This window comes from Carettochelys insculpta, chromosome 4 (assembly GCF_033958435.1).
Source record: "Carettochelys insculpta isolate YL-2023 chromosome 4, ASM3395843v1, whole genome shotgun sequence".
Lineage (NCBI taxonomy): Eukaryota > Metazoa > Chordata > Testudines > Carettochelyidae > Carettochelys > Carettochelys insculpta.
This window is the reverse complement of record NC_134140.1, coordinates 33,102,062-33,246,240: the sequence shown is the minus strand read 5'-3', so window position 1 is coordinate 33,246,240 and position 144,179 is coordinate 33,102,062.

Below are 144,179 nucleotides of genomic sequence, written 5' to 3'. Positions count from 1 at the left end.
AGAGGAGAGGGCCAGGGCATCCCAGCCACTGGTGCCTGGGCGAGCCTGCAGCCAAAGGGCACATCACCACACTTGGGACAATGATGCTGCCTACATGGTCACCCTCCACTGCCATGGCTGAGCTGTTGCTGGACAAAGCCAACCTGGCCTGGAGGTGGGAGGCCTGGGCCAAAGTGATGGGCAGCCCATGGATGATCAGCAGGGTCCTGAAGGAGCAGCCAGCCCAGCCTCCCACCTCTGCTGCCCACTGCTACTTCTGTTGCAGCCTCTACCCCCACCGTCCCACTTCTGTCTGAGCTCCCTCTGTCTGTTCTGCTGGGCTTCATCTAGTGGATAATGGTGATGGTGGGTGCTTCCATGCCCCCCACCCCCTACTGAGCCTAAGCCTGCTGCACCCCTCCCATGGCCCTACCTCCTCCTGATCCTGGCTCCATCCCAGCTCTGATGGGGACCCATAGCTGGGGTGGTAGGGGATCCCATGGCCACTGTGGCTTGTGGCCCCTCACCCCCTCAGAGGACTAAGGCTCTCCATCCCCCATCCCAAGACTCCCCTCCCTGTTCACATGCCCCCATCCTGTTTGATGTCCCTGACCCATGTCACCCATGTATATAGTTACCCCCTTTCACATCTGTAAATAGTTATTTGCCTAGTTTTCAGTTTCAAACATTTTCATATAGTTCAGTAAATGGTTTGTTCTTCTGTATCCCCATGTCTTTCATCACTGGGGGAAGATGTGATGGGGATGGATAGGCAGGAGGGGTTGTAGTGGTGGGACAGGGTGGGGCTGTGGGCTGGAGGAGCCTGTGGGGTGTGCCCAGGGGAGGGTCATTGTGGCCCGCAAGCAAAGCTCTTCTGGATGGCCTCCCAGATCCTCAGCCCATCACAGTGAGCTTGGTGGTCAGGGACAATGGCTGGTTGTTCATACCTGGGGCTGGCCTTGGCTATCCACCCCATGAGGAAGGTCTCTGCCTTAGCCTCCACAACCTGGGGGATGTTGTGCACTCTGACCTCCAGGTGCATAAGGAGACACCTGAACCACACATTCAGGTGGCTGAAGGAACATTTGACAGGATAGTGTGTCCAGTTGAGACAGCCATTGTACAGGTCCTGGGTGGTGTCCAAGGGGTCTGTGTACAGCTGCATGAGCCAGGGCTGCAAGGGGTAGGCCGCATCCCCCACTAGGCAGAAGGACATGGTGACATACATGACAGTGAGCTCTCACTGGGCGTTGTAGGTCCCCACTTCCATCCTCCAGCAGAGGCTGGCATTCTGGACGACCCACTCATCCTGGGCCCAGCCCAAGTAAATGTTCACCAGGGCCTGCAGCACCACTGAACGGTAGCCTTTGTGGTTGATGTAGCAGGTTCTAATCAGGTTCTAAGCAGGTTCTGTTTTGTGTGGACATGCTATTTCAAAATAAGTTTTGCTTATGTTCGAGCTTCTATGTAGTGTAGACTTGTTATTCTGGAATATCTTATTTTGGAAGAATAAGTCTGGAATAAGCTATTCTGGAATAACTCTGAGCTGCCAGGGTTCTTTTTTGGAGTGGGTGACTGACTGAAAAGAATGTGGGGGTGCGGAGGGATTTAATAACAACCTTCGACTTACCTGAAGCAGGGGTTTCCAGAGAGGATGGAGCCAGCCTGTTCTCAGTGGTGGCAGATGATAGAACAAGGAGCAATGGTCTCAGGTTGCGGTGGGGAAGGCAAGGGAAGCACTGGTTAGGTTGCCTAGGGAGGTAATGGGTCTCCATCCTTAGGCCAGGTCTACACTAGGGGATTAAGTCGAATTTAAGGATTTTAGGTTGATTTCATAAACCATCAGTCATCATGATATCACTCAATATGTCAATTTTCAGAGACTCTAAGGTTGACTTTTGTTATGATGAATTCACCAGGAGTACCTCCTAGAATTTGATTTTTTAATCTCAGCCTATACAAGTGCAGATGGCAGCATTATCAAAACCAATTTTATTAGGCTCCAAAACTATCCCACAATGCCCCTTGATGGGTCCTTTCTGGTCATTGCTTCACCTCTGCTGCTTTCCAGGTGAGCAGGCAGTAGGTGACCGGAAGCAGTGGTCATCAGCCTGGGAATTCTGAATTCATTTATTTTCCTCTCTAGCCAGCATGGTGAGCAGATAACTGTAGCGCACTTAGTAGCCCTGAATTCACAGGATTGCAAAAGAGCTCCAGCTTGGAGCCATTGGGAGATCCTGGACCTCATTGCTGGGGGGAGGGGGCAGTGGGGCAGAGAGAAGTGATCTTCATGAGCTCAATGCCAACATTTATGCAAAGAGATCACAAGGCATGATTCAGAAAGGGTACACCGGGGAAACACAGCAGTGTCAAGTTAAAATCAAGGACCTGAGGTAAAATTACCAAAAGTGCAAAGAAGCTAATGGTCAGTCTGAGGCATCTCTTCTATTGAAGCATGGGCCAGAAACAGTGTTTTCAGGACACAGATGTAACATTATACAGCACTACACTTATGGGAGGAAGCAAGTGACACAATTTCTTTGAAAACATTTAATAAATACAACCCATCCACAAACAATATTTGACTTGGTTGTGAATATTTCTCAAACAACTTGTCTTTGACAGTTCTTTGGTGTTTCTCACTCAGGCTTGCACGCTTACTGCTATTATAAAATTTAAACTGTGTACAGCTTGTACATGTGCACACACATAAAATTCCCTCCCACTTTCTCATGGAGTGATTCCTCAGCTGTTGCTGAAATGTATGCAATTCAAAGAGAGAAGACATGAAAATGTCCTTTCGGCTTACAGCTAGAGTAGGCTGGCAGTTCTGCTTCTCCTCCCACTTTCTCTGGGTCTGTAACAAAGCTTAAACTTTCATAATTAGTGGTAACTTCCAGGCTCCTTCCTCTGGCTCGCAATAGGATAACGGATTGGCACAGCAGCATTTAGTTACAGACCTCACAATGGACATCTCTTATTCCTGTATGGTTCAGCTGCTGGGTTCCCGTGGGCTGTCTCCAGCTTCACTTATTTATTCATAGCTTTCACCTCACTGAGCTCGAATTAGCTCAACGTGTGTGTGTGTGTGTGTGTACATACGACATAGCACAATGGGGTCCTAACATCCAACTCAAGTCTCTAAGCACTATTGTAATAATTATGTACTGAGGTAGGCATGAATAGCAAAAGCAACAGCAAAATCAGTTATAGTAGCATTTAGCATACCTTAAACGAGAGAGAAAAATATATTAAATTTTAATTTTAAGTTTTAAGTTTTGAAATATATGTTTCTCCCTTCCTCCATTTCACCTTTCCAGTTTTGTTTTTTTTTGTTACTGGAGTGGATTCCAAAACCCCATAAACTGGAAGAGCTTGTTTGGTTATGTATCCTGGCTAACAACTAACAGTATCTAAAAGTTGATTAACCTATGTTCCTACACAAAAAAACATATCCATACGGTAATTCCTAGCCTGTCACCTTTTTCCCTGTGTAGCAGTTTGTTTTATAATGATAAGGAAAATATTCTAACAAATTACATGTGAAATCATTTTTCATATTTATTTTACATGTAATTATTTCACCTTTTTCATTATTTCACCTTTTTGTCCTTCAGAGTCAAGGGAGCACTCTTAAAGTTCCCTAGAAAGCATCGATTTTGAAAAGTCCACTGGATTCATGTTAGTAGTCCACAGTTGTTGTTCTTGGGATGGCTTGATCTGTGTTCCCTAATATTCAGCCTTACTTTGAAAGTGTCTTGATAAAATGGCATCTTTTACCCAAAAGATCAGTATTCAGAGTCAACACAATTTTGCTGCTTTTTTGAACACAGTTAGTCAACTAAGTCAAGTAAGTCAAGACAACTAGGAGAAAGAGAACTGGAGTTTTCTTGTAAACCATCTACACTAAGTTTATTATGTTCTACTTAACCCTTCATCAACTAATGGCACAGATATCACCAACGACAGAATTTGGCCTGCAGAATCTTTATTCCTGATGGTGAGTGAGAAGAAAAGCTCACAGCTTGATTCTTAGGTCCAAGGTTGAGGCTGCAGAGCTCAGCCTAGACTTACAAGTTTACTCTAATCTGGAATTCTTGGAGACACGATGACGAGACTCTTACAGTGATTTTAGAGTCAATGTCTAAAACGACCACTTTTTAAATGCTGGGATCGCTCTTTCACTGAAGAAATGAACCTTAGCTGCATCATTCAGATCTGAATATTGAACATTCCTCCAATCATCCTTCAAAAAAAGGGCGGGGGGGTTATATGTAGAAGGTTTTAATATAGCACATTACAGTGATTAGAGCTGTCCTCTAGTTTTTTTGCTTTGTCAAACAAAAGTCCTGAAAATGATTGCCTCTGGCAGTGTGCTTGTACTTCATACCTCTTCTCTTACTCTGTCTACTGCATGGCATTACAGCTAGTTCCATATTAGGCACTTTTGATGAGTCAGGTTTTCAAGTGCAAATTCTCACCCCTTTTTTTCTTCACACTGTCAGCTCACTTCCTTTTCCTATGTTCCAAAGCACTTGTTACTCCCTTTCCACATACACCAGAGAAAAAATAGAATAAATAAATGGAGCTACACCTCTCATCAAGTCCAGTCCCCTGCCCTTGTGGCAGAGCCAAACACCATCCTTTTTTTTTCTCTTCAGCAGCAAGACAGATCTATTTTGCCCCACATCCCTAAATGGCCTCCTCAAGGATTGAGCTCACAACCTTGAGTTTAGGAGGCCAACGTGCAAACCACTGAATTATCCCTTCCTCCTGAGTCCTCGCTTGGTGTACTAGTTTCTGCAGTCATAGTTTTAAGCATATTGTTCTACAGCTGTGGAAAGGCTGTCAGCTGGTGGTCTTGAAGAATTCAGATAGCTCTTTCACAGTCATGCATCTCTTGCTGGGATACTGAAAAAGTAAAGCCACAATATTACAACAAATAAGCAAATTCAGATTGGAGTGGTCCTTCAAACTTTTTTAAAATAGTTTCATTTGATTACATTTTTGCTCCTTCGTAGAGAAAAACAGCATTTCACTTAGCAAGCCAAAACTAAAACATGTAGGTATGGCATTGTAAATTACTGCTCAGTGTTGTGTCATAGCATCAGTTTAGCGGAACTGCGCTTTCTCATCTCTATTACACGCGTAGATGTCTCTCATAATCATCATAGTATCTGTGTGCTTTGTATTTCAAGACTCTTCCCTTTGGTTTTAGCTCCCACCTCTTCTTTCCAGGATCATAAACAGCATCTTACTCACTCTACTGGTCATTCGCCATCCGCCTGCTCACTGAGCTCCACTGCTACCCTGCTAGCTGTTCATTTTGCCACCACTGCAGTACTGCTCCCACCAGCTGCCCTGCTGCTCCTGCTGGCCACCTTGCTGCTTCTACTGGGCAACTGTTCACTACGTTCACCAGCTTCAGGTGGATGCAGCTCTGGGCAAAGCTCAGTGATTCCCGCTCTCAGTGATTTCAGAACTTGGCCCAAAGCACAGTCCATCCACCATCCACCAGAGAAAATTAAAAATAATAAGACACCTCATGGAGCCTGTTTTGGCTCTGTCACTGAACAAGGGGGAGAAACAGTTTGAACCAGTGTTACAGGTCATGCCTGGTAGCCTGTTAGTTCAGCACCCTACCCTCCACTCTTCTATTTCACAGAAATCTGGCTAGGATCCCTTGTCCCATCAAGGTTATTTTAACTGACTGCATTTCTCCTTCTGAAATAGGTTAAACAGTCTGTCTCTTCTGTATTCCTACAGTAATTGTAAGTTTGAGTGATCATATTTCACAGTTTCTGGCTATGTCTACATTAGCCCCCCCCCCTTTGAAAGGGTGAAGCTAATGAGACACTTCAGGATATGCTAATGAGGCGCTGCAGTGAATATGCAGCACCTCATTAGCATAATGGCAGCCATGGCACTTCGAAAGTGCCACTTTCGATCATGCGTGGCTCATCTACACAGAGTCTCTTTTGAAAGGACCCCCCCCCCACATACTTCAAAATTCCCTTACTCCTGTAACCAAATAGAAATAAGGAAATTTTGAAGTGTGCAGGGTCCTCTCAAAAAGGACCCTTTGTAGATGAGCCACATGTGATCAAAAGTGGCACTTTCGAAGTTCCATGGTCACTATTATGCTAATGAGGCACTGCATATTCATTGCAGTGCCTCATTAGCATATCCTGAAGTGTCTCATTTGCATCCCCCTTTTGAAAGGCAAGGGCTAGTGTAGACATAGCCCCTGTGTTTAACATTAAAATAGTTTGTGGTCTCACAATAACTAAATTGATTGCAATAGTAAAACAACGTTATCAGTTGAATATCTAGAAGATCTAATCACACAGGAGCAAACTGTATTTACATACACAGGCCCAGGGTTTCATTGCCACCCAGCAAGCTCTAATGGAAGCATTCCTTCAGAGCTTGCTTACGTCCAAGGTACAAGTCATAAAAATTAAATATATTTGCCATAGCCAAAAAGTTATTGATGAATGTTTCCCTCATTAAAAAAACTCATTCCAGAGTAGAGGTTTGCTGATTCTGAACTGTCTTCAAAACTTCAAGGCATCAAAAATAATTTTAGTGCATCTTCGGCCATTAATATAATTACACTCAGCCATATATTTCTTGGACACATTTTGTGTTTGACAGGGAGAAGTGAAGGAATTTTGCCAATTCATGTGATGTAAGCAATGGCCCTGATGAACTATATCAATTACGTAATAGCCCTGGGATATGTGTGCCATAGGACAAATATCTCATACATAACATTTTCATCTCAAATGCATTATTGAACAAGAATGATGGAATATTAACGTTAATCTTTGCTATGGCAGCATAGACTGCATAAACACATAGGGACATTTTCAACCCCAAAGAGCTGAAAATGTACTATATACTTGGGCATTCCTCACTCAATGTATTAGTTTCTGCAGTTATATCTCTAAGCATAGTGCTCTACAGATGTGGAAATTATAGAATCCAGTGTGTGCTGGCAGTAACCTCTAGACTGGTAATGTATGAAATGTCCAATTAGGCCCTCCTATAGCAGGTCCTGCTGAAATAGGAACATGTTTTAGCAAGTGTTGATACTTCCAGGAATAGAAGGTATCTGGCACTTGTAATAAGGGAAACTGGTTTAGGGAAAATGCAATTTCCAGTGCCCAAAACTGTGCTAAGCTTGTACCAAAAACAAACCAGTTCTTCTGTTAAGGTGTTTAGATAAGCATATTTTCACTTCTGTTGCTGACCAGACAACCTGGTCTAGCAAACTATACAGCTCAATTGTGCACAAGTATAAATATTTGACTAAATTTTGAATGATCATGTTGATTTTGCATGTGTATCTGAACCATTCCCAAATGTCAAATTACCATGTGCAGCACGACTAGTGCTAGACTTTCTAAATGTGCACACTGGGAAGGAATTCCAAACCTTTCCCACCATGAATTCCAAACCTTGGTGTGTTTACTTTGTGACAAAGAGGAAAAAAAACACAGACAAGTAGAACTACAGCCTATTACCAGAACAAAAAGAAGTCCAGTAGCACTTTAAAGACTAACAAAATAATTTATTAGGTGATAAGCTTTTGTGGGACAGACCCACTTCTTCAGAGCATAGCCAGACCAGAACAGACTCAATATTTAAGGCCCAGAGAACCAAAAAGCTGCCATGCAATTTTAGGTATGCCAGTACCTCACCAAAAATCGATTTTGCAGCTGTCAATATTCGTCTGTGGCCCCCAATGCAGAATGCTGACAGGAGCACGCTGCCCACTGGCATTCCTTAATCTATAAGGCTCGCAAGGAGTTCCTGGGTCAACTTCAAGGCCAGAACCTAAGCATTCAATCTTCCACAGCGAGTGTAGACCCAGGGTTACTATTTTCTAGGACCTAGGCCCCAAGGAAACTGCAGTAAATCAGGTATTTCACTATGAGGCCTATATAATAATGTCCTTTTTACAAATATTCTAGTCATTTCAAATTGATGGAGGGGAAAGGTCCAGAGGAAGGGATACAGGAAGGATTTCTAGGATTGAGCTGATCTAGCACTTTCCTCAGCAAAGTGGCTTCTATGGATCCCCCAATAGAGATTGAAGATTTTGGTTCAATAGGTGAACAATTCACTTGGCCTTGAGGTCCACTGTATTTAAGGAAAGGTTCATCAATGCCAAGGCTTCAGTTACACTAGTGTGTTTTGCCAACAAAACCACAGGGTTGTTGATGAAACTGGTGGAAGGTCCACACACAAAATGTGTTTTGTCACCAAAACAGCCCTTTCACCAGCAGTGTTCTGCCTCTCAGCCAGGAGGCATAACACTGACGTTGACAGATTCAGTCAACAAAATGCTGTGTGGATGTTCTGGGGGGCCTTCTTTTAATAGGCAGGGAGTCCAGAACAATGGGCAGCCCTGTCTGCTGTGCTCTTCAGAACCTCTTTTGTTGAGAGAGCAGCTGGGCAGTCCAGCTGCTCTGTTGACAGCGGAACACTCTTCCAATTTGCTTTTGCGTGTGGCCACACTCTGTCAACAGAAGTTTTGTCTGGAAATCTCTTCCAATAGTGACTTCTGCCAACAGATTGCTACAGCGTAACCATAGCCCAAGAGAATCCAAAAACAGTTACCTATGCTGTGGGAGTTCCAGTTTATATCTTGGAGCAATGCTATATGGAAAAGGTTTATAAGTCCTTTTTGCCCCCATGCTAGCCATCCATATGTGTTTAGGGTGGAAAGAATCATTAGGAGACAATCTCCGGTCTCCCTTCACCTATTATGAGCCTGTCTCTACTGATGTACGTGTGAAACCAGAAAGCATTCAAGATTAAGCCCTTGTCTTCAAAGAAAATGCACCAGTTAAATCTGCTTGGAAACTGATTTATTTGTAGCCCAAAAGTCTACGTGACAATTAAACAGACTCTTAGCCTGAACCCCAGATTAGGATCAGAGGACACAGGATAGTTGTAGGTTTTCAACTGACATGTAGATATACCCAAAGGCACCCCAGAGGATATGGGCTCTCTCAAATTGGCTGCTGTTGAAGAGGAGCAGCAGCAAAGTAGTGGCTTAAATTCTAGTTCCAAATGAGCAGGAAGGTTGTTAACCAAATTGACTCTGAACTTCAAATTACAGTTGAAAGGGAAAGTAAAATAAAGTTTTGCAACAGAATTTTTGCTACAATAATAGAGTGATAGAATATTAGAGTTGGAAGAATCTCAGGAGGTCATCTGGTCCCACCCGCTTCTCGAAGCAGGAGCAAGCCCAACTAATCCTAGCTATGAAATTGCTATTGCAACTCCACACTTGCTTGAGTCTGTTTCTGCTCCAGGTTTCCAAATTTAAGTACGTATGTCCTCAACCACTTAAAAGGGCTGTTTTCCATACTGCTGAATAGAAAGCAATATTCCTGGCCATCTCCCGCTCATAATTATTTTGCCTACTGCTGGAAGCAACCCCACCTTCAACCTCTGTATTTCTGGAATTTATGCTGTCACCGACTTGTTTTGGCAAAATGGAGAACAGGCAAGTGCAAGTCATGTCAAAAATCTGTAAGCTGGTGTATTGCTGGTGTTAGCGAGAGAGACATTGTTTTAAGAAGTAATTTCTTCTGTAAAATGAAATGTGAGCATCCCAGAACTAAATGTGACACACAGGTTTTCAAACTCTTACAAGATTCATAGCTGACCTTCCAAAGCCTCTATGGAACTGTCCCAAGAAAATTACTTCTGTTAGGGGTAGGTACTACAGATATTTGGAGCAGCATTATCAATACAGACATTTCATGTATGTTTTTGCCAGGGCAGGCAACTCAGGGCAGAGGACTGCTTTGCAGGAGGGATCTGGGATCTGGGAGGGAGTTTGGATGGAAGAAGAGGGTGTGACCTGGAGCAGGGGTGCAGAAAGGGTGATGGGGCTGGGCATGTAACCTAGGCCAGAGGATTGAGGTGAAGGAGGGGGTGCAGCATCTGGGAGGAGGTTCAAGGTCTGAGAGGAAGTATGTGTACAAGAAAGAACTTTGATGTAGAGGACAGTCAGGTGCAAGATCTGAGAGGGGGTTTTAACATGGAACTATAGTGGAGGAGTGGGCTGCAGAGGGTTTGGTTTGTGACGGGGCGGGGGGCAGGGAGTTGGATGCAGGAGAAAGTGGGATGCCTGAAGTAGGCTCTGGCCAGGAGGCACTTATCTTAGGGAGCGCCTAGCCAAGAGCCCAGCAGTACCCCGGGAAGGATGCCTGCCTGGTGTTCCCCTGCATACCACTCATAGCAGCTGGCAAAGGCAGCCATGTGCTCTCTGTACACCTCACACCCTTTGGGGGGGCAGGGATCTGCATGATCTCTGTACCACAACCATGGTCCAAGCATCTCCAGTTAGCCACTTTCTGATCAATGGTATCTGCAAGATTGTTCTGGGGATGTGGGCAGCATGTGAAGACCCACCATCAGGTGTATAGCATGCAGGGAAGGCACATGGCCAGCACCCGCCATTGCCCTTGCATTGTCATTTTGAGCAGTGTGGTGGAGCATGTCAGGCAAAGAGCCTGCCTGAGGCTCCTGCTGGGATGGAGGATTCTGGCAGGATGGATCCAGTGATTTGGCAAGCCACATGCAGCACGTGAACTATATTTTGCCTACCCCTGCTCTGTCCGGACCCGGTCTGATAGTGTTGAGTTTGCATATGAATTCCAGTCCTGCAGGTTTACTCTACAGGGTGTTTTTCAAGGGATTTTCTTTTTTTTTGTTCAAGTATAGCAACTTACAGGTCTTTTACCAAGTGTCCAGAAAAGTTGAAGTGCTCTCTTTCAGGTTTGTGAATGTTATCATCAATGTTCCCTCTAATTTTACCATCCATGTGTGGGGAAAAAAAATTATCTGCTCCAAGACATGTGGATGTGCAGATGTGCACCACCAACAGAAACACATGGTGCTGGTTGTGGGCAGCTGTGGGCACTCTGCCAATCATATGGGCAGCACTGAATTTCTCTTTGGCAGCTGCCCAAGCACATTGCTTAGAAGAAAGACTAGTTATCCTACTTGGTCTGATCTGTGTCCATTTATTGCGTTGCATAGAGACAGTTCGGTTTGTCCAGTGTATATGGCAGAGGGGCATTGCGTGCACACAATCGTATATATCCCATGGGTAGGTGCACAGGTGAATGAACCCCTGATGGTATGGTTGATGGGGTCACTAGGGTAGATGAGTGAAAAGAGCTGGTGATGGAGTTTGTTGCAGGGATTGGTTCCCGGGTTAGTGTTTCTCTTGTGTGGTGTTTATTTGGTAGTGAGCATTTGTTCAGGTGGGGAGGGGGCTGTCTGTTAGTGAGGACTGGCCTGCCTCCCAAGATCTGTGAGAGTGAGACATCATCTACCAAGATAGGCGGATGATGGGCTGGAGAAGTTTTAGCTGGGGGGCTGTAGGTGACGATTCCTTACCGTCACAGTGCAATTCAACGTAGCTTTTATGGAAAATAGCTTATATTAAACACACTTGATATCTTTTTTATGCTATTGCAAGGTTGGTTTGATAAACATACTAGCATTAAGGTAACAGACTTTTGTGAAACCTATGACCAAGTACCACACAACATTTTGATCAAAAAAAGCAGAAAGACATAAAAAAACCCTGTGAGGTCTTAAAATGTAATTGTGGTAAATGTGGTGTCATGACTGAGTGGGTGTTTTTCATGCGGGGTCCCTGATGGGTTGGTTCTTGGTCCTATACTATGTAACATTTTTATTAATGACCTGGAAAGAAACATAAAACTATCAGTAATACTGTTTGATGATGACACAAATACTGAGAAATGATAAATAATGAAGACGGCAGGTCACTTATAAAGCAATTTGGACAGCTTGATAAACTGGATAAACAGGTGTTTTAATACAGCTGTATGCAAATGATCAGAAAAGACAGGCCACATTTACATGATAAGGGACTCTATCCTGGGAAGCAAAGGCCCTGAAAAAGATATGAGGGACAATAATAGGCAACTAATGGAGCATGAACTGCCAGTGTGATGCTGAGGCCCAAAGGACTAATGCAGTCTTTGGATGCATAATCAGGTGTAATGAGTTATGTGACTTAAACCCTTGATCTCCGAGTGGAGCATAAGTCATCTGCAAGTCTCCTCCACTTCACTCTGTCTTGAGACAAAACTTCTAGCTGACTCCAGAAGTACCCCAGTTGTTGTCCTTCAGTCTCAGTAGATCTTCTCCATGTTGTCCGAGGTCCTCCTCTTTTGCATTTTCCTTGCAGGTTCCATGGGAGAACTTGCTGGACTATGCTGGATGATGGCTTTTCAAGAGCTTGGCCTAGCCATCTCCCCTTTCTTCTCTTGATTTGAACGTCAAGTGGTTCTTGTCCTTCTCTGTTCCAAAGCTACTCATTTGTGACAGTATTGCCAGTAGATGCAAAGGATGTACCTCAGGCACCTATTTATGAATAGATACTTGTGAAACATACAAGACCAGACAAATTCAGATCACCTCTCCCTGAGATTAAAGGGGTGGTTTAGGGTTAACAACCCTATCCATACAAAAACAAAAATTACAGAAACATCTACAAAAAAACCTATAGCAGGAGTAGTAGTAAAATTGTTTTGCCACTGTGTTTTTTACTGGTGTGACGGTGCTGGAAGACTGTATCCAGCTCTGGTGTCCACAATTCAAGAAAAATATTGATAAATTGGAGAAGATTTAGGGAAGAGCTATAAGAATGATTAAAGGGTTGGAACACAGCAGTTAAAGTGATAGGCTCAAAGAGCTCAATCTAAGCAGCTTAACAAAGAGAAACGGGTGCTTGATTCCGGTATATAAGTACCTATGTGGAAAATTAATATATAGTAGTGGGCTTTTCAATCTAGAACAGAAAAATGTAACAAAATTCAATAGTTGGAAGTTGAAGATAGATGAATTCAGATGGAAAAATGGTTTGATTTTTAACAAGTGACAATAATTAACCATTGGAGCAACCTACCATCTGTCATGGCAGATTCTCCATCATTAACAATTTTTAAATCAAAATTGGATATCTTTTAAAATATATACTCTGGAAATTATTTTGGGGCAGTTCCATGGCCTACATTATACAGGAGGTTAGACTATGATCACAGTGGTCCCTTTTGGTTTAGAATGTGTGAGTCCATAATTTGCAAAGAATAAAGCAGGTTATAGCTACCTTCATTTTTAACACAGAGTTGAAGGCTGGGGTTTGTAATGCTTCATTTTGATCCATTAGTTTGATTTTGGCTGTTTCTACTGAATAGCCTTTCAGTGTTCGAAGGCCACATCGTAAATACTATGAATTACCATCAAGCCATTTGCAAATGGGGTTTTTACTATTTCTGATAGGCCTAAAGTACTTTTTTCTATGTCCAGATTTTCATCTCTTTGTGAAGACTTTAAATTTTGGGCAAAGCACAGGAAAGCTGAGGTTGACACCCTGTTTTATTTATTTATATTGCCCATCTGTCATATATTGGTACAGTTACCGGAATCCAGACAGCCCAGTTCACCACATTCAAACAAGATGCCCATCCTTGCTATTACTCTCCCAGCTGCTCATCCTAAATGCTAAAAGAAAAAAAATATTGATTCTAGACCAACATATATGAAGCAAATTAAAAGCAGCAACAGCTGGACCACTGCAGATCTCTGGACCACTGCAGATCTCTGTGTTACACACCACACTACCAACTACTGAGACACAGAGAAACAAACAGAATTAAGGCAGATATTCACTCCATGCAGAGCCATGGCTTGCATATTAGAAGCAGAAACTGGCAAGAGCAGAATCCAATCTAAGCACGGTGGAAAGAGATCATACAGCCAATATGAGGAAGGAGAGACTGATACAAAGAGATACTTGATACTCTGGCTAAATTAGAAGCACAAAATGTATTTCCACAAACTGTTAGGAATTATAAAATGCCTGTGTTAGAGAAAACGAAGAAAAACATAGTTGGGTTTGGGAGAAAGAAAGGAGACAGCACAGATGCCAGCAAACTGCTAGTAGATCAGGAATCGCACCCAACGGTCCCTCTAATTATTTCCATCTGTGTGCAGAATAAGGTTTGTTATGTGCACTGAGGCACATACAGATGTGGACCACCAGGAGAAACACATGCTGCCAACTGAGAGTGTTGTGCTAATTAGCAGCTGATATTTGAATCTCTCCCGGATGGCCACTGAAGTGCTCAGCTTGCAGGGAACACTGATGGCATGTAATGACGATTGGACACAGTATTAAACCCTGTGAACAGTCTTTTTCTTGCATCTTGGCAATGCTTGTGTAATTTATCATACCAGAAAAGGCTTCCAAAATTGACACACTATGCATATAGATTTACCTCACCCTGTCTCCTTTGAGTGTCAAATTCACCTGAGGTACTTCAAAAGGGAGCCAATCCAAGAGTTGAAAGACGCTAACTCTTGAAAATGCTCGATGGTTTGTCTCTAGGAGTACTCCCTCTGTAGAGTGAATAAAAAACGTCTATTACAGGGAGAGAGGCAGTATCCAAGATATCAAGTCCCAGGCCTTCTAGGTCTTTAAAAACAAATGGCCTATATATGGATGTACACCTGAGAGCCTTTGTGAAGCACAGCACACAGATTATGAACTCTTGCTTAAAGTTTCCAGAGATCATCAAGTAGAGATTTGAATATCTGTTCTATAGTGGTTGCAGATGGGTAAATTATTTTCCTTGAACCTGCAAAGATTTTTATAAATGTTTGCAGAGGTCTGTCTGAAAATCAGAATTGTCTAAACAGCTATTTGGAGACCCCTTGCTGTTAAATTTGTGCATAGCGACATATGAGTAATTCAGCATCTTTTTATTTGTGCCATATTAGTAAACATTTTTTACATCTTTATGGCTGTAAAAATCAAGGAGAAATTAATCATTATTAATTTTTTTTATTTCTTCTCTCCTACTCTCCCTTCTCCTGCACACACAAGCTACGTCTACACGTGTATGCTACATCAAAATAGCTTATTTCGATGTAGCTAAATTGAAATAGCTATTTCAATGAATACCGTCTACACGTCCTCCAGGGCTGGTGCCGTCGACGTTGGGCAGCACTACTTCAAAGTAGGTGCTGCAGGGGAGCATCTACACGCCAAAGCTGCCCACATCGAAATAAGGGTGCCAGGAACAGCTGCAGACAGGGTCACAGGGCAGACGAGCACTTCCGGGGCAACAGCTAGCTGCTCCCTTAAAGGGCCCCTCCCAGACACACGCAGCCTGCACAGCACGCGGTCTGCAGAGCCACAGGCACGCACACCCCGTCGAAGCAGTATGAACCCCCAGCAGCAGCAGCAGCAGCAGCAGCAGCCAGAGGTACACACACACCTCCCTGCAGGAGCAGTGCTAGCCCTGCTCAATGCTATGTGGGAGGCAGCTGACCACCTTCTATTCGCAGAAGAGGAGCTGCCTCCAGGGGAGGAGGAAGCAGCCCCAGACCTTGCTGCTCTAGGACCCACCCCAACGCACACGCCGCCGGCTGTGGAGCTACCCCACGAGCACAGACTGGTGGGAGCGGCTGGTGCTCGGCGACTGGGACAATGAGCACTGGCTCCAGAACTTCCGCATGAGCCGGCAGACATTCCTGGAGCTCTGCCAGTGGCTCACCCCTGCACTGAGGCACCAGGACACCTCCATGCGGCATGCCCTCACGGTCGAGAAACGGGTCGGCATCACTGTCTGGAAGCTGGCCACTCCAGACAGCTACAGATCCGTGGGGCAGCAGTCTGGCGTGGGCAAGGCCACCGTCGGGGCTGTCCTTATAGAGGTAAGAGGACCCGGGGGGGGCGGGCCTGGGGGAGGGAGCCCTGGAGGAGGGGAGCCCTGGGGTGGAGGGCAGCCCTGGGGGAGGGAGGCCTGGGGAAGGGAGCTCTGGGGTGGAGGGCCAGACACACCCAGCACACCCCTCGCTGGGGCTCTCCCATGTCCTTCCCCTGCAGGTCGTCCGTGCCATCAATGCCCTGCTCCTCCACAGGCTCGTGCGGCTTGGGGACCCGGATGCCACCATTGCTGGGTTTGCCAGCCTGGGCTTCCCAAATTGCTTTGGGGCTCTGGATGGGACCCATATCCCCATCCGTGCTCCGGAGCACAGCGGAGGATGCTTCCTGAACAGGAAGGGCTATCATTCTATGGTCCTCCAGGCCTTGGTGGACAGCTGGGGCCACTTCCTGGACATTTATGTTGGCTGGCCTGGCAGCACCCATGATGCCTGGGTGTTCAGGAATTCGGGCCTGTGCCGCCGGCTGGAGATGGGGACCTACATCCCCCAGTGGGAGATCCCTCTGGGGGACACCACCATGCCCCTCTGCATCGTCACAGATGCGGCGTACCCCCTCCAGCCCTGGCTCATGCACCCTTACACGGGCCATCTCTCAGCCAGCCAGGAGCGCTTCAACATGCACCTGAACCATGCGCGCCAGGTGGTCGAGCGCACTTTTGGCTGCCTCAAAGGGTGCTGGAGGTGTCTCCTCACCCAATTGGACGCAGGCCCCACCAACAATCCCCCAGGTTGTGGGCGCGTGCAGCGCACTCCACAACCTGGTGGAGAGAAAGTGGGGGGCATTCTTCCGGGGCTGGGCTGTGGAGGCTGGCAGGGCCGACGTGCAGCCACCTGCTGCCCCCAGTCGCCAGGTGGACCCCGAGGGGATCCAGGTCCGGGAGGCCATGCGGGCCCATTTCGACCAGGCCGCGGGGTGAACGCTAGCCGACCACCCACTGCACCACCCCATCCTCCACAACACTCCCTGCCCCCATGCCCACACCACAGAGCACCCAAGAGCACCCCCCCACACTTTTCTTGAAAATAAAAATGGACCTGTTGTTTTTGAAACCAAAAAACAGTGAATTCTCTTATTAATACTATATATATATATATATTAGAACAAAAGGGGGGAACTATTTACATGGGGAGGCAGGTACCATAAAAGAACAGGGGTCCAACACAAACTATATACAAATAATGGGGGATATGTACAAAGGGGGGGCCACGTCCTCGGCCCCGCACCCCTCTACTGTCCGGCGCCCGGGACTTGCCTTGGCCTGAGCCCTGGCCGAGGCTGGGTGGGGGCCAGGCGAACAGGCAGATACGGCCGGCGGGTGTCTGCAGGCCCTATGGTGGTGGCCGGCGGTCGGAGCAGCAGGCAGAGCGGCGGGAGGCGCGGCATTGGGGCCAGGTATTCCGCTATGCGGTCAAAGGTGTGCATGAAGGCCCCCCGTGCCTCCTGGCGCCAGGCCAGCACTCGCTTCTGGAGCTCCAGCCACTGCTCCTCCACCTGCAAGCGCCGCTCCGACACCTCCAGCTGACGCCGGAGGGTCGCAAGCAGCTGGGGGTCCGTCGCCGTCCTCTGGTGGCTCCTCCTCTGTCGGCTTCGTCCTGGGGCTGGTTGGTGCTCCGCCGAGGGGCTCACCTGCTGGGATGGCCCCAGTGGGCTCTCCGGGACCACTGAGACCTCGCCAGCGCTCTCCGGGCCCTCCAATGGTGCAGCTGCGGAACACAGGGGGGGAAAAAGAGCAGAGACAGCCGTTCGTGTGGGCCCCGAGCCGTGGCCCTTGTCCCCCCACCTCTCTGCTGCTAGTTACCCATCCCCATCCCCGGGAGATGCTGCTGCTGCTGATGGGTGTCCCACCCCCTCCTCCCCGGGGGACCCTAGGTTCCGCTCCCCCCATCCCCAGGGATGGGGCATGGCACTGTCCTGCTGGGGGGCAGGGGCTGATGCACTCTTCTGAGGGACATGCCACTGCTGTCCTTGGGGCCATGGTCATCTAGGCATGTGGAGGGCCCTGGTCATGTCTGTTGTCCCTGCCCCTTAACCCCGGGGGTGTGCATCGGGGGGGGGTACATACCTGATGGTCTGCTCCCACGGTCGGGGGACACCCTCTGGGCGGACGCCCTGCTGGAGCTCTGGGACAGGAGGGCAATGTGGAGCCCCCCTGTCGCTGGAGGAGAATTCCCCCTCCTCCTCCTCCGGCATCCCAGGGGTGGGCTCCTGGGGGGGTCCCTGGGGTGTGGGGCCTGACTTCATCTCCAGGGCCTGCTGGGGCTCATCGGCCGAGGTGTCAAGAGTGGCCAGTGGGGAGGAGGTGTGCTGGGGCCCCAGGATGGACCTGAGCTCCCTGTAAAAGGGGCAAGTGGCGGGGGCGGCCCCAGATCAGCTGGCTGCATCCCGGGCCCAGCTGTAACCCTGCCGCAGCTCCTTCACCTGACTCCTGACGTGGTCAGGAGTGCGGGCAGGGTGACCCCGGGCAGCCAGGCCCTCGGCCAGCCGAGTGAATGCATCTGCGTTCCACCTCTTGCTCCCCATTACCTGGAGCACCTCCTCCTCACCCCAGAGCCCCAGCAGGTCCCAGATCTCAGCCTCAGTCCAGGAGGGGCCCCGCTGCCTTTTCCCAGGCTGGCTGGCTGGCTGGCTGGGAGCCCTGGCTCCCCTTGTGGGGGGTGTCCTGGGGGCGCTTGTGGGGCTGCCTAGCGGCCATCACTGCGAGGGTGCTGAAATGGGGCTGCAGAGGGGCGTGCAGGCTGGCTGCGTGGCAGTGCTGCCGCATGCACGCGCTCTCAGCTTCCTGCACAGGAAATAAGGGGGCGGGGAGCTTTAAGGGGCCGCTGCACGTGGCTACCATAGAGCTCAGGGGCTGGAAAGAGCATCTCTCAACCCCTCAGCTGATGGCCACCATGGCGGACCCCGCTCTTTCGATGTTGCGGGACGCGGATCAGCTACACATGCCCTACTTCGACGTTCAACGTCGAAGTAGGGTGCTATTCCCATCTCCTGGTGGGGATAGCGACTTCAACGTCTCTCTTCCTTACATCGATTTCAACTTCGAAATAGCACTCGCCATGTGTAGACGTGGCAGGCGTTATTTTGAAGTTGGCGTGGCTACTTCGAAGTAGCCAGCACGTTTAGACACGGCTACAGGCATATTATTACTGCCTTTCCTCACATATAGTTACCGCCTTCCTCCAATGAGATCAATCACGCTGTTTGTGGAGTCAGGGTGAGAGGATGGGGTTGGATCTACCCTTCAGAGGATAGTGAATTTGTACAAAACTAACACTGACTTTTTTTTTTAACACAGTAGCATTGAGAGGCCCCAGTCCTTGGCTTGCGGCTGCATTCTGTAATGCAGTGTACAAACACAGCACCAAATGCTTCCTGTCCCTAAGAGTTTACACTTCAAATAGACAGGGCAGACAACCAGTAAATATTTTTAAATCCTGTCTTTTCTTCTTTAAATCTTTCCACTTTTCTTTAAATCTTTTTCTTCTTCAAATTATAGTTTTGATTCTAATTCTTTTTGCCTTGTTTTACAAAAATATGCACCTTTTAGTAAATCATGAGATTTTTTTCATAATTTTGATAACTGAAGCAATGGAAAAGTTCTGTTACCGTCAGTTTTACCATTTTGAATTATAAAAGCGACTGAAGACGAAATAAAGGATGAGCCTCCTTTAATTCCTTACTGGCAGCCAGCAATGTAGAGGATGCGAATCCCATAATGAGGAGAAAAGGACAAAAGAAGAAAGGACAGATTTGTAAATCTAACCTTAGTTCAGGTTGAACCTCTCTCGTCCAGCACCCTCAGGACCTGACGAGTGGCAAAGGAGAAACTTGTCGGACCATGGAAGTTCAATATCATCTAGCAGCATTATCAACACTTCTTCTGCTTTCCATCACTGACAAAGCAAAATGCAGTCTGCTATTGATCTTGAACCTGTATCATAACGTAATTCAATTACAAATTGCATCATTTTAAGTATTTGTTTTACGTCTAGAAGCATAATCTCATTTTGTGCCCGATATACTCGGGTCTCAGACGCTCACACTTTTTATTGTGTTAGAGACTATAAAGACTAAATGAAAAGCCTGACATAAAGTCAGAGTGGGTACAAGCTTTAAGTAAATTTCTAGACCAGAAAAAATCCATAAATTTCAATTAAGTCTGAGATGTTATCAGTAAATGAAAGGAAAATAAAATTATCATATTTTATTTGTGGTTTGAAAAACCCAAATAGTAAAATCCAGTTATGGATTACAGTAATTGTTACAAATTTAAAAATGAGAAAGTGGGGACATTTTTAGCTATGGTAACATAAGAACAACCCCAGTGGTCTGTCTAGCCTAGTATCCTCTCTTCCAACAGCAACCAATGCCCTATCCCAGAGGGAATGAACAGAATGAGCGAACATCAAGTGATCCCCGTTGCCCTCTCCCACCTTCTGGTAAACAAAGGCTAGGCACCTGCCTTGCTCCACACAATGGCTACATCTACACTAGAAGTTACTGTCAGAAGAGATGTCCTAGCAAAACTTCTGTTGACAGATCATGTCCACACATAAAAATGGATTGATCTTTTGATGTGCTCTGATGATAGGGTGACCATATCTCCCATGGCCGCATGGGAGCCTCAGGGAAGTGGCTGCAATGGAGCAGCCCAAGCGCACCCCTCTCCCCCACGTTCCTGGGCCTGGGGGAAGCAGCATGGCCAGAGCAAGCTAGGCATTCCCCCTCCCGCAAGGACCAGGGAAGGGGAAAGTAACTAACCTGCTGGCTCCATCTCTTGCAGATAGCACGTTCTGACGTACAGTACCTGCTCTCCAGCAGGCAGCTGTGCCTGCGCAGCAAATACGGGACAATTCATCCCTTTCATAAAATAAGTCAGGACACCTTTTTGGAGACCCAAATACAGGACCATCCCACTGAAAACAGGACAGATGGTCACCCTCGCTGCACAGGGGTGGCAGCTGGTCAGTGCTGGATGGTGCCCGGGGCCCACACACCACAGGCCGGGAAGGGCCACCTGCAGGAGAGGCCCCTGCATGCATACCCAGGCTGGTAGGCCTGCTCCGTGGAGGGCAGGTTGGTGCTCTCTGGGGGGGGGTCAGTGTCCCTTGGAGGGGCGGGGGCCCCATGGGGTGGGCTCGGGAGGGTAGGCCACAGCTGGGTCCCCTCCGTCCGGGGCACACTACTGACATGCTCTCCTCCTCTCCACACAGCCACACCATCCATGGGCCAGGAGAGCCCCGCGCCGTCCCTTGTCCCCAAGAGCCTGCCCGTAGCCCTCAGGTGTCCGGACATCACCTCAGGCTGTGCGCCATTGGGGCCGTGGCCGGAGGGCCCCCCGCTGGGCCAAGGAGGACCCAGCCAGCCAGCGCCAGGCCGAGGTGGCCAAAGAACACCTCCAGCTCGCCCAGGCTGACATGGAGTGGTGGAGGGCAGCCTGGGATAGGCTGCAGAGTACCCTGGAGGGCACTGACCATACCGTCTGGGACCATACAGCCACTGTGACCCGCCTCCTGGCCCCCCCGGCAGCTCACCCTGTTTGTCCTGCCCCCTCCGCCCCCACTGAGCCCGCCCCCTCCACCCTCACCAGGCCCACTAGGTGGCAATATTTGCCAGTGCTATCCGTACCCACCCCTCTCCACTGGGGACCCCACACCCAGGGGGGCAGGGGTTCCAGGGGCGATGAGGCTTGCAGCCCATCACCCCTGCCCCACAATGAGCACCTTGCCCCCCTCCAAGTTAGGTTTCCCCCCCATACATAGTTGCCAACACCCAGTTTTATAAACGTTTCTTTATTATTCACCACTCCGTACTGTGCTCCTCAGGGGGATGGTAGGTGGTGGATGTGCAGGTGCAGTGCTGGTGGGGGGTCTGGGTGGCAGGGATGGTGGGTGACGGATGTGCATGGGATGTTGGCGTGCGTGTGGGTCAGAGGTGGCCATCGGTAAAGGCCTGCCTGCGGGCCTCCCAGATGTCATGGCCGTCCTGGTGGATGGGGTGGTGCCCAGCTGCTTATAGACAGCACCAGACAGAGGGCCCCCCCCCCCCCGCAGGGACATAGGCATTCCCCTTTGCCTCCACAATGTTGTGGAGAATGCAACAGGCACCTACCACCTGGGGCACATTGAGGACCCTGACCTCCAGCCGTGTGAGGAGGCACCTCCACTGCCCCTTTAGGTGCCCAAAGGTCCACTCCACCAAATTGCAGGTGTGGTTGAGGTGCTCATTGAAACCTCCCAGGTGGGAGTCGAGGTGTCCCATGTAGGGCCTTATGAGCCATGGCTGCAGGGGATACGCCGCATCTGCCACCATGCAGAGTGGCATGGTGACGTTCTCCGCCACGGGGATCTCCCGCTGGGGGACGAAGGTGCTGGCCCCCATGGGGCGGCAGAGGCCGGAGTTCCGGAACACCCGGGCATCATGGGTACGGCCGGCCCAGCCCACAAAGAGATCAGTGAATGGGCCCCTCATGTCCACCAGGGCCTGGAGCACCATCGAATGATAGCCCTTCCGGTTGATGTACTGGCCAACGCTGTGTGGTGAGGCACAGATGGGGACGTGCGTGCCGATGCAGTTTGGGAAGCCCAGGTCCTGGAAGCCAGAGATGGTGTTGTCCAGATCCCCCAGGCGGCGACCCTATCGAGCAGCATCGCGTTGATGGCCCTGATGACCTACGGGGGGAAGGGGGACACGTGCTGTAGTGTGGGTGTGGTGGCCATCACCCCCACCTTGGGCCCATTCTGCCCCCCTCCTGTCCAGGCCCTGGCCTGTGCAGCCCCCTCCCATCCAGCCCCTGCCTCATCTGTCCCCTTGCAGCAGAGGGTTCCCCTTGCCCCAGCCCCCCACCACCCGACCCCACCTTACGTCCATAAGTACAGCCCCGATGGTGGCCTTGCCCACTCCAAACTGATGTCCCATGGAGCAATAGGAGTCCAGGGTGGCCAGCTTCCATAAGGTGATCGTGACCCGTTTCTCCAAGGTGAGGGCTGGCCGCATGCAGGTGTCATGGTGATGGAGTGTGGGGGCAAGCTGGTGGCAGATCTCATTGAAGGTCTGCCTCGACCTGCAGAAGTTCTGCAGCCACCTTTCCTCACCCCACCCCCCTAGCACCACGTGCTCCCACCAGTTGCTGCTGCTGGGGTGGGTCCAGAGGTATCGGGGCACCCATGGGGGGTGCCCAGCAGTGCCCCTGGCGGGGGGAGCCCTGCAGACCAGGGGGGGACTGCCCAGCCACCCGATGAGCTCGGGTGCAGCTGCAGTGATGGCGCACAGCACTGCCAGCAGGGCATCCATGATGAGGGCGTCCTCCTGCAGGAGCTGTCCCTCGGGCTCCATGGTGGGCATGAGTGGGCTCTGCTGGGCTGGGAAAGACTGGGCAGCACTCAGCTCATGCAGAGAGGAAGGTGGAGGGAGGGGCCCTTTAAAGGAGGCGGCTGGTAGCAGCCCCAGAAGGGCTTGTCGGCCAAAGGCCCCGTCCGCAGCGTTTCCTGCCTCCCTTCTTTCAAAAGAGGGCTTGGAGCCATGTGGACGCTCTCTTTCGAAAGACCTCGACGGCACTTCGGAAGAGCGGATTGAAGTGCCGATCTGAAAAATGGTGGTGGGTGCTCGCTTTCAACAGCCGCTATTTCGACCGTTGAACTTTGATTTTCGCCCTTGTGAAAGGGTGCTCATGTATAGACACAGCTTTTGTGTTTAGATGCTCTGTGAGTTTTGCTGAGAAAACCCAAATTTTGTCTACAAAACTCTCTAGTGTAGACATAGTCAATATGAGTGGAGAGGGAGAAAATGGTGATGTCCACCTTATAACTTTCAGACCAGTAGTTTGCATAATCCCCAGGAGATCCAGGTTCAAGTTTCTCTTCCATTTTGTAGGGAAGAAAGGACTTAAACTGTGGTTCATCCCCGCCATACATGTCTGTGCAAACCACTGAGCTATTGGATATTCTGGAATAAAGTTCTCTTAATCCATCCTAGTGAAGCTGCTCCACTCCAGAGTGTCTTTGGGCCAGAGAAAGAGAGAATGACTCTAGCCCAACAGTTAGAACATCCATGTAGGAGGTGTGAGCCTAACTACGTCTACACTAGAGCATGATTTTGAAAGGTGCCCTTTTGAAAACAACAAATCAAAAGATTGCTTTCGAAATACAGTGTCCACACACGAACAGAAGCTGGTGCTTCCTATCTGTCCTTTTGAAAGGGTGATGCGCTCTTCTGAAAGAGGGCATCTACAGTGCCCCAAGCTCCCTTTCAAAAGAAAGGGCCAGGAAATACTACGGATGGGGTCATATGGCGGACAAGCCCTTCCAGGCCTACAGCCAGCCATTCCCATAAAGGGCCCCTTCCCAACACCCTCATCCTGTACACGCTGAGGCCTGTAAAGCTGCCAGGAGCCCTGCAGACTGAGTGCAGGCACTGGACACGACGACTGAGGCCAGATGGACTAGCAGCAGCAGCTGGATCTCCAGCTGGCCTCGCCAATGGCATGCTCACCCTTCTGTCCACAGCAGTAGCAGCCACCCTTCACCTTCTCCTGGAGGCCTCCCCCCGCCCCCGGCACTGGAACCCCCAACCTGTAACCCTGCCAGCACTACCCCGGGTGCCCTGTTGAGACTGGAGCAATCCCAGTAGCTCCAATTGGTGGGAGCAGCTGGTGACAGGGGAATGGGATGATGCCAGCTGATTCCAGAATTTTAGGATGAGTAGACAGACCTTCATGGAGCGCTGCCAGTGGCTAGCTCCTGACTTGAGACACTAGAACACACAGATGTGGCTCAACATCCCACTCAAAAAGAGTGTCGCCATAGCTGTGTGGAAGCTGGCCACCCCAGATAGCTACTACTTGGTAGGCCAGCAGTTTGGGGTGGGTAAGGGCACCTTCAGGTCTGTCGTCATGGATGTAAGCTCCCAGGAAAGGGGGATTGTCAGGGGCTGGGAACCAGGAAGGGGATGGGGTGGAGGGGGTGGGGGGATGGTCACTCCCCTTCATGCCCTCACAAGAGCTCACGCCCTCCATCCCATTCAGGTCATTCAGGCTGTCAATGTCATGCTCCTGCAGAGGGTGATCCATGTGGGAGATCTGGACGTGGCCATCACCAATTTTGCAGTACTCAGGCTCATGAACTGCTCTGGTGCGCCATAGGGGACCCATATACTGCTATGTGCCCTGGACCACAACGGAGGCCAGTATATAAACAAGAAAGGGTGCCATTCTGTGGTGCTCCAGTCCCTGGTGGACAGCAGGGGCAGGTTCCAGGACATCTCTGTGGGCTGGGCGGGCCACACACACATGCTGTGTGGGTGTTTAGGAACTCGAGCCTGTGCCTTTTGGTCATGTGAGTGACTCTCTGGTGGCTGTGGTGTCCCAGCCAAACGACCTGGGCTGTGCGGGTCCACTGCCAAGGTCTGGGGATGTCCGGCTGGCAGAGGCACTGTTGGAGGACCAGGAGGGACGCTCAATCACCAACTCCCCCTCATCAGTGGACCATTCTGTCCCTGGCTCTGTGCGTGGTATGGTGGGGCTGGCTGGGGATCCCAGCTTCTTCTCATCCCCAGGGTGGGGCCATTGGCCATGGTGTCCAGGACAGCGAGCAGGGAGGAGTTGTCCTTGGGCTCCAGGAGGCTCCATAGCTCCCTGTAGAAGGAGCAGGATGTGGGCTCTGCCCCTGACCACCTGGCTGAGTCCATAGCCCAGGCATAGCCTGGCTGCAGCTCCTTGACTTCAGACCTGGTCAGGAGTGCAGGCAGGGTGTCCCCAGGAAGCCAGTTCGTTTGCCAGCTGGGCTTTTGCAGCCCCATTGTGGTGCTCAGTCCCCATTTCTTTGAGGACCTCCTCCTTCTACCTGAGACCCAGGAGGTCGCTGAGCTCTGGCTGCATCCAGGACAGGGCTCGCTTTTTTGGAGCCTGGCCGGTCCCCTGCGAGCCCTGGGAATGCTAGGGGTGAGAGGGGACCAGGGCTTCTCCGGGGGCTGGTTCCTGGCCATACCTGGCTGTCTTGCTGCGGGGGGGGGGGGGCGGGGGGCGTGTCCCTGAGGTGTGCTGAGGGAGCACGTGTGATGGCTGCTTATGGCCTCAGCTTCCTGCACAGGGTTTCTAGGGCTGTGTGGCTTTAAGGCTTCTATATGCACAGATCATAAAGCCCCCAGACTCCAGCCAGCATGTATCTGCATCCTGGCTGGCCGGCACCATGGAGGACCTGCTCTTTTGAAAGAGCAGGTGGCGGAGCATCTACACACATTTTCTTTTGAAAGAGCCATTTGAAGGGTGGGGGGAGGGGCTTTTCCTCTTTCAAAAGCTCAGGCACAGTCCTTCGATTTTCTTTTCGGAAGGGTGCACTTTGTGTGTAGATGCACCATGCTCTATTTTGAAAGAGGGCTGAAAATTGTGAATCTCCTGGCTAGTGTAGACACAGCTCTAGGGTAGTGTCCTACTCTATTCCAATGACTATTTGTTTAGCAAAGTGGAATAGCTTCACCAGGAGAGACAGAGACTCAGACCCAAATATCCAGTGTCCTGAGAGAGATGAGAGAGCCTTCTTCAAGTCTTTTCCCCTCTTCAGGAAGAGCGAGATCTGGAACCTGCTGAGGGTTTCATCTCCTGGCTGAAGGCTCTGACCACTGGCCAAAATGCTTATGAGATGTGCCCTGCACAAAAGACGAGCAGATGAATGCCTCCCTTCCTCAGGTTCAGGGACTACATTTGGGCTTAGATGGGTAATGGGTTCCAGATTCCCAGAGTGAGGTAACAGTGAGCCTCATGCTCAGAGACAGCAGCCAATGTTCCCAAAGAATCTATATCCTCCAAATTTAGCTTAGGCATCTATAGGCTGAGGCAGTACCCGAGCAGCAGTTTTTCTGGATCATAGTGGAAACTAAAACTGGGAGTGAGTCATACAAATCTAGGGTTTGGATATCTAAATACCTCATGGATCTGGACCTTAATCTGATCACTCAGTTCAGCTGAAGAGAATGGTGCAGACTCTAGGGGTTGCTCTTGGTTACATCAGCTGCAGCATTCCTTTGAGGACAGCTGTGCCAACTGAGAATCAGGAGGAGTGGCATGTGCTCTATCCAACCCACTCTTGCTTTCTGAAGTCCTGATCCTGATGTGCCCCATATGTGGAGGGGAAGGAGGGGTAGGAGAGCTGGCAACTGCATCTTGTGTTATCTAGGGATTCCCTTATTTCAGAAAGGAAGCCCTCACCAGCCCTTTTAGGGGAGCTTTCCTGTTGCTTTGATCTGAAAGCAGAACAAAGTAGCCAGAACTGAGACTGAGAAAAATTTGTAAAATGCTTTTAGATTTAGTCTGTAATATGCAACATACATGTATGTTGCTTAAAAAAATTTTACAAAACCTTAAAAGTAGAATCTCAGAAGATATTAGGTGAGAAAAAATTCTGACACTCAATCCAGATAATAATTTGTGATCATCACTACAAATAATTTATATAAACTCTGAAGTCCTTTACACACCTAAACAAAGATGTGTTTCCTTTCCTGTAAAACTTACCATCCTGCTTAAAGTGACCATGCAAATATATCATATCTGATATAGCCCAATTAGTAGTTGTACTGTGCCATGTAGGAAGGGTTTGTAAGAGAAGGGCTAAGACTCTGAACACAAAATAAGAGCAGTTAAATGAACAATAAAGGCAGGAATAAAAATATCTAAGATACTGTATTTTCACAGTCAATTATCAAGGCCACATATTCCAAAGTCACAGTCTCAGTAATTATGAGTTGCACCTCTGTAGTTCCTATAATATGCTCCAAATCCATGGGACCGAGTGCTGCTGCTTCTTTCCTGTAAATGGCAGGTTGCTTTGCTCCAGCTTCCATCCATCCCTCACTGCTATATTTTAAAGCAAGAAAAATGATCCGTAAATCTCAGCAACTGAACTGGCTGAAGGACTTTCTATCCACATCAGCAGGAATACAGATCAGTCTCAGTCACAGCTGTGCCAATGAGAAGATGAAGAGGCAGGTAGGTGTTCACTTTTTATTTATTTGTTTGTTTCCTTGAATTTCTGTCTTATCCTTTGTGCTTCAGTAGGCATGATCAAAGCATACCTGTCTCTGTCTCTCTCAGTCATCTCTTTATGCCATGCTTTTGATAACATTTCCTTCCTAATTTGAAAGTCCACGCACTGAACTACAAAAGATCCCTGGGCAGACTTTTTGAGTCCTGAGGTTTTTGGGCCCACACTCTGTGGGCTCTCTCTCTGGTTACAGATCATTTTGGATCTTTGTCTGACTTTGGCATGACTATTCTCTGAGGGCAAGATTTGCTACCTTAGCGGTCCTTATATACCTAGTCAGCATATGTGAAGTACAAAAAGCCTCTAAATAGGCCAGAGACTCTAGCAGAGCTTTAATAGTAGACTGTGTAATTTGTTTGATTTGTATCTTGTTTCTGTTGTTGGGCCAGTTAGTTATGGTGCTTTCTCTCTTGGTGATTTCACCCAAAGCCCTGTTCAGTCCAGTTTTTGCAGTTTTGGCTCTTATTCCTTGGGGTGTACACACCCTGTTATTGGCTTTATGTAAGTTTCCCACAAACAATTTAAATCTACCTATTTGGTTCTACTATAATTTTGCCTCTGAGACAGTCCAGTAATTATAGCCAGGAGTATAACTAGAATAAGGAATACTTACGCTAAGAACACCCAGGGCCAGTGGTCCATCTGGTTTAGTATCTTGTCTACAAAATGGCCAGTAGAGCCCTACACAGGACCCACTGCCAAATAGCAGGAGCGAATGGGAGCAAGATTTTAAAAAGTCCCACAGAGGGGTCTGCTGGCTTGCACCATCTAGCCGCTTTAGAGGACGGTATAAGAAACTTTGCAGCAGGCAATTATGGAGTAAGTTACCCACCGGGAGACTTTTCTATTAACCCTGGAAGTTGTAGGTTGGCTTATGCCTGAAGCATGAGGGTGAAAGTATTTGTTTTGCTTGGCCCAGTATTTCCAAGAGCCAGTATAAATTACTTTATTATCTAGGAGACAAATCCTAAGAGAAGCTGTTATTTGCACAGTGCCACAACCATATGTGATTTGGAACATTAGGTAAAAAGACCCTGCCTTACAGAGTTTAAAGTCTAATAAAGACACAAGTGGATTCAATGCACTACAGAATAAACAGGCTGGACTGTAGAGCCTTACAATTATTAGAGGGCAAACCCTAGCCCTGCCCTCCATAAGCAGAAATTCCTGGCTGCCATGGGACCAATACAGTTATCTTATACAAGGGACGTGCAAGGTGCAGGGAGTTCATGCTGGAAATTTGCAATTTCTGTTTGCTATGGCACCTGTTCTTCTGGAGGATCTCTGAATGCTTCTGCAAAGAGGAACTTGGGGACTTAGTGGGGTTAGAGTTGGTGGACCCAGGCATACATGGAGTTCCTGGGCAAAGCTTTGCTACAGAGACTGAGGTGAAGTTGATGATAGTACAGTAATAACACAGGCAGTGCTATTGAGTCATCAGGAAAGGTTGGGTCCTTCCTTTCCCCAGAGACTTTCCCTGTGCTGGCCAGGTACACTGCTATTGGAGATTTGGCTCTATAAGGTCTGTACTAAAATCATGGTGGGTGTTGTTTTAACTCAAGTGTAGAAACAGTTTAGAAAGTAATCAATATATATGAAATGAAAGAAATTTTTAAAATGACAAAGGTACAAGAGGTCAGACATCTACACTGTAAATTACTTACTGAAATAATGCTTGGGTAACATTTACTTGTTTCCCCCCACCCGCACCCCATACTTCACTTTTTTTCAATTGTGCTACAGACTTTAGATATTGTGGTGTACAGTCAGTCTACACTTTCCTCTCATGAGATTCTGTTTTTTTTTCTTGTTCAATGACTACAGAACTATTAATTTGTTGAATTTCCCAGCCATCCACAATTAGCAGCAGTTTCATTTTCTGCCAGTTGCTTTCTTTGTCACATCCAATCATGGGGAGACGTACAGAAGCGCTGTTTGAAAGATCTTCCAGTTTTCATAAATTCATCTTGGCAGTTTTAGATGGGTTTCTAATGTATTGTGCCCATTTTCTCTATCTCCTGGCAATGAATAGTAACTCTTGCCAACATGTACACTCCTAGACCATTTAATTTATCTTTATGCACAGACATAGTCAACAATTAGTGCACTCTGTCACTACTTCCAGAAGTTAAGGTGGGATTTTCAAAGGCTCTCAGCACTGATGAGTTTGGGGGATGCTTTATTTAAGTAGTTGGTTTATACCTGACACGTGCGAGAGAAAATAAGACTTGACAAGTCTTTCACATGAGAAATTCAATAAGAGTCATAGAACCTTATAAACTCAAGATTTTTGGTTTGCTCAGAATGCCTGGATAATTGGGTACAGAAGGGCAGTCCCATAGTATGTATGGTGCAAAGAGCTTATTGGTATGTTGTATAATCTAAGACAGGTAGGAGTCATGGGTCTAATGTTACTACACTATATTCATTCTAAAATGTGTAAATGCAATTCTTTATATACACTTTTTGTGCTGTACATCTCCACAAGGCCTTAGTGTCCTGCATGGTGCCGAATGATCACAACTTCCCTAGAAGTCAGCGTAAATTGATGGCGCTCAGCATTTGCATCTTTCAGCTCAAAAATTCAACCTTTTCTACTTCATTAATCTGAAACTAACTTTATTTCAAAGCTAAAAATTAGCAACGGTCATGTGCCAGAGCACTGCATCCAACCCCCAGGATCTTCAGCAATGTTCCTGAAAACAAGAAGAGGTCACACGCACACACATGTTCCCGTATTCCTCTTTTACATGACCTGATGCAGCCCTCACTATGCAGGGCCTTCCATCTTCCTTGCTTGGCTTGGCTTCCAGAACAGACCCACCGCTCCTGCTTCCTGGTATTGTATTTTCTCAAGGTAACAGGGTCGCAGGCCCCTCTCCGAGATTTCTGTGAGGGTGGACATCAGAGCATGGCCAGCAGCAGCCTTTCAGCACTGTGCGGGAGGGAAGGAACAAGAGCCGCTGCTAACCACAGGGGATGGGGGACAAGGGCAGGGATGAGTTGTCCCATGTCTTCACAGAGATCTTATCTTCCCTCCTCTCCCCCCTACCCTCCACCCCACTCCTCTCTAGCTAGAAGCAGCTTGTCCCTTCCTCTCCATAGAAAGGCAGCAAACACCTCCAAGCTGCTTCTGGCCACTGGCATAACCCAGCCACCCCCTGCCCCCTGGCTACAGGGCAAGAAGGGAAGGGTTAATCCCTAAGGATGCCTTGTGCAGCAGAGCCCAGGGAACCCTGCTGCAGTGGCTTCAGTGAATAAGGCCAGAGAGGTGCTCAGCTGAGGAGTGTGCACAGAGGCCAGAGCAGCCCTGCACTGCCCAGGGGCAGGATCTAAGGCAGCAGTGAAGAGGGTGCTAAGCCCCTGCCCAGAGGCTGCTGTGGAGTCTGCAAGGTCAGGGTGCAAACTGGGGGATGGGCAGCTGACGAGCAAGGATCCAGCCAGCAGCAGGACCCAGACATGCTGATGGGCAGGGAAAGACAGAATGCATGAGACAGTTTACACATTTTTAAGAAGTAGGGACACTGCAGGAGGACTGTCCCTTTGAAAATGGGACATCTGGTCACCTTTGCTCCTGGGCCAGAAGTGCTGCCCCAACAGCAGGGAGACCATGCAGAAGGGCATGGAACCCTGCAACTTTCCTACTTGCCTTTAATGGAGAGCAGAGCACATCCCAGGCCATAGGGGTCTGAATCCTCTATGCTACTGTTCCCACTGAGTATGTGTTTTATCCCAGTTTGCGACTAAGTCACTAGACCGAGGGTATGTGCAACCCACTCCTATGCAGTCTGCCTCAGTAAAATATCCCTTCAGTCAAGCTAAGTGTCTGAGGGACTGGCTAAGCCTGGCTAGTGTCTGTTGGGCTTAGCATCTGAGGCACCTTTGCCTCTGATTTGCAATACATCGAGCTACAGAGTCGCTTCAGAGGTCTGGCACAACACAGCACTGGGTAGGTCCCACATAGTACAAAACATAATCTCAATTGCCAGTTACTAAACATTTTGGGTCCTTCTTCCTCAAACTCAAAATTATGCCTAAATTCAGCAAATATCCAGCCATGACAGATACTCTTCTTGGATATAATTCACCTCCTTGTAGACAGCTAATACAATACTCTGCACCACATAACTCCTAGTTAAGACCTTGAAGTAGAGCTTAAGTTGTGAATTCAGCACCCGTGAGTAGTGCCACTATATTGCTGTTCAGCAGGGATATAACTGACGATAACCTTTCTGAGGCTTATATGATTTCGCTTGCCGGTGCGTGGTCCCGATATACATTTCCTCTGTAGAAACTCAACAAGGGCAGGAATAAAGAGACAACTGTATTACAGAGATCAGCTTCAGCCAGGAGGCTGTGATTCAGATTTGGATCTGGATCCAAATGTCCTTAGAATGCAATGGGTTGGGACCCAGTGTTGCAGTTCTGGCCCATCTATACAGTTTAATTTTTTCTACTAGGAAAATATCAACAATAGGGTTTTTTAAAATAAAATATTGAAAAGAATTGAACGGAGAAGTGACAGGACTGGAATCTGTCTGACACACAAAGAAATAGAAGAGATCCAGTTAGATATGAAATCAAATCAACAGGGGAAAGACTGCATGTTCCCATGGAGAAATTGAGAATGGGGTGAAATAGTCCAAAAGAAAGGACACAAACAACTGACAAAATTTAGAGGGCTCAGGTGGTTTTTATATTGAACTTGATGTTCTTAATACAGCAAATATGAACACATTTATAAATAGATTCAAAGCTTCACCAGCACCAGGCAGGTAAACAAATAAAAATAGCACAGTCACTTATGCCTCTGTCACATTTTTTCAAATGCAGAACTTGAGTAGTTGGACCCTAGAATTATCCCTGTGGAATGTTTTACATTAAGCATCTTTTCTGCACTTTTTGTTAGCTTCTTAAAGGAACCTTCCTATCTTCAGCTGCTGCATATCTGTCTATGCTGGCTGTTGCTCTAACACTCAGGGAATACACGCTGGCTTGCATCACTACTACTGTCCTACTGTCTGCCAGAGCTGCAAATAGCGGATATGGTGGAAGCCAGAGCCTGTCCTAGGGAATCCGCTTTGAAAAATAAGACTTTTTTGTCCAATAATGTCTACTTTATTCTTCAGGTGCTGGTTATTTTAATGATATTTTAGTAGATTCTGTGCATTTTTTCCTACTTGGAAGATGTGCCTGATTTACACTGGTAGTCATTAGAAAGACAGCTATTACCATTTGCATCTCCTAAGTGTAGGGAGAATCGTCTCTGAGAAGTAGCTATGTTAGTTTGTAGCTTCACAAATAACAAGTGGTTCTGTAGCACCTTAAAGAAATAACAATCTTATTAGGTCATGAACTTCAATGGGTAAAACCCAGTTCCTCAGATGAATTCATCAATGTTTTACCCATGAGAGCTCATAAGCTAATAGACTGGTTAGTCTCTAAGGCTATGTCTACACTCTGAGATAATATCGATTTCACATCATTTAGCCCGATTTTTCCAAGTGCCTATCTTCACTGTAAATTCCATTAGCTCCATTTATGGTGCACTAAAATCAACATACTATTGATATCATAATATTGTAGTAACCTGACGGGTGTAGTGTTCAGTTCAAATTTAAAATTCTGAATGAAGGGTAGTGAGGAAGCGCCATATCTTTAAATCAAATTCATTGGCCTCCAGAGATGTCCTGTATGTGCCCCACAATGCCCCACAGTTCTCCACTCTGGCCTCTTCTGTCTCTCAGGTGCAGAGGAATTAGGCAACAGGAAGACTGTTTCACTTTGGCACCTGGAAGCCCATGGCCGTAGGGTCATGAGAGGCTGAAAAATATTCTTTCTTTGCTATTAGCATGGCTGTGGGGTCTGTGGTTCTGTGTCTATCTCTGAAAGCTGTCTTTTTTTTTCTGCTGTGCCTGGCGCCAGCCTCTGGCCACTCCCCCTCTGCCCCTGCACCACATGGCAGGTAGGCTGTGGGTGGGCGTCATGCTTGTATGATAGGATGAGAAACTTTTTTTCAGCTGTTTACATTTTGTCCTACCCCCCTCCTGAAAAGGTGCCACACATTCTAGAACTTTTGTCTGTGGGTGGGGGGTTGTGCTTGGACAAGAAACGCCTTTTCAGATGTTTACATTTTGTCCTGACCCCTGAATCCCCTCCATTTCCTCCTGCGCACCAGAGGTGCCCTGCCATCTGGAACTTTCCAGTGCTTAGCCACGTCACATGGCTTGACCCCGAACCAATAAAAGGACGTGCCGTGCAAGATGCCAGGCAGCTTGCAGGCAGTGAGGATCCTGTAGCCAGCTGGGGCAAGTCTCCCTTGGCAGCTAGGATATTGGGGGTGGGGGCTGGCTGCTATCTGGGGGGCATCTTTTAGCTGCCCTGGGGAAATCTCCCTTAGCAGACATGATTTTTGTTCAACAGAAGAAAATACTTTGTCACTAGAGGCTGTCCTCTCACAGCAAATTTTTTGTATGGGGTTTATCCAAAGGCCAGGGGGCTGGCTGTAGTCGGGGTTCTTTTATCTATCTGGGTGAAGTCACCCTTGGTGGACATGATTTTGAGGGCTGGCTATTGTCAGGAGTCTTTTGTCCACCCAGGGGAAGTCTCCCTCAGTGGACATGATTTTTGGTGGCTGGCTATAATCGGGGTCTTTTATCTGTCCATGGGAAATCTCCCTCAGTGGACACAATTTTCAGCGCTAGCTAGAGTCGGAGGTCTTTTACCTGTCTAAGAGAAGTCTCCTTCTGGGGAACCAGTCACAAGGCTGGCTGTCCTTTCAGAGCAAATTTTTGTATGGGCTTTATCCAAAGACCATTGAAGGCAATGTAGTAACTCTACAGTTACCAGAGCTCTCCAAGTAAGGCTTGCAGTGACCAACCAAACCATAACTGATTTATGACACATTGCATTTTCAGTGTTGAGCTCATGTCTACTACTCACACATGCATTTCCAGGTTTTGCAGTGGTTGAAAGGATAAAAGTTCTTGTTCTAAGGGTCTCCTTTGCCAGTTTTAAACCTAGATCCAAGCCTGGGCCCACCGGGAATAGGGCAGGTGGTGGGTCCTGCTCTGGAATGTTGGACAGCATTCTGGTCCTGGATGTAGCCCTGCTGGAGCTCTTTCACCTTCGCCTGACTTCCTCCATGCTGTGTGGGTAGGGGAAGTTGGCCTCATTCTGCCAGGAGGTTGACCATCCGGCATAGGCTTGGGCATTACATTGCTTCACCTTGGGTCTTGGAGTAGATCCTCCTCATGCCACAGGTCCAGGAGAGTCTGTACCTTTCACCCAGTCCAGGAGGGACCTGCCTGTCAGTGCCACAGGCTGGTTCTTGGTTCTTTTAGACAAAATTATTGATCTGAGGATCTTCTTTGACAGGAGATCTAAATCCAGATCCAAGCCTGCAAAGATCCAGTGCTTTTACATCCCATTTTGGAAACCTGTCATTTGGGAAACCCAAAATCTTTTTTTCCAACCTTTCCTAAGCACTTTACTGCCTCTTCCCTCCCCTCAATTATAAAAAGCACATCTCTTATAAGGGCAAGCCAGCCCCCTCCTGAAAAAATGGACTGGTTAACACAGCAGGGGAATGAGGGAAATGAAATGTAGGACATAAAATGTGGGAAGATGTCATCAGATACCCAGAGCCAGTTGTGGGCTTTTTTTCCCCATACTGCACCAGTGGAAATAGCCAGAATGCTACAGGGCTCAGGGAACTGTGGGATAGGTTCCCACAATACACTGTTGCAACAGTGAATTTAAGTGACTTGTGTGTGGCAGCAATAAGTTGAATTTGTGGGGCGCATGTGGGAAGGTGAGGATGCTCAAAATCGGATTGATAAAACTTAGCATTAATAAATTGATTTTAGCTCATAGTGTAGACACAGCCTAAGATCATGCAGGACTGCTTGTTTTTTGGGGAGAAATTATGATTGCTTAAGCAATAGTTTGTAGTTCTTTAAATGTTGACTTTTTTTTAAACTGGCAGCTTTTGTATCTAAAGAGTTCTTTGTATCTGGGAGTATATTCTCGTGCTCCTCTGGCTGAGCCCTGGGAGGCAGGAATATCTCTCAAACATAGTTGCGTGGCAGTGTTTGGAAAAAAAAAACATTTTTTGGTCAACCCGCAACAGATGGGAAAATGGGTTTTGAAAACATTCTGGCAAACTGCAATGTTGGGATCTGGAGAAAGGGACTTGCTTTGGTTTGGACAGAATGCTTTGCTTTGGTTTTTGGGCTTCTGAAATATTTTTAATATTCTTTTTCTGGACCTTTCTTTTTTTTCAGCCAAAACATTCATTTCACGTGACACAAAGTCACGAAATATTCATAAACCTGAAACAGCATTTTTGGGGTGTTGAAAAATGCTTTCAGTCCAAACCCTACCCGATTAGATTCTAAAATACCAGGTCTGCCTGGTTTCATGGGTTGACAGAAAAAACACGTTACAGTCACAGCCCACGCTTCCACACATGCTAATACTTAGAGCAGCATACTTTGTATGTAGGACTTATTTAGCTCAGGCACCTATTGGTCATCACTTTAATTAAACTTCAGACAAAAGGTCTGCATGAACTGTGAGAGTTGGGATATTCATCCTGTGTCAGAGATATCTCTAAGCTCTCCACAGTGTAGAGATGGGAAATGCAGACATATTCCTGTCAAGCCTCTCAGCACAATCAGCACATGTTGAGAATACACCATACAGTTCCCAAAATGAATTGTTCACATTATATTTTGCCATCTCTCTCCTGGATTTGGGCATTGGTAAATTGGCATGTATCAGTGCAGATTTGGGCCTTACTTTTCTAATAGACATACCCCTTTCCATCTGGGATGTTAGTTTCATTATCTTGATATTTCTAGTCAATCATCATTTTGGTAAAAACCGTAATTCTGTCTCTACTTAGTTGGGCTCCTCTTACAGATATTTTATAGACTGCTATCTTATCTCTGACATGAGACAGAAAAAGTAAAATAATCTGACAGCTCTTTTTAGTGTCTTGTACAAAGACATTCCTCCCCCATGGGAGGGCTGGACCACAGCCCTTTTCTGGGATACAGGAGGTTTCCCAGAAAAGGTCTGTGGCACTAAGGCCACTTCCAGAAAAGTGGGCATGTTCTGTTGCCATCCATGTAAAACTCATTCTACAAGGAAGAAGGGATGGCCCTACACAGGAAGTTTTTCTAAAATTTGGCACCCTGTATATGGGCCAAATTTTGGAAAAGCTCCTCCTGACAACAAAACTGAAAAAGATACACAAATTGCATATCTTTTTCCACCATTTCTTCATGGTGTAGCCTTAGCCTGGGCCAGTTTCAGATATACATTACTGCTGTGGATTAGGTACTCTGCAATGCATGCTGAAATATTCTACATAGCGAAGAAATTTGGCAATAAGATGGATTATCCTAGTCAGAAGGCAAGATCCTCAGCGGGTGTGAATCAACATATCTCCATTGGCTCATTTATATTAACGGAAACTTTGACTCCAATACATTTAGCAATTGCCAAAATCCATAGCAGGCAAATATTATTGAAGCTGTGTGTTTTTGTTTAGAAAAATAATGAATCTCTTGGAAGCCATGATAATTTAATTTATTTTGATTAGGAGAGCATATTTGTTGCTGGTTTTGCTGAAGCATTTGCGTGTGTGTAAAATCCTTTGACTGCCTATGGGTTATGACTTCACAGTCTTTCCCAAAAATAGTTCACCTGAGCACAGGTGACCATAATGTTTTGCCAAGAAGAGGAAGCACTTTATAAATACAACAAGATCTAGGAGGACATTAGCATTCCTGTAATATGAGCACACATATAACTATTTATTTACTGTTTATTTAAAAGACTTGCAAAGCACAGAATTTTCCTTTGCATTGTACATTAAACTGGAAGAAAAATGCCCATCAGGTTTGAAAACTGAAATGGAAAAGGTGTAAAGTGAATGCAAGATTACGAGTTCATTTGTGGCTGTTTCTAATCCACTAGAGTAGTTTTGTAAAACTGCGCCATAGATTAAGAAAATGAAATTCTGCACATGTGCAAGAAGGAGAGCTTTGTAGATAACAAAATATTACAAAAAGCCTGTCCTCTTTCAGGCATGGTTCTCAAACTTTTTGACCCATGACCAACCCCACTCAATTCAAACTTTTCTTCTGATCACTAACCACCCATGAATATGAAATGCATATGCTTATCTCTAAATACGTTCAGTACAATATTGTTGATACTAGGCTACTGCAGTATTAAGATATAAATATGCAGCCATAACATAAAGGAGTGTATATTTAGATCTTATTGTATACCATTAAGTTGAATAATAATAATAGTAAATCCCACAATGACATAAAATTGCCAGTGCTTACCTTTTTCATTCTGTTCTCCCATGCTGATGGGATGACTGGTGCTACTTTTGTTGAGACATCAGTGAGGGGATGTCTGGCTCCAAGCTGCAGAGCTTCTCATGTTGGCCTCCATATTCAGGCAGTTTCTCTTTTTTATTTTCAAACCTACAAGTGTTTTAAATCCAATTTCACAGTTGTTTGTTGTTGGAAAAGGCAACAGATGCTTCAAAGCCTTGTCAGCGAGCCCAGGATACTTGGACTGTACGTGAAGCCAAAAGTCTGTCAAACTTTTCTCTGTGAAAATCTGCTTCAACATTTCATCTGATGCAATACCCACATGATTATCTACCTTGTTAGGTATAAGCTTGTTACTGATCTCTTCAATGTACCCTTTGTTTCCAAAAGGATTTCAGATCCACTCAAAGCCAGCATCTGGTTCTGGGAAAAATTTTCCAAATTTCACATGAAGACCATATACGCTCACTCTGAAGTCGTCTGCAATTTTGCCATGAATTTCTTTCTTGGCTGTAAGAATGAAATTGGCAAGAATTATAAGAGTCAAAGTCTCCATGACAGGTGGGTACACCATTGCTCCATCTTCCCATGTAAAGCTTTTTATTTGTCCTGCACATCGAAGATGGTAACAACTCTTCTCTGCAAACCAAGGTTCAGTCCATTCAGAATACTACTTATATCAGCCAAGTATGGCAGTTGGGCAGCCATGAAAAGTCATGGATTCAGCCTGAGAGTTCAAAGACTTGACAGCCACTATCATGCAAGTAGATTTTTTTTAACTTCTTTGCAAAGAGGCAGGTGAGGACTTTTTCTCCTGTAAACTTCAGAGTGAAAAAGAAGCTCTGTATGTTCACTCCCCATCTCCTAGTGCAGCGCTTAAAAATTTGAATGTTTAAAGGACACTCTTTATTAAAACTTACAATTCAGACAATCTCATCCAGAATGACTTTAAGACCTGCAGGCGTTTCCCTTATGGCAAGTTGTTCCGGGTGCATACTACAGCAGGATGCAGGTGGGGTGTGCAGGGTCTGGGCATGAGAAGCATTGGTGGTGCTTACCTGACACAGCTCCTGGGGCACACATGGCTCTATGTCCTCCCTCCCAGACACTGCCCCCAGCTGCTCCCATTGACCACGATTTCAGCCAAGGGGAGCAGGAGGAAAAGACTCTAGCTGAGACATTTCCTGCATTGATGTTTGCCTAGCTGGGAGGAAGGGAGTGGTAGCACACAGAGCCACTTCCTCTTCCTGCGGCTAGCTCCAGCTCGCCTGGATCCAGCCCATAAGGTTTGGGCCTTCCCCCAGCCCCACACACACAGTGGTAAGCTGGTTCTGGCACTCCATCCATGTGGGAGGAGGGCACGGAGTTAGTTTCAGCATGGGCTCCCCACTGCAGAAGCGGGACAAGCACCAAGCCCACAGCCCACCTGGAAGACCATCACAGACCACATCTGAGGACCACACTTTGAGAATCACTGTTCTAGGGTGAAATCTGGCCCTGTGCCTTCAATGGGAGTTCTCCCATTGACTTCGGTAGGGCTGGTGTTTCACTCCTAATAACTACCTCATGACTTTCCTAAAAGAATTGTGTAAAATTCTCATCCTACAGATTTTTCTCCAAAATGATACCAAAGACATGCTGTACTCTAATGGAGAGGAAAACAGCTAGTACTGTATTTGTTTTGATGTCCACATTCAAATGTCTACAAATACTAAATGATTTAATCACACATATTCAATAAGGGCACTAGTAATTATTGGTTTCACTTTGCCGCATGAATTATATAAATAAGAAATTAGCAAGAGAAGCATAAAATCCAGGCTAAGCCAAGTTACTGCACCTGAGGATGTGGGCCAATGCGTATTTCGTTAGACACCCAAAGACAGTTCACAAGCATTTAATATAATAGAGCTATTACTACTTATGAAACATTGGCTTTGTATAATTATTAATGTTTACTTGTTTTATGATTGCTCTGACAAATGGAGAAACACAGTCAGTATCATGAAGAGCAGGCAACCTAAAGCCGTAGTCTTGAAACGCTTGACTTTTGGGGCCTGATCCAAAGCCCACTAAAAGACTCCCATTGATTTACCTGAGTATGGGATCAGAGCCTTCCCTAATTTTATGTGTATAACTAGTCTTATTGAGCTTATGGCAATAAAGTCAATATAAAATTATACTGCATGGCTACGGTTACACTGTGTATCCCAGAATAGAAACTCCGGGGCCAGCACCGTGTTCAAACTATCCCTGCTATTATGAGCATGGTATTTTGCTCCAGCTACCCCTTGTTGTGAGAGGAGTACCAGAAAGTTTGAAATAAGCACTTATTTTGAACTTTGGTGCCATTTGAATGGCCCCAAGTTCAAAATAAGTTACCTTGAAATAATTTGTGGAATTTGTGCAACTCAAATTGCATACGTTAAGCTTTGTTACCTGGCATATTGGAGACATGCAGAGTGGCTGTCAGTCAAAAAAGAGTTTTAGGGGTCCAGCTCCAGGCAGCACTCACCTTGGGTGGCTCCCCACATACAGCAACATGTCCCTGCTGCTCCTAGGCAGTGGTGTGGTCAGGTGGAAGCAGCAGGGACCTGTTGCCACTTTCAGGGGCTGCCCAAGATGAGCACTGTCTGGATCCAGAATCCTAAAACTCCTCCTGAGCCCCAGCCCCCATCCTGAGCCCCCTTTCATGCCCAAAGTCACTCCAAGAGTCTGTGCCTCATGCTCCTTCTTGAAGAGCCAGTTTAAAGAGCTTTCTGGCTGGTAATGTACTGGATAAGGCAGATCTCTCTCTCTCTCTCTCTCTGTGGGGCAGGTGTGCATGTGTTAAAACAGATCATCAGATAAATCATTCTATAATCCAATTGTTGTCAAAAATTCAATGAAGATTAACTGACATCAATGAAAGTTTTTCTTTTTTTTAGTAAAAGCCATTATAGTCATTATTTCAAATACACATTATCTTGGTCCCTAGGTGACTGAGCCCTAACATTCAAATAGGATTTTAATTCATCTAATCTATGGCAACTTGCTTCTTTCAGATAGTGATACATCATTAATTTGGCAGTGACAAATATTGTTACCTCCTCCTCAAAATCTAACAATTAAGTCTGATTTTTAAGAATACGTTTAGTAGGGTCAACAGTGAAATTTCTGATTTTAAATCCTCATGGTTTTGGCTGTGTTACAGCAACTGTAATTTTAATATAAAGTAATAAAATGATCAGTTAATGGAGCAGTTATAAATCATCAGGTGAAGTAAAATAAGTCTGTCTGCATGAAAGAATTCCTGCTTATCAATCACAAAAACTGTAATTTCTCAGCTATCTTGAGGAAGATTAGGCCCAAAGCCAGCAAGTATTTAAGCACATACTTAACTTTCATAAGGTTTAGGCCTCAAAAGATTGTTCCACTTTTTTAAGGAAATTGAACTATTTGTATATTCAAAGTGCTTTGCTCTCTGGCAACTTGAGTATGTCAAGCATTTATAATGCAAATACCAGAGGTTTTCAATGTGCCCATCATATAGTGCCATTATTTTCTGCTCTCTGATGTTTCAGGCAATTGTTAGCCAGTGTGGCCATCCACTTTGAGTCCTCATGTTAAAACACACGGGGCACATAGATGCTACAACAGTCAGCACTCCAGTTCCTAACTCTTTGGTGTTCTGATGCCTACTAGAATTTGCAGCTCTGAGTTAGGTGCTTAGGATCCCCCATGCAATGTATGGTGAGAGTTAGGCACCTGTGATGGAGTGGGGGGAGTGCATGTGTGAGACTCAGGCTGGATGTGCGTGTGACAGGCAGAGCAGCTCCCAGTGGCTAAGGATGACCCCTGGGGCTGTAACCTAGGCTGGTAGGTAACACCTCTGCCCTGAACAAAGAGGAGGGAGGAGCCGAGCAGAGTTTGAATCCGAGGCGGCTGTTAGAAGCTGGGGGTGGAGAGGAAGCTGGAAGGCAGCCAGCCTGGCGAGGGGGGAAGGTACACCCCAGAGGGGCATCCCTCGGGCTCCTCTTCGCAAGATGGGTTGGAATGAGTGTCTCTGATTGCTGCACTGACTCTTCTGTGAGAAACTGTGCCTCTGTCACCTAATAAACATCTGTTCTATCTGCTGAGTGAGAGTCACTCCTGCCTGCAGACAGGGTGCAGTGCTTGGGGACACCTGAACCCCATCACAGCACCAAAGAAGGGAATGAAACAAAGAAGATGCCCCAGGCTAAGAACTAGGGAATTATGAGGAGAGAGGTGCAGGCAAAGCCATAAACCCTAATTTGGAGATCAAGAAAAGCAAAAGTTATAAACTTAGGTGCCTATGGACTTTAAGCATATACAAGTTTAAACAGCAGCTGGAAGAGAGAGGGGGTTGTGAAGGCAGGGGTGCTTGAAGTTGGCATTGGTCAACTAAACCCCTCTTGTGAATCCTACCCACTGAATCCAGAACAATGGGACTATCACTGAAGGCACTGCAAAACAGATTGGTGAGAAGCAGGAGGTACTTTCTTACTATGACATCTGTGATCTTAGGAGTTACTTTTTCCCCCTAAGATATGGAATCCAGCAGATGGATATAGGGTAAGTGTATCGTTTTCTAGCTAGGGGTGTACAGCTCATAGAATGTGAAGCATGAAGAAAAGCAAAGTGGCTTTATAAGTCTTTCTGATAAATATGGATTTATAAGGATTGTCATGGCTTGGCCCAAAGAACAGCTCAAGGAACTCATTTGAACAGTACTGTCAAAGAAAAATCAGATGAACAGTAGTTTCCACCTCTTAAGTCCAGTACGCTCTCATCCAGCAAGGATCACAGATGTTCCAGCATGAGAGAGTACCTGGCTGCAGCTGGTGCAGGAGCCCCGCCTGCCCAAAGCAGCAGGGCTGGGAGTAGAGCCCCTGCCTACTCCACATCAGCACGTGGGCTGGAGTCCTTGCCTGCTCCATGTCAGTGCAGGGGTCAGAGCCAGAGGAGACCAGGGGATGGAGACAGCATCAGCAGAGGCTGCAGGAGCTAGCATCCCGGGCAGTCCCAGGGAGCCCAGTATGGGGCGAATGTTCCAGGGGAGGGAGGCTGGAGACTGGGGCTGCAGCAGCCTCAGAGCACAGAGCTGTCTATGGGCAAAATCCCTGGAACTCCCCTAATCTGGCACATTCTTTTGTTCAGGACCTGTTCATGATGGATAAGGGAGGTACAACCTGTATTAAATTACCACCTAAGTGATTCTAACTGTGCACAGATATGACACAAAGCTGGTATAAAACCACTGATTCTCTAATTGACTGTCAGACTTCAGAAATGCAGACAGATCAAAATAGAATTATTTGTCCAAATTTCCTAAATACAGATATTAACTAGAATTTTCTGATCTGATTACGGAGACTCAACAGTAGGTAACAAATGTCCATGATCAAAGAATCAAGATAATACTCCTTTTATAAACAGCAAGCTAGTTTTGCATTTCATTTTCCTTCCAAACTATCCTTTTGTTCTCATATGTGTGCCTTTTCAGCCAATTTTAAGAGCCTTCAATCCAGTTTGTTAATATCCATATCCCATTTCAAAACATGTCACCGAGGATTACAAATGGACACAGACACTCCTAATTTAAAATAAAGAAACCCAGACCTTACCCCCTTTAAAATATTCATTTAGGTCAATTTAATATGTTGTGTCCATTCCAAAAACAATCAATCATGCAAATTTGCATAGACAGTCAACAAGTCTGCTCAGAGTGTTCCTGTACTCAGCAGTGTCAGGAGGCTTCTGAAGCTGGCCCTGGCTAGTTTTTCTCTATCTCCTTGGGAAATGGATGGAACCAGATAATGAGCAAAAGTGGAACATGCTTTCAGTGCATCAGCTGATGGCCCATTAGATTTATACCCCATGCAGACACACACTAAACCCCAAATTTTCAAAGGTATCTAAGCTACATATGATGTAGGTAGCACCTATTAGGATTTTCAAAATAATTAGGTGCCTAACCTGCTTAGGTGCTTTTGAAAACCTCACTGGAATGGAAAGAACTTTTGAACAATTCCCTAAGGAGAGAAATAAAAATCAACAGATTTACTGGGATAGTAAGACTGAAAAGTCTTCACTTATGTAAAATGAAGGGGTATATTATTCTGAAGTACATTGATGATGATGATGATGATCTTACATTTACATAGCAGCTCTCATCCAGAAACATCAAAAAGCACTTTACTAATTGATTTATCATCTATGCATTGGAACCAATTTATATCCCAATGAATTTTAATCACCATCAGGATAAAAAGTGGTGACATTGCTACATTACATAAGGATTTGAAAGAGAAATTAGCATTTGTCAATTATATTGAGAATTTGTATTTGACATACCCGGTCTCATTCATAGCTTCCACTTTATATCACAGCCTACAGCTAATAGACTGACGGACTGAAATTGACATTAAATACTTTCCCTTGTCTCCCAAACCGCACCCACCTGGTGACAAGGGTTGAAGACAAAGTATGTAACCCCAACGTTCCAGTCCAGTCTTGGTCCTCAAGAAAATATTTGGTCAAACAAAAGGTTTTGGTCTTCAGCCTTAAAGTGGACCTCAGAATTTCCCGAGTTAGCCAAAAGACTGATTCAGCTTCATAATGATAATATCAAGCTACACATTGCTGGAATTGTGAAACTAGCATGTGCAGAAGATAGCAACTGGCCCATGGTTTGGAATTTTCTCAGAATATAACCGGGGTATGTTTTTTTCAGAAGTGCAGCAATGCCCAGTGACTTTCCTTGGAAGTGTAGGCACTCAGCATTTTTGAATATCAGGCCCCTAATGTCAGTATTTTGATTGTAAACTACAATACCTGCTATGTTTCAGGCTAGCACTCTCACAAACACAAACCACTACTAAGGAATACATAAAGTCCAGCCTCTGTAGACTTGAAGAAACAGAGAGAGAAATATATATTTTATGTAAATACTTAATGAGGTGAAATCCTGTCCCCATGAAGTTGATGGCAAAACCCTGACTGACTTCAATAAGGCCAGGATTTTACTGTGAGAGGGAATTGGCTACCCCAGTGAGCTGAGACCACTAGAGCATCTAAAGTACATACATCTGCTTGCAGATTTCATTGTCCTGACTGGAGGCAGAGGTTGCTGATTGAGGCAGAGGTTGATTTCATTGTCCTGACTGGAGGCACTATGTGTTTAGGATTGTTTTATATTGATGAGCCATAAGTGAATGCTTAATAATATACAAATGAGTAAGAGCTGGAAACTGTTGCTGAGAAGTTGTTTTTTTTTTGTTTTTTGTTTTTAATCCATACAATAAGCTCAGCCATTCGCTCCACTACACCCGTTTTTCGTTGGTATACCCCACTGAAATTAATTATATCAGCACAGAACTGAAGTGAAAAATCAGATCAGGTAGGTCAAAGCAGATATCAATTCTACTGTGCTGCACGATGGGGCAGTATAACTTCTTTTGCGGTATAGGGATATAAAGTGCCTAGGATGCTGATTAAGCATTTTATTTGCTTTTTTGAAAAAAAATGCTTTCCCTTTTATCTTTTATATCTGGCAGAGTCTTTTGTTTTCATTATACAAATTGTCTTGAATTAAAGCCATACACTAAAGAAAGGAAAAAAGCTGAATCAATAATATTGATATTTTATACTGCAATTGTACCCAAGTGTTTTAACAGAATTAAAAGTAGGTGTGGTAAGGTTACTGCAGAAGGGACAGCTTGGATTTTTTTTTAACTGAACAGTGTACACAGAGCACTGCAAAGAGGACAGGAAAAAGAAAACCTTCATGGAAAGCAGTTTAGAAAAATTCCAGCTTAGCAGTTATTTAACAACAAATATTTAACAAATATTAATATTACACATTATTAAATATTATTATTAATTAAATCAAATATTATTAAATATTAATATTTACCAAATATTTATTTAAATGTTGAGTCTGTTCTGGTCTGGCTATGATCTGAAGAAGTGGGTCTGTCCCAAGAAAGCTCACCTAATAAATTATTTTATTTGTCTTTAAAGTGCTACTTTACTGCTTTTTTGTTTTGATAGTTATTTAACAGTGTAGAATACGCTTTTGACTACTCTGTCCACCTTTTGGTAATGAGAAATACATTTTTATAGTCAGAAAGGACATTTAGATCATCTAGTCTGACCTCCACGTACCATGGGCCCTAGAATTTCACACAGTTAACCTTGTACTGAGCCCAATGACTTGCGTTTGATTAAACTGCCTCTTCCAGAAAGTTGTCCAAATGCACCCTTTATCTAAACTTTTGTCAATGTCATGGAACTAAATTTTTAATTTAGGCACAGCCTTGAGCAAGGTGTAAACATAATCACTCCGGAGCTGCTCTAGGAGGCACTGTGACTCAGATACCCACCACTGCTTCTTCCTTGCTCCAGCGAGAAACCATTTGCTGCTGGCCTAGGCAAGAGCACCTGCAAAAAGGAGAGGGTGAGTCAAGGCTCCACCCATACCCTACCCTTCTCTGCCCCCTCCCCTACCTTGAGAGCATGTGGCTTCAGGTCAGCATAGACAGGGTAGTCCTATAAGGAAGGGTGGGGGAGTTCCTCCCGATATCATCTGGAATGGCATGGAGTCCAAGTCACAGTCTAGACCAAAATTTAAAAATCTATGGCACTGGCATAGATTGCATGTATTTTGATCGACAACTAAATTACACGTTGCAGCTTTTATAGCACATATCCAGCTGCAAGATTGGCTTATAATGTTTAACTTCCTAAAATTAATTTCACCACATGGTGCACTAGAATGCTTGGAAATAAAAGAAAGAAAGCCTCTTACATTTCTCCTTTGATTATAAAATAGTTTTACACCGTGCTGTTGTGGAACAGTTGTATTTTAGAAGGCTAATTATACCTTGTAGGTGATATTTTGACACAGAGCTCACGGCTTGTTCATGTTCCATCTTGAATAATTATATAGGCCTTGTTCCATCTATCGAAAAAGATAATTGAGATGCAGAAGCTGCACAGAACACATTGGAAAACCTCGCTGGGCAGAGGGACGCTTAGGGCCCAGTTGACAAAAGGGAGCACAGTCCAGTCTAGTCACCACAGAGCATCAGAGGGTTCACAAGAGTGGGATCCTCCAGGCAGCTCCTTAGGCCTGTTTTGGTTTGATGTGTCTGAGTAACACTTGTTTTAAAATACAGGGAAGAAGCAATATTAAAAGGCCTACAACTCACCTACAATTAACTTTCCTTTTGCTTCGGCCTATGCTTCTGTTGTAATCAAAGGCAAACGTCTCATTGACTTCCGTGCTGCAGGGTGAAGTCATTGCTCTTTAGAAATAAATGTAACCCATGTTTGTCATAGGTTGCATAATACATATGATAAAACATTTATACATGTCCAAAAGTTTTTGGCTTTTCTGTTATTGTGTGTGTTTGGAGGGCAACAGAAATCATTAAGGGGCTGGAGCACAGGACCTATGAGGATAGGCTGAGGGATTTGGGCTTCTTTAGTTTACAGAAGAGAAGACTTAGGGGTGATTTAACAGCAGCCTTCAACTTCCTGAAGGGGAGCTCTGAAGAGGAGGGTGAGAAACAGTTCTCAGTGGTGTCAGATGGCAGAACAAGGAGTAATGGTCTGAAGTTGAAGAGGGAGAGGTGTAGGTTAGATATTAGGAAAAATTATTTCACCAGGAGGGTGGTGAAGCATTGGAATGCATTGCCCAGAGAGGTGGTGGCTCCTCCATCCCTCGAGGTTTATAAGTCCCGGCTTGACAAGGTCCTGGCTGGGATGACTTAGTGGAGGCTGATCCTGCTGCAAGCAGGGGTCTGGACTAGATGACCTCCTGAGGTCCCTTCCAGCCCTCTGATTCTGTGTTTGTTTCTGGAAGAGAAAACACAGCACTCCTTGAATATCTATAATTGCACAGAAAGTACTTTATGAAAATGTTCCCCAGATAAGCAAAGGGATACTCTGCCTAATACATTGGGACCCAAAGTATTATCTTTATAAAGTGATTAATAATAAGAAATAGATCTTCCATCTGCTGAATATTAAATGTGTCTGCCCTATTCTTTTTGTATCCATTTGTTCTAGAGACAGTTATGTAATTGCACACTTGAATGCCAGCAATGGAAGTATAGTATTGTCCTGAAGTGACCTGAAAACTATGCACAGGCGAGTCTCTGTTTTTTTTCCATGGTGGTAGTGGTTGGCCTGTTCACAGTCTCCGTTCCACTGTTTGCTAGGGAAAAACCCTAGTAACTAACTAACTAGCAGTGCAATGAGGTAGATGGTGGGAGGCAAGGACATGGGCATGTTCATAGAATCAGAGGGCTTGAAGGGACCTCAGGAGATCATCTAGTCCAGACCCCTGCTTGCAGCAGGATCAACCTCCACTAAGTCATCCCAGCCAGGACCTTGTCAAGCCGGGCCTTAAAAACCTTGAGAGATGGAAATCCACCACCTCTCTAGGCAACGCATTCCAATGCTTCACCACCCTCCTGGTGAAATAGTTTTTCCTAATACCCAACAACACCTCTCCCTCTTTAACTTCAGACCATTACTCCTTGTTCTGCCATCTGACACCACTGTTGTGATTATGGCCAATGTGTTCAGGCATAGTGTCAATCCACATACCCAAAGGCACACTGATGTCAATGGATTTCTGCATATCCATAGGGATTAGATCATGGGGATTTTATTGGAAGATCAGGACATTGGAGCATAAGCTCCATGAGGCACTGACTTTGCCTTCCTTTGTGTGTGCAGCGATCAAGTCCTTTTGGATTTCAGATTATTAATAACAATGGTACTGAATATTTTCTGGTGATGATTCAGTGGGCTAGCTGGAAAAAAAGAAATGGAGTTGTTCCCACTCTTCATGTGCATCTTCCCACATCACAATTAGTTCTGTGGTTAACTGTCTCAGCACAGAGGCAAAGAAATTAATGGCTAAACTACATATAGAGATAACGTTCCCTCTATTTTTTCCACCATGTGCAGAAAAAAATTTATTATATGCACTACAACATGTGCAGCTGTGCACCACCAGTAGAATCGCATGCTGCCTGCTGTAGGCACTCTGCTAATGAGCTGGGTGGCACCAGACTATCTTCTGGGTAGTTGCCAAGAACTCAGCTTATAGGGAACACTGCCTAGAGGTGGTTCTTTTTCTTCAGGACTGAGAGGCACATGGAAAGGAATGTAGAAAACCTTGTTTTTAGCGCCATCAGAATATTCACAAGAAAAAAAAAGTTTTAAAAATGTGACAGATTAAAAGCAGTGGGCTGTAGGAGCCTGACAGAGGGCAGGCACACCAGGATTTGGGTGAGTGGGTTTCTGTTCCCTGCTTAAGAAATAAGTTGTTGAGGCTCATTGAGAGCTGCCCTGAAGCAACAGGCTAATTAGACACATGCAGCCAGTTAAGGCTGACCAGCTTACATTTTAAAGGATACTCTCAGGTAAAGGAGGAGATGGAAGGAGAGGTGGAATGGACCAGGAGGTGATGCTGGAGAACTGAGGCTTGGAGGAAAGGGAAGACTCAGCCAGGTATCAGGGAGAAAGCACTAGAGGGGAGCGATGGGAGAAGTGGCACAGAGAAAGGCTGCTATGAATGGGACAGAGAAAAAGCCCCATCAGCTGCTGCTATTTAAGGTCCCTGGGACAGAGCCCAAAGTAGTAGGTGGGCTTGGCTACTCCCAGCCTTCTCTTGGAGAGCTGTCCCAACAGAAGGACAGGGTGCCAGCACGATTTGAGGGGTCTTGCCCCATACTAGTGACTTGCCTATGATGAGAGTGGCTCAGTAAGCAGAGGCACTTAAGAAAAGCCATCAGAAAGCACAGGATCCAAAGGGTACAACAGGAGCCTTGCCACAAAAAGTAGAATGAAATATTTCTGTACAAAAATTAAATAGTGGCAAGTGATAGAGGGTATGTCTATCCAACATTTGAGCAGCTGAATCCTGCGAAGTTAGAGGGAGAGTTGGTGACTGTTCATCACCATAGTGTCAGAGATTTGTTGAATTACTCTAATTGATATAACAGTGAATTGTGGACCAAAGCTGCTATATGGTCTGTCTTTCACAGTAAGCATGACTACTACTAAGTTATAAAGTTAAGCTGGTGTGACTTGAGGAAAGGCTCTTGACTGGGAGCTTGGACTGCTTGTGTTCTTCTCTTGGCTCTGCCATGAATTTGATTTGAACAAGTCACTTTTTTCTGTCTCCGATTCCCTATCTGATGCAGGGATTTTATGAACATGGATGTTACTTATTACTTTGATATAATCATTGATATTACTAAATGTAATATTGCTCATATTTTAATAATGAAATGAACTAGAGGATGTGTATGCAACTTAAGCATCTCCTAACCTTTCATTTTTCCAACTAACATTTCCCTACCTTTGGTTAATTAGTACCCCTTTCTATGTCATGCCTGAACCTAGCCCCAGTAGTGCAACTTGCATGTGCATTGGTGGACTTCTATGTCCCTAACGAACCCAATGAAGTCAATGGGACACTGGGTGGGGGGTGTTCCGTGTGAGCGCTAAATTCCATCTCCCACATTCATTTACAGGATTAAGACCCTTGCAAGATTTACTGGGGAGGGACCCTTCTTTCTCATGTCTGTAAGTGACTGAATACTTGGGCTCTTAGGCTACATCTAAACAGCAGTGTTATTTTGAAATAGTCAATTCTCAAATAGCTCTTCAGAAGCAGCTTATTTCAGCATAACAGAGCTACACACAAGAATACATTTTGAAAGAGCACACAGCTATCCGAAATAGCATGTCTGGACACACAATGCCTATTTCGCAATAGTGCCATTGGATGCCGTTATACAATAGCACTATTCCATTATTTCTCCTGCAAGGAGGTTTACGAAATATGAAATAACGTGCTGTTCCATTTCAAAACAGAGTGTGCGTAGTCTAGATGTCTGCAAAATTATTTCAAAACAAAGGCTGTTATTTCAGAATAACTTTGCTGTATAGAGGTAGTCTTATAGATAAATAATTGTAATACCTCTATAAGAAAGGTGGCTCTAGGGTTAATTATGGTATTTGTATAGTGTGTTTAAGGTGTGAGGTACCAACTCTTCTATCAAATGAATGATCTCTTCTCTTCTTGGCCTTTTTTTTCCTTCTTTTTGTAGACTCTGTTTGTACATACTCCTGCTAAAACCGAAACAGGAAAGAGTACATTAATTACTTTGAAACATCAATAACTCAACACAGATTTATTCCAATTGGTTGGCCCATTAGGCCTTCCATAGGATTTTCATTGTCCATTCACTTTTCATAGGTTTGGAAGTTGATGTTTGCATCAATAATCATTAAACGTGCTTGTGTTGTAGGGTGTCGGTTCTCTCAGTGTCCACTGAACTTTTTTTTCAATTAAGAGCTCTTAAGCTTAGTTTATATTGTGTTTAATCTTCAGTCTTTTAATTGGTTTCTCCCTGTTCCTCCATGCTATTTTTGTCTGTAAATTAACCTCATGAACAGTGACTCCCCCATTCTTTTTTTGCCCATGCCTGAGTGCAGGTTTGGCAGTGTTTGAAGATGTCCTCCACACAGCTAAACACCTCCTCACAGCTATTTTTTCAGCAAGAGTAATTATTGAACAGTCTCTCCTGTTTGTTCTGGTACATTCTAACAATAGTTAAGATTCCTCAAAACATCCTCTATGACACCTTACTGGTTACCCAATGTAGGCCTGACAAATAATGGTAGTTATATAGGCTTTATATTATAGCTTTGTTTTATGTCGTTATATACCTTTTTTCATAAGCTTTGTTTCATGCAGCCGCTAGGAATTAAAATATATTTTGTATTAAGTTTATAAGTTAGTATGAAATTATTTTTAGGTATTATAATGTAGTAACAACAAGAAGTCCTGTGTCACCTTATAGAATAACAGATATTTTGGAGCATAAGCATTTGTGGGCAAAGACCCGCTTCATCAGATGAGAGAACACCCCTGGCCATCATATACAGCCCCCAGCTAAAGCCTCTCCAACGCATCATTAGGGATCTGCAACCCATCCTGTACGACGATCCTTCATTCTCACAGACCTCGGGAGGCAGGCCTGTCCTCGCCTACAGACAGCCTGCCAACCTTAAACACATTCTCACCAGCAATTATAGACCACAACGCAGTAACTCTAAACCTGGAACCAAACCCTGCAACAAACGTCGCTGCCAACTCTGCTCACACATCTACACCAGCAATATCATCACAGGACTCAACATCAACCATACCATCCAGGGCTTCTTTACCTACACATCTACTAATATAATATATGCCATCATGTGCCAGCAATGCCCCATTGCAATTTATATTGGCCAAACTGGACAGTCTCTATGGACATAAATCAGGCATCAGGAACGGCAACATACACAAACCTCTAGGAGAACATTTCAATCTCCTTGGACACTCAGTAACAGATTTTAAAGTAGCAGTCCTACAACAAGAAAATTTGAAAAATAAAATGGAGAGAGAAATCTCTGAGCTGAAATTCATTTGCAAATTTGACTACATCAACCAAGGATTAGACAGAGACTGGGAGTGGCTGGCCCCTTACGAAAACAGTTGCTCTGCTTTGGAAGTTCACACCTCTACATTAGAATCTGACAATGGGCCTCGTGCCTCCTGACTGTTCTGACTTGTTTTTATTCTTCTCTTGATCTATACTACTGATAATGGGCCATTTCCACCCTGACCGAATAGACCTTGTCAGCTCTGGCCCTCCCTTTTACTACGACCCCACTCTTTAAATACTCCTTTGAACCCCCACACCCGTGCATCTGATGAAGCAGGTCTTTGCCTACGAAAGCTTATGCTCCAAAATATCTGTCAGTCTATAAGGTGCCACAGGACTTCTTGTTTTCATAGTCTAAAAGTTGGAACTCATAACTATAAAATGGTGTGTGTAGTCAGGAAACTTTGGGTTAGTCTGGTAAAGACAACTTTGGAGCACTAGTATCAGAGAGGTAGCCAACTTAGTCTGTATCTTCAAAAACAAGAAGTCCTGTGGCACCTTATAGACTAACAGACATTTAGTCTATAGGGTGCCACAGGACTTCTCTGTTTTTTTGGAGCACTAGATCACGACTGACAGAACACCACTCTTTCCTCATGCCATTAGGTGGCATGAGCACAAATAAGCTTGAACTAATATTTATTAAAAGAGTGAGAGGGAGTGTATTCGTTAAAGCAGGGGTGGGGAACCCCTGGGCTGGATACAGGCCATTCCTTGTGTGGGCAGGTGAGCCATGGCCAGATCCAGCCCATGGGCTCCGGCTGGCAGGAGCAGAAAGGAGCACGGTCACCTGTGCCTCTGCTGCTACCACCGCTCTGCTTTCCCTCCCCCAGACTGTTGAGTCCTTGGATCACAGTGTCAAATTTGCATATGAATTCCAGCTCAGCAGTTTCTCATTGCAGTCTTGTGTTTTTTGCCAACTTGTAAGTCAAAAACTGTGTAACCAGGATGGTTCAAGTCTTCTCCCACTGGTTGCCATTCTTAATGTGTGATTTGTGTCCATTTATCTTTTTCATAGAGACAGGCTGGTTTGTCCAATGTGCAAGCCAGCAGGCCATTGGCATGTGATGGCACATACTATACTAGTAGATGTTCATGTGAATGAGCCTTTGATGGTATAGCTGATGTTTTCTCTGGGCCATTTGCCCTAGGATCTGCTTAACCCTTTTCTGGCCATGCATCTGTGGATTTAATTTGGTTCTGCATGAGACACTAACTTCTGAGGCCTTGGTATAACTGGAAAATAGGTTCTGTACCACTCAGATTATAAAAAGTTCTCCAAAATATGAAAATATAAATATTGCAGCCCAGGACAGAAATTTGAACAGCTACAGAAATGAGGTTATCAGGGAATGCAACAGGAGAGAATAGAATTTACTGGTAGAATTTACTAGGGACAGAGGGGAAAGGTGGCATCAAAAACACACTACAGCAGAACTACTATTGACAGCTTTTTCCAAGGAAAGTCAAGGATGAGGGATGGTCAACATTTTCTGTCAAACCTTTCTCAATGGAACAAAAAAGTAGTCAAGTAGCACTTTAAAGACTAACAAAATAATTTATTAGGTGAGCTTTCATGGGACAGACCCACTTTTTCAGACCATAGCCAGACCAGAACAGACTCAATATTTAAGGCACAGAGAACCAAAAACAGTAATCAAGGTTGACAAATCGGAAAAAAAATTACCAAGGTGAGCAAATCAGAGAGCAGAGGGGCCGGGGGAATCAAGAATTAGAGTAAGCCAAGTATGCAAAAGAGCCCCTATAAGCTGTGTCTACAAGTGCACGCTACTTCGAAGTAGCGGCACTAACTTCGAAATAGCGCCCGTCACGGCTACACGCGTCGGGCGCTATTTCGAAGTTAACTTCGACGTTAGGCGGCGAGACGTCGAAGTCGCTAACCTCATGAGGAGATAGGAATAGCGCCCTACTTCGACGTTCAACGTCGAAGTAGGGACCGTGTAGACGATCCGCGTCCCGCAACGTCGAAATTGCTGGGTCCTCCATGGCGGCCATCAGCTGGGGGGTTGAGAGATGCTCTCTCTCCAGCCCCTGCGGGGCTCTATGGTCACCGTGGGCAGCAGCCCTTAGCCCAGGGCTTCTGGCTGCTTCTGCGGCAGCTGGGGATCTATGCTGCAGGCACAGGGTCTGCAACCAGTTGTCAGCTCTGTGTATCTTGTGTTGTTTAGTGCAACTGTGTCTGGGAGGGGCCCTTTAAGGGAGCGGCTGGCTGTTGAGTCCGCCCTGTGACCCTGTCTGCAGCTGTGCCTGGCATCCCTATTTCGATGTGTGCTACTTTGACGTGTAGACGTTCCCTCGCTGCGCCTATTTCGATGTTGGGCTGAGCAACGTCGAAGTTGAACATCGACGTTGCCGGCCCTGGAGGACGTGTAGACGTTATTCATCGAAATAGACTATTTCGATGTTGGCTTCACGTGTAGACGTAGCCATAGTGTCCCAGAAAATTTGCATCCCGATTCAAACCAGGTGTTAATATGTCGAATTTGAATATGAAAGCGAGTTCAGCAGTTTCTCTTTCCAAAGCAGAGTGAAAATTCTTCTTCAATAAGACACAAACTCTTAAGTCATTAACAGAATGGCCCACTCCATTAAAATGTAAACAAACTGGTTTGTGGATCAGGAATGTTTTGATGTCTGTTTTGTGCCCATTAACTCTTTGTCTGAGAGTGTTTGAAGTCTGCCCAATATACAAAGCATCTGGGCATTGTTGGCACATGATGGCATATATGATGTTAGAAAACTAAGGTTTTTGACTAAATAATATTTTTTCAAAAAGTATCTGCTTTATATGGAAAATTTTAAGTTTTCATTTTACAAAACTGGATACCAAACACAAAGTTTTGCGGTTGTCACAAATTGAAATTTTCTGTCGACACTCAATGTAAATGATCTTTTTCATGGATATTTTCAGTGGGGAAAGATCTCCAGCTCTAGTCAAGGAGAGGGAACATTTTAAAACATTAAGTATTTTGTTTCAGCTTATAGGATGGACAGAAGTTTGGTATAATTCTAATTTTACCCAACTTTATTCAGCCCGTCCTGTCAAGAACTTGTGTTGCAGCTAGAATTAATAACTGAACTAATTTATTTCCAGACCTGGTGGAACTCAATGGACTCTATTGGGGATATACAAAAGATGAATTTGGCCCAGTCATAAGTAATTTCATGGTATTCACATGATTTCAATAGCCCTCAAAGGCCTGTTTGTCATATAGAGTGGCTTCCATTTAAGTAAATGTATTCAGTTTTAAACAAAGGAAAGTTAATTGCAGCTGCTGTATTCGTTCTTTGGTGTAAGTCTGGGCTTGTATAGATCTTCTGAAATACATTGCTTGTGATAGTAAATAATCACAGAAAAATACACAACATGCTACAAGCCCTTATTAATACCAGAAATGTCACCAATGTTATTTTTCTACTATAAATAAAGGAGACAAATATGTAACCAGATGCTGTAAAAATAACCACTAATTTTTTTGCCTATTTCTGAACTGATGAGCTCATTCCATGTTGCTATATTTTGTAGTACTCTTGTGACGAATGACCTAATTCTGTCTTCTTTCTGGTATCATCCTTTTGTAACCAGGAGTAAAAAGCACAAATTAATATATTAACTTAAATTGCATATTCCTTATTTGTATTTTTTGGACTCTCTCTCTCTGACACACACACACGCACGCGCGCTTTGAAGGAACTTGTCATTTTTTTGGTGGTGACGGTGGTTAAAAATTCCTACCCCATTGTGTAAATTCTTCAGCATTTACACTAAATATCACTTCAAAGCTATACTTGCAAAAATCATATCTCCCTTAATCATTGGTGTTTCATAGCTAGAGCGTCTGCTACTAGTGAAAGTATGAATGGAAATTTTCCAACAACGGAACTCATGCAGAAATACACCATGTGCCCAGGCCCTATTCATTTCCATGAGACTGAGGGCCTATGCTGTTGGGACTTGCTGGCAATAAGTAGTGCAAAGTGGCCTTACATCAGCCAGTAAAGGCCACTGAGCAATGCTTGTGCAGAAAAACTCAGCTGGGCATAAATCTGATGGAAGCTGCTTCAATGCCAACTACATCAGCCACTCCCAATGTGTGGAGGTGATACTGGGGACAACAAGAACCTTAGGAATTACAAACCAGTCTAATTTCTATACCTGGAAAGATACCTGAAGAAATTATTAAATAATCAACTTAAAAGCACCTAGAAGATAATAGGATTATAAAGACTAGGCAGCAAGGTTTTGTCAAGAACAAATCATGCCATACCAACCTTATTTCCTTTTGTAATATGGTTAATGGCCTTGTGGATAGGGGGAAGCAGTAGACATGATATATCTTAATTTTAGCAAGGCTTTGCTTTGGACACAGAGCTATATGACAGTCTTATAAACAAACTAGGGAAATATGGTCTAGAGGAATTTACTATAAGGAGGATGCACAACTGGTTGCAAAATCAGATCAGTCATATCTGAAACATATTATTTGCTTGTTTCTCTCTGACCAAACTATCCAGGTGACTCTTGGTTATCAGTGCCCTGTCCAATTCATTATTTACCACTCCCACAATTGTTGTGACATCAGCAGACTTTATCAGTGACAAGAGCCCTGCTACTACTGGTAGCCAACTCAGTGCCTTATAAAAAGTGACCTATGTTTCTGGAAAACAAAAACGCAGTCCTGTGGCACCTTGAAGACTAACCATATAATTTAGTAGGTGATGAGCTTTTGTGGGACAGTCCCACCTCTTCAGATCTGGAGAATCCTAATTTTATCCTAATCCTCCAGATCTGAAGGAGTGTGTCTGTCCCATGAAAGCTCATCACCTAAAAAACTATATTGTTAGTCTTTAAGGTGCTACCGGACTCCTTTTTTGCTTGGAAAGATACAGACTAACAAAGCTACCTCTCTGTGACTATGTTTCTGGAATCAAACACGATGAGTACTCTCTGAGCTGATGACTCTTGTCTGTGGTCCTACACAATGAAGTAGAAACACTGAGATGAAATGATCAAAAGAATCCAGTAGAAGGGGAAAAGGAAAGTGTGTCAGGTGAGGAGAAATTGGGTAAAGATGGAGGGTGGAATTAAACTAGAAAAATGAGCAAAATCTTTTCTCCTGGTGAGGAAAATCTCTTGAGTAGGGTGGTGGCAGCTCCAAACCTTTGGATATTTAAACTAGACTACACAGATTGTCAAACAATACACAGTAGTAAACAATCATACAGTCCTGAATGGGAAAAATCCCTCCAATTTTCATGATATATACTGGTATTGGATAAACAGATTAGCTATATGTTTCTGCATAATTAAATAACTGGGTTGTTATTTAGATAACCAACCATTTCACACTGTCTGTATGCAGAAGCAGGAAGACATCATGCCACTTGTACATGTTTGGATACTTATCTTCATGAGGTATAGAAAACTTTTTAAAAAGTAATCCGCAGAAAATGATGGAGCCGCCTGAGGAATGCTGGAATGATCAACTGTCTGTTCTATGAGTTCTTGATTTTTCTAGAGTAATCTAAACCACCTTATTACATGGTCATTTAAATATACACAAAAATTATTTGGTTGAAAATGAATGGGTTTTAATAACATTTAGACAACTGACCAAAATTTATCATGCTGTGGTGGGCAGACTGAGGCAGACAATCATTCTGAACTTGTGGTAGACAATTTACCACTTACAGACAAATACTCTGAAAGTTCATCTTCTACCCTAATATAATTTATAGTCACTACAGAGGAATAATGTATGTTCTAATTTTCTCTGAAATAACTGTCAACGATTTTGGATCTGGAAACCTGGCATTCCAGAATTAAATTGTTTCCTGAGTTACTGTTACTTAGGAATATTGATTTATGTTTTCCTTCAGAGTCTGGTAGTTGCTAAGGAACCCACTTGCATTATTTTGTTGCTGTAGTGTTGATTCAATCTATCGAAGGAAAACAAAAGAAATATTTGAGTATTGTGTTGTCACTTGGAAAGAAAGAAACTGCCAAAGCTCAATAGGAAAATATCTCTAATTTGTATTAATCTTTTAATTCAGAATATATTCTTGTCATTTGTACTTTTCAGATACATAGTTAATATTTTCTTGCCTTTGAGAGTGTGACTCAAGCTATCCACTCACCTTTCATAAATGATGCCAGGTCAGGCTGATTTGGGTGTCATGTCTTTGGGATTTTAGCCATGTTATAAGAACACATAATATTTGGGCATTTTTCCATGTAAGTCTTTGTTAAACCAATTGTCCAGTTATCTATTATAGAGCACTGTGTGGTTAGAGATATCATATTTTGAAGGAGAGATAAAACTAAGTTTCTTAATATTTGATCTCTTGACCCTTTTTGTAAGATGAAGGGTTCTGAACTAATAAGTCTGTCTAGCTAAAATCTTTCTAATGGTCTTCTTCGTCACTTCATATTCTAAACTGACATCATGTGAGCCTTTCCACTAAGATGAACTTTAGGTCTAACCTTGAACAGCTGCTGCACTTCATCCTGCAGGTGGTTGTTTATATGGCATGCAAAGTGATTAATGAATGCAGCTATTTTGTGCAATCAATTAGTAAAAGTTTGAAAAAGGTTTGGATTTATGCATTTGGATAAAAAATGACTTAATGTAACATTTTTATTGCAATAGAACAGTTTGCAATTCTAAAATAAGGGTTAAAGTTCTGTTTGTAACCTAACTGCTGGTCTGATGGCAACCCCAGGCCTGCTGACCGGGGGGAGAGCAAAGAAGGCAGTTGCCCCTGGGCCCCTTTGATTTGCCGTGGAGTTCTGTACTGTCGGTTCGTGTGCGGTGAGGGGGACCAGCATCCAGGGCTGACTGCCCTAAGCCCTGCCCCCTCCACGTTTATCTCTGCCCCTTTGAGGAGCAGGGAGTCAGGCATCCCTCCCACCTGGCCCACAGTTGCTGTTGGTGTCACTGGGCAATCCAGTAGTACATTTCACTGTCTGGTGACTCATCTAAACTATGTGAAGAACTTTCATGATCTAAATGTAGCTGCTTTTATATTTAGTGAAAAGGAAACCTCTCTGATAGCGCAGCTTGTGTTAAAGTCCAGTTATTTGGTCCCTTTTGTGCTCATAATGGGCAAGCATTTAACATGAGCTTCAAGTGTGATGCTGTGGCAAAAAAGTTGAATGTGATCTTTGGATGTATGAACATCAGGTTTGCAAAAAGGAGTAGGAAGGTGATTTTTAACCTCTACATTTGGCATTGGTGAGACACCATGCACTCACCAATGTGGATTTTTCAAAAGGATGTTGAAAAACTGGAGGTAGTGCAGAAAAGTGACAAAAACAATTGGGGGTCTTTCTAAACAACATATTCTAAACACATTATTACTAGGGGAAATTGCATGAACTGTGGTATATGGAATATTGGGCTAGATCAGCCAGGGGAAACCTGAGGCCAGCCACATGCAACCCATTGGGGTTCTATGTGTGGCCCATGAGACATTTTGTTTCCTGTTGCCCATGACCTTGGTTGGCAGATTCCGCCAGTTTCCATCCATGCTGCTTTTCTTTGTTCCATACTTAAGAGTGCTTGTGCGTGGGAAAATATTGCCAGTTAAGGACACATAGGGAACATGTTTTGTGATCCCAGAACTCTAGGTGGCAACTCAAGTCTAGGGGAGAAGGGGGAGATTGTTAGTATTGAGAAGCATCCACTAGCTATTTGAATGTGGTCCTCTTTGGTGTCCGGCTAGAAGAAAGGCTATAAAAGGAACACAAATTACTGTTCTAATTCGTATTCTTACAGCCTTTTAATAAGTTTGCTTTCATTTTTATAAGCAAGTTTTGCATGTCTCAGCTGACTCATGTTTTCTCTTTCTTTTGTCCTTGTGGATTTGAATTCCCTTCTGTTTGCTCCCTGTGCTTTTCCCCGTCCCTTCTGCTGACTCCCCTCTTTTTCCCACTGAAACAAAAGCAAACGGTTCCGTTTTAAAAAAGCCTGCATGTGGAGCTGAGGATGCTGACTACATGGCAAATACAAGCTGGCAAGTACTCCACAAAAAACTGCTGGTACACAGTGTGCTGTGTCATGACTCAATACACAGAAGTTGTTTCTAGTTCAAATATAGCACCATGATTCCCTCCTGTCAGACTGACACACTGATGCACTAGATAGTTAGTTTTTGCAAACAGCTCCCCATTTTCAACTCAAGCAGGCATGTTACCTTGAAGTATTTATACTGACAGATTAATGTAACTGCCTCTGGTCCTGCAGTTTAAGGCAGCTGGAAGTCATGTCTTATATTTATTACATTGAAATTTGCAGGGTCACATGAGGTTTAAATGGCTGCCTTTGTTCCAGGTGCCTTTTCTCATGGCCTCTCAGACAATAAAATATTTGTTAGGAAATGACAATGTACCTATGATTTGAACCATTGTCCTGTGTGTACGGTCAGCTGCTAAAAAAAGGAAAAAGTAAGTGGCACAGTGATCAAATAAGGTGTAGGTCCTTTGTCTTATGAGTATTTTAACACTGGGTTTTAGTGAAGCTTTGCTGTAATGCTTTTCATTTTTTAGGCATTGCCACAGCTAAGCCACTATTTAGAAGCCACTGATTGATTGCCTTGATATATACCTATTAGCCCAGTCCTGGATGAACTTCCATTCTCATTATTCTGGGTAATATTTTAACTCTTAGCATTCTGTGTGAAAGCACGAAAAGAGTTTTTTCCTTAGTCACACAGGTATAATCCAATGAAACTAAGATTTTTGAAAGGCATTTGTCTGTGTAAGACTCTACAGAGCCAAAACACAAAAATGCCACAGATGCAGCTGAACTTCATTATTAGGACAAAACAAAGCAGCAGAAAAATAATGTTTTAAAGACTAACAATGATTTATTCGGTGATGAGCTTTTGTGGGACAGGCCCACTTCATCAGATCAATTTCATTTCCAAAACAGACTGAAATTTATAAGTACAGAGGATCAAAAAGAAAATAAAATTGCAATAAACACCAACAAATCAAATAAGATTGTAGGGTGAGGGTTGGGGGGGAATGCTAACTGTCTGTCTGAGATAAGTACGAACATCAAAGGAAGGGAAAGAATTTGATGCTTTGATCGTTTGATGCTAATTAATTATCTCAGACAGGAGAATTAACATCCCCCCACCTCTCACCTTCTTCCTTCAATCCTATTTGATTTGTCAGTTTTTATTCCATTTTTTTTCTCTTTGGTCACTGAATAAATCATTTTGTTAGTCTTTAAAGTGCTACATTTCTGTTGCTTTGTTTTGTTGGAGTACAGACTAACATGGCTACCTCTCTGTTACTATTCATTATTAGGAGCTGATCCTGTGCCACTGACATCAAGGGAAGTTTACCATTGGTTTCAGTGAACTTAACTCAAGCCCTAAGTGCACTATGACTCTTCCAGCTTGTAGCTTGTCCAAATCATTCTAGTGGCACTCAGTTAAACATACATTTACAGATCAGTATAGTCAAAAATAGCTCCTTCATATGGACTAATGAAACACAGCCTCTTAAAAAGGGGTAACTAAAACTGTACTCACACAGAATTTTTAACCCTTGTGCCATTGCTTTGTCCTCATTGGCTAATCAGAACAAATGACCCTTATTTATAATTTCTCCTTTACATAACTACAGAGACTTAGGCATTCCTTCAGCCTTCTTTTCTCTAGTCTAAATGTGGGTAGTTCTTTCAACTGTTGCTTATAGATCTTATTTCACTCAAAGAATACAAAGATTAAAAAGTCAGGCCATAAAAAGACAATGCAACTGTTGCTTATAGATCTTATTTCACTTGAAGAATACAAAGATTAAAAAGTCAGGCCATAAAGACAATGCAATTAAATTGTTGTTTCATTTACTCCCATAACTGAGCAAAGACCAGGAGCTGGACATCATAAAATGAAACCCACTAAGTGAGATTTATAGCAGCAGTTTGAATTTAATTCATTGAGTAGGAGTAAGAATAATTTTGTTAGCTTTTTAGCATGAATCATACCCAAATGATACAATTCTAGGTGCAAGATGCACACACTTAAACAGCAATGAAAAAGTGACAGTAAAACTGGAACCCCACAGCTCACAATTCCTTGCTATTTTTTTGGTGTTTGTGTGTGCACAGGGGTGTCCCACTCCAACCAAGGGGGTGATGAGTTTTAAAACCTGCATGTCGATCATTCCTAGAACATTTTTGTTTTGTTTGCTAGGGGGGGCCTGCAAAGCCCTGAGGAGCTCCAGCTAATGTTTTGTTGTGTTTTGGGTTTGTTTTTTTTTTGCATTCAAGTATTTTGCAAACTTGCATCCTAATGTCAAAGCCACCATCTTGGCAGCTAAGGCCTACTATAAATAGCATCATACCCTCTAGGAATTGGGAGGCACCTTCCCCCTTGCAGGAGCTGAGCACAACATTTGTGCCATGCTCAGCCTAGCAAAGGTTTGTATCTAGTTTCGGAAGTGCACGTTCACTTATTTTAAAAACTAGATGTGTAGGGCATTTGGAATTGGAGATATTGTTTAGCTGAAGCAGCCCCTGTTCAGCTCTTTGGGAGCACTGATTCTCCCACTAACTCATCTGACTCTCAGCAGTGGAACAAACTGGCAGTCTTTGTCCTGATATGGGAGCATTTTAATCCTGGGTCGGGGAAACTCTTTCTATTTCACTCACAATCTTTTGCAGATAAAAGTAGTGGTGGGATGAAATTCTGAGGATTTCTCCTCAGATGTAAATAGTTCATAATTTCTAAAAAGTTTTTAAAATGGAGTCTTGGGTCACATGATATGGACATTCAAGATGGAGGTGATTATATAATCTAGTTATATAACATGCTGGGTCATGATTACATAACCAGAGTTTCCCACCTTTTCTACGGGGTCTCCTAGAAGAGGCTGAGTTATGTAAGGACATTTTCCTGCCAAGAACAGTTTATAAGGAGGCTCTGTACACTAATACTCAGCACGAAGATGGATTACAAGTGATCAGGAATATCATCCCTGACATCACCACAGCCAATCTGGTGTCTGACCTCTGTAACTTTGTTCTCACCCACAATTATTTCTTATTTGGGGACAACTTATGCCTCCAGATTAGTGCAACTGCTATGGGCACCCGCAGGGCCCCACAAAATGCTAATATATTTATGGATGACATGGAACAACTATTCCTCAGCTCTCGTCCCCTATTACCACTCCTTTACTCACGATACATCCATGACATCTTTATAATTTGGACCCATGATATAGAGAGTCTAGAAGAATTCCACAGAGACTTTAACAATCTGCATCCCACTGTCAACTTATTCCTTGACCACTCCACGTGGAAATACACTTCCTGGACACTACAGTACAAATCAATGATGGCCTGATCAGTACCACACTCTACCAGAAACCCACTGACTGTTATACTATATGCTTCTAGCTTCCATCCTGCACACACAACAAGATCCATTGTTTACAGTCAAGCCCTTAGGTACAATTGCATTTGCTCTGATCCTACTGACAGAGAACAAAAACTACAAGATCTCTACCAAATATTCATAAACCTGAATTACCCACCAAGAGAAGTGAAAAAACAAATTGACAGGGCCAGACGAATACCCAGAAACCACATACTTCAAGAGAGGCACAAAAAAAACCAACAGGACACCACTGGTCATTACCTAGAGCCCCCAACTCAAAACACTGCAACACATCACTAAATCCCTACAACCTATCCTTAATCAGGATGCCACACTCCAGAAGGCCCTAGGTGATAGGCCTGTTCTCTCCTACAGACAACCTTATGAGGATTATCACCAGCAACCACAGGCTATACCACAATAATACCAATCCTGGAACTTTTCCTTGCAATAAGCCCCTTTGCCAACTTTGTCCACGTATCGATTCTGGATATACTATCACTGTACCTAACCAGGTTACTCACAGAATCACGGGCACATTCTCATGTTCCTCAACTAACATTATATATGCCATCAGTAGTAGTAGCAGCATCCTTCAGTCTACGTAGACTATGGATCGCACCCTTCGTAGTTCAGTTTGGCATCCTCATTTGCAGCGTCGGCTGTGACTGTGAAGACCCACACAAGAGTGACAGTCTTTGCTGCATCTGTTGCATATGTAATGGGTGCCTGGCAGGTCCTTGCTGTGCTTTCTGTGGGCTTGCTTCTCCTTTGCTAGCTGTGTGATCCTCAACTTACCCTTCTGAAGGCCCTTGTATAGTTCCTGCCTCCATCTGCTGTGATAGTCTGCCAGCTCCACCCAGCTGTCTGGCTTGACGTCTACTTCCCTGAGGATATGCCATCACGTGCCAACAATGCCCACATACTATGTACATAGGACAAATGGTAAACACTCTTTGACAAAGAATAAATGGACACAAAACTGACATCAAAAATCTCTTAATTCACAGTCCTGTCAGTCAGCACTTTAATGGACTGGGCCAATCTGCTAATGACCTAAAAGTCTGTGTTTTACTGAAAAGGAACTTGAATGACCACCTGCAGAGAGGAAGTACAGAACTCTCTTTTATATTCAAATTCAACACATTAACACGTGGTTTGAACTGGGATGGCAATTACCTGGGCCATTATAATGACTCTTTTTTACATACTTTGCTTTATCTGACTCATGACTTCCCCACTCCTACCACCCCTCTGTTCTTCTGATTTGTCCACCTTGATAACACTTTTTGGTTCTCTGTGCCTTAAATATTAAGTCTGTTCTGGTATGTCTGTGGTCTGAAGCAGTGGGTCTGTCCCATGAAAGTTCATCACCTAATAAATTATTTGTTAGCTACTGGACTGCCTTTTTGTTTTTATAAGGAGGACATCAGCACAGCCTCAGGCTGGCTCTGGACTGTCTCCTTGCTTCCACCAGCTGCCCATCCTGAACATCATCAACTCCACAACAGAAGATCTAGCCACAAGGACATTACACCTTCTGCATCCAGTGTCCATCTACTCTCCATCGGGGGAGCTCCTCCATGCTCCTCCACATAAGCCTTCCAATTAGGCTGAGGATAGAAGGTCTAGAGCAGCTGACCGGAACCTAGAAGAGAGTTACTACGATCTAGTTTGTTCATTTATATTTTCGAGTGCTTATTAGTCTTTTTTGGGTTTTGGCTATTGTTGGTGCTGTTAATTAGTGTTCTGACTTTCCTCTTGACTATCTCTCAGCTGTTCTTGTATGTTTACTTATTCTAAATAAAGTCTGTCTGTTCAGTTTACATACTTGATCCCTCTTTTTTTTCTGGGTTATCTATTGACAGTTAACTAGGTGATAGATACTGGCATCCAGCTGCTGGGCCAGAGGACTTTAGTTAGGAGTCCCCTGAATGCCTTGTCCTAATCAATATAATTGTCCTAATTAATTTAATTGTATTTAATTGTCCTATTATAATATTTACCCACCAAATAATAGCTGTCTGTGCTCCACCTAACAGTAGACAAAGATGCTGTCACAGTTCACTAATTAATAAACTTTGATGTGTCTAAAAAATGTAGATAGCATGTTGTGATTGGCTGGTTGGAGTCACAGCTGTCCACTACTATGTAGAAGTACAGAACTGGGACCTCATTAGAAAAGAGAAGAGAAGCCTGATCATTCATGGGTAAAACAAAAGTGAAGCCGGGAGGGAGAATGCTTTCCTACATGCCTCCCTATTTCCCTGCCCATTTAAAGAACTTTGGCTGAAGTGTCCCTCCCTCAGGCTGCTTCTTCTGCCAGCCAGATACTTCTCTTCCTCTCTCCCACCCCTAAGTTAAGAATGTGAACTGGGAGCTTTAAACAAGTTTCAGTCCCTAACTTAACTTTAATCTTCAAAGTTGCTGAACTTCCACTACAACTCAGCAGCAGGGCCCGCAGGTCAACCCAGTGACTTCCCTTGTTCATGATCAGTGGTTGCACAGTCAAGGCCCCTGTGTATGGGGAAAGGGCTTCAGACTTTGTGCACTAGGGATCTCCATCCCTCACCTGACAGTGTTTAAAGATGCAAGTTTAAACTTATGAACTAAGTTATCATCCCCATCAAGTAAACTTGAAGTGACTGTTTTAAGATCTGAGGACTGCAAGCCAGGCTTGTATCGTGTTACCATGCTATTAGATACCTTAAAAATATCAGAGGTAGAACCCAAAGGATTTTTGCCAACTTGTCTGATTCAATATTGATCAAGACAATTGGAGACACTAAAGGATAGCAGACAATTCAGAAAATTCAGCTCTCAGTGTGTACAATGGGACCTAATCTTCAATGGTGCAGATTGCAGCCAGATCTAGTTTACTTCAGATGGGGTGCATCTACACTAGGAACTAACTTAGAAGTTAATTTTGAAGTTAAGTATCGGAGGGGTAGCTGTGTTAGTTTGGATCTGTAACAGCAACGAGGGTCCTGTGGCGCCTTATAGACTAACAGAAAAGTTTTGAGCATGAGCTTTCGTGAGCACAGACTCACTTCATCAGATGCTGGTCTTTTGAAGTTAGGCACTACATCGAAGTAGCCAGCAGAGAGTCTACACAAATTTTCCCTTACTTTGAAAACTTCACAGTTGGGAGCCCAACTTCAAAGTCCTTACTCCATTCCCAGGAATGGAGTAGTGCCTTACTTCAAAGTTTAACTTCAAAGTACGGTGTGTGTAGACGCTCAGCTTGGAAGTCTGTCACTTTGAAGTAAGCAACTTCAAAGTTATTTTTGTAATGTAGACACAGCCATGGAGTTTCAGATGTCCAGGCAAGGCACTATTTGGTGTAACTGACACACCCAACATTAGAGGATGATTTTAAAAATGTGAGCATTAGCTTCTCTAAGTCTTAGTGTACCTCTCTGCAAAATGAGAATACAAGGGATGTTACAAGGCGTAAAGAATTAATGTGTATCCCACTGAGATGCACGGATGAAGATGCTAGATAAACACAAGTCACTCTATCCTTCTTTTATAACACAGATGGAACGTTTTTAGTCTCTGCATTGCACTTTCCTGAGGGGAAAAAATGAACTATTCAACACGGCAACAGGGATTTCTGCATTAGGGGAGAAAATAATCTTCATAGTAGCCAATCCAAGATATCATGCACTTATCACTGCCTAACATGACGAAGATAAAAGCGCATCACCTCACAGGTATACAAATGGATTATGGTCCCAAGACTGCAAAGTATACTTAAGAACATGCCTATATTTAAACATGCGAGTAATTCCATCATGTTCAGTTATGGCAACTTGTAGTGTTGGGCTAAGTCAATCTAAAAATATCAGGATAACTACAGTTAAAATGAAGTGAGCATTGAAATGGTGCAGTTCACAATCAGTTTAATGAATAAGGACTGAATACTCTGAAACTTAATACGGAAATGAAGTGTACTAGAGCCAGAAGATTGTTTGGCAACTACTGCTACAGCAAGTCATGAAGGAACAAGAAGTCACCTTGAGAGCAGATGGAATACAATCAAAGATTAACAGAAAATTTATGATCCCTTTAAAAACAGGAGCCAGATCATATGAAACTGAATCATAAATTTAGAAGCTGTATGGCATCAGATTATGTAAAAGTTTATTGGTAAAGTCAAGTTGATAACATGACAGAGGAGACTTAGAGCAGAGAGCATTCTGATAGCACGGAGGTGGAATTCGGACCTGTGCCAGGGAGGGGAGAGGATGCAAGAAGCACAGAGACAAACACACCCATAATATATACCAAGGGGCCATTCACAGTCCTTCTGATACCTGAACACGAGGACTGCTCTGAGCCCACTTCTCTAGCTTCCCCAAAAGGAAATGAAGGAAGTCGACCCATCACATGCAGTAGTCTTCTGAAGACCATAGAGATGAACTGGGAGACACAATACCTCTAGGAACTCCAGACAGAAGGTATAACCACCACATCATCCTGTTTACATCCACAATGTAATTCTGGGCATGTACCGTAAGCTTTTCCATGTCTGGCAGCCCTGGGCCCAGGAGGTTGTTGGATGTTCAAATATTCTGGATAATAGTGATGTATACCTAGCAATGCATGACACTCAAGAAAAACCAGATTAGATATTAAGGAACAAACAAAAATGTATGCAGAGTACTTTATTTACCAACAACGGTAGTATTGTACACTGCAAACTGATACTGTATTTGCTGTATTTATGTGTATTTACTTTCACTATACTGTACTTATGGAAAACATAACTAAAATGTATTTGCTCTTTAAATTAAACAATACTGTATGCCACTTATTTGAGAACTCTGGATGGTAGAAAAAATAGAGGTTTACTGTAGTTGCAGAAGGGAATAAGTGAGATGAGTGATTTCTGATCACAAACATGAAAAAAAGACTAATTTGTTCTTTTCTTTTGTTGCAAAGTAAAACACCCCAGAAAACGCTCATGGGAAAATCTGCCTAGAAAATGTTCATGTTTGAGATAATGTGTTCCTACTGCTTTATTATATACTGAAGGACACACAAATGTTTAAACATCCACTGTAGATTTTGCAAATTAGTAACAGTGGACGGGTAAATGTTATGGAGCCTAACCGCCAGTGTAATGTTTTAGTTACAATAACAACAACAATTATTTCCCTGCAGAGCTTGCAACAGGGAACCTTGCGGCATTGTACTGAGGCAAAAGAAAAATAAGTGAGACTGACAAGGAAATGATCAGGTTAAGCTAAATTATGTTCAAAAAGTAAATATCACAAATGCTTCAAAGTACATTGGTTTAAAAATTCTTTGTTTGGATAACCTAAGGTTGCATTAGTATCACAGAATGAGATGCAAAGGATCAGCTCCTCAATTGTTGTAAACTGGAGTACCCAAATTGACTGTTTTGTGTGCACTGTAGTTATGGTAAACTATCTGGTCTTGTATTTAGCTGCGACATTCTGACTTTTAAAGAGTTGTGCAGCTCTACAGGTTGTGTCCCACGCCAATGGGTCCCACAGAAAACATTATTTCACCCACCTTGTCTCTTCAATGGGGCTGGTTACCCTCTTTACATATTTTTAAAAGATCACTTTCTGCTGCTCTTCTTTTTAGGGACACATCTCCACTGAAGTCAGTGGAATGCAAACTCATTTCATATATGACAGAATTGGATCAATGTATATTTTAGTATAAAAACTTTAAAATACAGACAAAATTAAATTATGAAGCATTAGTAACTAAGGATTAGAATAGCACCTGAAAGGATAAAATTTTTAAAAGTCATACAGTCTGCAAAAAGTCTTATTTCAAATCTTGATTTGAAAGTAATTTCCATTTTCAGTGTGATAATGAGGATGTCACATTAAGTGTTGAGTGCCTGCTTGAAAATGGAGAATAAATATTGTGACACATATTCTGCCTAGACATAATTTAGTATGATTCAACATTCTCTCCCCCTCGCCCACACACACAGATGGTCAGCTCTGTGGCATAAGAGAGTCAGTAATCTCTATATTTAGAGCAACAGGCTCTGCACCTATACTGTTCTATATACAGCATGGCACCTGCTAGGTACTCCACAAATGCAAAGAACGGATCATCTCTGCCCTAAAGAGCCTCTCATATGAAGCTCTAATCTAGGGATCAGCCACCTTTCCAAGGCTGAGTGCCAAAATTTGACTTTTTGACCTCTATGGACATCCAAGTGGTGGTGGTACTTTTTAAAGTCACTAATAGACCTACTTACAACAGCTTCATTGGTAATTTAAGACGCAGCACTTTACTCGAAGCCTGTGGAATGCTAATGCTTCCAACCACCATCTAATCGGTAATCTCCAGGCTGCATGGGGGAAAGAGAGGTGGGGGCTGAGCTCCTGCCTCACGTGCCGATGAAAATCAACTCACGTGCAACTCTTCACCTGTGCTGGGGGTTGCTGATCTCTGCCTTAATCCATCCAGCAGACCTTTGTAGCTGGATGAAGCCTACAGGGTTCAGCACCAGGGTCGGCCAGTGCAGATCTAATTGCAACATCAGAGGCTGAGTTAAGCAAACAGGTGTAATAAGGAAATGGAGGGAATTTGGAGAAGAAAAATGCAAATAATGATGAAAAGAACACATGATTATAGGTAAGATTAAGGTCCTGATTCAGCTGTATTTTTTATTAAAAGTCAGGGACAGGTTGTGGACAATAAACAAAAATTCATGGAAGCCTACAACTTGCTCGTGACTTTTAACAAAAATAGCCAGGGGCAGGAGGGCATTGAGCTGGGGTAGGAATTAAAGGTCAGAGTGCTGACTGAAGGCTGACTCCAGCAGCTGCTCCAGCCCCATCTCTGTTCTGATGCTGCCTAGGGGGCCGCCAGCTGCTCCAGCAGAAGTCACAGAATCACCAACTTTTGTGGCAGAATCATACCCTTAGTTACAGACTTGTGATGTGTACACAGTAAGATGCATTTGAGTCGTTCAGAGTTCTTCAGCTCTAATTGTAATTGTATCTGTGGTGATAGTGGCTTACAATATACAGGAGTTGAAAGTAGATGATCTGGAGGCAGGTCTCTTCTCGTCTTAAACTCAGTGATTCCAACATATCTGTAACCTGCTATGAAACAGAAGACAGGAGCTAGCTGTGGCTCAATGGACGCTGTCAGCAATGTGCCTTCTAATTTTTTCATCCATGTGAGCAATACATTTTGTTGCACGCACCAAGAGATGTGCATCACCAATAGAAATACACAGCTGTTGGTGCTCTTCTAAACAGCTGGGCATTTGAATCTCTCCTGGGTGGCTGCCCAAGCACTCAGATTACTGGGAACATTGGCTGTCAGTATGTATCTCATGGTTCAGAGTGTATCAAGCATTCTTTCTGAGACTGAACCACAGAGTAGGAGACTCTGCTATAGTCAGCACTCAGGAATATTTCTGCCTTTACATAATGCAATAGAGCTCTGAAAGGTGTTGTTCTGTTCTCAGGCGTTGACCAGCATGATGAACTACCTTCACAGATTTACGCCCAGAATTAGATTGCTACTTGCTTCTGTTAGGAACAGCAGAGTGGGAAATCCACAGAAGTACAAAAAATGTGTTTAGATTCCCTGCACCAGGAGGTGGAAAAGGTTATTCTGGCATTTCAATTCACCCTTTTCATCAGACTGTTTTGGCCTTGTCTCCCATCTTAAATTGGCTCTTTTCAGTTATCTTTATAGTTTAGTTCAAAATAAGCCACAGAATGGATCACAAAAGCAATATACTGAAGAGCAGGAGAATACAAACAGGAAAAAAAACAAAAAACAAAACAGCCTTTTCAATGGTAAGTGATGAAACTTACCTGTAGGTGGAAATTGGTGTGTACAAAGATTTCTTTTCATTGCAGTTCAACACACTATTGATTTACTAACTTTTGTAACTCCTCTAAATTTTAATTTTCCCAGCTGGTGCCCATAGGAGTGATAGTCTGAACTGGCAAAAACTTGCAAAAGTGCAACCTCCTTAAAAAGAAATACATAGTTACAATCTGCAAAAATATAAAGTGGGTCTTATCCATGAAAACTCATGAACTAAAAAAATTGTTAGTCTTTATTGCTCGTATTGCCTCACAAGTGACCTTCCTTCTAATCAGTATCTCCTCAGCTTACATCTCTCACATTTGCAGTTTACTTGCCTGATTAGACTGACCTGGTCAGTGCTTAATTTGTAATGAAAGAGGTGCTGGGGGAGTAGGGATGTGTGCAGCAATTTTTTACTGTCATAACTAATGCAGCAATTCAAGAGGTGCCAGGGCTCAGCCCTGACACAAATTAAGTACTACACCAAGCCTAATTCAACTCTCTCAAGACCAGCATGGGGAGCACACCCCATCTTAAACACCAAGATATGCTTAGAAATCATCTCAATTTCAGGAGTTATGTTAGAGCGAAAGGAAAAAAAAAGCCAGCACTAAAATGATGACAATCCAAATGTTAATTAGATTTTTCCACTCATTGTTACAGTACATGAGCTATAAATCACACCAAAGAAAAGTGTAATGAAGGCAAGAGAAGAGAGCGTTGAAGATTAGAAGAGACGTTTCTGAGAGGTCATAACAGTAATATAGGGTGAAATGCAATGAAGTAAGGAAAGCAGCCAGAAAGGATAAGGTGAAATGGTCAGAGGAGCACTGTGAAGATATTGAGAGGTATTACGGCAAGTGTAAGACCAGGCAGGTGTGTAAAATGGTTAGGAATATTAATTGGAAGTTGCAGCCGAAGCAGATGGTGATCAAGAGGAGAACAAAGAGGTGCACATGAACAAGGAGAAGATTGCACAGAGATGGCCGAGATATTGCACCGATCTATGCAAAGCACAGTTGGAGCCGAGTGTCTCAGAGAGATTGATCGAAGAACTGAAAGAGATGCCTCGACTGAGCACTATGAGCAAGACCAATATTTAGGAGGAGGAAGTAGAAAGAGCAGTGAAACAAGAACAACAAAAGCCCTGGAAATAAGATCACGGGAGAGATGATCAAATATGGTACAGAAAGTATGATTCAGGAAATACACTGACTATGTAATATAGCATGGAGAGAAGGGATGGCACCTAAGGAATGGACAAGATCCATGCTAGTGACAATACACAAGAAAGGAAGTGCATTGGAAGGCAAGAACTACAGAACGATTGCCCTAACAAGTCATCTAGGAAAGGTGCTGATGACGATACTGACAGAGAGACTAAGATTGCAGATAGAACATCATCTAGCGGACGAGCAAGCAGGGTTCAGGAAAGTACCTTACAGCAAATATTGGCACTAAGATTGATAGTGAAGCAAGCTCAAAAAAAGAACAAGAGCATCTTTGTGGGTTTTCAGAAGGCATTTGACAGTATAGATTAGAAAATTACTTGGGCAGTTTTGGACTCGTACGGAGTGGATAGCAGATTGATATGACTGTTGAAAGATATCAGTGATGATGCAGAGGCAGCGGTGAGAACATGCAGAGAGTTGGGAAGCTGGTTTAAAAAGAGTAGAGGTACAAGACAAGGAGATCCGATATCACCAAGTATCTTCTTCATGCATCTAGAGAGAGTGATGGACAAGATCAGGTAAGAGGTAGAAGGGATATCTCTGCATGGGATAAAAGTTGACAACTTGAGGTTCACAGATGATATAGATATCATTGAGGAAGATGAGAAGCTGCTAGTGAGAATGGTGCAGATGCGAAACGAGGGAAGTGGTATGGACTGCTTATGAGCATAAATAAAGCTAAACAATGGTATTTGGAGATAAAGAAATAGGAAGGAAGATCAGTGTAGATAGGATTGAACTACAGAAAGTAGAAAAGTTCACATATCTGGGGAGCAACACAACATATGATCTAGACTGTAAGAAGGAAATAGCAACTAGAGTAGTGAAAGCAAGTGCAAGTTTGAAGGTCATGGATAACATCTGGAAAAGCAAAGCGATTAGCTCAGGAATGAAGCTGAGTCCTGAAAACTTGTGTATTCAGAAGCATGTTGTGAGACATGATAATGGAAGATTCAGTTAGAATATTGGCGTTCAAGAGTTGTTATACAAAGATCCTGAGAATAGGATGGATGCAGAAGGTCACCAGTGAGGAATTATATAGGAAGATAAAACTGAAAAAGAACCTACTGCAGAAGGTTATATAATGCAAATTACAGCTATTCGGGCATATTTGCAGAATGAACGATGAACAAAAAATTCAAGACCCTGGTATTCACCATAATGGATGGTTGAATAGGGGAGGCATTACAAGTTTATTTTTCCTCAATATTGTTGCTTCTGTTCTCTCTTCACTGGCAAGCTCAATTATATGTTGAATTGAAATGGTCCAAAGTTCTACCACTTATCACTGTTGATTCTAGTAATTTATGAAATAGTCAAGTGTTTCAGTGCACAGACTGATTACGAAAGCTACAATTCCACACTTTGGGGAAACATTCCACTGTAACAAAAGGATCTCAGGGTAGTTTACGAATTACAGAGCAGCACCAGGTGGAAATGCACATTCTAACTAGGCTTTGTGGTGGCAGAGTTGGGAGCACATAACCAAGAGAGAAGATTAATGTGGGGAGCAACCAACCAGTGCCCCAGCATCCATAGCATAGATAGCCAGAGGCCTGAGTAGATTGGGTGGCTTCTACCTTCTTGTGATCTGGTTTGTGGCAGGAGGCAACAGTTTTCAAACTGTGGGGAGCAAGCCCCTATGGAGGTACACCCAGCTATTTGAAAACCTCTGGGCTAAAGGGGAGGCAGAAACTAGGGGAGGAGGGGTAGGAAAGGCATGTGATACCACATGCTCCTTTGTGTGTTGACTACAGGTGACATAAATATGACTGTTTACCATGGCCCCTAAAATGCTTAGCTACAACTATTAAATCATCATTGGGCCTCTGCCCCCTCACACCCTCATTTGTACACCATCTGGGATATTTGTTGTTTGAGATAAGTAACAAAATCTCTTAAATCAACAATGTATATGGTAGAATAGCTGAGCTGTGTACAGCATTATTAAGTGCCAAGTCTACAGTGGTGGGTTTCATGTGAAGAAAATATGGGCATGGCTGGTTTAGAAGATGCTCATCTATACATAGTTGTTGAAGGGCTGTGATAGCAGCTGCTGCAGGCTGCAGTTGTACGGCTCTGCCCACAAGGTAGGGTGACCATATCTCCCTGTCCCAAATACAGGACAGGGAGATATGAGGAGGGAGGTGCAGCTCCTTCAAGTCCTGGGGAGCCAGTAAGGAGGCAGCAGCTGCTCGCACTCCCCAGGAAAGCCCCGGGAAGCATCAGCCCCTGGCAATCCCCCTGAGTCCCAGGGAAGTGGCAGCCCCCAGCGGTCCTGGAGCCCTGGGGAAGCATCAGCCGCCAGACCTCCCACAGAGCCCTGGGGAAACGGCAGCTGCCCATGTTCCCCCTGCTTCCCTGAGGCTCAGGGAAGTGACTCCCACCAACAGCTGCGCCTGAGCAGCTGCTGGCAGAAAAGGTCGGGGAGAGTGGGGGGAGGACAGCCCAAATACAGGACAATTCATCCCTTTAAAAAATAAGTTGGGATACCTTTGTGGTGTCCCAAATATGGGACCATCCTGCCCAATACGAGCCAGATGGTCAACCTATCAAAAGGTTATTGATGGAGACTCATTCCAAACTCTTGTTCCCCTATGAAATTTCCTTCCTTGTCAGTTACAACTAAGGAACAACACATTTCTTTCTACTTCTAATTTTCAGTTACTGGATTTGGTCATTTTGTTTCATCTTATTTCTGCAATTTAATGCATGAAGGTTTTTTGAAATGCCCTTTCTCTGCTGCAGTGTTACATACATGTCTTTCCTCTGACACACAGTCAACTACTCTATTTTGGCTACTTTTTTATATTCTCTTCTTTCTTTCTGTATGGTTATTCTGTTTCCCTCTATTCTGCAATTTTTTCTCTCTAGCTCTTCCTCTCTTCTCATCCCCAAGCCTAAACTCTGAAAAGACCGAAACCTAAAATCTCACTGCTCATCAGTAAAGAGGACAGTTCCCAACAAGTAAAATCAATTCAAATTAATCTGAATAATGAGAGAGATCACCTCAAGGTTCCACCAGAATGCATATGTTATCTTTTCTGTCTCAGTAACTGATAGCTCTCAAGCCAAGCTAGGGTTTGTAACTCTGCCTAGCAAAAGAAAAGGGACTTCCTTCTCCTTGACCTCTTTTTGATGATGGTATTTTCTGGGGATCTGTGCTTCCCTACTCATCAGCAACCTTTAAAAGCAGTAAAGGAAAATTACCAGTGAGCTTATATAGTTCTAATTTACTCCTGTACCTGATGAACCAAACTGGTCACAGGTAAGTCAGGAGTGAAGACAATGTTAAAACCAGGTCATCTCTCAAGATGCAATGTTAAGTTTAGGTGGGCCATGTATGTCAGCAGGGTGATATATGACTGAGAGGGATTACATAGCTGTTTTGGCTTTTCTTTTCAAGGACAAGGGACTGAATTTTTTTACTGTTTCCGTCAATATCTAGAGCTATAGAATCTTGATCTTGATTGGAGTCTCTGGTTTCTAGGACAATACAAATAATACATATTTCTCACAAAAATTGTTGACATGAAGTTAAGACAGAGAGCATGTGTCTGTAAGTTATAGGTATAAACTTTAAAGGGATGTTCAGTTATCACTCAAACACACATTAAAGACTTGGTAAATTCAGACTTAAGACAAAAATGAAAAGAAATCCATAAAACATATAAATTCCAGTATATGGGAATGCACCGTTTAGGTGAACACCATCCAGTAGTAGTGCCATGCAACAAGCATACAGTTATGACTAGAGCATAATAGTGTTTGTACCTAGCTCACGTGAAACTGAATTTTAAAGATGTTTGGGGTTTTTTCATGCATATTCCCTCCTGAGTCACTCCAGGGTTCTGTTCCCCTCTCCATCATTGATCGCTGTAGGATTCTTTCCTTTATGCAGGTGTTTGTCCTCCACGTTTTGTCAGTCATCTTTATTTAGCTTGTAAGCTCTTTTGTACAAAGCCTTTCTCTGTTCCTCAATGTTTGCACAATGAGGGCCACATCTATTCTGAAGCCTCTAGGTTTTCTGCAATAATTAAACATTATTAAGTAGAGAAGAAGAGTGAGATGTATAGAATGAATGCAGAGTCAAACCAAAAACATACACATTCCTGCACCTAGACAGAAGAAATAAACAGCATGCCTACAAAGCAGGGCAAGTCTATGAAAAGCAGGAATTCTGCCACAGGTACAATGCCTGACTTTCTTTTCTTTTTTAAACGGAGATGTTGTGCTGCCCCTTCTCTGCATGCAGAGGGCTCCACATGCGGCAAAACCAGTGTGATTCTGTTACATAGGAGACTCAGGCTTTGCTAAGTCCCCAGTGGAGTCTACAAATCCTGTGCTCCACAGAGCCTAGCAGAGCAGCAGGATTTAAGCACAGAGTATGCCTGGGCTGATACGGTTGATGGATCCTCCTTAGGAACAAGTTGCACAGACACAGCAGGGGCTATGATACTTTCATACTGGAGTTTCAGCCAAAGAGGGGCTTCCCTCGTCTTCTATGGCTTAGGGGAGTTGAGTTAATTCTGTGAGAGTTTAAATTACTAGCTGATTATGACCTCTTAGTTTTGTGGCACGGGGGCCGCTTCTGTTGCTGGGTGGTTATCTATTATGTGCTAAATAATTATTATGGCCTGTACAGATGGGGAAAACCGTTTTTGTTTGTTTTGTTCTTAACATGCATTCAAACGACCATTGGTCAAACATCAGCCTGTATTAGACAGGAAATAACTCAAAGCTTATTCTCAGCCTTTTCTCAGTGTTTTCAAAGCATTCTGAGACCACTTAGTGGAGGTTGTGCTCAGAAGCCATAGCAAACAGCTGACCTACACAGAGTACTCTAAAGATCTAGATTAGAGCTGGGTGGAAATTTTGCAGCAAAACAGGTTTGTTGACCAATGATGATTCATTGAACCTGAAACGTTTCACAGAGCACATGGGGTTTGATTAACTTTTGTTAAAGCATGGCATTGGTTTCGAACAGTTTGCTGGGGATCTCAGGCCTTTTAGGGCCCATGATTCCACGGTAGAGATGGCCCCCAAGGCATTAGACTTTGTGCTCACAAGATCTTTTTCATAGAGCTCGGAGCCTGGAACCACTGGCTTTGGCTGGGTATCAGCTCCCAGCTCTGCAGCCAGGAGCCTTGGACTCCCAAGAACCATACCTACAGTCAGAACTCTGAGAGGCTTCAAGTATCCTGGCTGTGAAGCCAGGAACCTAGAAACCCTAGCATGCCTCATGGCTTCCAGGCTCCATGCACACAGCTTCAAGCCCTGTGATCTACTGGGGCTCAGCTCTGGGCTCACTGCCAGGGGGCCTGTTGGCCCTGAAAACCCACAAGCTCCTGGTTTCACAGTAGGAGAGGGAGGGTTTCAGGGTTTCTGTGCTCCCTGCTGTGGAGGCTGGAGCTCAGAAGTCTTGGGATAGACCTCTGCAGTCAACCTGGCACAGTCTGCAGCTCTAGTGCTGATATTCTAGCATCCTGGACCCATCTGCCTCAATCTGGTAAGCCAATTGTCCTGAGTAGTGGGCAGACCAGGCTTACTTCCTCCTACTGCTCCTCAGCAGCAGTATGACTTGTGAGAATCCTGTCAGCTTGACTCTACAGCTGCCAGGGGTTGTGGGAGCATTTTTGGCTTTAGAAACACCATAAATAAAATGTTTTTGGAATTTCTAGTTTGTGGTAAAATTTAAAATGTTGAACTTCCTCAAGAAATGGAAGTTCTAAGTTTAGGCCAGCTCTAGGTTGGATAGCCAAGTGGCCTTTTCTTGAATTAATATCTGCGCTACCCCACTAACTATTCTACTAAATAAGCTTTAGTCCGTTAATTAGTTAAAGTGCTTGTATTTCTTTTGCAATTCTGTTGCAGATTGTAAAATGATGTTAATGAACTTGAATTCAAACAATCAGTTATTTTCTGTGTGGAATAGCACCATTATGCAGAATCTTGTCTCCAAATAGTACGTCAAGTTAATTCATTTCCATGGTTATTGGATTTTCTTCATTACTTTCACATTTCTTCCATTAGATTCCTGATTATTATCATTATTGTTATTGTCTTCATGATTATTATTATTAATAACAGGCAATAAAGTTCTCTCTCTTCACTCTGTTACATATTGCTAAGTGGTTCCTAATTGTTTGATATTGCCCTAATGATAGTTCACTATTCAATTTTAGGATTTTCTACTTGTAAAGACCTTGGACTTGGTTTGACTGCTAAGTACCCTTACTCTGTGTCACTGAAGTATGTGTCCCATGTCAAAAGCTTCTCTTTACTCTAAATCAGATTCTTTTAGTCTTTCATATCTTCCATTTCTCTGTGCAGTGCCATTTATTCACAGTATGAGCATACACATGATGCCAGGGCATAATTTCTTTACAAAAGCAGAATCTGGATTTGCCCAGAATATTTTGTTGCCCTAGCTAAACTTCAGCATATAATTCCCATCCACTGATTTCTTATCCCATACTCTACTGTTTATACTACTGTTTAAGCTAAGCAGGCTTGGCATTGACCTATTAAATAATGAAAGTTTCTAACTGAACTGGATTTTTCGTTGTTTTCCTCAATCCTACTTCTTCCCCTCCTTTTGTGTTGCATTCTCTCTTCCTTTTCCCCATCCCATCAGTTTCATGACTTGAACGTGGTAAGACATTTGTAGACTTCCCACCATTGCTAGTGTCCTTTCAGGTCAACTGTCATTCATCATGCTCTTTCTTATGCATTCGGGGGTCAATCCAACATTGTAATCATCAGAAAGTGGAGCTAACAGTTAAATTTACCTTACATTAACTTTATGAATTGCTCTAACCTTTCTGAGTACAGGTACTATACATCATAATTCCAGGCCCACCAACCAGTGGGCAACGGAGGAACAAAAGGGGGCATTTGTACTGAAGCCTGGCAATTTAATGGGACCCAGGAGTCGTGGTGGTAGCAGTGGCACCCAGAGCCCTATGCACTTTAAATAGCTGCTGCAGCACGGCACCACATGCATCATGTGGCTCTGAGGGCTGGTAGGTGGTGCACCGCAGCCTGGGCATTGCTAAGCTCTGGTTGTGTCTGGCCCCGCCCTTCTGCATAAGGTCCTGATTTCTCTGGGCTGCCGCCCCCAACACGCTTTTCCTGGGGCCCACAGAGGCTGTCAGCTCCCCCGCATATTGCTTTGTTTGTTGGTTCTCCTTCCTCAGGGCTAGTTGAGATACTTAGATTTACCCAGCTACAGGGACACAGATAGTGCTAGGTCAATGGAAGAAACATTTCATTAAACTGCTTACTGCACCTAAGGGAAGTGGATTAACAAGACAGCTGCAGCTGCGTGGCTGGAGTATGTTAGACAATGACAAGCCCTGAGTAAATATGCTCATGAAACGGTTTGATAATAGGCCTTGGACTAGAAAAAAGAAAGGTGTAGGGAGTCCATGAGCTTTTCTTTCAATTAAAATGGTTTTCTTCAAGCTATTACTAGGGAAAGATAATGTTTTAATAGTTGCTTTTCAATATCATCCTCTCACTTTTTGTAATAATTAGAGAAGAACAGGGCTTATCAGAGAAAAACTGCTTCAGTTATTGTCACAAGACAAGACAAACAAAAAGCAATATATTTTCAGAGCAGAACAGTTTTGCAAATTCATAGACTTTAAGGCTAGATGGGGCAACCATAATCATCTAGTCTGACCTGCAGAACCTTACCCATCCCTTTTGGTAATAGACCCATAATCTGTGGTTGAGTTACTGAAGTGTTCAAATCATAATTTAAAGACTTCAAGTTTTTGAGAAATCAACATTTACTCTAGTTTAAGCCAACAAATTACCTATGCCCTGTGCTGCGGAGGAAGGTGAACAAATAATTGTATGATCAGGTTGGTCTGATATGACACACAACTTTTGTAAAAACATGCCATATTTTATCCCAATTTATATTTACTTCTATGTCCTTAATTTCTCTTTCAAAGTTTTTTCCAAACTTTCTTTCTATTTCAGAATGCCATTTTATGATTCTAATTAATCAGAATCACGTCACAATCAATATTATGCAAATACCTAATAAATCCAAGCTACCTGAAATGTGTTTACAATAATAAAAAACATCATAGTTGAAAAAGCAGAGTCTCATAATAGTTTATGTTGCCATTAGGAGATGAAAAGAATAGATTCTCAAAGCAGTCCCATAAATATTATCATTGGAGGGCTATGATAAACTAAAGGATGCTACAGTATCTGCTGTGCCTTCGTGTTTTGGAATTTTGATTTATAACACCATTATCTCTTATGATTTGTATGAAGTACTGTACATATGTCTTAGAAACCTTTAACTTCTGCCAACACTTCTTTTGCTCAAAATCTAAGAATTATAGGTTGGCAATGAATTGTTACAGCTACAGAGAACAACAGCCACAGAGACATTTTATAGGCTACTATCCTGTAATCCTACTGAGAAGTACCAGAAAGACATTACACCATCTGCTCAGGAAACCCTCTGAAGAAGTACAGGAACAAATCTACACAGACACACCTCTAGAACCCCAATACAGAATATTCTATGTGCTACCCACAAATCTGAGGATCCTGGATGCCCCATCATCTTAGGCATAGGCACTCTTGCAGCAAGATTGTCTGGCTGCGTTGATTGTCTCTTCACACGCTATGCCAACAGCACTCCTAGCTAATCTCTGAGACACCACTGACTTCCTGAGGAAACTACAATATATTAGTGGTCTTCCAGGAAACACCCTCTAGGCCACTATAGTGGTAGATGTTCTCCACACAAGTGCTTTTTTTGTTTTTTAAAAAAGGAGGAGCCAGCACTCAGCTAGCTCCCCACACCCACCCTCCCAGCCAATTCTGTGGCTGGAGCTCCCAAGGTACAGGTATTCAATATCAGCAAGTACTGGCACAATAGAAGCACTGCTCTACACCATTATTCCACAGAAAAATAAACTACAAGCCATCAGGGACTGTAGCCCTTATGATGGCATGGCACACCTTGTAGCTCAGCTTTGTGATTTTTGTCCTCACCTATACCCATGTGCCAGAAATGCCCCTCTGCCATGTACATTGGCTAAACTGGACTAAGATAATGCAAAAACATAAATGGACACAGATCGGACACTGAGAACGCTAGTACTCAAGCACTAGTAGAAGAGTGCTTCAGTCTCCCTGGGCATTCAGTAACAGTCTTGAGAGTTCCCATACTTGAGCAAAAAACCCTTCAAAAACAGACTTCAGTGTGAAACTGCAGAGCTGAAATTCATTTGCAAACTTGGTTCTATAGAACTGTCTGAAAAGAAATGGGCGGTGGCTGCCTCATTATAAAACATATTTTTCCCTCTTTTGGTATTCACACCTCCTCATCAATGGTTGCGTATAGCCACATCCACACTGATTAAATTGACTTCATTAGCACAGGTCCTCCTCACAGTAATATAACCTACCCCACTTTGCATGTGTATATATACCTGCCAAACTGAAATTTCCACTTCATGCATCTGATGAAGTGGGCTCCTCCATAACAAAAGCTTATGCCTAGATAAATGTTATCTTTAAGGTGCCACAGGACTCCTTGTTTTTTTGAAACAGACTAACACTACCTCTCTGAAAGAGCAATAAATAGTTGTAGCCAATGTAGCAAATCTAAGGTTAGTTCATGGATAAATGTTGTTTATATTTAATTTTTAGTAGAATTTCAACAATCTTGCAAGATTGTCAAAATCTGTTCTCCTGCCCTTGATCATCCATAATCACAGTAATTAAATAATAAGACTAATGATATTTTACTTGTCGATTCAATAACTTATCATGGACAAGTAGAATTTTTACCACACACTTCTGAGTTCTCTGACAGGATTAAAGAAGGCCAGATAGCTTATTTCTGGGAGAAAAATTTCCTTTTTAGGTCAAGGAATTCTACTATGTTTTCTCCACAAGGTGATCTTGCTAAAATTGTTCCATTTTTGAGGAGGGAAAAAAAAATTGCAGTTCCCCCAAGAAACAGTCCAGGTGTGAAGGTCCACTAATTATGTAGGATCGGAGAGATCACTGGCCAGTCGTCTTAACTCTGGGCCTCCACACTTTGGATCCCTGTGGACTGGCTCCAATCCTTGGCAGCATGGTTTTAAGAGATTTTCTGGGATATGGCTTCCCTATGTTTCCTTTATAAAGAATGTTTCTCATGATGTATAGGAGCTGTAGAAAAGTGACAGCCCTCACCTTTTTAATCTTTAACTAGCAGAGCCAGGGAGATTGATGCCAATTTTAAAACTTCCCTGAAGTTTCTATATTTATTTACAGACAGAGATAGTGAAGACTGCAGAAAAATTAATTGTATTTAATTAAATTTTGGACTCCTCATTATATTAATGAAGCTATACACACAAAGAAAATGGGATACAAAATGATAATGTTTACAAGGACACACAACTGTCTGTATCCATGTGATCCTTACCATTTAAATCAAATAATTGACTCATCTAAAACAAGCATTTGTAATAGTCACTGCCCTGGAGTTGTAATGTGTCCAGTTTTTGATTGAAATCCCCAGTTTAAAAGGGACCTGGTATCTCTGATCACCGCTGATGACTGGGACATTGAAATATCAGTTGACACCACAACAGAGCTGACAAGCTCTCAGCCTTGTCTGAGTGGGGCTCTCCGAAAGAGTGGCATGTCTTCCCTACAGGCAACCAGAGGGCTCCCCATGCTTCCCCTGCCCCAAACACCAGATCTGCAACTCTCATTGGCAGGGAACTGCAGCCAGTTGGGGCTGCAGTGGGTGCCTGCAGATGGGGGACCATGCATTGCTGCCTGGCTGCTCCTTCATCTAGGAGAAGGAGGGACATATCACTGCTTCTGGAAGTTTCCTGAAGTGAGTTCTGCCTGGATTCCGCATCCCTGAACCTCCTGATGTCCCAACCCTGATCCCCGCCACCCTTCTGCACCCTGCAGAACACCCTCCTACACCCCAACCTTTTCTTCTTTGCCCCTCACTTTCCCAGTTTACATCCCCAACCAGAGCCCTCACATGCCCCCCGCACCAACTTTCTGTCTCAGCCCAGAGCCTCCTCCCTCACTCCAAGCCCTCAGCAGCTCCGTCTTGCACCCCAAATCCCTCATTCTTGGTCTTACACCAGAGTCCACACCCCAGCCAGAGTCCTCCACTCTCCCACCCAACCCTCTGACCCAGTCCAGTGAAAATGAGGGAGGGTGGGGAGAGAGAGAGAGCAACAGAAGGGTGTGTGTGGAGTGAGCAGGGAGTAGGGCCACAGAGGAGGGACAAAGAAGGGAGTGGAGATTCAGAGGAAATGCAGGGCAGGGACAGGGCAGACTTGTTTAGTTTTGTGCAAGCAGATGTTGGCAATCCTATCACTGGCACTTTTCTTGAGATTGCAATCGACAAACCTGTAAGCAAAGATGGAAGGGAAGCTAACAAACAAGCTCACCTATCAAGCATGTTCCCCCTTGCTTTTTCTTATAGGGCCTAATACAGGCCTATATTTCCTTTTGGCCATATGACCTAACTACAGACAACAAAGATTCGCCTTCTGTTTTTGTGGCTACACAACCCCAATCTGCTCTTGTGTGTGGGGAAAGGAGAATGAGAGATGGAAAGGAGACCTTTTTCCTTTCCCAAGCATCATCTCCTTCCATGGTTTAACTCTTCCATGTCTCATCCAAGCATGGACTTCATATACTTCAGCTCAGTAATTTTCTTCTATCAAAAGTATGTAGCAAAAAATTTCTATTCTGTGGTCTTGCCATGTAAAAGAAGGAAAGCTATTAGAGGATTGACAAGAAGATTATAACTTTGAACTGCTGAACCGTTTCACTATTACACTCCCAATATTAATTGTTGTTATTTGTGCTACACTGTGGCTCTATCTTCAAAAATATGATTCCACAAATAAAGCCAAGCGGTGAAAGAAATGAGGCTTACAGAAACATTTTTCTGTTTTAGGATATTTTATACACAAAAAGTAGTTTCCTAACATGGGTATCAGCAGTACATAACCTAAAGATAGCTAATGCCTGAGAAAAAAAGGAAACATTGCTTTCTTAGCTATTTTATTATTCTCGTCCAATAAAACATTCACAGTTAGAAATATTTTCTGAAGTCATAGAGAGGAAGCCATGCTAGTTTATACACTATCAAAACAAAAAGCAGTCAAGTAGCACTTTAAAGACTAGCAAAATAGTTTATTAGGTGAGCTTTCGTGGGACAGACCCACTTCTTCAGACCATAGCCAGACCAGAACAGACTCAATATTTAAGGCACAGAGAACCAAAAACAGTAAGCAAGGAGGACAAATCAGAAAAAGATAATCAAGGTGAGCAAATCAGAGAGTGGAGGGGTTGTGGGGAAGGTCAAGAATTAGATTAAGCCAAGTATGCAGACGAGCCCCTATAGTGACTCAGAAAGTTCCCGTCCCGGTGTAAACCATATGTTAATGTGCCGAATTTGAATATAAAAGCCAGCTCAGCTGCTTCCGTTTGAAGAACGGTGCGAAAGTTGTTTTTCAGTAACACACATACCTTTAGGTCATTAATAGAATGTCCCATTCCGTTAAAATGTTGACTAACTGGTTTGTGGATCTGGAGTGTTTTGATGTCTGTTTTGTGCCCATTAACCCTTTGTCTAAGGGAGTTAGAAGTCTGTCCAATGACTTTCTGAAGTCATGTGGTACAATGGTCAAAATGGAGTAGTAGCATTCTTTGCTGCATTCCATAGTCCTGTTTCAATAAACAATGCCTTTGTGGAAGAGCTAATTGAATAGTGGATGAGTTGAGTAGAAACACTGTGAATGGTGCAAAGTTTTCAAATAAATTGCTATTTTCTAAATTCTAATTTTTGTTCCAAATTAATACCTTTCTCTCTGAAACTCAGCAAGCATGGATCATTTCATGTCAATGCAGCATATGGACTGATGCACTCTTAATTTGAAAAAAAAATAATAACATCAGTCCAGAGAAAATATTTCTAGAAAATGGAACTGGATTCTTTTTTAAAAGGACTGCTTTAAGTGTAAGGCCTTGATCCTGCAATCAGTGCTGGCTGGCATTTTCAAAAGAGCCTGAGTAAGTTTGGGACCTGCTCCTGTTCTCATTGAAATCATTGGAAAAATTCCTGTCAGCTTCAGCGGTGCAGCAAGAGGCTATCAGGTAAAAATTTCGAAAAAAAATCAAAGGACCAAATAGTTAAAAACAGTTTAGGCACCTGAAGAAACAAAGAGGTGTTTTTGAATATCCCACCTGATGCCTAATCTTCTGTCAACCTAACATTGTCTATGTTGGGCTTAGATAGTCATAGCTACGTCTCTTGGGGGTATGGATTTTTCACACAGCTAGAGATGTAGCTGTGTTGATGAAATTTTGCAGTGTAAACCAACCCACAAGCTTTTACAATTTCATAGAACTCTTTTTTTTAATCCAAGACTTACTTGATGGCACTTATAAACACTTTTTTCAATAGAATAGCCCCAAATATACCTTGCTGAAGTTAACTGCCTCGTTTAAGACCTCCTAGTGATTATTTTCCTATATTTCCTATTATTCATTTCCTCATCAATTTGATGAATCTTCTTGTGTCTGTTTAAAAGAATCATTGTTGAGATATTATTCATTTCTGTGCTGCTTAAATAAGTCAAACTTCTCATGAAGGCAAGCAAGTTTCCTAGTTAATTACAAATAAACCTCATTTATATTGAAAAAATCTAGACAATATTCTTTGTGCTTCTTCCAGCATACATTATGCCCAAATTGTATTATAGAAATTGAATTTTTCTTGGTGGAGTGAGTCTCTATTGAATAAATACTGATTTTGGAGCTGTGAATTAATGTTTTCTCTAACTGTTAAGTGGCATACTTTATTAGGATAAGCGTAAGATGCAAACTAATTGCCAATTCCCAGATCCAAGTTATGTACCATGAAATGATGTGGAATTCAGAAAATTGCATTATATTTCCATATTTGGAAGCTATTCATTTTAATTGCTAAACTCAGATTTGTAGAGGAAGCAATAAATTTGTAAAGAACACATGAAAATGCAAAAAAATTTTGATTTCTAACTGCAGTAGCAAAATATGTGCCTTAGTTGTAAAACAGATTTTATTTTGTATAAAACTTTCATGTTTGATTAAATCTAGCCTGCTGATTAATGTCATCTTTTCTAGTCCAAAGTCAAATAAGATCATATAAAAATATCTGTTGAGCACCTCTTCCAATACAGCTTATGTGGTGTGAGCTGAACTAACAAGGAGAGCTCAATATCACAGTGAAAGCTGAGGTACTGCTGCAACAAGAGAGAAGATATTTCCCAGATTTTCTTTAAGGACATGTGATGAAGTGTTTACCCCTTACATGCCCAAAAAGCGTTAATGAAGAGTAAGCAGGGGGCTAATTAACTGTTGGGCCACCACTGAAGGGAATCAGATGGTCAGGTAAACACATGACTCAGAGAGCCCAGCTGAGGTGGTATGAGCTAGGGTGGGACTCAAAAGACAGGAATGGAAGCAGAAGGATCAGATTGGAAATTCTGGAGAAGCTAGCAAACTCTAAGAAGCAGTGAGTCAGGACATGGCTCTGAGAAAGCCAGTGGGGTCATTGAACAAACAGATCTTCATTGGTGGTTAGAGGGTTCCTGAGCTGGAACCCAGAGCGGCAGGTGTGCCCAGGTTCCTCTGCTATCCATGGAGGGAGTGGCACCATGAGGCAGTGAATAGAAGACTGGCTGAGCCTAGGTGTGGTAAGAGAACGTTCAGCCTCAGTAGCAGAAATCACTTGGTGACTTGGCTGGAGAGGTAAGTCATAAAGAGGCAGCAGCAGCTTGTGGAGCAAGAAAGGGGCTGCAGATCAGCAGAAAGTGCTGGCATGCAGCCACGAGAAGTGGTGCAGACCTAGCAAGCTAATTTTCGGAGTGACTAGGAAAAGTTGGTCTGGTAGCAGTCAGTAAAGTACACCATCTCAGGCTGTAGTTCTCAACCTTGCTTTTACTGGGGCGGGAGCATAATTTTGAATTATATTTAATTTTAAGGCTTACTGTTCCATTTTTTAAAATCTCTTTTCTTATTCATTTGTGGGAAGATTAAACTACTTTGTGGAACAGAGCAATTTGAGTGACGGCTCAATGGCGGCTAACACAGATCCTTTTGTGGAACCCATTTCCTTTTATATTGACTTCAGATGGTCTCTTGTTTTACTTGATAAAGAACATAGGCTTGAGGAAAGGACTGAGGAATTGTATTTATGAAAGAATCTTCTTTCAAGTCTCCCCGTCCCGCTGACTTTGTACCTAATCGCACTCCTTGGTGGCAACACATGGTACACTCAACATTTGTACACCTAAGATTTATACAGCAGTCAGCACATTGTTTCAAAATTGAGAAACAATAGTTAACTTTGTACTAATATATATATTATCTATTCTCTGTTGTTATGGAGCTTCCAATGATCAAAAGAATGAACTCATCACAGGAGAAATAATTTCCACTGCGTGGGCCAAATTCCTTCCAGGAGCATATATAGTTTGTGCAAAGGTTTGAGCAAAACAGAGGTGTAATGGCATTACTTGGCCCCTAAAGCCTTTTTCCACTAAGTACCACCCTCCCCCAGCATCCAGCTGCAGCCCATGTCACAAAAAAAAAAAATGTAAAGAAGACTGCCTGGATTTCAGGAGAGGCAGAGGCGGCTAGGAACAAGTTTCAGGAGGGATTGTTTTGGAGCTCAAGCCAGAATTTGGTTCAGTGTATCTATAACATTTCATCTACCTTCCAGGAACAATAAAATGTATACAACTACAGTGTGCCTAAAAATGGAAGAAAAACTCCAAGTGCTAATTGCAAAGCATTTAGTTACACTCTTACATGCCATAGTCTGAACATTCATTCTTCTCTTAGACTGCTCATGGTGGAGTGAAAGGCCTTTGAATTCTGAAGCCACACCATGTCCTCAACTGGCTGTGGAAAATCACAGTGATGTCAGAATGAGTGTGAAATGCAGTGTGTGGTAAGGGGGTGTGTGTGGCAATATAGGGAACTTGACATATGACTGAGTTTGTCAGATACTCCTGAGACACTGTTGCTGTCACTTCTAACTCCTGTGAAAAACTCCTTGAATCTACCAGTCTGCAGATAAAATGGAAACACAGTATGCTGGTGCAAAAAAATGCAGTTGAAATTGTGCCATTGAATGCAATATAGTTTCTTCTTTATTTTGGTAACCACATATTACAAAAGATCCAATAGCTGATTATTCTATATATTTAATGCACAACTCCACTGGTCATCCTTAAGAGATTGAGAACTGCTTTAGATAATTAAACAATTACCTCAAATCCTAAAGTATCTTTATTTATATAAGGCCAAAATGATACATTTCTAAGGAGATCATAGCAACAGGATATCTGTTTTTACTAAGAATTCATTCCGTTCTTAAATTATATCTGGTTGAAAGAAACACTGTTCTGCTTTACTGATCTCTCTAATAAAGTAATTCTGTTTTGAGTAGTATAACATTATCATCAAAATAGCAGCTGAGGGATATGTAAATTATCTTTAAACATCATGAAGCTAACAAAATCACAGTGTTAATTGATTATGCTCAGTACTCAGGAGTTTATATGAAAACAGTCTGGAAAAAATTGTGCGGCAATTACATATCCTGATTTTTTTTCAGTCCTGATTCAGGTAAAAGACCACTGAAGCCAATAGTTTAATTTGGTCGAGCACTTCAGGACTAGCAGCACATAAGTTATAAAGTGGCATAAAAATATCCACAGAAGGATAATTTCCAATATTAATATATTTCTGTAGGGTGCGAGAAGACATTGTAACGGTTGAGAGTGCAGTCCAACCCCTCTGTGAATCCTCAGGAGAATCTAAACAGACCAGTCTGTGCAAGGTGAAAAGCTGCAAAATAACTGCCATGGGAACTACTTCAGAAGCAGGAGCGCTTGCCAAAACTTCAAGGCTATGCTGGCAGTAGGCCACAAAAGATAGTGATAAGAAATGCACAGGCAATTTTAGGCAATCTTATGTTAATGAGTTCAGCTTTATCAGCTAGTGTTAGGAGGCCTGTTACAGAGCCTCTCCCCGAGTGAAGCTCGGACGGGTCGGGTTTTCCCCCACTGGTGACTGTGGCGTCTCCGGGGCTCCCGTCGCGGGTGTCATGTGCTTTCAATAAACCAAATATAGCACTCACCTTCTGGGTGCAGCCTCGTTTCTGGGGAGTCCGAGCCTGGTTGGCTACAATTTCTCTATCCAAAGCATTTTATTAAGCAGAACACCAGTTTCACAGTGAGATCCTGAGGTTAATTCCAGAGCTGAACAGAAATGTGCTGTGAAATTATCTTAAAAGTTGTATTTGCCTTAAACTGAATAAATATTTACAGTTAGATACCTGGATTACTGCAGCTGGAAAAGCTATTTTCAAGAGCGTATTAAAGCACAAGGGGCCTGCAACAGAATGCAGGAAGCCATACTTATTTATAATGGGTAAAACAGGCAATTTTAAAAGGAGATAGCTGGATAGAAATGATGAGTAAAAGTGAAGAATGATAAATAACTGTTAACTTTTAGAATAAATTGAATAACTCTACCCATTTATTAGCCTGACCAAATTGGTAGTAAAATGCAGTTCAGAAGTACATTCACAAAAAGGAGAGCCTATTTTTAAATACAGTCAAATACTTCTCTTGAAATACTACTCATTTTTTTAATCTCAGACATATTCACTTGGCTGCAAGTCAGGAATTCCAAATGCAAGATTACCCCTATCGTTGCAGTGACTCCATCTCTTTGTCAAACAAATGCTACTTCTATTCTGAACAACTTATGAGACCCTGATCATAAAAAAGTAGCCCCTTGCATAATTTACTCATGAGAGCAGTGTCACTGAAATCTTCTCTCTTGTGCTTCTTCCTGCTTTAGCAATTGCCTGTAGTATTCAATATATTCAGGATTATATAAGCGAAGCCAAAGGGCCTATGAGTGAGTGATGTTATTCACATGTCTAAGGGTTTATAGGATTAAGGCAAAGTGTGTATGTGCATGCCTGAAAAATAACTTAAGCAACAAGCTGAAGTGCACAGTGGAGTTTTATTGCATTGTAGCAGGACCCACATGGCCACTTAGTGCATGACACACTAGAAGGCTGTAGACTTACACCAACTTGTTGTAAACTAATGCTACATGTTGTGAAGTCCTCGGGGGGAAATTCTTATGTACAAGAGAGTGTGGCAATTCTTTCTACAAACACAAGGCAAACTGTCTGCAGATATTGGGTTTCATACATGATCTACTACTGTTCATCAGCAAAAGCATTCAAGTTCTTAAACTATGCTCTGAATTCTTTTGTACTGCTTAAAAGAGTAGGGTCACATTTTCTAGTGGAGATGTAACTTCACTACTACAGGTTGTCGTCATTGATTTTCTTTGCTTGGATTGAGATAATGCACTAAAAGCGATTTCATTTTCATATAACTTTTTAAAACACCAAGTCAAATCTTGTAGTTGTATGTGGACAAAACACCCACTGAAATTAATAGAATTTTACTTTCATAAGGCCAAGTAAGGACTCCAAGGTTTGACCAACTAAATGGATTGTGGTTGAAAGCTCTGTTTATACCAGAATGTCAGTGGGGAGGGTGGTTGAGTTTGTTTGTTTGTTTTTTAAGCAATGTATTTTCTCATGGTATCCATTGTTCTAATTTTTAAAAGTTTAACAGCAATTGCTTGTTCTTATGTAACACACAATAGGGTAGTCATGTTAAGAACTTCGGGATTATGATTCTTCTCCTACTTATACCGATATAGCTCCATTAATTTTAGCAGATTTCCATTTATTGCAAGAGAGAATTGTAGGGGATGGGAGTCCAAGTAAAAATGTAATGTTTCAGAGGAAAAAATTAGGCAATTTGGATATTATTATTTCAAAAATGTAACTTTTTAATGCATTTAAACAGTACACTAAAGACTCACGCATCTGATGAAGCTGGTCTTTGCCCACGAAAGCTTATGGTCCATAATATCTGGGAGTTAATCTGTTCATTCGCTCTGAAGCAGAAAAGGGCAATCTTGGTTAGCGAACAGACCACATGAAGCCTCCCTTCATCTCAGTGGGCTGCAAGATTGTCATAATCAAGACAAGTCTCCTGGGATAGGGTATTTTTTCCACCTGTGTTTACAAGCTAGAATTTGCAGTGTGTGCCAACTGATCAGATGCAAAGGGACCACACAGCTCTCACAGTCAATGTTGTGTGCAGTCAGCATATACCTCACTTCACATGCTCTTGCTTTACATGTGCAGTATAGTGAAAGTAAATACAAATACAGCAAATATAGTATAAGTTTACAATGTACAATACTACTGTTGTTGGTAAATAAAGTACTCGTCATACATTTGTTTGTTTCTTAATATCTTATCTTGTTTTTCTTATGCATCGCTAGTTATACTCTCTATTATCCAGAATATTTGAATATGTGGTAACCTCCTAGTCCTGGGACTGCCAGATATGAAAACATTAACTGTATTATTGATTCTTCTGACAAAAATTTAAATTTTACTGCATCTTTTGTTGCATAAAGCTGTGCACATTGCCTCAGTTTGTTAATCTTTTACACCTATTCAAGACTTTGTTTTCTTCAAAAATATAAGAAAATGCGCAATTATAATGGCTACTTCATTTGAATTGGCATATGGCAGGTAATTATCACATTGCATTGCCTGTCAGAGAAGCTGCATTCCTATCGAAGCTTCTTTCCAGTTACCATGTAGACTGCCTGAGGAGCATAATATACACTGAAACCAATGTTCTTTTAGTACCTTTCGTAAAGCAACAGCCCCATGTAAAATAGAGAAGATAAGAATTGCAGGTGTTTTTGTAAGAGTCAGTCATCAGAATTTAAAAAAAAAACTGAATACAAATAAACTAAAACACAAGTGGAGATACATTTAGCCTCTAGTCTAGTTTCTGAACTTAATAAACAAAAGTGACAGGTAGAAATACAACCTACATTTTCAGTCTGTCTTCCAATCTATTTCTAGGGCAGCAAGGTGACACAGAAAATTGGAGAAAACCTACTCCAGATTTTACTCTTATGAGCAGGGAAGGAAAAAAAAATTATTTTGTAATTGTTGTCTGAGGGTGTTGAAGGTTGTGTAAGGATTTTAAAATGTTCACAGAGTTCAGACTTGTATTTGGATTCTTCAGTTGATACAATTTTTCTAAATATCAAGTGTTAGGAAAGTTGGTTTATTTTTTGTTTTTGTTATTTCATATGCTCAATGTTGAGTTTTGGCTGGATTTGGTTGGTGGAATAGAGATTACACACAATAATTTGGTCTTTGAGCTTATTTGGATGTGTACCAGGGCTCTACAGGTGGATGCTCTTTGGTTGACAAACCTCTTTATGAGTAGCCTGTACTGCAAAACACCTTTTTCCCCAGCTTCAAGCACCCAGGTCACATGGTTTATGGATGACTGGCAGCACATGGAGTGAGAAGAAAGACTACTAGAGTCTCTATTTGAATCAGCAGAAGGATTCCTATTCCAAGTAGGCCCAAATGCCCTAGAAAGATTTGCTGATGCCTTTCCCCAGAACTGCAAAGGAGAAGAAGCAAAGTTTTCAGAGTTCCAAACAGCAAACCCTGTTGTGTGATAGAGGATGGTTAATCTAAGATGTTTCCACTCAGTTACAGGATTGAGTTTTTGTCTCTGGAAATTTCATGTTTTCAGGTAAAATTGTTCTGCTCTGGACTGAGCTGTGTTGTGAAAGAAATGTCTTGTGGGGACAAGTGCTAAGTCATCTTTGTATGAGTTTCAGCAAGTGTCACTCACTGGTGTGCTGGGGAACTGTAGGTTGCCACCTGTGAATAAAACATATGGCTTCCTTGACTGATGAACTCCAGAGGAGCATCACTGGTCATGCCATTGATAAAGATAGTTCCTTCCTTCAGTGTGCCATATGTTCTTAAGAAAATGTTATGAAGCTTTTACTATTATATTTGAATATCTTGCCTCTATCAATCTCTTCTTATTTATTCCAAATTTCCTTTTTTGAGAAGTTTCTAGCAAAGTCTGAAGTCTTAAGAATTCCTTGAATCCAGTCAATCTGTTTTCAGACATGCATATAATACAGAAACAGCCCCGGTTGTGTTAGACAAAAGCCTCCATTCTGTGTGTGGCAGAGTACCAAATGCCCTGGTTATGTATGTTAGGTCTGTCAGCTGCCTTTGATAACACTGATCAAGAGGGACTGTTGAAATATCTGTGGTCCATTACACAGAGAGATGGAATCCCTTTGACAGACAGAATTGTTTTAAAGAAATTTACGAATTTAGTTAATTGTTTGTTCAAAGGTTGTCTTATGTGGTATATGACAAGCTTCTAATTTCACTCCTGTTCAACATGCGTGATGCCACTAATAGGAGTGGTGCAGAGATATAAGCTTTAGTATGTTGTTAGATTTTATCAACGTCTCCATGTCATGTGACCCATCTGATGACTTACTTGACTTAAACTCTTGTACTCCAAGTGGAGCATAGGTCATCTACAAGTCTCTTCCACTTCACTCTGTCTCAAGACAAAACTTCTAGCTGACTCCAGGAGTACACCAGTTGTTGTTCTTCAATCTTGGTAGATCTTCTGCATATTGTCTGAAGTTTTCCTCTTTTGCATTTTCCTTGTAGGTTCCAAGTGAAAGCTTGATGAACTTTTAATATACCAGGTCTTGCATCCCTATAAGAACACATTCTTCACATTTGTGTTGAAGATCTGAAGTTTCGTCTTCACAGATATTATTTGTGAACTCCATGTGGGACCAAGAGTCTTGAATGCAGCTGTTACTTTCCCTATCCTGGCACTGATATCCTTGTCTGTTCCTCCCTCTCTGCCCATAATACCCCCCAGGTAGGTGAACTGCTCAACATCTTCCAGGTCATCCCCTCCCAGTGTGACGGTGGTGCTGTTGGACTGGTTGATCCTCATTGTCTTGGTTACTCAGTTCAGTCACTGATGCAGTTTTGTCTAGCATTTCAGCCTTTTCTTCCATGCTTTCATATTAGCGTGAACGGAGGGCAACATTGTCAGCAAAATCAATGTTCTCCAGCTGTTTGAAAAGTGCTCACTGAATGCCCTGTTGCTGGAGTTCTCTTGTTTTGCTCACAATCCAGTCCATTGTGATCAAGAACGGGAAGGGTGACAATAGGCACCCTTGTCACAATCCTGCCAGTATGCTGACAGATTCTGTCAAGACACCATTCTGAACAACTCGACATGTTGAGGTTTCGTATGTTAAACAGATCAAGTTAATAATTTTGGATGGGATGCCACCATGTTGCAGCAGTTTCCACAAGGTGTCTCTATCAATGCTATCAGAGGCATTTTCAAAGTCTATACAAGTTATGTACATTGGGGAGTTCCATTCAAGTGACTGGTCTATGATCACTCTGAGAGTTGCTGTTTGTCAGTAGAAGATCTCTTGCTTCTGAAGCTGGCCTGTTCTTCCCTGAGCTATCAATTTCTGTCTTCATTCTCTCCAAGAGAATCCTATTGAATGCTTTTTTTGGCTAGGACTGCCACAAGCATATTTCCCCACTGTTGGTTAAGGCTTGTGCTACTCCAGTAATGAGGAAGTGCTAGTACAGACAAGCCTCCCAGATTGCCTTTAATATATTGAAAACTATATTATCTAAACTCACTGACAGTGGGTCTATATTAACGCAGTGGTAAAAATATAAATCAGCCCTGCAATCCACTTTTTATCTACAGTGGGACCCTGTCATTGGCAAAGCTACATTTTTATTAACAATGTGCCTCATTTCTATACCATACAAGGCATGCTACAATTTGTGCCTCTAGAAACCACCATTCTGTGGTCTGCAATATCCATCCTCCAGAAGAACCTTGGATGTTCCTGGATCAGAGAGAGTCCGGCTGGAGGCAGCAGGACCAGAGGTGTGTCCCACAGCATAGCTGAGGTTGAGCAGCTGAAGTCAGCAGTAGCAGTTCTGGAGCTGGCATTGGGCAGCCCAGCTAGAACCATGGCTGGTGGCAGCAGAGCCAAGGCCAGAACTGTGGCCATAGGCAGTAGGGCCAGTGCCAGGGGTAGGGGGTTGTAGCCAGCAGCTGTGAGGCCCAGGCTGGCAGTGGTGGGGACTGGCCAGAGCCAGTGCCTGGGAATCTCCTTGGAACCAGCACATTCCCTTGTTCGGGACCAGGGAGGTCCCTGGGGGTGCTGGACCCAGGAGGTCCAACTTTTACTTTAAACGGTCCATCCACTTTGCCAATTGTTTGTTCTCCATGCTGGGTAATAGTAACAACAGTCAATTTCTGGGGTAATTCTTTTTAAAACAGTTCATGCTCTCATAAATTCCAAAGAACTCGTAAACCGAGATCACACAAGGGCTATGTCTACACTAGCCCCTACCTTTCGAAAGATTAAAGCAAGATTAGAAAGGCTAAGGCACAAAATGAGCTCAAACTAGCTACAAGCATAAAGGGAAATAAGAAGGCTTTTTACAAATACATTGGTAACAAGAGGAAGACGAAGGAGAGGGTAGGGCCACTGGTCAGTGAGGAGGGAGAAACAGTAACAGGGAATTTGGAAATGGCAGAGATGTTTAATGATTTCTTTGTTTCGGTCTTCACTGAGAAATCTGAAGGAATGCCTGACATACAGAATGCTAGTGAAAAAGGGGTAGGTGTAGAAGTTGAAATAAGAAAAGAACAAATTAAAATTTACTTAGAAAAATTAGATGTCTGCAAATCACCAGGGCCTGATGAAATGCATCCTAGAATCCTCAAGGAGCTGATAGAAGAGGTATCTGAGCCTTTAACAATCATTTTTGGAAAATCGTGGGAGACAGGAGAGATTCCAGAAGACTGGAAAAGGGCAAATATATTACCCATTTATAAAAAGGGGAACAAGAATAACCCGGGAAACTACAGGCCAGTCAGCTTAACTTCTGTGCCAGGAAAGATAATGGAGCAGGTAATTAAAGAAATCATCTGCAAGCATTTGGAAGGTGGTAAGGTGATAGGGAACAGCCAGCATGGTTTTGTTAAAAACAGATATGTCAAACCAATCTAATAGCTTTCTTTGATAAAATAACGAGCCTTGTGGATAAGGGAGAAGTGGTGGATGTGGTATACCTAGACTTCAGTAAAGCATTTGAAATGGTCTCACATAATATACTTATCAATAAACTACGCAAATACAACTTAGATGGGGCTACTATAAGGTGGGTGAACAACTGGCTGGATAACCGTACCCAGAGAGTAGTTATTAATGGTTTTCAATCCTGCTGGAAAAGTATAACTAGTGGGGTTCTGCAGGGGTCTGTTTTAGGACTGGTTCTATTCAATATCTTCATTAAAGATTTAGATATTGACATAGAAAGTACACTTATTAAGTTTGCAGATGATACCAAGCTGGGAGGGGTTGCAACTGCTTTGGAGGATAGGGTCACAATTCAAAAGGATCTGGATGAACTGGAGAAATGGGCTGAGGTACACAGGATGAAGTTTAATAAGGACAAATGCAAAGTGCTCCACTTAGGAAGGAACAATCAGTGTCACACATACAGAATGGGAAAGGACTGCCTAGGAATGAGTACAGCAGAAAGAGATCTAGGGGTTATAGTGGACCACAAGCTAAATATGAGTCAACAGTGTGATGCTGTTGCAAAAAAAAGCAAACATGATTCTAGGATGCAATAACAGGTGTGTTGTGAACAAGACACGAGAAGTCATTCTCCTGCTCTACTCTGCGCTGGTTAGGCCTCAGCTAGAGTATTGTGTCCAGTTCTGGGCACTGCAGTTCAGGAAGGATGTGGAGAAATTGGAGAGGGTCCAGAGGAGAGCAACGAGAATGATCAAAGGTCTAGAGAACATGACCTATGAAGAAAGGCTGAAAGAATTGGGCTTGTTTAGTTTGGAAAAGAGAAGATTGAGGGGGGACATGATAACAGTTTTCAGGTATCTAAAAGGGTATCATAAGGCAGAGGGAGGGAACTTGTTCTTCCTTGCCTCTGAAGATAGAACAAGAGACAATGGACTTAAATTGCAGCAGGGGAGGTTCAGGTTGGACATTAGGAAAAAGTTCCTAACTGTCAGGGTGATCAAACACTGGAACGAATTGCCAAGGGAGGTGATAGAATCTCCATCACTGGAGATATTTAAGAAGAGATAGATGGCTTTCAGGGATGGTCTAGAAAGTGCTTGGTCCTGGCATGAGGGCAGGGGGCTGGACTCGATGGCCTCTCGAGGTCCCTTCCAGTCCTACTCTTCTATGATTCTATGATTCTATGAAAGGGGGATGCTAATGAGGCACTGCAATGGATATGAAGAGTCTCATTAGCAAAATGGCGGCTGTGGCACTTCGAACGTGCCGCTCTCAATAGCATGCGGCTCGTCTACACGGGGTCCTTTTCAAAAGGACTCTGCACACTTCAAAATCCCCTTACTCCTATTTGGTTATAGGAATAAGGGCATTTCGAATGTGTGGGGTCCTTTTGAAAAGGATCCCATGTAGATGAGCCACATGTGATCAAAAGTTGCACATTCGAAGCGCTGCAGCCACCATTATGCTAATGAAATGCTGCATATTCATTGCAGTGCCTCATTAGTATAACCCAAAGTGTCTCATTAGCACCCTCCTTTCGAAGCGGGGGAGTTGTGCAGACATAGCCAAGATGATAGTCACTCCCTAGGCACCTTGCTCTCGCCCTGTCTCATTAGTATGTCCAGAACACTGTGCTGCGGTGTCCCAGACAACAGTTAAAAAAAAAGAAAGCCCTAGGGGAAACTGGAATTTCACAGATTGCAAATAAATAGGGAAGTAAATTATCCCAATGGCTAGCTTCGAGGGTCATAAATTTGTACAGCATTCCTTTGAATTGCAAAAGGTGACATGCCATAGTTAACCCAAGCTTGCTATTTCTGCTGCTTCTTCTATCTTCTCTGTTTTTTATTGTGTTAAATACGTCCCCAAACCACTTCTAAAAAATTGTGTTTCAGTGCCATTTTCTCCTTATTAATACAGGACTGGAAAGATTAGACAATGTATAATGATTTTTTAAAATACAAAATGATAATTTAATCTCTGGATCGATAGTTGAAGTACATCCTTTTGCTATTAAAAATCAAACACAGCAGGTAGTTTTAGGTCAGTTCAGGCCTAATGGGTGGCTGTCTCCTTCATCACACACCTGTCACTCATACAATGAAAACAAACCTTGTCAGTTTGTACTCAGAAGGAGCCCAAGAGTCAGCTTTCACGGAGAATAATTGCTTTTTGTTTGACACCGACTGTTACTTTTGTGTCAAAACTGAGGTGACTGATGTGACAGGGCAATGTGGTGACTAACCATGTGCCTTGAGGCTCACTAGAAAAAGGGATAATATATCTGATACCAGAAGATATATTTAGCTCCTTCCCTTTAAAACTGTTTTACTCCACCATGCTGTACAGAAGTCTTTACTGAGTGACCCTGTAAACCAAGGAGGGAACTGCAAAGGTTTTCCTTTGCCATCCAGCATGTCCTGGGACACTAAGATGCTGGGCTCATCCCTTGTAAAACTATAAAAGCATCCCTTATAAAAACATCTGAAAGCTGCTTCAATGTTTGACAGCTGCTTCTAGCCTATGGGAGCCTTTGTAGATGCTGGAGATCACCAGGGTGTCAGGATGCTCTGACCGTGTCATCTTGGCTATCTTGAGAAGATTGTGGCACAGGAGCAGCAGGTATCCTCTAGGGGCTGGGTAAACCAGCTTTATGGCTTCCGTGTTCAGCCAGAAGAGCAGAGCATTAGATCAGTTATCTTGTTTACATTATCCCTTTCCTTCCTCCTACAAACCCCACCCTGCTCTTTTTACTTTTGTAAATGCTTCCCAGTACTCACTATAATGATCCAGAGTAAGGAAGAGCTCTCCACGGGTGGAGCCAGTTCCAGGTGATTCAAACTCTTGTTGACTTGGGGCGGGGGGAAGGGGGGGAAGGTAGTATAATTTGTGGATTTGGAAAGGCTCGCCAATCTGACTTGAAGATTAAGGTTTGCACCTCTCCCAAGTTCACAGCAAGAGTCTGAAACAAAGTCTGTTTCAGACTAGAAGTGAGTATTTCCAGCTTTCCAGAATTACACAGACAATACTTTTAGCAGCACTTAGGGTTTGTTTATTCACTAATATTCAAACAGCACTTAACAGATATAAATGGAAGATGTTTAACACAGCTGATACCAAATTACAATCAGCGATCTTATTAAGGATTTTACTTAACAAGGTTATAAACCGTAATACAAGTTACTTAACTAACTGCACTTATGGTTTAAACTTATGCTGGGCAAGCAGGATGCAATACTCATTGACTCCTTTGAACCCTCTAGAACCCAAGACCAGCTCACTTCAATTCAGTGAGGAAGGTGTTATTGCAGTGGGTAAGATTTAGATTAAGTTAAAGGGGAAAAATAAGGGTTTGTTCTAAGAAAAAGAGATAGAGATAGCAAAGATATCAGCACTGAAGATAATAAAGAGAGGAATTTAAGGTGAGCAATACATTTTTGGCATGGGTCTCATCTGACACCCGCCCTCCAAGAGTAGCAAGTGGTTCTTATAGCCAATTTATTTACGGTACTAAAATATTGATGCCAAATTAACCTCTGATTTCATATGTTTGTGATAATCAATGATACCCCAAGTGTCTCAAGTCTCAACCTATCTGTTTTCCAAGACCTATTTTTGATAAAAGGTCAAAGGGGAAATACTGTTGACCGTGACCTTTATCTGAATTCAATTGATAATGCTATACTTTTCCGGTCAGGGTAGATGGGGAAAAGCTAAAATACCAGTTGGCATCAGAAAGAGTGCTGCAGACAGCAAGGATTTACATAGATGTCTGACATTACTAACATGACCTTAATGTCACTTAAAAACAGGATGGAGAAAAAAAAATAGTTTGCAGAAAGCCTCTCATGCCATTTCTCACTGGCAGGCTGCTTGCATTACCGATGGCAGGAAAAATGCAGAGTAGGCCTTTCAGAACCTAAGTTAGTTATACCAAAATGACTTATTGCATATGCCTATAATAAAACAAATCCTCACTCAAACTATATTCTAAACTACAGTTAAGCTAGCACAGGCTACACTCTGGCATTCTCTTAACTTCTGGGGCAAGGAAGGCCCAACAGTTCAGATTGCCAGATGAACTCCTAGCTGGATCCAGGGTATGAATGACAATCTTTGGGGTAGGGGGACTGGCTTCTCACTCCATTAATTATAGCCAAGCTGAATCAAAGACAACAGGTTGAGGGAGAACAACATCAATGAAGTCAGGAACTGCTCAGTTGGCCCCACCAGCTGAGAAGCAAAATGGAGTCCTTCTCTTCAGAGAGCAGCTAAGGAACAATGCCTTTCTGGTACTGCTCCACATAATCCACTTCAACCTGACAGACACTGGCCGCGTCTACACGTGCCGGCGACTTTGAAGTAGCGGCGCCAACTTCGAAATAGCGCCCGTCACGGCTACACGTGTTGGGTGCTATTTCGAAGATGACATCGACGTAAGGCGGCGAGACGTCGAAGTCACTATCCCCATCAGGAGATGGGAATAGCTCCCTACTTCGACGTTCAACGTGGAAATAGGGAACGTCTAGTCGTTGCGCGTCCCGCAACATCGAAATAGCGGGGTCCGCCATGGCGGCCATCAGCTGAGGGGTTGAGAGACGCTCTCTCCAGCCCCTGACCTCGATGGTCGCTGTGTGCAGCGGCCCCTTAAAGCTCCCCGCCCCCTGCCTTCCTGTGCAGGAAGCTGAGAGAGCGTGCAGGCGGCAGCCCAGCCACGCGGCCAGCCTGCAGTCTCTGAGCAGACACATCAACCCCCCAGCACTGTGATGGCTGCCCGCCAGCCCCCAAGCGCCCCCCAGGGCACCTCCCCCAAGGGGAGCCAGGGCTCCCAGACCGGCAGCCAGGCTGGGAAGCGGAAGTGGGGCCCCTCCTGGACGGAGGCCAAGGTTCGGGACCTGCTGGGGCTCTGGAGTGAGGAGGAGGTGCTCCAAGCAATGGGGAGCAAGAGGCGGAACGCGGATGCATTCGCTCGGCTGGCTGAGGGCCTGGCCACCCGGGGTCACCCTGCCCGCACTCCAGATCATGTCTGCAGTAAAGTGAAGGAGCTGCAGCAGGGTTACGCCCGGGCCCGGGATGCGGCCGGCCGATCTGGGGCCGCCCCCGTCACTTGCCCTTTTACAGGGAGCTCAGGGCCATCCCCTGGCACACCTCCTCCCCTCCGGCCACTCTTGATACCTCGGCTGACGGGCCCCAGCAGGCCCCGGAGGTGAAGTCCACCCCGGAGGTAAGCCCCGCACCCCGGGGGCCCCCCCAGGAGCCCACCCCTGGGACGCCGGAGGAGGAGGAGGAGGGGGAGTCCTCCTCCAGCGACGGGGGGCTGCACATCATCCTGCCATCAGGGAGCTCCAGCAGGGCGTCTGCCCACCAGGTGTCCCCCGACCATGGAAGCGGACCATCAGGTATGTACCCCCCCAGTGCGCACCCCCGGGGTTGAGGGGTGGGGGTAACAGACATGACCAGGGCCCTCCACATGCCCAGATGACCATGGCCCCAAGGACACCAGTGGCATGTCCCTCACAGGAGTGCATCAGCCCCTCCCTCCCCAGCAGGACAGTGCCATGCCCCATCCCTGGGGATGGGGGGAGTGGAACCTAGGGTCCCCCGGGGGGAGGGAGTGGGACACCCATCAGCAACAGCATCTCCCGGGGATGGGGATGGGGAACCTGCAGCAGAGGGTTGGGGGGACAAGGGCCATGGCTCGGGGCCCACACTAACGGCTGTCTCCACTCTTCTTCCCCCCCTGTGTTCCGCAGCTGCACCATCAGAAGGACCGGAGAGCGCCGGCAAGGTGTCAGTGGTCCCGGAGAGCCCACCGGGACCATCACTCCAGGCCAGCCCCTCGGCAGAGCACCGACCAGGCCCACGGCGGGGACGACGGTGGAGCCAGCCCCACTCCTGGATGGCGACGGACCCCCAGCTGCTGGCGATCCCCCGTCAGCAGCTGGAGGTAGCCGAGCAGCGCCTGCGGGTGGAGGAGCGGCGCCTTCAACTTCAGAAGCGGGCGCTGGCCTGGCGCCAGGAGGCATGGGGGGCCTTTATGCGGACATTCGAGTGTATCGCGGACTACCTGGCCCCCCGTGCCGCGCCGGCCGCCGCTCTGCCTGCCCTGCCTGCTCCACCCACTGCTCCATCCGCTGTCGCACCGCCACCCGCCACCGAGGGCTCTTCCGCCGAGGGAGACCTGGGGCCAGCTGACACCCGCCGGCCTTATCTCCCGGTCCGCCCGGCCCCCAGCCAGGCCCGGCCAGGGCTGAGGCTGAGGCATGGGTCGCGGCCGCCCACCCCCAGCGCTGGACATTAGGGGGTGTGGGGCCCAGGACGTGGCCCCCTCTCCCCCTTTGTATATATCCCCTTCAGTTTTATCTTCTTTTGCAAATAGTTTCTATTAGACCCCTGTTGTTATGATGTTGTTATGCTGATACCTGCCCCCCCATGTACATAGTTCTCCCCTTCCTTGTCTTCCCCTTTTTTCTTTCATCTTATCTGACTTATAACATATATATATATATGTAATATTTATTTGGCCTGTAAATAGTTAGTTAGGATAATAATAATGAGAGTTCAACATATATCTGGTTTGACGAACAAATGTCTGCTTTTATTTACAAGAAAAGTGGGAGGGGTGCTCTTGGGTGCTCTGTGGTGTGGGCGTAGGGGCAGGGAGTGTTGTGGAGGATGTGGGGGGGGTTCAGTGGGGGGCCTGCCAGCTTTCACCCCGTGGCCTCATCGAAATGGGCCCGCAGGGCCTCCCGGACCCGGGTCCCTTCGGGGTCCACCTGGTGACTGGGGGCAGTGGGTGGCTGCACATCCGCCCTGCCAGCCTCCACAGCCCAGCCCTGAAAGAAGGCCCCCCCTTGCTCTCGACGAGGTTGTGGAGGGCGCTGCATGCGCCCATAATCTGGGGGATGTTGGTGGGGCCTGCATCAAGGCAGGTGAGGAGACACCTCCAGCGCCCTTTGAGGCGCCCAAATATGCGCTCCACCACCTGGCGCGTGTGGTTCAGGTGCATGTTGAAGCGCTCCTGGCTGGCTGACAGATGGCCCGTGTAAGGGAGCATGAGCCAGGGCCGGAGTGGGTACGCCGCATCTGCGATGATGCAGAGGGGCATGGTGGTGTCCCCCACAGGGATCTCCTGCTGGGGGATGTAGGTCCCCACCTCCAGCCGGCGGCACAGGCCCGAGTTCCGGAATACCCGGGCGTCATGGGTGCTGCCAGGCCAGCCCACATAAATGTCCAGGAAACGGCTCCGGCTGTCCACCAAGGCCTGGAGGACCACAGAATGGTAGCCCTTCCTGTTTAGGTAGCGTCCTCCACTGTGCTCTGGGGCGCAGATGGGGATGTGGGTCCCATCCAGAGCCCTGAAGCAACTGGGGAAGCCCAGGGTGGCAAAGCCCGTGATGGCGGCATCCAGGTCCCCAAGCCTCACGAGCCTGTGGAGGAGCAGGGCGTTGATGGCGCGGACGACCTGCAGGGGAAGCACATGGGAGAGCACCAATGAGGGGTGTGCAGGGTGTGTGTGGCCCTCCCCTGCCAGGGCCCCCTTCCCCTCCCCTCCCCTCCCCTCCCCTGCCAGGGCTCCCCTCCCCTGCCAGGACTGCCTCCCTCTCCCCCTGTGGGTCCTCTTACCTCCACGAGGACAGCCCCGACGGTGGCCTTGCCAATGCCAAACTGCTGGCCCACGGATCGGTAGCTGTCTGGAGTGGCCAGCTTCCAGAGAGCGATGCCGACCTGTTTCTCCACACTGAGGGCACACCGCATGAAGATGTCCTGGTGCCTGAGCGCGGGGGTGAGCCACTGGCATAGCTCCAGAAATGTCTGCCGGCTCATGCGAAAGTTCTGGAGCCAGCGGTTGTCGTCCCACTCTCCAAGCACCAGCCGCTCCCACCAGTCAGTGCTGGTGGGGTAGCTCCACAGCCGGCGGCGTATGAGGCGGGGGGCGGGGTGCTGCAGGGTTGGGGGTTGCGTCCTCCTCCCCTGCGGGCAGCCCCTCCTCTGTGGCAAGGATGTGCTCAGCTGCCTCCTGCATGGCATGGAGCAGGGCGAGCACTGCTGCTACAGGGGCAGCTGGGTGGACCTCTGGCTGCTGCGGCTGCTGCGGCTGGGGGTCCATGACTGCGTCGCTTGAGGTGTGGGTGCCTATGGCTCTGCAGACCGCGTGCTGTGCAGGCTGAGTGTGTCTGGGAGGGGCCCTTTAAGGGAGCGGCTAGCTGTTGCCCTGGAAGCGCTGGTCCGCCCTGTGACCCTGTCTGCAGCTGTTCCTGGCACCCTTGTTTCGATGTGTGCTACTTTGGCGTGTAGACATTCCCTCGCAGCACCTATTTCGATGTGGTGCTGCCCAACGTCGACGTTGAACGTCGACGGCACCAGCCCTGGAGGACGTGTAGACGTTATTCATCGAAATAGCCTATTTCGATGTCGCGTTCACGTGTAGATGTAGCCACTGTGTTTATCTATGATCAGCCATGACAAGGATGTCATGGCTGCTTCTCCTCTGTCCCAGCCCACAAGCCAGGTTAGGAGGGCAGTTTTAATTCCCATTTTCTGCCTATGTTCTACACTCTGTGCTGCTTACAGCTGCATCTCACAAGCACATAAAATGGTCCATCGGGGAGGACTACCTTTACTTCATGTTAATGGTCACAACTTTATTATGTCTCTCCATTTTTCTTGTCCTTCGTAAACCCCCAGCTCTCAGTCAACTGATTACATGAGAATTTCAGTTCTTCTTTATAAACAAGAAGATTATACCGCTCTTGGTAGTGGACAAAAGCTTGCATATATGACCCCAGTGTAAACCACAACCCAGAAAATACACAGACACATCACCCAAACGTACTTTTCTTTTTTAATCTAAAGTTTTTTAAGACAATCCCACTATTTTTTTTAAACACTTATGATTGACAATACCAGCTACTGGTCACTTCAGATTTGAGGTTTGCTTGTAAACTTGTTCAGCCAGGACCGATGTTTGTGTATGTCTAATTTGAACCACTTAGCATGCTTCTGGAAGCTGCAATAAATTAGATTCATAGATTCATAGATTTAAAGGCCAGAAGATCATCATACTTTTAAAAAAACAGATGAGGGCTTGTAATGCAGGGTGGCCAACCAGTCAGGCAATAAGAACCACAGATAGAGTGTGAAGAGCTACATAGTCTATCTATCTAAATATAAATATGTAATATATGTATCAGTGTCCCCACTCCTGCTCTAACACAGTGCCATCACCCTCCTCCACAGACAGGCACACCCAGCCCTTCCCCTGCTCTAACTCCATGCCCTCGCCCTCTCCCAGGTCCAGGCACCCTCAGTCCCCCACTCAAACTTGATGAGGGCAACTCACCAGAGCCACCGCTGCTGCCAAGTTCTTCTCCCACCAAGCACTAGGGCACGTGCGCAGAGTGGTAGATGGCACTCCCAGAACGTGGCTCTGAGCAGGAGCTGCATTTAATTGATCAAAGAGGCACATATGGCTCCAGAGCTGCAGATTGGCCACCCCTGCTGTAATGTAAGCAGTGGACCATGCAATAGTGAGATGCTTAGGATTGAAGGAGGAAGGAAAAGAGCTACAAAAATTAGAGTAGTTAGTTCATCATCATCATGATCCTCTTACATCAGCTACCTTAATTATAGCACAAAATAGTCAGCAATTGTAAGCAAAAATCAATTGTATTGGTAGCCTCTTACTTTTTATTATGGAAATTAAATAATTGTGTACCACTGAACCTCATATTAAAATTCCAATTCATGCAAATCAAGTAAGGGAATTAATTCATTATGGGATATAATCCTCAAATATAGCTTTGGAGATCATATGGGAGACTAAATTGATGGTAGAAACTGTGAGAAAGAGTGCTTCCTCATTTGTAAAATCATAATGAAATTGGGGTCAGATTCACTGAATTATTATACTTTTATTATACTCTAGCTATTTAACCAAGATAGATATGTACTTGAGGAGATTGAGAAGGTTAGTGCATTGACGTTGGCTGGGACTTTCAAGATTACACAGCTTTATATCTCCATTTCTAATTATGTGATGAAAGAAATCAATTGCTTACTTGCTAGGAGCTTGAGGGCCTGGATAAAGTCAAGCTGGCTGATACTGACTGAGGGTGATGTTGGACACAACTGAAAAAGAAGGCAAAAACAATTTATTCCCCTTTGAGCGTGTACGCCTGCCTTTCATTAATATGGTGTGTAGCCTGGGAGTCTGGCCAAGCAGCTTCACAAAGGTCAGGGAGCACGTACATCTAGATCAGCTTTTATTCCACCTACCTATTGTTAGGAAGTTGTGACTATTTGTTTTTGAGACCTTTCATCATCCTTGCCGTTCTCACTTTGAAATTAAGCTACTGAAATGTTATGTACATGGGGCTACTTCCCAGCTGCATGCAAAATCTATACATGGTGAAGAATTTGGTGGCTTCCTTGTTAAATGACGTTTCTGTTTGTAGCTGTATATTAACTGCATGCTTCTGTTCTGCACAAGAACTGCTTATTGGTTACCAAGCTGATTTTAAGGTGTTCATTTAAATTCAGAAAGCCCCAAACTGTGCACTCTTCCTAGCTCAGAAATCTCTCTTCCCATGACACGCAGTTAGTGAAGGCATCTGAACTGCTCCACATCACTATGGCTCTCATTACACTTCAGCAATCTGTTGACAGAAGTCAGTGTCAGAAGAGATTTCTTGACAGAACTTCTGTTGACAGAGTGCAGCCACACACAAAATCCAACTGGAAGAGCACTCCACTTTTTTGACAGAGCAGGAAGAAGGGGCCTCTGGAAGGAGGACTTCCTTCCGGAAGACCCCCCCGGGGGCTGTGCTTCTACATGCCGTTTTGGAGTCCAGAAGAGCATCTTCTGGACTCCAAATCATGTGATTTTATGCTAATGAGGTGCTGCGAATTTACATCTATGTCTCATTAGCATATTTTGGGCTGTTTATTATCATGCCACTTTTGGAGAGAGTGGAACGTGTAGAAACAGTCTTTGAGTGTTGTATCTGTATTGTTACCTGGCTTCTTGATCTTGAACCTGGGTCTGGCTTTTTGGTGTATTTTTAAGACTGTCCAAGGTGCTGGTTGGACAGACACTCTTACTCAAAGGTGATTGAGACCTGAATGAATTGTATAGAGCAAGTAGCATAATTCTAAGTTTACTGTTCGGCCTTCTGCTTATGCCCCCCAGCCATTGTCTGATCTATTTACCTATATTTCATTTATATATTTTCTGCTAAATTTCAAGGTGCTTTTAGAAAATGGTAATGAAATGAACAATATAAAGCAATTGGTTCTTTGAAATATTTGCCAAACATTAATACGACAATGGCTAAGCAGGTGTCAGTTGAACTTACTGCTCCTGTTTGGCTAAGAATTGCATACACAATTAGCTTTTCCAACCACAACACTGGACCACTTGTTTGCCTCGTCCCCCTGGTAGCTCTTGTCTTTTGTACTGCAATCTGTTTGGTGCACAGAGTGTCATTATCTGTGTTTTTACAATGGCCAGTGCAATGCACCTCATCCCTTGTTGATTCCTAAGTGCTATCACAGTATGAATATTAAATATTAATTTTGGGTCCTATTAAAGGTCCTTCAGTGGAAGCTTTCAAAAATAAGACTAGCAGAGAAGCTCAAAATATTAACAGCTTGAGAGAGACAGCTTTCCACTCAAAGACAATGTCCCTTTTATTCTCTAAGACCACCTCTATGCTGCAGGTGTTACCATTACACGTATTGTACAATATGCTGCTATAATCTCATAGTGTAGATGCAGATGGCAGAGACATATGGTTTCCAATGCTGTGGGAATTCCACCTCTCAAAGCGACAGTAGCTAGGATGGCAGAAGCATTCCTCTGTCAATATACCTGGGCCTAAACCAGAGACTAGGTCAGCATTGCTACACCCTTAAGGGGGTGTAGATTTTTCACACCCCTGTGCACTGTAACTGTCAATCTAAATTTTAAGTGTAGACCAGACTTAAATATTCCATTTACTCCCATGCCCATTAGGCAATCATCATATACACTAGAATTTCAAAAGGAGGTAAAATATCATTTTGAAATAGCAAAACAGAGATTGCGTTGTGTAGACGCTAGGATAGTTATTTCCAAATAACTTTGCTCTGTAGACCTACCTGTACATATTACTCTACTGCTAAACTCTTATTAATGTTATTTGTATGTGATCCATAGAAGGGTCAATTTTTCAGAAGAAAAAAAATCCATGAAGATTACTGTCCCTGTTAGGAAAACTGGGCTGACTGAGTGTTTCAGTAGTGTTTATCTCCTAAGGATTAAAGAGTATAGGGATCTGACGCAGGTTAGGAGTATCTCACGTGGATGTGATGGGAAGACATGAGAAACATGAAGAAAAAAGTTATATTAACAGATGCAATATTTGGAAACACTGATTAAGTCAGAGCTGATCTTCAAGGATTGTATGGAGGAGAAGATTTCCATGACAACAGAGTACTTAGTTATTCAAATTGAGAGAGGAAAAAAAATCTTAAAAATCAGAAAATATGCCTAAGATTCACAGAATGGATCCAGCCAATCTGAAAGCATTGACTGTACTGAAAAAATGAGAAAAAAACTCTATCTTGACTCAAGTCTCTCCTCACATACCAGTGCCATTCTATTCACTTCAAAGAGGTTAGACTGTTGTCACAGAGAGAAGACTTTTGGCCTGATGTCTTTGTATATACAAGCATTAACAAGCATGTGACTCCTGTTCCTAAGATTTCTATAGCTGAATCATAAGCACGATATTTGGCATGACTGCAACATCTTTATCTGAAGGATCTTAAAATGCTTTGTAAACATTCTGAAACAGGATGCTATTAAATTAATCTGCACAAATGTGTGAATTATGGACGTGTTTGTTTGCATAGCCACATACACAGCCAAATGTCCCGGTGATGTAGTGTGCACCCCACAACAGTTCTGAGAGGATTAATGAGGGCTTGACAAGCTGATTAGGTTACCTGGCATCGCAGGAGGGCCAGGCTGAGTGAAACCAAGCAGGGAAGGGTTAGATAGTAGCATAAGCCAGAGGCTGAAATCAAAAGGGGAATGCAGAAGATGGAGGCTGCATCACTCCCCAGGGTAAGGGTGGCGATCTGAGGCAAGGAGAAATTATCCCTCTAGGCTGTGCTTTGAGATTCTGTTGCAGAGTAAGGGGTCTATCAAGGGGCTAGACAAGGGTGAAGTAACCATGGGGAATAGGGTAGGCACCTGTGAAAAGCCCAGAAACAGGAAAGTGAAGAATAGCTAGGTAGGAGGGAGCCCAGGGAAACAGTAACAGGGAGCATGACTGAGCAGACTTGGGTTGATGGTTTTAAAGACCAAGTGCTCCTCTGCCAGCCACTGGTATAGGGCAGAGATCCTCAAGCTGGGCTGAACACGGTCTAACTTTTTAACCCTCATAAAACAAAACAGCAGTCATGTAGCACTTTAAAGACTAACAAAATTTATTAGGTGGTGAGCTTTTGTGGGACACACCCACTTCTTCAGGTCTGGAAATTCTGATGAAAGTAAACTGACATGACGAAAACATAACAGAGGGATAGAAAAAAAATGAAATGAAAACTGACAAATCAGCTACAGATGGAGGGAGGCAGTGGGGAAGAGGCAGGAAGAAAATTACTCATGGCAACTGTCTATTAAGTTAAGTGACTTGCCTGAGATCACCACAAATATCAAAGATGGGGAAGCTGTCTTGTAATGTATAAAGTAATTGTTTTCTCTATTGAGACCTAAGTGCAAAGTTTCAAACTTGAGAATAAACTCCAGTTCAGATGTCTTTGTTTTAGGATGCAGATTTTCATGTCTTTTAATGCTATGGCCTACCCCATTGAAACATTCACTGACAGGTTTATGTACATTCAGATTCCTAATTTCTGACTTGTGTTCATTCATTCTTTGGTGAGGTGATTGTCCAGTCTGTCCAATATACATAAGAGACAGGCATTGTTGGCATGTGATGGCATATATAACATTTATGGAGGTACAGGAATATGAGCCATTGATTGTGTCACTGGCATGGTTAGGTGCAGTGATGGTGTCTCAAGAGTAAATATGCGGACAGAGTTGATAATGGGGTTTGTTTCAAGGTAAAGTTCTAGGACTAGTATTTCTGTGGTATGGTGTGTGATTGCTAGTGAGAATTTTCCTGAGGTTAAATGGTTGTCTGTATGAGAGCACAGACCTCTGAACCAGAGCCTCTGAGCTTGTAGCAAGATGTCCCAGTATAGGTTGTAGGCTGTTGATAATGTGCTGGAGGGGTTTGAGTTGGGGGGCTATAGGTGATGACGAGTGGTGTTCTGTTAGTAGTAGTAGTAGTATTAGCATCCTTCAGTCTATGTAGACTATGGATCCCGCCCTTCGTAGTTCCATTTGGGATCATCATTTGCAGCATCAACTGTGACTGTGAAGGCCCACACAAGAGTGACCGTCCTTGCTGCATCTGTTGCATGTGTAATGGGTGTCTGGCAGGTCCTTACTGTGCTTTCTGTGGGCTCGCTTCTCCTCTGCTAGCTGTCTGATCCTCATCTCACCCTTCTGAAGGCCCTTGTGTAATTCCTGCCTCCATCTGCTGCAATCATCTGCCAGCTCCCCCCAGCTGTCCGGCTTGATGTCTACCTCCCCGAGGTCCCTCTTGCAAACATCTTTGTAGCGCAACTGGGGGCGTCCGGGAAGTCTTTTGCCAGAGGCTAGCTCACCGTACAGGATGTCTTTTGGGATCCTTCCATCATTCATCCTGTGGACGTGGCCAAGCCAGCGGAGCTGCTGCTGCCTGAGGAGGGTGTGCATGGTTGGGATTCCAGCTTGCTCGAGGACGGTAGTGTTGGACACTCTGTCCTTCCATGATATTCCAAGGATGCACCTGAGGCAGTGGAAGTGGAAGACATTCAGCCTCTTTTCCTGGCGGGCACACAGGGTCCAAGACTTGCTGCCGTAAAGGAGGGTGCTGAGGATGCAGGCTCTGTAGACTTGCATTTTGGTGTGGGTGTACAGCTTGTTGTTATTCCACACTCTCTTGCTGAGTCTGGACAGAGTTGTGGCTGCTTTTCCAATGCTCCTATTTAGCTCGGTCTCCAATGACAGGGTGTCAGTGATGGTGGACCCGAGGTAAACGAACTCGTGGACGACCTCTAACGAATAGTTGTCAATGCTGATTGATGAAGGGTCAGCAACGTCCTGAGCAAGTACATTTGTGTTCTTTAGGTTGACGGAAAGCCCGAAGTCCTTGCATGCTTTGGAGAACCGATCCAGCAGTTTCTGAAGCTGGTCTTCTGTGTATGACACTACAGCAGCATCATCTGCGAATAGCAAATCTCTGAGGACTTCCCACACCTTGGATTTAGCTTTCAGCCTTGCAAGATTAAACAGTTTCCCATCAGATCTTGTGTGCAAAAAGATGCCCTCTGTTGAAGATCCAAAGGCGTGCTTCAGGAGGAGTGAGAAGAAGATCCCGAACAATGTTGGAGCAAGGACGCATCCTTGTTTGACGCCGCTCCTGATTCTGAAAACATCCGATAATGTGCCGTCATATTTGATGGTTCCTCTCATGTCTTCGTGGAAAGACTGGATCATTCTGAGTAACCGTGGTGGACAGCCTATCTTGTGAAGCATTTTGAACAGTCCATCCCTGCTGACCAAGTCGAAGACCTTGGTCATGTCGATGAAGGCAATATAGAGTGGCTTCCTCTGCTCCCTGCATTTCTCCTGCAGCTGCCTCAGAGAGAAGACCATGTCAATGGTAGATCTCTCTGCACGAAATCCATACTGTGATTTGGGATACACCCTCTCAGCAATCTTCTGGAGTCTGCCGAGGATGACACAAGTGAACAGTTTACCAGTGATGCTTAGGAGGGAGATTCCACGGTAATTGTTGCAGTTGCTTCTGTCTCCTTTGTTCTTATATAAGGTTACGATGTTAGCATCATGCATATCCTGTGGAACCTCTTCCTCTCTCCAGCACAGGCACAGTAGCTCATGTAGGGGTTCCAGGAGAGTGTCTGTGGCACACTTGATTACCTCTGGTGGTATACCATCCTGGCCCAGGGCCTTTCCTACTGCAATGCTGTTGACAGCTTTCTTCAGTTCATCCACAGTTGGTTCCTGGTCCAGTTTGTCCATTACTGGTAGGAGCTCGACAGCATCGAGGGCTGTATCAGCCACAATGTTCTTGCGTGAGTACAGCTCGGAGTAGTGCTCGACCCAGCGCTCCATCTGTTTGGCTTTGTCAGCAATGACTTCACCAGATTTGGATTTCAGAGGTGCCATCTTGTTCTGGGTAGGTCCTAATGCCTTCTTGATGTCCTCGTACATTCCCCTGAGTGTTCTGTTATTGACCTTCTTAGGTGTATATAAAAGTAGCTGGTTTCTGGGCATTTGCCTGAGTCTCTCCATGTGTGATTTTACTTCTGCCCGTGGGTAATTAAGTTTTATGAATCTCTGGTAGAGATCCAGAAGTTTCTGGTCTCCGTCAGAAGGATTGGAGCAGATGTGGTTATGTCTAAGGGCTTGACTATACATGATGGATCATGTGATGTGTCCTGGATGGAAGATGAAGGCATGTAGTTTAGTGTAGCAGTCAGTGGGTTCTGGTAGAAAGTGGTATTGATTTGGCCATCAGTGATTTGAACTGTGGTGTTCAGGAAATGGATTTCTTGTGCAGAATGGTCATGCAAAGAATGGTAGGATGCAAGTCGTTAAAATCTCTGTGGAATTCTTCAAGATTCTCTTTACCATGGGTCCCAATGATAAAGATATTATTGACGTAGTGCGAGTAAAGGAGTGGCAATAGGGAATGAGAGCTGAGGAAATGTTCTAAGTCAGCCATAAAAATGTTAGCATACTGTGAAGCCACATGGGTGTCCCTAGCAGTGCCACTGATCTGGAAGTCTAAATTTTTCCCAAATCAGAAATAGTTGTGGCTGAGAACAAAGTTACATAGCTCAGCCACCAGATTTACCATGGTAATATCTGGGATGGTGTTCCTAATCTCTTGTAGTCCATCTTCATGTGGAATATTGTTGTAGAGAGCTTCTACATCCATAGAGGCAAGGATGGTATTATCTGGTATTATCAGATGTCGTAATTTCCTTAGGAACTCAGTGGTTTTGGAGATAGGTAGGAGTGCTAGATAGTTAGAATAGGGTTTGAGGAGGAAATCTACATAGCTGGATAGTCTGTTAGTAAGAGTGCCAATACATGAAATGATAGGGCGTCCGGGTTTCCAGGTTTATGGATTTGAGGAACAAATAGAATAATCCTGGCCAGGGCTCTAAAAGTATGTCTGTGTGAATCTGATCCTGAGTAGAGGCAGGGAGTTCCTTAAAAGGAGGGTGTAGTGTCTTTTGGTATTCTAGAGTGGGATCAGAAGAAAGAGGTCTGTAAAATGTGGTGTTGGAGAGTTGTCTGGCTGACCCTTGTTCATAGTCTGATTTATTCATCATGGCTACAGCACCCCCTTTGTCAGCTAACTTTATTATAATGTCAGAGTTATTTTTTGAAACTCTGGTCAGCATGGTGTTCAACACGGCTAAGATTATGTGTCACTTGGGCTGGATCTACACTTGCCCCCAACTTCAAAGGGGGCGTGTTAGTCAGGGTGACAGGAGATTACTAATGAAGTCCTGCGGTGAATACTACCCCACGCCAAACTTTAAAGTCCCTTTACTCCTCATGCCAGCACTTTAAGTTTGATGTTTCAAAGTTGCTCCGGGAGATAATTAGCCTAATGAAGTGCTGCGTATTCACTGCAGCACTTTGTTAGTAATCTCCTATCATCCTGATTAACATGCCCCCTTCAAAGTTGAGGACAAGTGTAAACAAGCTCTTGGTGTTGGTTTTTAAAACTGGAAGCACAAACGGGAACTTGATCAGAGGCCCTAGTTACCAAAAGAGACTATAACAGAGAACAGAAATGTACACAATTCCATGAGAGCTACTGTCCCAGATCTAAGCACAAGGTGGTACACGAGTGATGAATGGATACCTTGTTATTGTCCTGTATATCTGTATGTCATATATGATACATGTGGCCAAGTTTTGCCTGAAGGAGATGGTTTAGGAGCCTACGAAGTGAGTTTGAAATACCTTGAACTCCCTGGATTTTTGTTCCACAAACTTTAGCTCTGGTCTCCAGCTCTTCAGATCATCACTAGACATGAAAAACAATGAAATATTGCTTTTCAGTCATTGTGCAGTAACAGTTGTGTCTATGGAAGACTGTGTGCAAATGGCTCCTTTGTTTCTGAGAAGCTCCATTTTCTGCCAGTCATTGCATCTTTGCTCATGCCCAGTTCAAAGTCCCAATTGGCAAAGCCAGATAGAACAGGAAATGGGTGGACATGTCAGGCTGTGGTACACTGGACAACAGTGCTTGAGTGAAACACTGATGCAGCGGGGACCCAACATGCTGCTGAATGGCAAGCTGCCAAAAGAAGGGCTGAGATGCCATGGTGCTGCAGAGAGTCTCTGAGTGCTGTCCAAATGCCAGCAGGGCCAGCACAGCACTTTTTCCTTCCAATGTTCATAAATTGAACTCTATGCAGATTAATTTGTGTGGATATTTCATGAGTCCTTAAAGCCCACGGTCCTGTCTGCTCTGGAGAAGTATCAAAAAACCCACTAATTTTTTTTTCTCAAGACCAGTGTCTGCCACAAGATCACGAGCCAAAATTTTCTTTACATCCATGAATTTACAATGCGCTCCGACATAGTTGTCTGTTCTCCGCAGTTGGCTGCGTTTCAGTAACAGATGAAGCAGTTGCATGAATTTTTTTCAAGAGTTGGTTGTGATCCATCCAGATGAGTACTTAAATAAATACTTCATGGGAAATGATATCATTGTGTCTGGCAATATGAAATGTTACTTTGAATGAGATTTACTCATGAAATAACTTCAGTGACAGCCCAGTAGTGAACAAAAGGTGTACAGATTCCTCCATTATACTTTTGGGCAGCACTGTAGATTGGTGCTGGCATATATGAAAGGTTATATTTTAAAAGTATGCATGGTATTGAAATTACTTTTTAAAAAAATCTGAACTTTGGATGTTAAAGTTTATAACACTGGCAAAAGAACTTGAAAATACATAAAAAAACCTGCATAAACTGAAAAACATACACACAGATCATCAGAATACAATGAACAAAATAGTTAAACTGTAAGGGTCAACTCCATTCAGTAAGAGGGAAGTAAACTAACCAGGATTTCGAGGAGGAAACTCAAAGTGAGTATTGTGAACCTAAGTGAATTATGGGAATTCCATTGTAACACAGTGAGGACTGTTGCCCAATTGTCTAGGATCCTTTGAAAACCTCATATTTCTAGAATTAGAAGTAAACATCTCTCCTAGCTGAGTTATTTAGAGTCTCTGGTACATAATGGTAGAGCTGACATTTTAATAAAATCTTTGGTCAGCACCTTCAAATTCTGATTTGCATATCCATTTATGTTAAGTGGGAACTCTCCTGACCCCTACAGAAATAACCATATATGTTAATTTTAGACACGCAATGACTTATATACAAAGAGACTTACACTAAAACCTCTCCCCCAAAAAGTAACACAATGTAAATTCTATTCACAATATGGGATTAGATCCTCCAGTGACACCAGTTCAAGCTGTAGTCCATATTGTTTATCATTAAATCTTTGTCTAAAAGAGTACTGATGCATAATTAAATGCAAAATTACATTATATTATGTTATGGTTGAGATTTAACTGGCACAGGTGGCACAACATTCAGAATTATTCTTCCTAAAACAGGAATATTCTTAAAATATATGCCGTCCTGAGTAAGGAAACTTCTTGAATCAGGGCCATGCATGTTCTTCTATTACAGTGTATGCTAACGTTTCTGTTTTATCCCCAGTCCTGCAAACTGATCAGAATCTTTCCATTTGTACCAACACTGTCACATTAAAGCAGGGGTGGGCAATAAAATGGTGGAAGGTCACCAGGGTTAGCCCCTGGTAGGTTGCCACTGCTATATTTACCTGCAGCTTCACAGGTACAGGTAATTGCTTGCTCCCATTGACTGTGGATTGCTGGTCCAGGCCTATGGGAGCTGCAAAAAGCAGCATGGATCAGGACACCACTTCTCACGGCTCCTGTGGACTGAGAATGGTGATCCGTGGCCAAGAGGTGCTGCAATCACTCATATCTGCAGAGGCACAGGTAAATATAACAGCAATGATCTGCCACAGGCTAAACCTGAGACTGGATCTGGCCCATGGTCCAGTATTTTCCCACCCCTGCATTAAAGTAAACAGTAAAGTAAACGGGGTTCTGCATGGGTGTAAGAGTCCATCTGTTTGGATCAGATTGTAGGATTGAGGCCTAAATCTTTACAAAGTAGTTCAAATTGTGACTAAGAAATTTCCCAACTGTATTGTCTGTAAATGCTACCAATAAGCATAAACGCAATGTGTTTATTGTAACAAGATTCATCTTCAAATTACTGGACTATGGAATCATTTAAATCAAATATAGGTGCAGCGTCATAACACTCCTTATGATAGTCAGATCTCAAGACACGTGTTTGTGTTCTTATCTATGGAAAACAGCATTCTTCGCCTGAGTCTGTTGTCCATATTGCTTAGGAGTTTGACTGAGTAAGGGAAGTGGATTGGCCCCTCTATGCATACTTAAATCAGTGTATTTCCATTCCATTATAACTTGTATTTTAACTCTCATACAATTGCTTATGTAACATAGCAAGGCAAGAGTTCAGAAAATTCCTCACTGAACATGGGTAGGGCTTTAGCCTAGGACTTGAAAGATCCAGGTTAAATTCCTGCTTTGTCAAAGATTTCCTGTGTGACCTTGACCTTGCTGGAATCACTTAAAATGGCAAAAGGAAACTTTACTGAATTTTTTAAGTGGGTGGCGGAAATCTTTGCCTTGAGAACAAGTGATAAATTGATTTTTTTTCCTAAAAGGTTAGAGGTAACTGCAAATAGGAGCTTAATGACAAATTGTTCTGTGAATTATGAGCGCTCTCTCTCCCTCTGGAAGCAATCTAGTACAGAAACATTGGAAGAACGGCTCCTGAGAAGGCATCCGGACCTTGCTTAAACTAGAGAAATATATTATTCTCAAAACTGTTCCACCCTATAGAACACTTACAAAAGTAGTAGGCAGACAAGCATACTAGTTTAGAAATACTCCTCAGATCTGTTTCAATGAGACTTGCTTTCAGCTATGCAAATAATCATTTCATTCTAAGCCAGTGGGTTGGTTAACTTAAGCAATGGAATAAATTGTCTAGGGAGGTTGTGGGATCCCCATGGTTGGAGGTATTTAACATCAGGTTAGATAGACATCTGTCAAAGGAGATCTAGAGGGTTCTTGGTCCTGTGTGAGTGCAGGGGACTATAGACGATGTAGTTGATGTCCTCTCAAGGTCCCTTCCAGGGCTAGTATTACATGATTCCCAGAATCCACTTGTTTCAAATAGGTACTCATAGGTCATTATGACTGCAGTGATTTAGAATACAGCCTTGAAGAAGTGAGACAAAAATTTAAAGATTTTTAAACTGGTTCATGGCAGATGGCATAAACACACTGAACCATTTGTGTTTAAAGTAATTATATCCTGTTAAATTAAAATTATTCCATTTTCTAGCATAGATACTGCTTGGGTCAATGTCTTAACACCTCAGCACTTTGTAGCTATCCCAGTCTCAACAGGGATTTTCCCCTAGAGTTTTGTTACATTCCTGTGGATCTCGGAGTTTAGAAAGCTAAACTCCATCTGACTCCATTAATGTGAGAACAAAACATGCCCTCTTTGATAGGATGACAACACTAAAACTCTGCAAACTGTAACTCCCATTCTTATTCTTTCCACTATTTTTTACTCATGGAAAGGATGGTTTGGACTTGAATTTGTCCTTTGAATAGAAATATCTTCTCAGCCACAAGCCTAGCTTCATGGTACAATTTATTTTACGTAGCATTTTAAAGAGGTGTGGCAGAATCATGGTAGCTAGCTGAATCTTAAGGCTACAGGAAATACATTAATTCAACATCTGAGAGAGGAAATCACCCAGGAACCAGAATGACCATCTGTACTAAGAAAAATAATTAAAATTGAAAAAACACCAAGGATATATGTACCTTTTCTAAATTATAGCAAAGTGTTATGAGTTCACAGGTAAAAAAAAAGAAGTATTTGCAGTGAATAAAGTAGATAAAAGAAAACTGGAAGAGAAATGGACCTTAGATGTTGTAGAAACTGGAAAACAGTGAACTTTTGTATTGGTAAAAATGTAATTATGCATGTAATTATGTAAAAAAGATGAAGTTCTGCCTCAACACTGAACATAATTCTAAATTACCAGACTCTGCCAAGAACAACCAAGTATCTTCTGTGTAAAGCTGCACGAACTACAACCTAAAGCAGGGACACAGAGTGTTGGAAAGGTAACAGAAAGCCATTGGACAATGGAGAAAAATGGACTTTAGGAAATGGTTGCTAATGTAGGTTTTAAGAGCAGCTGTAAACCCAACAAACTTTGAGATGTAAACTTTTGACATATGACATACATAGATTCTTATATACATAATATACTTAACCATCTAACTGTCTCATACCCCATATTGGTGTTGAGGCTTTCTGGGCTCTTAGGCTAGGTAAAATGGGATCAGATGCTCAGTACTCTACCATCTCTGTATCTCTATGCAATCAATGAAGCTACATCCATTTACATCAGCTGAGGGTTTGGTCCATTATGTTTCAATGGTAATCATTTTATATTTATATGTATATAGCGTTTATCTTCAAATCAGAAAATAAGTAGGATTAAATAATCCAGAACGATTATTGTCTAGGGTCAAAAAAAAAAAACAAACCCTGCAAAAAACAAACAAAAACCTTTGAACAGGTTGCAGTTCCAGAAAACTGACAGACATGTAGATGGGGGTCTCTGGTGGACAATGAATCCTCATACCTTAGTTATCTACTGTATACTTAAGACAGTTTGCCTGTTTGATCAAGAATTCCTCCTAAATGGTAAGAACTAGGGCCATCAAATTCAAGATACAGATATCTCTTATAATTTAAAGCAATGTAAGCGTTCAGCTGTGCCAGGAAAATTGGATGTGCTTGGAAGGGTATTGCTTATCATAAAACCAAACAGAAAAAAGACAGAATCAGCAAATCAAGTACAGTCCTCAAAATAGATGTCAATGAGGCCTTATCTACACCAGGGAATAAAGTCAGTCCCAGATACATAATTCTAGCTATGCCGGTAGCGTAGCTAGAATTGATATATCAGGATCAACTTTGTTACGTGTTGTAGATTGGGCGCTTTGGGCATGTGGTGACATTCCTCACTCCAGGCAATAGCATGGAGTGCCAGGGTCAATGGCTGAGCCCAGAGAGACTGATTTTGCGCCACATCTTCACAGTTGCACTAAAATCAAACTCTGAAGGATCAACTGCAGTGTGTCAAACACGCAGTAAGTATAGATATACCTTAAGTGAATGTTGACTCCAAGATGAGCCTCCTCCGCCCCCCTCCAAAAGAGGAACCTGGAATAGGATTGCTTTTTAACAGACCTTACAGAAAAGAGATAAAATGGAGAAATTTAGAGCAGTGCTCTGTTTCAGCAGAGCTAAATCAATGCTTAATGTTTGAAAGCTACAAGAAAATGTCATTGAAAATAAAATTGACTGTAGCTCTGTTTTTTTAAAACATAGTGAATAATAAGAGAGTTATAGGGATGAAGAAAATATACACTTCATGGAATTCCCATTTAAAAAATTAAATTAAATGGATAACTTTTAACAATCCCTTTTTTAAAAGAAATCCAAAATAAAAATTATCTTAATAAAAATGCCACTGTATTTTTTTTTAAAAATAGAACATGTACATTTTCCTTTAAGTAAATATAAAACCTTAATTGAGCTAACGACCCGAGCCTGTCTGCATAAATATGGTAATACTATAAATTACAAAAAGCTTGACTTCTATTTACTTACACAGAACTATAGCAGATTCAGAAAGGAGGTTGCAGAATGCAGTATATGAAGCAGAGAGGCTGGAATATGCCCGCATGCTGAGCACTGTGATCAGTCACAATTTTGGAGAGATTATACTGAAGGTTCAAGGAGGGAATTTGATTATCCAGTAGTCATTAACATATGAATTAGGCAACAATAGTTGAATGAATGTGTGTTTAAGTAGATGGTCATAGCAGTGACTGAGGAAAGACTTAAATGCTTTGGCTGCATCTACACTAGCAAGTTCTTTAAAAACATTTTTCGAAAGAAGCAGGCTCTTTCGAAAGATCCATTGGAGCTTCTACACATAAAAAGAAAGTAAATTGAAAGAATGTAGCACTCCTTTCAAAATCACTCTTTCTTTCCCATTTCAGGAAGAGCACCACTTTTTGAAAGTATCAGAGGGGTAGCCGTGTTAGTCTGGATCAGTAACAGCAATGAAGGGTCCTGTGGCACCTTATAGACTAACAGAAAAGTTTTGAGCATGAGTTTCATGAGCACAGACTCACTTCATCAGATGCTTTTTGACAGATTATTTCAAAAGAAGATGTGTGTAGTCCTTCCGCAGGCCCTTTTCTCAGAAAGAGCAGTCCTCATGGCACCTAAATCTTCGATCCCTGACCTGTTCTTTCGAAAGAGCAGGGGCTGTGTGGATGCTCTCTTTTGAAAGAGCAGACACTCTTTTGATCTGCTTTTTTATGTGTGGACACTCTCTTTTGAAAGAAATTCTTTTGGAAGAGATCTTCCGGAAGGCCTTCTTTCAAAAGATGACTTTAGACGTAGCCTTTGGCGAAAACAACACTACAGTTTCTATTTCGGGATGCATTTGTATCTGAAAATAGAAACCACATGGCCAAATACTACAATCAGAATAGTGGGGTTATTTGAGCATGGTATTTCGTCCCCGGTAACCCTTGTCGTACTCTGGACCCTTTTGATATACCGTGGTTACGCTGTGCTGCCATTTCATTAGGCTCTGAGGGAGCATGGGGGAGCCCTCAGGGCTGATTGCCCTAAGCCTTGCTCCTTCCAACCCTGGCTCTGCACCTGGAAGGTGTGGGGAACCAGCCCCCCTCCCACCTTGCCCTGGGGTCATGGTAGTTGTCAGCCCCATGACCAGTCAGGGCATGTTATTCAAAGTGTCTAAGAGATTTTTTTCAGTATCTCTTATATTAGCATGGTCCTCCTGATTTGAGATCTAATTCCCAAGCGCGCCATGTTCTGTAATGGAGTTCACCATATTTTGATCAGTCACAGGGATTTTGAAACAAAATGGGATGCATATGTGATGGGTTCAATCTGCCAGACCAAGAACTGTGTTAATGCCTTACCTTTGCAAGGTATAGTTGCTCTTTCGGGTTGCAAAGAGTTCTGTGCACAGTCTAATCTCCAGCAACATATTTGTTTTGCAGTAGGAGTTTGGGTATGCCCATACTGCAGTATAACTCCTACTTGTCAGTCAGCTCAGGCTGTCAGGTTATAAAGCTGCAGTGTAGACACCTGGGCTTGATGTAGAGTCTGGGTTCTGGCCTGGGCCTGACTGTTCCTTCTGAGGAGTGAGTCCCGCCGTAGGGCTTGGGCCCAGTCATTTACCCTGGTAGTGTCACAGTCCCAAAGCCAGAGACAGTTGACACTAGATATTATGTCTACACAGGGATAAAAAAACAAACAAACATGGCTGGCGCAGCTCGGCTTGCAGGTTCTGGCTCTGGGATTGAAAAATTGCAGTGTAGACACTTGGACTGGGACTGAAGCTCAAGCTCTGGGACCCTGCACAAGAGGAGGCTCTGAAGCTGTGCATTTAGCCAATGATCTTAGTAGACCCTGCAGCCCAAGTCTGAGTCAGCTGTCCCAGGCCAGCCAGAGTCATGCTGCAGGGTTTTGACTCCTCCTGTAGATGTACCCACAGAGACCCTGTCTGACAATCACACAGCAAGACCCTGCCCCTTCCCAATTTGCTGCCTAAAGAGACCAGGCAAATGATGGGTAAGAAAGAGTTTGCCTAAAGTCACCCAGCAGGTCGCTGCCAGAGCTGGGCAGAGTAGAAAGGTCTCCTCGGTCTCAGCCAAGGGCTCAGTGCAGGTGAGCAGAGCATCAGAAAGAGCTCTGTGCATATGTACTGCGCTTAACTTCGGTGGACTCCTGCATTTCCCGGGTGGGCCATGCACTTGTGTGCTCTTGGCCGGTCACTGAGAAAGGGCAGATGGTCTCAGGGCACTTCTTAGGAGACAGGTGGCCTTGGTCAGTCCCTGCTCCTCGTGTTGGCGGCGGCTGGGGAGGTAGGGGGAGGCTGCACCTGGAAAGTAAACCCGCCTTTTTGCCCCTAGCGGTGCTGCCCCCCAGCAAGAGGGAAGTGTGGGGCAGGGCAGCACACACCCGCACGCTGCCTTGCCGTAGGCAGCCTAGCCCCGGTTCTGGGCCGCGGCGGGAGAGGTGGCGCTGCTCCTGCGAGCGCGTCGTGCAGAAGCGCCCGCGCCAAGGGGCCCCGGGAGCTCCAGGCGGCCCAGCCCCATCCAAAAGAAACTTCCTGACCCGGCTGGCGCTGGGCGCTCCCTTTACCCCGCGCCTGCTCGCCCGCCGCAGGCAGGGACCCGGCCCCAGGTTGCAGGGGGAGGTGGCCGTGCTGGGTAGGCTGTACAGGGGGCGACACGGTCCCGCTCGGTGCGTGGCTGGCTGGCACGGCCGCCCTGGCGCCTCCCTCTAAGGTAAACTGGCGCGGCGCGGCGCGGCTCAGGCACAGGCACCCGGCGGAGCCTGTACTGCGCGGCCGCTCGCTCTCAGCGCTCGGCACATCGGGTCGACTTCTTCCTTCCCAGCTCCGGCAAGACTCGGGCGGATCCCACCTCTGGCAGCATGACCGCGAGGCGAGTGGAGAGCATCTCCGCGCAGCTGGAGGAGGCCAGCTCGACAGGCGGTAGGACAGGGCGAGCATGCGGGGCTTGGAGCCTGGTCGAGCAGCAGCCTTGCAACTTGTCAGAGGGAGGGAAGGAGGGGCGCTCCTCTTGCCTGGGGGAAGTACAGCGATGCTGGCTGGAAAGAGGAAGGCGATGAGTGCATGGGACCCAGGTCAGAGGAATGGTAAATGCCTAGGAAAGTCGTTTGTGAAGTGGCCGCTGTTGAACCTAGCTGGTGATTTTGCCTTTCCTGAAACTAGCTGAGGCTGTGCATAACACCGCCAAATACAACCTGCCCATGTTCTTCCCTGACTCCCATGGGGAGATTATTTTGCTCAGTCGCACGTGTACCTTCCTGCATTGATCACATCTGTACCTCTCTGGATGTGTTATGTCTAAGTCAAAACCAAAACTGTCTGGTTGAAGACAATGACACGCTTTATTAACAGAAATGTTATCTGCCCCACATCTTCTTGTTTTCTTGTGTTTTCTAGCTCAACATGTTCCCAAGAAATGGCATAGAGTAGCTAGAAAGGAAAGCAGGGATGCTGGTTACCTTTGATTATCAGTATTGGGTCATGGCCGAAGTGTACAGGAATCTGATTTATTTAGACATGAAATTGTTTGGATGGAGAGAATGTATTTTATTTAAATTGCTGGTATTCTGGATGATGCCCACTTCTTAACAGTATTCTGGGGATGAAGAGAAGTGAGACTTTGTGCAGAAATTTTGCAAAATAACATTCTCTGGTCTTTTTGACTTGTGTTTGTCAGGGAAAGAAGCAAATGTGTTAATATATATTGCTGTATTCTTAGGCTCCTGCTTGCAAACTACTTGGTGTCCAGCACAAAAGAGTATGGACCTTAAAGTGAGGTAGTGTAAAGAGAGGCAGCAGAGTCCTGCGTACTGTCTGCTTTCTGCTGCTTCCAACTCTTCTTCTAAATGAAAGTCTCAAAGACATGTGCGCGCCATAGTATTGTACCCGTGGTACTTTCACTGCTTGGGCTACTGTCCCCCAGGAACTGTTCTGCTGTCATTGACTTTTCTCCTGTGTAAAAATTGGGGCTTGCCGTTTTACAGATAATTAGCACACTTGAACTTTATGAAGGAATCTTGAGCGTTGTGCGTGTAATCCTGTTTATAATCTATATTGTTAAACTGTATGTTTGTATTGTATGACTGTAAAATAATCTCTGGTTTAGAAACAGAAGATCTTTTTAGTCTGAGAAATAACTCATATTTCTTTTAACCTGTGAAAATTTGGTCTAGAAACCACTGAGACACAAGTAAAGATTCTTTCCTGTCAGCACTAGTCTCTACTTGGATCTAAAAATCAAACTGGTTTCTTTCTTTATTATCTGCAATAGTAAATATTCTACATGACAAATTATGCCCACACTTACACCTGTGAAATCTGCATTCGAGGATACAGACTAACATGGTTATCTCTAGGATTAAACAGGTGCAACTAAGGTCATACCTGGGACACAGTGGGGTTGCACAGCTGTTACAGAGACATAATTTGGCCTAAGGATCATTTCTAGAAGTGATGCATAAGAAGGAATGAATGCAACATGATTTTTCACTTAATAGGTAGCATTTTCAGGTTAGCAGTAAAGGGAAAATGTTTGCGTGTTAAGTGAGGAAATAAGATATGAATCAGGACATAACATGAACGACTAGATGCAGTTTTCTACTGTTATTTTTAGTTGATCTTGCATTTTAAAATATTAACATGTGTTCAGCATAAGTACTCTTCTAGTTCTCTTCATGTGCCTCCTACTTCTCAAGAATTTTTAATTGAAAATTCTTTAAAGTACATGGCAAATAGTGAATTTTTACAAAAATATAAAATATAAAGTATGCTCTTTTGTTACAAATTTTAAAATAAAGAGGGAAAAAAGTTCTTCTCCAACTATACTTTTTTATAATTATGAGGTTCAGAATAAATGTCTCCTCCTTAAATAAGATTATTGTACGTTGGTTCACCGGTCATTATAATGATCTAGATTTTTTGCTCCAATCATGAAAATACATGCATGCATTACTGTACTCAGCTGAACATCACTGGGACGATTTCTGAGTAAAATAGTGCATATTGATCAGTCTTTGCTGGATTTTAGTCTTCACATTTAAAACTCAATACATTTGAGTTACCAAGGAAAAAAAGCATAGTGCAATATTTACACTTACAATATTAGATTTTAATGGTGTTTAGGGTAGAATTTTGTAAAACTATTTTGAATAATTGTCATTTAGCCCTTCTGAGAGTCTGACAGTTTAACCATTTAAAGGGATAGTTTCCCGTAAATTTAGCCCTTTTCTAAATCTTTGTGTGTATCATGATCTGTGTTCAAAAGTTGTTTCCAAGATTTGTTTTCTGAAGTCCCAATGAAAACAACTTTTTAAATGTACTTATATTTGCACGGCAGGGTCTGTGCCATGGCCATTTCAGCATTTTGGTACTAATGCATGAGAATCAGAAACTGAAATTGTGAACAAAAATGCTGCTGTACCTCTGCATCACTTTCTAACCTGAATATAATCTGAAAAGTAAACAAACAGCTTTAATGGTGAATCTGTTAGGTTTTAAGCTGTTCTAGTGATGTTAATAACAGAGGTAAGAAGGATCCCTGTTTTTTGTTTTTCAAACTGACAGTGCCTTCCACAACTATTTGGCAGAAAGTTACCATATTGAATCTTGCAAGTTGTATTTTACAACAAATTGCCTGCATTGTGGGCAACACTGACTCCTCCTTCAATGAAGAAATGTTCCCAGTCCTAGATCTCAATGCAGAGTAAGGTTGAGCTACACTGGTAGAACGGCATCCATTCCAGTGTTACACATGTTCTATTGAGGTATAGGTTACACTGGTTATAGTGTTGGGATTCTGGTGCTTTCACAAACAAAATTTTACAAACCCAAGTGTTTCTTTTATAAAAAATATTTTATATGTATAAAAAAGCTAACTGCAGAGAGAGCACTTTGGTTTTTTTTTGCACTCCCCCTCCTTCCGAAGCTCCCAAAACTGTAATGATTGAAGAAAGCAGCCATTATACATATTAAATAAAGAGTAGACTACACAAGCAATGCTATGAAGATCTATTTACACAACATAATTTGTTGAGGGCACTGCAGTTATTTTATCTGTTTTTTGCTCCCCTCCACAGTTATGGGAGATCCTTGTGCTCTAGTGCTAAGTTAGCAGTGTTAATATTTTTCCATCCAGCCTTGATTTCAGGAGGCATCTCTGGGAAATGATGCTGGAAGAAATGAAATGAGAGACAAGCAGAGAATAGGGAAAGAAAAGCTACATGGGAAGAAAGGTGACTTGATGGGAGAGGTGAAGGAAAGACAGAAATACACAGGGAAAACAGTTGAAGAGCATGGGAAAAGGTAGTAAAAGAGACCTTCACATAACTCTTCATCTAACACAATAAGTACAAGATTCTTTGAAAAAAATCTTTCTTTGATAGAATAACGAGCCTTGTGGACAAGGGAGAAGCGGTGGATGTGGTATACCTAGACTTCAGTAAAGCATTCGACACGGTCTCACATAATATACTTATCAATAAACTACGCAAATACAACTTAGATGGGGCTACTATAAGGTGGGTGAACAACTGGCTGGATAACCGTACCCAGAGAGTAGTTATTAATGGTTTTCAATCCTGCTGGAAAAGTATAACTAGTGGGGTTCCGCAGGGGTCTGTTTTAGGACCGGTTCTGTTCAATATCTTCATTAACGATTTAGATATTGACATAGAAAGTACACTTATTAAGTTTGCAGATGATACCAAGCTGGGAGGAGTTGCAACTGCTTTGGAGGATAGGGTCACAATTCAAAAGGATCTGGATAAACTGGAGAAATGGACTGAGGTAAGCAGGATTAAGTTTAATAAGGACAAATGCAAAGTGCTCCACTTAGGAAGGAACAATCAGTGTCACACATACAGAATGGGAAAGGAGTGCCTAGGAATGAGTACAGCAGAAAGGGATCTAGGGGTTATAGTGGACCACAAGCTAAATATGAGTCAACAGTGTGATGCTGTTGCAAAAAAAGCAAACATGATTCTAGGATGCATTAACAGGTGTGTTGTGAACAAGACATGAGAAGTCATTCTCCCGCTCTACTCTGCGCTGGGTGGGCCTCAGCTGGAGTATTGTGTCCAGTTCTGGGCACTGCAGTTCAGGAAGGATGTGGAGAAATTGGAGAGGGTCCAGAGGAGAGCAATGAGAATGATCAAAGGTCTAGAGAACATGACCTATGAAGAAAGGCTGAAAGAATTGGGCTTGTTTAGTTTGGAAAAGAGAAGATTGAGGGGGGACATGATAGCAGTTTTCAGGTATCTAAAAGGGTGTCATAAGGCAGAGGGAGGGAACTTGTTCTTCCTTGCCTCTGAGGATAGAACAAGAGGCAATGGACTTAAATTGCAGCAGGGGAGGTTCAGGTTGGACAATAGGAAGAAGTTCCTAACTGTCAGGGTGATCAAACACTGGAACGAATTGCCAAGGGAGGTGATAGAATCTCCATCACTGGAGATATTTAAGAAGAGGTTAGATAGATGGCTTTCAGGGATGGTCTAGAAAGTGCTTGGTCCTGGCATGAGGGCAGGGAGCTGGACTCGATGGCCTCTCGAGGTCCCTTCCAGTCCTACTCTTCTATGATTCTATGATTCTAAGATTGGGATCCTATTTGACGGTGCTAGAGCAAGAAGCTGTAAAATTGCACCTACTGATGATACCAGTGTATTTCCCTTTTATCTCATACTGGATTTGACCCTGTAGAGGGCAGACTGTGATGCTGTCAGTTTCTTTCATTGATCTTTCCAACAAGGTGGTATCTTGAATAGACTCTAGGTATTCTGTTATGGGGAGGAACTTTAAACAATTTCTCCCAGGATACTTAGGTCAGTCTCTTCCTGCTCAAATACTTCCACTTTGTTTGGATTCACAAGGCCTCCTTCCAGGATAAGTAAGGTTGTGGAAATTTTGTGCTGCTGCAGTCTTGTTCCAATGGACTTCTTACCTTTGGAAGCTTCTGCTGAGCTTACCTGAACTTGGAGAAATTCTGGCCAAAGCTGTGCGCATTCTTGCAGGCATGAATACACATGCAAGGGAGCAAATGAAATGGACTCATTACTTGAAACATGAGGGAGGAAAATCAGTATTTTAAATGAAAAAGTGCACAGTCTTCAAGAGAAAGTGATATATTTAAGGGAGAATGGCAATCGATATAAACTAATATAAAATACAGAACTCATCTTTCAAAAGTGGGGGTTGTTCTACACAATTATATATTCAGTAAACACTCCAAACTCCAGCTGACTTTGAGAGTTGGCATTCCTTGTGCACCCCAAAATCAGGCTATAGAAACACTGCAGTAATTTGATATTCCACAACCATAGAGTGAAGAGAAGATGTTTAGTTTCAGTCTGAATATCCTCTTGTTGGTCTGGGTCATAATAAGAACTCTAGCGAAGGAAATATTTTGGATTAATTGTATGCAAAATGCTGGTAGAGACTCTCACATCCTATTTACAGATAAAATGCCTTGGCTTTCTTCTAAAGAACAATTTTACTGGTTTAGTTTCCAGTCTATTGTGCTTTGTTGAGCAGTTACTATATAAGCTAAGGGATTGATGAATAAGCAATTGCAATTGGAGTTTCTCCAGACATATTAGGTTTGATGCACTTCTTTCCCAGAGTTTGCCCAATTGTAAAATATATTCAGGGAGATAGCTGCATTAACTGATTTACACTATAACAAGACAAAATTGCACATGCCGTAGAAAGCTTTTGAATTAGATGTGCACTTAAAACTGTCTGATGGTTAAAGTTGAATGGTTGATATGTGCAACATTTAGCTGTATTTTATCCCGTCTTAGCCATTCTTTTTACCATTATGATTTATGCTTGGGGTTTAGTGCTTGACAAAGAGAGGTACTAAAAATACCATGAAGACTGGTGATTTTGTTTTATTATGTTGATGTGCACATTCTTGTCTTGTCCTCCTGTTCCCATTCTGCTTGTCTCCTCTTTTTTGTGAGCACAAAGTGTATTGAAATATATTGTATAAAGATCTTGCTCGCTAAATCATGCAGTGTGAGTTTTTTCCTCTTTTTTCACCATCCTAACGTTATACAGAATGGAAAAGGTATTAGGGACATCAGTAAGCACCAGTGAAATATGCGTCTGTTTCATGATAGGCATCAGGTGCAAACTCTGCAACTCTCTGGGTCGTAGTAGGTCCCTTTCTATGAATAGATCTCAAGTGGGAGGAATCATTTATTGCCGTACCTTAACCTGACTCCAGCAGTAGTACTGAAAGGGGAAGCCCTAACTACTTCTTTTTACCACCAAAACTCTCCTCTTTTGTCAGGGATCTCCACAAATAGCAAATTGATGTTGGCAGGCAGGTAGATGGAATGACCTGAATCTGGGTGTTAGTACCACATACTAATGAACCCTGCAGTTATATTTTAATGGAAACCCACTATATGTTTTTCATACCATAACGCCAGTAAAACACCATTCCCTGAATTTATTGTTGGTTCATTTCCTCGTGCAATAGCATTTCCTCTGCCCCTTCCAAAATGGCTAAATTGCTCATGAAGAAGCAGTCCACAATAAGGTGGATGCTAACTGCCTGCTTATGTGAAGTTTTAGGAATAGTTTTTTAAAAGTAGCATCGTTCAGTTAATATTTTGTATTAGTAATGGTTTCTTCTAATACCTGAGATGATGAAAAATGGTGCATAAGGCTGTGAAGTGGACTAAAAGTCCACTATTTTTTAATAACTAAAACTATTGTACATTCAACATAAAACAGCACTCTTATTTATTGGCATGCATTCTGAGTGATAGACAGGAGTTCTTTCTGGGGGGACAAGGAGTGCTTATGTGGTGCATCCAGTAGAGCAGGGCAGGATCTGATTGTGTCTCAGAGCTGTGGAGTAGGAGTGGGCCTGATTGCAAGCCAGCATGGGCACTAAGTCTCCACAAAGTTCAACCTATAATTTAGTTGGCTATTCTATATGGTGCTCTCAAGAGGACTGGTATTCTGACTATATTTCATCTTTGCTCTAGCCATCCCTGCAGAATCCTACCCTCACTGGCAGGATGTCTGCTTGTCAGTGCTGTGCTGTCTCGACCCAAATCTGGCCCAGAGTTCTTGTGGTGTGTCTACATGTGAAAGTTACTTTGGAATAATGTCTGCTATTTCAAAACAACTTTGCAAGCATCTACACAGCAAAACCACTATTTAGAATAATTTTGAAATAGCAGATAGCTTATTTCAAATTCTGTAAACCTCATTCTATGAGGAACAGCATCTGATCCAAAATAGATATTTTGGAATAGAGCCTGTACAGACAGGTTATGTCTACACTACTTTCCCCTTTCAGTGGAGGAAAGTAAATGAGGGAGATCAAAAATGCAAATGCAGTGCTCACTTACAAATCTTGCACTTCATTTGCATAAACTTGCGTGATCAGATTTACAGAAGAGACTTTTCTGAAAGCAAAAATAGCTATGTAGATTGGGTTCCTTTGGGAAAAAACCTGTTTTCAAAAGAACCCTTCTTACTGAAACAAAATAGGAAGAAGCGTTCTTTCAAACATGTTTCCCCCCCCCCCCAAAGGAATCATGTCTACACAGCTGTTTTTGCTTTCAGGAAAGTCTCTTTTGGAAATGCAATCTCATGAGATTATGCAAATGAAGCACAAGATTTGTAACTCAGTGCTTCATTTGCATTTTCAATCTCCCTCTTTTTCATTCCTCCTCCAAAAGGGGAATGTAGTGTAGTTGCAGCCACAGGGAATAGGGGCTATTTCAAAATAAACTAGTCCAGAAAATCTCTTCTAGAATAGCTTATTTAAAAATAATGCTGCTGCGTAGACATAGCCCTGCAGAGTTGGGCAGACATAACAGATAGCAGAGCCTTTCAGAAAAGTTGTATACTCTTAACAAATTTTCTTTTCTCAAGAGATTCTAGGGAGTTTGGACAGATGATTAATGATTGTTTTCTACCATTCACTTTTAATAATTATTTTATAATTCTATTATATACTTTTCCTGCAGTTTAGGTCTTCAGATCAGGAAAGGAAAATGATGGTTGATGTATGCCACTTCCCAGTTCCTTATGCCTTCCTGGTGGCAGTGTGTTTCTGTTTCCAATATCTGTGGAGGCAGCAAGCATGATTTGGCCCAGGACTGTCTGATAAGAATTTAAAATGTGTGCATGATGCTGTATGACTGGAACCGATTAAAATATGCAGTCAGGTCGCAATGATAGAGTGGGTTTACCAAGGGGAATATACCAAAATACAGATCATACAGAATGAGAGTTCTATATTAGCACATATATCCCGCTTTATGGCATCCAGGAAGAGAGCTGAATGCTGTTTCCTAAGCAGCCCTGTCTCCATCTCTCCAGAGTCAGAGTTGTGAGAACATGGAGAATGAGACAGAAGTAATCACTTATAACACAGCAAAATGGGAATTTTTAATAACACGTTTAATAGCTGGAGTCCCCTGGGAGAGAGAACCCAAGCTTGTGGTCACTAGCTAAGAACAGAGGGTTGACAGTTTGTTTTGGGGGGTTGAGAAAACAGTCTTACATATCAAGCAATTTAAGACACTTGAGAACAGATCAGTTCATGTTATATTGCTTGTGTCTTGCAAAGAGAAATATTTCTTTGCCTACAAGGTTCCAGGTAATTAATTTATATTTGTATTTAATTTTTGAACATTGTTGATGTGCTGGGTGCTCTGCAGAACAAATAAGAGAGAAGGTTCTTGCTTTCAAGAGTCCCAGTCCTGAGATGGACACCCATACTTCAGTTTTCATTAAAATAAAGCATGAGGGCTCCTGGTGAAACAGCCAATCCTGTATGGGATTAAGCCCTAGGTAGTGTTCTAAGAAAGTCACCATGCAGTTTCATGCTGACACGAGTAATCCCTACTTACACAAGTGGACTGATTGCCTCTGATCCTGCCAATGGTTCTGCACATGCATAATAGAAGGTAACAGAACTATCGAGATGAGGAGTTAATCACTTCTTTAAATGTTTTTATTACATACACCTTAACTCATTTAAAATGATGTTCACCTGACGAGGACCACCAGAGAAGTAGAGAATATCATGGTGTGGGCTGCCCAAATATACCAAAAGAAAATTTGCTTTGATGCAGAACTAAACCCCTTTTACTGCATACCCCTAGTTGATACCAACCACCCCACATCGCCCAGTGCAGGATATCATCATACAGCTATAACCCATAATCAGTGGGGACCCCGTCTTGACAGAAATCTTTCCTGAACCCCAACCTCTCGACATCAAATAAATCCCCAACCTCTCTGAGCTCATCATCAGGAGCAAAATCCTCACAATCCAGGACACACCAACTTAAAGTGGCACCAGGTCTGCCAGAACAAAGGATGCAAAATCTGCAGATGTATGTCCTCTGCAGCAATGCTCAACACCTCCCACACAACATGCATTTCAGGATCTATAGATCCTACACATGCATATCACAATATGTGGTGTACCTCATACAGTACACTAAAAGCTCCACTTACTTTGAATGGTCCCTTAAAATATCTGCTCTGTCTTGCACATTGATTTGATGTGTGCAGTACTTTTCCCAGACCTGAAGTGCGTGTGGCTTTAAAGCTTCCCCCTCACCAACAGAAGATGGTCCAATGGAACATATTACCTCATCCACCTTCTCTCTGTCACTTTCACTCTGTAGAGTAGACCAGGCCGCAGCTTTTGGACACTTGGTTGCGCACTGCTCAGACTGTTAGAATTATGGTCCAGTGGGTGTGTTTGAAGTAATGTGTGTTCACAGCAGGTATGTTCATAATACATAGGCCCAGGTAAAAAAGTCAGGAAAATCAAACTTTAAAAGAGACTAGAATTAATAATGTGGGAGAAATAAGGGATTAAAACAAAAACATAAAGCTGAGAACTTGAAAGAGTAACAGTTATTGAGTTAAGAGTTCAGTTTGGACAAGCTGATAGTTTGCCAAAAAACAATCTTTTTAATGTCATTTTTTCTTGGCTTATATACTGACTAGTTTAAATAAGCTCCTATGAGTAATTGTAATGGATACTAATTTCAAATGTGCTGCATTGCAATTATTTTTAATTAACACTATGTTTTTTTTTTATTTAAGCCTGGCAAAATCCATTATAGACCATTAGTAAAAAGTGTCCATTAAATCAAAGAGTGTAAATGTAGACACTATATATTCTTACAATAGTGACTATTTTATATTATAGGACACTCCTGATATTTTCCCATGAGACTTTTATGGCTCTTCATATCTTCTCTGTATGTTTTGTGCATGTATAAGGGATAGAAACCACAGCACTATATATATATATATATATATATATATATATATAAATATAATGGAACAGCAGCACAGGATCCCTATGAAAGAAATGGTAGAACAGTGGCACAGCATCCCTGTGAAAGAAATGGTTTTGTTCACTTTGAAAAGGATGAACTGTCAGCATTGAGAAGTTGTCATGCATAACATGGCAGCTAAGGTAAAGATTTGCCCTGTACAGAAATTTTCCTTATTGTTTAAAAGTTAACATTTTCTATTCTCGTTATTCTCATTTTACAGTTACATAAAAGAAATCACAGGCCCAGATAAATTAGCGTAGCTACATTAAGGCCAATGGATGTCTGGCCCTGTAAAACTCATCAGAATAATATATGCCAAAGTAATGATTAAACAGTATGACATTGTAAGGTCCAGTGATAAAATAACACCTGAAATGCTTTATGAGATAAGGCAACCAGCCTTTCAGCTGTTTCACATGATAACTATGTAAGGGAAAATGTTGCTACTAATATTCAGTTAGTGTTAGAAAAAAAAACAATTTCTTATTTTGTTAAATATTTTTCTTGTTGTTCAGTCTTTCAGTCTCCTCACCATAAGTTCTCCAAGCCAAGGTAATTGTGTCTGATATTACCACAGTCATGAATTTCTTTTACTGACCAATTGAATCCTTAATTGCTAAATGCAAGTTTACTTTTATTATTGATCTGACCAACGGTGCCTAGGGTGTCTTGGAAAATACAACAGTGGTACTAAAGGTCCATGAAACTATTTAGTGTAGATCATTGTGGAGATATTTACTCCTGTATGACGTCAGAGCAAACTGGGTGTAAAATGCTGCCAGGCAGAATGGTCCTCATTATGAGATGCTGTGAAATCATGATGTTTTCAAAGTTTACTTCCTTATTCTTCTACATGAACAGCACCACTTACTTGATTAGTTTTTACTGACTAGTACTTTGGCATTGCAGAAGCACAGGGGAGTGAATAAGGCTGTAGCATATGTTCTTAATAGCTACAAAAAGTCAGAGAAACATCATACTGAAGTTGGGACTGATATGTGATGGATGCGAAAGCTAAGTAATGTATGTTATTACTGGACACACAGGTTTAAAACTGCAGTTCTTGTATATTGTCATGCTTTCTTGTAATTTGCATTAATACACAGGGCCAGATTCCTATATGGATCCATTTTAGGCCTGTATGCAGGAATTTCTGAGTGGTGGTTCAAAATATTTGTACAAAGTGTACATAAGAGAGATTAGTGAAAAATTTGAGTGGAAACAAGTAGACACACACATCTCCTAGAACTGGAAGGGACCTTGGGAGGTCATCTAGTCCAGTCCCCTTCCCTCTTTGCAGGACCAACCACCATCCCTGATATCTATTTTTTCTAAATGGCCTCCACAAGGATTGACCTCACAACCCTTGGTTTAGCAGGCCAATGCTCAAACCACTGAGCTGTCCCTCCCCGGTGATTGGTAAAATCATAGAATCATAGAATGCTAGGACTGGAGGGGACCTGGAGAGATCCTCGAGTCCAGCCCCCTGCCCTCATGGCAGGAACTAGTACTGTGTAGACCATCCCTGATAGACATTTATCTAACCTGTTCTTAAATATCTCCAGAGATGGAGATTCCACAACCTCCCTAGGCAATTTTATTCCAGGGTTTATCCACCCTGACAGTTAGGATCTTTTTCCTAATGTCCAGCCTAAACCTCCCTTGCTGCAGTTTAAGCCCATTGTCTCTTGTTCTATCCTCAGAGGCCAAGAATAACAGGTTTTCTCCCTCCTCCTTATGACACCCTTTTAGTCACCTGAAAACCTCTATCATGTCCCCCCTTGATCTTTTTTCCAAACTAAACAAGTAAGTGATTCTGTTACAACCACATCTTTGAATGGGACATGATGTGGTAGGCAGCTGGACAGGGGTCTGCAGGTGAGAAAGGCTGTCCTCTTTCTACCTTCCCTTGGTTTCTCAGTTGTTCTAGGGCTGAGGTGTGTGCACCTGTACAGACTGAGGCTCCAGTGCCATGCCTGGATGTACAAAGATAGGCACCTAGAGAACTTTTACGTGCATAATTTAGATGCTGAGTGAGTTTAAGTGCCTACAAATTTAGGCAGCAGCCAATGAGGGTATTGTGTAGCCTAAAACTGTGACATAGGATGCTAAATCTCAGGTTTAGACATCTACATTTGTCTAAGGATCTGCGCTCTAGTGACTTCATGCCATCTGAATAGTACCATAGTAAATATTTTGGCCACTTCCCTACCTGCCCTTGACACAACACTGCCACATTGGCAATAATAAGGAGCTAGTTCTGTTGACTCTTCCTCCTGGAAATTCCTTCTCTCAGATTAAATCCCCAGCAAGAGACCTGGCAGAGATTTCTACATGCTTGGTGCAGCTTAGGTGGCAAAATGCTCTGACAGTCTGGCCCAAAAGCTTCTGAAGTCTTTGAACAATTTTACAAAAGAGAAAGGAAAGGATGTGATTTAACTAAGGGCATTGAGCCACTGTGAGCATGGACAGAGTGTGTGACAAACAATCCTGGATATATACAAAAGGTGAGGAAATTGCTTTTGGCTTCTCCCAAAAAATAGCTTCAAAAGTAATAACTTAAAAATGTACCAGTGTAACAAAATATTCTGTTCCTTTTCTTTTCTCACTATGCTGTATCCTCCTTGAGAGAGAATTTGGATTCCAGCGTGTATTTTTCTAAAACAAATAAATCATTTTTATTGCTTGAACACACTGGAAGTTATGAAATTGGGTACATTGCTAATATAATTTCAGTTTGGGTTGTCCAGTATACCAAAAGTCCAGGGAAAAACTAAAGCTACACCAGGTTTATATATATATATATATATATATAGATATAAATTTCTTTTTTCAGATTAGTTAAATATTAGTATCATCTGAAGCTTAAAATAATATGGAACATTTAATGAAAAACACATAAAACAGCGTGGGGCCCCCTGGTGCAAAAATGTGATATTATTACTACAGGTTGAACCTCTCTACTCCACGATCTCTTTTCCAGCAACTCCCATGGTCTGGCATGATATTAGTTAGCTGGGTGTCCACTTATCATGCATGTGGTCCAGTTTCCCATCCTCCCATAAAGTTTGTTTACAGTCACCAGTCCTGGCTCAGTGTTCTGTGCTGTTAAATGGATCTTTCTTCTTGTAATACTGGAGGTTTTTCTGGGCACCAATGAGAGGGCCAAATCAGGGCAAATTGCTTAAAAGAAGGCTACTTACAGCCCAAGATGGGAAGTTCTCCACTTTAAGGCACTAATTAAGTTGCAAAGAGCACTTCTGTTGCCACACTGGCCTGCAAGAAGTCACACAAGAAATTGCACGCTCTTGCTTCTCCTGTGCCACAACCAGTATCCCTCCTTACAAAGGTGAGAGGTTATGAAAACCAGTGTCACCAAATCTGAACTGGATCTTCCAGTTCCAAAGGACCAGCCATGTTCCCTGGTCAGTTTATACCACAGATCTCACCCAAAAAAACATGCTGTGCTAATCCCTTAGAATCTAAGATCTAAAGATTTATTAAAAAGAAAAAAAAAAAATAAAGAAAGAAAGAATAGGTTGAGAGTAAAAATGTTAAAGCAATCAAATTATATATACCAATCACATGTTCTTGATGCAGGCCTTCAGCAGAGGTAGAATAGACTGTTATATTTTAAGTCTCTGGAATACATCCATTGTTAGGGTGGGTCATCAGTCCTTCCAGACCCAAATTCATAGCAAAGATGCTTTTGAAGTGATGAGCTGGAATGAAAACAAATGGAGGAACTCTCATGGCCCTCTTTATACCCTTGTCCACGTGGAGGGAATTCCATTGTTCTCCCTGTGTAGAAGGATGTCAGAGATGGATCCTGTCCCATGGGCAAGTCACCCGTCCAAGTCTTTTTTAGGCAATCAGCCTGTCTGCTGGATTGCATGTTCACAGCGAAATTCCTCATATGTTGATTGGAATCTGATAAGGCCCTTTGTGTCTCAAGTATGGCTTCACTTGACCAGGATCCCTTTCACAATAGGTTGTCAAGCCTCCTGTTGAGGTCTCCCAGAAATTAAAATTTCAAAAACAAGTACAGAGACAATACCTATAACTTCAAATATAAAAATGGTACGTGTGTGTGACCCATATAAACAGGATCAGTGAATGATAAGCATTCAATAGACACCTCACTGGGCCCACTTTGCACAAGGTTTGGTGCAAATATAGAACAGTGGTTGCAACAATGTTTTGCATGTTTGTCTTAAAATCCAATAACATCACACAGGTATTCATGGTGTCATGTCCAGGAAGTACAGAAATTAGCAATGCATATGGTTAAATCTTCAACACAAGAAGACAAGTACTATTTTATTACTCACTCTGCTTGGGCTGTTCCCTTTAATAATACCTGTGGACCGCTACAGACATTTGTGTAATAATCAGACATGAACATCTTTGCTTATGCTTTAGAGATTAATGTTCCCCCAGTGGAGACTGTAAGTATATGGAGCTTGTCTAGTTGATTTTAATAAGGGATGAATATCCACCAACAGCAACCTAAAAACACTCCTCTGCAGCTCTAATATTTCCTTTTATTGAATGCTGGTACCAGCATGATTGTTGTTTGTTTCTCGAGATCAATACAGTTCTTGGGCTTTGGCTGTTGAGCTCACTTAAAAATGAAATGGGTCAGATCCTGATGACTTTAGTCGTTTTTTTGTTCAGTTAAAACTTTAACTGACAATGGTATAATTTTGCTAGAGTAAAGTTTTAATATATATGTGCTATTCCATTGACAAAGTGATAGCCTATATGTGTAACAATTCATCACTGCATTTATTCTTTATTATTTTGACTGCTCTTGTTCGTTTTGTGGGCTTATTGATGTTGTTCATCTGTGTTCTGAGAAGTAATGCTGTAAATGGAATTGTATGTTCCAATGTTGCCAATAGGAAAAGATAAATATAAAGAGTTTTCCTGCAGTACTCTTTGCTCACAGCATTCAGCTGTTCCTCCTGAAACTGAAAAATATGTTGACAGTTCATGTTCTCTTTTGAGAAAAGAAATGCTCTGCTATCACAGATACATATAACTGTGCAGAAGCTAGTGACAGCTATTAAGCAGAGCACTATAGTCAAATGTTTATTGCACAGTGGGTCACAGGTTCAGTGCTGAGTGAAGGATCTGGGCAGAGGTTGGGTGAGGGAGCCTGTATTGCATGCACCCCACAGCAGCAGCTCCTTTCCTATGGGGCTGAGCCTGGCTCTTGTTGGAACAGGTTGCAGGACTGCTCACGTTTGGCCTGGCTGTAGGGCATGTGCTGGTCTGGCTCCTTCTCCACCTCACTCTCCTGCTCCTGGGGTGTACTATCTGCACTCAGCCAAGATTATAGTCTCAGTGTTGAAACAGTGGGTTGCTGCTGTGGGTGTTCACTGATCCTTTGGTAGGGTGAGGAGCAAGAGGTGGGAGAGGAGGAAGAGCAGGATGATGGTTTATGATTTTATGTCTGCTCAAGCCAAATGCTCCCTGAAAGGCTGAGTGTGAGAACCAGCTGTTCGGTGAGCGAAATGAGCTCACAGAAACAGAGGTGGACCGAGACCAGGCAGATAGTGAATACTGCAAGCTTTATCAATTAATTCTGTTATTTTTAGGTTTTTAATGGGGATTTGGGGAGGAGAAGATGAGGGCAGGAGAGGGGAGAGAGAGAGAAAGAGAGGGTTCCTTAGCACACTCTAGCCACCCAACCCAGCATGTTGTCAACAGGTGGAAGGGAATACTTACGGAGCAGATACCAATCGGCAGAGGGTGAGCAGAGCCCACACCAACATCTGGCTGAGAGGGTCCAGAATCTCGGTGGGAGGGACAAGGGACTCAGGCCTGCTGATGGGCTTGTCAGTTTCATCAGGTCTACAATTTGGGGAGAGGAGAGGCCAGCTACTATAGGGGTTTGGACACAGAAGCAACCATATGAGCCAATTAGGTTGCTGGGGCAGTCCAGTGTCCCTTTTTTGGCACCAGACAAGGGGTGCAGATGGCCCTGATGGTCTGTGGTTTAGCCTATCTTCCTGTTTTGTAGAAGTTTGCTTAGCGCAACAGGTTGTGGTTTGGACTGTTTTCCTGTTCTTTGGGTATTTGTCAAAGTACGCTTAGCGCACTGGGCTTTGAATGGGTCATGACCCCTATTTTTACATACAGTCCGTGCACAGAGTGTGTACACGTCTGTAGCAGTGGGGGGACTAGGCCTACACCAGCTACATCGTAGGAGTTGTTCCACTTCCTGGACATCACTACCACTTTCCCACTCTCAGGTTAGTGATGTCTACATATAATTTCTTCCCTCTGAAGAGGAACAGAAGGGCAAGTCCTAGGCTTTGTGGTTGGACAATAACCTTGAGCTATTGGCCTTCATACTCTCTGATCTTTATTACATGTGGCAGAGGGCAGTGTCTGGCCCTGTATCACTGGAAGTGATGAAGCCTCCAACATGACAGAAGGGGTAGCGCCCTGTTTTTCCTTCTTTAACTAGGTAGATCCCAACTCTTCTGCCTCAAAAAATTATGCTCTGGAGTTGAAAGGCATCAGTTTTAGGCTGTGCAGTTCTTTCCTAGCTAGCTGATTGTTAGTCAGCAAGGGGAAGACAAGCTGTGCATCCAGTCACCCTTAGGACCATTATGTACCTTAAAACTAACTTCAACTGGATTAGAGAGAAAAATAAAGCATTGAAAAATCAGCAAATAATCTGAGCACAATGGTGGAGCTTCTCATTATTGCTGCCATCCAGTTCACCTGTAGTACCTGAGCGTGTATATAATTTTACGTATGTGATTGGTCCCATTAGTCAATAAAATTACTTAAATTCCTTGCTATACTCATGCTAAGTGCATAACTTGAAAGCTTACATAGCTGATTTAGGAGTGTAATGTTCCTAGAAATTGTTGCTTCAGTTGTACCTGGGTATACAAAATAGAGCAAAATCATGATGCATCTCAATGTATATTAATCAGAATTGTTTTTGCTTGTAAAAGCTTTGTAATTACTCAGCATAGTCGTCTAGAGTTGAAATCAATGGCTGTTGTGGGGCTAAATTCTCTAAGTAAAAATAATTAAAAATCTCAAACTTTTTTTGTAAAAAATAGACACAGTTCACTCTAGACTAGTGAAAATTGTACATACATATGAAAAGTGTTTACGTGGTTCAAAAGCTAATATCAAGCAAGTTCTGAAACTCCTATAGGACTAAGTTTAAAGTGATCAAAAAGAGAATAGTGAGTTCCTAATTTGTCATTCAAATACACTTGCTATTAAATTGTCTATTTCCTCTTGATTCCTTTTCCCACTGATTTGAAGAAATTATGTATTTATTTCCCACTCTTTCCTTCCTAGCCCTGGAGACAGTAATACTTGTAGAAACACCTGAGCATGAACATGTGCTGCAGCAGTTGTCAATTTAAACATTCTAATTCCTCTCTTACAAGTTTCAGTTTAAAGTGGTGATTTTACAGATGATGTTTAACTCATTTTAAAAGTACAATATTAGGACAAATTTATATACAAAAAGCTTACAGTTAATTAGATGAACTAAAATCATCTTGGTGTAATACATTGTAAGAAAATACATTGTGTTCCAAGAGCACATGCATTGATTAAAATATTGAAAAAATTACAATGAATCCTCTTGATTTTCCCAGCTCCTGCTTAAATAAATATTAAAGTCTTGATCCTGCAACACTGAGAATCCTACTGAGAATAACTCTTACTAACAACAATAGTTCCATTAACTTTAAGAACTATATTATTAAATTGTGTTTACAGGTTTACCCTAGCCCTTCAGGTTCTGAAATCTGACATGAACAAATGGCAGTAGAACAGGACGTTTGCCCCTCTCGTAACAAGATGCACGTATTCTTACAATGATGGATCGGATTGTGGCTGGGAGCCTCTTACCACACTAAAGAGTGTGAAATGCCTTAAGGTCTATTGATGGAAAATGCTATATGAGAACTAGATATTATTTATTTGTAGTACTATCTTGTGCATACCATCTGTACTGTAACAGAGCAGAAGAAACAGTTTTCTCTGACTTTCTGCATCCCTTCCAGTGTGAGTGAATGGGAGAAGGCAAGGGGAGGTGGATGGAGTAAAAACTCCACTCACACATGATACACTGGACAGTAGTGCCAGCCCGAAGCATTCCAAAAATCATGAAACATTTTTTAAAAATATGTGGGTGACTCGTTTGCCTTCTGATTCTTGAGAGTTTAGGGCTCACATTTTCAAGTGTTTCTTTGCACCACGAGGTCTAGATTCTCATTTCATCATGTCATTCTAGGAGCAATGGCTTTTAGAAGAACCCCAAGCATTGTGAGGCACAATAAAATCAGCACACATACCTTGTGCTGGTTATGGACCTGACATCCAGCACATAGTGTGGGGCATTTTAGTGATTGCTCTTCTAAAAATAAAGAAGCCATTAATATAAACACATTTTAAAGCAGAACATGAAAATCAAATGTCATAGGCAATAGTGGATCTGTTAGAATTTTCAAACACTGCTTTTATTTAGGTTATCATTTTATGTGAAGTGTTGCAGCAAAGTGTCTGCACTTCAAAAGATGATGCTTATGTTGACAACATGTGTTTAGTATCACTTTATTAAAGTGTATATAGCTTGTAGAGATTTTTGTCTTTTTTGCAAGGCTGATGTATAAGTATTTACTAGACAAATTTGTTGTATACTGTCATGTTGTGCCTCCATATTTTTATGGAAATGTGTTTTTAATATGAATATACATAACTTGAATATTCTCTGTGCAAATTGGGAGCATGTAACCTATCATTGGAGAGCTTATAATCCCCTGAATGTGTATATTCTATGTGCAGTTAGAAATATAAATTATAAACCGTTTTTTATATCTAGATGTGGTAGTGAAGTGCGTTACTCAAGGAAATTATTGGCCTAGTATTGAAGATGATCTGTGAATAGTCTTGTTTTTCCTGTAACCCTGGTGGGTCCTACAAAGACGTGGCCAGTCACTTGGTTCTGGAACCCATTCTGAATGTGGTATTTTTCCATGGGGTTGTGGAAGGTTTGAAACTGAACAGAAAAGATTCTCACACTGGGCAAAATCTATTTACAGGCGGGGGCCAAATCACAAGGGAGTTGAAAGTTGGTAAATTCCCAAGACAAACCTCTCCCTTCTTTCCAGCAAGATGACTGCTGGAAACATGTGTGACTGAACAGGGGAAAGGATTGAGCCCATCCTAGGAGGCTTCATAGCTTGCAAGAAAAGATAATTAAAACTACTGAGGGGGTAAGGAATTGCATATAACCAGTTTCTTACATTATGAAGATCAGCAGGCGTGTTTTGTTTTATTTAGCTTACTAACTTTGATCTGGCTGTTACCACTTGCAACCTCTTAATCCTACTTTTTCACTTAATAAATCACATTTGTTTGTTTATTAAAGCAATAATAAATAATTGTTACTGGTCAGGAGAGGGCAACAGCTGTGTGTATATCTTTTAGGGATAAAAATGATGAACTTAAGAGTTTTCTCAGTGTAAAATTTCTATGCAGAGTCAGA